Raw genomic sequence first — 113,020 nt, forward strand, 5'->3', positions numbered from 1 at the left:
TCTATAAATGCACGATGGGAGGGCGGTACGGTAGTGTAGTGGTTAGTACTGTCGCCTCACAGCAAGAAGGTCCTGGGTTCGAGCCCAGCGGCTGGTGAGGGCCTTTCTGTGTGGAGTTTGCGTGTTTTCCCCTTGTCCGCGTGGGTTTCCTCCGGGTGCTCCGTTTTCCCCCACAGTCCAAAGACATGCAGGTTAGGTTAACTGGTGACTCTAAATTGACCGTAGGTGTGAATGTGAGTGTGAATGGTTGTCTGTGTCTATGTGTCAGCCCTGTGATGACCTGGCGACTTGTCCAGGGTGTACCCTGCCTTTCGCCCGTAGTCAGCTGGGATAGGCTCCAGCTTGCCTGTGACCCTGTAGGACAGGATAAGCGGCTACAGATAATGGATGGATGCATTATTGGGAGCCTGAAGCCAGTATCTCACTGGGCTGCGACAGCTTGCGACAAATTGCGAACGTCATTCGTGAGAGAGTTTCAAAAGTGTCTTGAAACATTTGCGGGGCTTCTCAATTTTGTCGCTGAAATTTTGAACGTATTCAAAAAATTCGTGTGACAAAATTTCTCTCAAAATAGCCGCAAATGTGTCGCAAACCCTTCTCAAGTCAGTTTCCGTGAGGCTTTCTCTACTTCCTTGCCTGCCTGCCTGCCTGCCTGCCTGCCTGCCTGCCGAGGGAAAGCCGGGCTGCGACAGCCTGTGACTAGTTGGAGACAAGATAATTGTGGTAAAATATGCGAATATCAATTCAGTCTGATTCCAAGTGAAAATTGTTGCTAATTCACATATTTTATCACAATTGTTGTGTCTCTAACTAGTCGCAGGCTGTCGCAGCCCAGTGACAGACGTGCAGCTTGTGAACAGGCAAGGCAGGCAACTGCTTGGGGCCCCCTGGCCCAGGGGCCCCCCAAGAGTCAGGGCCCGAGGGCTTATTAGGGCCCGAGCACCGTTCGGTGCGAGACCCTATTGTTTTTCGAAGGATTATTATTATTATTATTATTATCTCATCTCATCTCATTATCTCTAGCCGCTTTATCCTTCTACAGGGTCGCAGGCAAGCTGGAGCCTATCCCAGCTGACTACGGGCGAAAGGCGGGGTACACCCTGGACAAGTCGCCAGGTCATCACAGGGCTGACACATAGACACAGACAACCATTCACACTCACATTCACACCTACGGTCAATTTAGAGTCGCCAGTTAACCTAACTTGCATGTCTTTGGACTGTGGGGGAAACCGGAGCACCCGGAGGAAACCCACGCGGACACGGGGAGAACATGCAAACTCCGCACAGAAAGGCCCTCGCCAGCCACGGGGCTCGAACCCAGACCTTCTTGCTGTGAGGCGACAGCGCTAACCACTACACCACCGTGCCGCCTATTATTATTATTATTATTATTATGCCGTGTTTGGCCTTATTTGAGACATTTCCCATTCACAAAAACTCATGAAATTTGATACACACATCAGTCATTGTCTTCGCTACTCAGCCACAGACTTTTGGCCCCGGGCATGGCCCAGGGACTTCATAGCACCCCTTTTTCCATTTCCCATTGAAATGAATGGGTAGAACTTTGAAATGATGATGTCATAAGGCCATTTGGAGTGAAATTACACATGGTCATTTTTAATGTACTCCTCCTAGACGGTTTATCAAATTCATGTCAAACTTGGCAAACATGATGCCAAGATATTGCTGAAGTTGAACTGCTAAGGGATTTTTGATATGTTGTAATATGTTGAAATAATATAACATATGGCAAGATATTGCTGAATGTTGAACTTGATATCTTGTAATATGATTCTGATTCTGATGCATTGGTTTGTTTGCATGTGTGAACGCGGACCACATGCAGTCTGTATGCTACAATGTAACAATTTTACTGCCTGGTGCAGACCAAATAATTGAACACATACACACACACACACACACACACACACACACACACACACACACACACACACACACACACAATAATGGTGACCTTCTATCATTGTGCATTTTGTCGCAGACAAAATGCACAATGATTTTTGATATATTGTAATATGTTGAAATATTATAACATATAATATGCCAAGATATTACTGAATGTTGAATTTGATATCTGTAGGATATTGCTGAATGTTGAACTCGATATCTTGTAATATGACTCTGATTCTGATACTCTTTAGCCGTTATGGGCCTGTCTGACGAACATTTGATGAATATATGACATGTGACTGTTTTGTTGGGTGGCGGGATGTCCTGGGTTGCAGAACCACCCGTCAAGGCCGCTAGCGGCTTTAATTTATTTTGTTTTTTATTGTTTTTATTGTTCTTTACCATTGTACACTACCGTTCAAAAGTTTGGGGTCACTTTGAAATGTCCTTATTTTTGAAAGAAAAGCACTGTTCTTTTCAATGAAGATCACTTTAAACTAATCAGAAATCCACTCTATACATTGCTAATGTGGTAAATGACTATTCTAGCTGCAAATGTCTGGTTTTTGGTGCAATATCTCCATAGGTGTATAGAGGCCCATTTCCAGCAACTCTCACTCCAGTGTTCTAATGGTACAATGTGTTTGCTCATTGCCTCAGAAGGCTAATGGATGATTAGAAAACCCTTGTACAATCATGTTAGCACAGCTGAAAACAGTTGAGCTCTTTAGAGAAGCTATAAAACTGACCTTCCTTTGAGCAGATTGAGTTTCTGGAGCATCACATTTGTGGGGTCGATTAAATGCTCAAAATGGCCAGAAAAATGCCTTGACTATATTTTCTATTAATTTTACAACTTATGGTGGTAAATAAAAGTGTGACTTTTCATGGAAAACACAAAATTGTCTGGGTGACCCCAAACTTTTGAACGGTAGTATATTTTCACATTTGGAATCTAAAAAACTTTGGTTTCATACATTTTTTTTGTTGGTGTCAGATTATTTATAACATATAAATTATTTATAACATATAAACTGTGTTTTCTCTCCCTCCCCCCCAATCTGTCCCTCTGAGTTACATGTTGGTCCTGGGATCGAGATGCTGGCCTCTTCTGCCCCTCGGACCTGCTTGATCCATCCTGGTGCCCTGTGTCTGGTCGGAGTTTTATCGCATCGCTCCTGTGAAGGACGGCCCCATGTGGACAGTTGAGGGTTATACCTGGAGGACGCTCTGGACTCTTACAGTAATGCTTTTATGGCTGAGGACTACTAACTTTAGGACTGCAGTTGTCATGAACAGTTTTGCACTCAAGTTTCCATCAATGAAGAGTTACGACATCAACAAAACTGTCTTCATGTTAAAACTGTTAATGTTATAGTCATGTTGTCTCTTGTTGCCCAAATGAGGATGGGTTCCCTTTTGAGTCTGGTTCCTCTTGAGGTTTCTTCCTCATGTTGTCTGAGGGAGTTTTTCCTTGCCACCGTTGCCACAGGCTTGCTCATTGGGGCTAGATTAGGGATAAAATTAGCTCAAATCGTTCAAATTCTGTAGAGCTGCTTTGCGACAATTTTTATTGTTAAAAGCGCTATACAAATAAACTTGACTTGACTTGACTATTTATAACATAATGGTGATGAACACTGGTCAGAAGGGCCCCCTGGAAATTTTTGCTTGGGGCCACAACAGACTCTAGAATCGCCTCTGCCCAGTGAGATACTGCCCTTAAAGTGCCATTCCACCATTGGATGTATTCTTTGGCATAAAATACAATATATTTTGACAACATATATAAATGGTATCACTAGATAGAGAAATCTTTTAGCTTCAAAATGATATATCAAACATAATTTTTTGACAACGACAAGTATATTAATTTTGCGACCAAAGTCACCTACCCTTTTAATTTCCACGCGTGATGTCATTGGCAGGTTCCCCTTCTTGTGTACCACGTGACGTGGCACATATTATCAGCAATGGCGGATAGAACGCGATAAAAGTAATACCAATAAATCTAGCTAATACCAATAAATCTAGCTAACTGAAAGATTAACTCAAAATTTTTCGCAATTTTTTTGGCCCCCATATACAAGGAGAAATGACTCTCTCACTTTGGGGGTTTCCTGGTCTAAAAATAGACCGACACGTGGTACACAAGAAGGGGAACCTGCCGATGACATCACGCGCGGAAATTAAAAGGGTAGGTGACTTTGGTCGCAAAATTAATATACTTGTCGTTGTCAAAAAATTATGTTTGATATATCATTTTGAAGCTAAAAGATTTCTCTATCTAGTCATGTTGTCATAAAATATATTGTATTTTATGCCAAAGAATACATCCAGGGCGGCACAGTGGTGTAGTGGTTAGCGCTGTCGCCTCACAGCAAGAAGGTCCTGGGTTCGAGCCCTGGGGCCGGCAAGGGCCTTTCTGTGTGGAGTTTGCATGTTGTCCGCGTGGGTTTCCTCCGGGTGCTCCGGTTTCCCCCACAGTCCAAAGACATGCAGGTTAGGTTAACTGGTGACTCTAAATTGACCGTAGGTGTGAATGTGAGTGTGAATGGTTGTCTGTGTCTATTGCTGCTTTTCCACTACAAACGTGGCTGAGTCGGGCTGAGTGGGGCTGAGCGGGGCTGTTGGAGTTGCATTTCGACCACAACTGCGCTGAACCGTGCTGGCTGGAAGTGGGTGGACACATTGGGTGGAGTTAGCGAAAGTGGGTGGACGTCAGGTGATGTCGTTAAGCAGCGCAAACAGTGACATCAGTGAGCTTTTAAGCAGTAGTCTCACGACCCGAATAGTAAACAATAAACATGGAGGACATGGAGTCGTTAGTGTTGCTGGTCTTGGTGCTGTGGCTTGTTGTCACCGACAACGCGGACAGATACTGGCAAGAGCGTATAGATGAGGCGAGGCGCATAAGGCTTCAGAAATTCTCGTAATTATTCTTCTTCCGGGTTTGCGGTGTTTACAGATCCCAGCGTGCTCGCAGGGTGTGTGTGGGCATGTGAGGACACTCCTCCTCACCAATCAGTGCACAGGGGAGTGTCTGCTCACGCCCCCAGCCTCACTCGGCTCGCTTCGGCTCGCTTCAGCCCCACTCCAAAACCGTGCGAGTTTTAGGGGCTAAGCAGGGCTGAAGCGAGCTGAGTCGTGCTGGTTTTTGGTAGTCGAAACGCGAGCCGTGTCGGGCTGAAGTGAGCTGAAGCGAGCTGAAGTGAGCTGAAAAAGGGTAGTGGAAAAGGGCCATATGTGTCAGCCCTGTGATGACCTGGTGACTTGTCCAGGGTGTACCCCGCCTTTCGCCCGTAGTCAGCTGGGATAGGCTCCAGCTTGCCTGCGACCCTGTAGAACAGGATAAAGCGGCTAGAGATGATGAGATGAGATGAGATGAGAATACATCCAATGGTGGAATGGCACTTTAAGTCTTCATCTTGAATGTTGAAAAGTGTGGATCTGGCAACACTGAAGAGAATCCCTCTTGCGGTCTGCTGAGCCGTGGTTTGTGACGTCAGACAGGGGGCGTGACTGAACGGAGGTATTTCCCGGCTTTGTAAAACGGCGGAGACCTCACCGCGTGAGCTAGTGCGTCACGAAGACCCCGAGCAGACCGGCACTTCATTTACAACTCCTGAATAAAAACGACGCAACGGGATTTCTGACAACAAACAAACCTCATCAATAAGGCGCATATCTACAGTTTGGACTTTGCATAAGCGCCTTTATAAATTATGCGCACTTTTTCGTGACAGCGTTTATGCCAGAATTTAAGTGACATTTAACTTTTTTTTTTTTTTTCCACTCAAGTTTCTGGAGTTATAATAAATAACTTGGATTTTCACCAAAGAGCTCGGAAGCATGAAATCAGCAGATGAAGGTACTCATATAGCCTTATTTATTACTTTTCATTATTATTATTATTATTATTATTATTATTATTATTATTTATTTTTAACCAGTGCATGCTGGCTGGAATTCTTCTAAGTTAAGGTAAACTAGTACAATAGTAAAAGGCGTTGTCTTTGATGAAGTTTGCTGAAGGAGCCTGGAGCTGAGTCTGGGTGGGCGTGGCTCCTGCTTCCCAAGCAGACCGTTATACAGATTTCTAGCTCTGTTAGAGCAGCACCTATTGCCTCATGAAGATGAGTTTGCATGACTCTGTGGTTCATGTTTATCGAAATCAAAGACAAAACATTTATCCTGAGCACTTTGTTAGTCAGTGCAGAGTATGTGTGTGTGTTGGTCTTTTGCTCAAATATCCCAGTCCTCCTATTTTCAGTGATTCAGATACAGGGCTTGTTGCTCACTTCTTTGACTTCACCTAGTAGAGCTTATGGTTTCAGGGTCTGCGTGGCACTGGCTTTCACAAGAGACTGTTCTTAATTTCCTTGTGAGGCTTGCACACAAGAAAGCGCATAATTTCTTACAGACTAAAGCTCTCCTGCCTGTCTGGAGAAGAGGTGTCTCACACACATTTTATTGGGGGAGGCTTTCTCCAGGATTAATTGGATGGTTAACCATTCCAGTTACATAACAGAGTTCACGCTTTCTTTCTTGCTATCTCTTTCTTTATTGTATAGCTCTAAATCTCAACGCTCCTCAATAGAGAGACAAACTAAAAACCTTTTGTGCTACTTAGCACAGGGTATGCAGTTTTGAGTCTCGACCCCTTGAGGACCCTGTCTGTCTACACTCTACACTCTTGGGGGGAGGAATGTTCTTCATGGGTTCTTTGGACAGTTAAGGGTTATTAGCTTTTGAAAGGTGTACTACTTGGAATGTTTTCTGAAATTGAACATACCGTATATACATACAGTAATATGGTCCAATCTATAGATTTGAAGAGTTTCCTCATAGGGGGAAAACCAAAGAACCTGAAATGATGCTAAATGCCGATTTTGATGTCTCGCCAATCACTGGTTGTATTTTTTTTTTCCCAAAAAAAGTTCTTATACGGTGGTGTAGTGGGTGGCACGGTGGTGTAGTGGTTAGCGCTGTCGCCTCACACCAAGAAGGTCCGGGTTCGAGCCCCGTGGCCGGCGAGGGCCTTTCTGTGCGGAGTTTGCATGTTCTCCCCGTGTCCGCGTGGGTTTCCTCCGGGTGCTCCGGTTTCCCTCACAGTCCAAAGACATGCAGGTTAGGTTAACTGGTGACTCTAAATTGACCGTAGGTGTGAATGGTTGTCTATGTCTACAGTATGTGTCAGCCCTGTGATGACCTGGCGACTTGTCCAGGGTGTACCCCGCCTTTCGCCCGTAGTCAGCTGGGATAGGCTCCAGCTTGCCTGCGACCTTGTAGAACAGGATAAAGCGGCTAGAGATAATGAGATGAATGAGATGAGAAGTTCTTATACAACAGGGCTAGCCTGAAATTTCACCACAGACAATTTCCACGTGGTAATGAGAGCCTCTGTGAAATTGCCATGTGCCATGCCTGCGACCCTGATTGGTAGATAGATTGGTAGATTGGTAGATAGATTGATAGATTGGTTTTCCATCTGTTTTTGTATTTGATGAGGTATTTTTAATACAAACACTTTTTTTCACTTTAGATTTGCTAGTTTAGATTCAATATGTATATGTGTACATATTTAGACGACGTTTTTAGGTAACCGATAAACTGTCGACTCAGTGTACATAGTGTAGTCTGTGATTTAGATTTCGAGATGGTTACTGGCTTTTTAAAATCTTTTTCCCCCCTTTCATTATTTTGTGGTTTCAGTAAAATCAACCAAAAGTTTTGCTCTGTGTTGTCCGGATCATATACCTTTGATATTAAACAAAAAGACCTTGTGTTTAGACTGAGTGAATAGATTGGTTTTCCATCTGTTTTTGTATTTGATGAGGTATTTTTAATACAAAGTTATTTTTGGCTTTGTACTTTTGGTTTCTGTTGTTGAATTTCCTTTGCAGATTCAATAAGTTTCAGCAATGTAAATATGTTTTATCAAACCAGTTCATGGTTTAGATCTGCCATATGAAAAGAGAGTGAATTACCATGCATTTCTCTCTGCAGAAACATACAGCTACACACCAAACGTCAGCTTATCCCTTCCACTGAGTAGCCCATGCCTTCCCACCCAGTACCACAACCTTCAGACCAGTCCCTCCATCTCTGTTTCTATCAGCCAACCTTCATCATTCTCCCCAAGTGAAGACATGGGCACGATGGGATACTACCAATCATCTGGCCCCAATGGAGCCCCTGCTCTGGAAAGCCCACGCATCGAGATCACAGCTTATGGTCAGTTCCCTGAAGATGAGGTAGAAGAGAACAATGCACCTATAGCTAAACGTGTCAACTCTGTCGTGACTTTAACATTGCCCAGTGGTGAAGGTTACCGTGACCCCAGCTGCCTGAGCCCAGCTAGCAGCATTTCGTCACGTAGCTGTCATTCAGAGCCTTCATCATATGAGTCAGGCTACTCATGCAATTATGACAACTCACCACAGAACTCGCCGTGGCAGTCCCCATGCGTCTCACCCAAAGGTTCCTCTTCATTGCTGTCTGGAACCCTGGGCCCCTCGCCTCGCCAATCACCTACTGGATCTCCCCGCACCAGTGTGACTGATGAAAGCTGGACAGCGCCTCGTGGCTCCCGCTCCAACTCCCCTTGTGGTGGGAAACGGAAGTACAGCTTTAGCAGCAACACCTCTCACAAGTACCATCCATATTCACCTAACCAGTCACCAGGGCTGTCTCCACAAACCTCACCTCGCCTCAGCATGACTGAAGACACATGGTTGCCCAACACCAACCAGTACACCAATTCTGCTATTGTGGCAGCCATTAATGCTCTCAGCACAGATGGAATGACTGATATTGGAGAAGGGATTCCACTCAAGACCAGGAAAACCAGCATGGAGCATAGCACTTCTGTGAGCCTCAAGATTGAGCCTGGAGGTGAGGAGACAGGCTCTGCAGAGCTCTGTCATGAGGAGTACTCCACATCACGCCTAGCATTTAAGAAGGAAGGCTACACTAGCTTTCTGGATGTACCACATCATCCATATTGGTCTAAACCAAAGCCTTATATCAGGTAAAGTCTGTACCAATTGATTCTTTAGGTCTAAGCCATTCATGGGTTCGAATCCACAAAATCTTTTATTGTTTTTATTTTGTCAACAACAGTTTACTAAACCAAGAACCTCTTGTTGTCTCTCTTTTTTTTTATTTTATTTTATTTTTTATCTAGCCCATCTTTGCCAGCTCTTGACTGGCAGCTTCCCTCCAGTTCTGGGCCATACAGCCTGCAGATTGAGGTTCAACCTAAATCTCACCATCGTGCTCACTATGAAACAGAAGGAAGCAGAGGGGCTGTGAAAGCGCTTGCCGGAGGACATCCAGTAGTTCAGGTATTTATCTATATACATATCTTTCTGAATGCTGGCTTCCATCTACGGTTTCGTTTTCTTCCTCTTTGTAGCATGCAGTGGTAACAGTGGTAGCAACCTTGGAAGTATCCTTTAATCCTACTTGGCTTGTTTCCAGGCAGGCTCCTGTACAAAAGAAGGTTGTCTTGTAAACTAATCAGACTGGTAACATCCCTTTGCCATTATGCTGTAATGAGCAGAAATCAGTGTTTGATCAGTCTGAATTTTGCCATTGGTCTCTGGTTCGTACTACTCTTATATTTTAGATACGTGTTTTATGGACTAATTATTTGAAATAAAGACAGATTTAATAGACAGATAATTGTCTTGGCAACTCTGTTCCCAATCAGCAGTGGTTGTTCAGAAGCTGGCTGTATGGTTTAGCTATAACGCAATGCTAAATCTCAGAGGATTAGGTGAAATACTTAAGATATTACACAAGACCACAAAGTCTTGACGACAGCACAGGCTAGTCAGTTCCGCAACAGACGTTTGTGACTCACCCGTCTTCTCTAAATCTACTGCTTGGACAAATATCATGAATGAGCATAAGTCATAGTGGTCAGAAGCAAATGTAACTACCAGTCACTAACTGCGGCATGATCACACACATTTAATGCTCTCATAACCTGAGCTCATGGATCATGTTACCTAGCTAGTCATGTGACACAGAGGAGACATGAAGAGGAGAAATGACACTTGGCTCTGGCCCACATCTGCTTAAATGCTTGACTCAAATTCACATCTGTGCTGATTGAATCGTTCGGTTCAGCTTCATGAGGTGCTAATGATGCCAAACACATGCCATTGGGTTTCTCTCCTATGAAGAACCCAGCATGCCTTTTTCTCTCACTCGTCCCCTATGTTTTTTCACGTTCGCCGCAGTTTCCGCCCCAGTGCACAGGCTGCCTTTTGTTTAGTAAAGTTCCCAGTGCAGCGCTGACATCATGGGGGCCAGCACGCAGTGGAGGCGGCCAGTCTGAACCACACACGTTTCTGGCTCCTGGCCCCTGGCTGCTGAAAAAGTGTGTGTGTGTGTGTGTGTGTGTGTGTGTGTGGGATGGGGGTGTTCTCAAGGGAGCCTCACACAAGGCTGTCCCATCCCGTAAACCTCCAGATTAGAGAGTGCACTCTGCTGTGCGCACTCTCCAATTGGCCTTGATGGCACCTCCCACGTAAGCTTTTCTCTAAGGCTCACCATTCATCCTATTCTAGAGCTCTCTCTTTCCTCAGCTTCTTATTCAAGGGATTTTTTTTTCGACCACAGCTTACATCTTACCACAAGATTCATCAAGTGGATGGTATACGTACACAACTGAAATTTCTCTGTCCAACCACAATTATGACCTTTAAAGCTTCCCCTTAACTCACTCAGGAAATCCATCATATTGGCTCTGTCATAACTGGAAAGAATGACAAAATCATTCTAGCAGATTTGATGAAGAATCATGACAAAGTAAAGGTGAAAATATGACAACATGATTAACAGAGTAGAATTTTAAACTCATCTCAATGTACTGCATCTGTAGGGTGTATATGATTTACCACAAGCAAGAATTTCAACTTCGTTTCCTGTATTGTAAAGAGAACAGAAAATACAGTACCAGTCAAAAGTTTGGACACACCTTCTAATTCAATGTATCCATCTATTATCCGTAACCGCTTATCCTGTACAAGGTCGTGGGCAAGCTGGAGCCTATCCCAGCTGACTATGGGTGAGAGGCGGGGTACACAAGTCGCCAGGTCATCGCAGGGCTGACACATAGAGACAAACAACCATTCACATTCACACCTACGGTCAATTTAGAGCCACCAATCAACCTAACCTGCATGTCTTTGGACTGTGGGGGAAACCAAAGCACCCAGAGGAAACCCACGCAGACACGGGGAGAACATGCAAACTCCACACAGAAAGGCCCTCGCCGGCTGCTGGGCTTGAACCCAGAACCTTCTTGCTGTGAGGCAACAGTGCTAACCACTACACCACCATGCCATCCCTTCTGGTGCAATGTTTTTCATTATTTTTAGTCATTTCAAGACACTTCACGTCTTTAAAGTAATGATGGATGACGTTTCTCTTTACTTAGTTGAGCGGTTCTTGACATAATATGGATTACTGCAGTTATGGAATTGGGTTATTTACTGTATTTGTATTATTTATTATTTACTGTTTGATCTCAAACACATTAAGAAGGCAAGGAATTGCACTAATTAACTTTTGACGAGGCAGCTGTTAATTGAAAAACATTCCAGGTGACTACTTCATGAAGCTGGTTAAGATAATGCCAATAGTGTATAAAGCATTGTCAAGGTAAACGCTGGCTACTTTGAAAAATCTGAAGTATGGAAAAAATTCCACTTTTTTTTTGTTTACCACCTAATTCCATAAATGCTCTATATGTTATTTCATAGTTTCGATGTCTTCAGTATTGTTCTACTGTGTAGAAAATAGTCAAAATGAAACCTTACGAAAAGTGCAATTTAAAGGTGTAATAGATAAAATGAACAGTGAAGTCAGTTGTTTTGACGTTTAAATGATGTTTTAATCCCAACCATGTTCATACTCAAGCTCCACCTATCCAATCCAATCCAATCCGATCCAATTTTATTTATAAAGCACAGTTTAAATAAACACAAAGGTTTCCAAAGTGCTGTACAATAAATAAACACAGTAAAACTATACAAGGGTGGCACGGTGGTGTAGTGGTTAGCGCTGTCGCCTCACAGCAAGAAGGTCCGGGTTCGAGCCCCGTGGCCGGCGAGGGCCTTTCTGTGTGGAGTTTGCATGTTCTCCCCGTGTCCGCGTGGGTTTCCTCCGGGTGCTCCGGTTTCCCCCACAGTCCAAAGACATGCAGGTTAGGTTAACTGGTGACTCTAAATTGACCGTAGGTGTGAATGTGAGTGTGAATGGTTGTTTGTGTCTATGTGTCAGCCCTGTGATGACCTGGCGACTTGTCCAGGGTGTACCCCGCCTTTCACCCGTAGTCAGCTGGGATAGGCTCCAGCTTGCCTGCGACCCTGTAGAAGGATAAAGCGGCTAGAGATAATGAGATGAGATGAGATGATGTTTTAATCCCACCCATGTTCATACTCAAGCTCCACCTATCCAATCCAATCCGATCCAATTTTATTTATAAAGCACAGTTTAAATAAACACAAAGGTTTCCAAAGTGCTGTACAATAAATAAACACAATAAAACTATACAAGGGCGGCACGGTGGTGTAGTGGTTAGCACTGTCGCCTCACAGCAAGAAGGTCCGGGTTCGAGCCCCATGACCGGCGAAGGCCTTTCTGTGTGGAGTTTGCATGTTCTCCCCGTGTCCGTGTGGGTTTCCTCCGGGTGCTCCGGTTTCCCCCACAGTCCAAAGACATGCAGGTTAGGTTAACTGGTGACTCTAAATTGAGCGTAGGTGTGAATGTGAGTGTGAATGGTTGTCTGTGTCTATGTGTCAGCCCTGTGATGACCTGGCAACTTGTCCAGGGTGTACCCCGCCTTTCGCCCGTAGTCAGCTGGGATAGGCTCCAGCTTGCCCACGACCCTGTAGAACAGGATAAAGCGGCTACAGATAATGAGATGAGATGAAAACTATACAATAAAATAACACCATAGAACGTAAAAAATAAATAATTAAATAGGCTGTCCACTCCAAATAAAATATCTGTGTACATAAAATCAACAACCTACATGGTGTTAAAAGCCAAAGAAAAAAGGTGCGTTTTAAGAAGAGTTTTAAAATTAGACAGTGAGGAGGCCTGTCTAATGTGCAGTGGCAATGCATTCCATAATTTTGGAGCTGCAACCGAAAAAGCCCGGTCCCCTCTGAGCTTCAGCCTAGTCTTGGGAACTCTCAGGAGCAGCTGATCAGCTGACCTGAGAGCTCGGCTGGGTGTATAGGGGTATAGCAGCTCAATCAAATCTTCAAGGGCCCATAAAGTAGTCATGTCTATAAAATGACTGACAGGAGGCCAATCCAAACACACACAAGCATTCCAGATCGGAAGTCAGTTTTCCAAACGAGTTTTACTCTGCAACTGAATACACTTGTGTTGATACCATGGTTTAAACCATTAGTTTTGAATCATGTTCTACATATTTAACAGGCTTTTTTGTACAAGTAAGAAATAAAACAGACTATTGCACCTTTTAAGTTGAATACAACTCAGCTCGGGTAAGATATTCACTCATGTCTGTTTTGTTAATGTCAACAGTTGTAGTTTTTAGATTGCTTTTTTGATTTCATAAAATCGGTGAAATTTAGTTCCCTCTGAAATTTGGCCATTGTGATATATGTTTATTTCTGTAATATCTAAAAACAATTCCAGGCTGGGAAGTTATTTAATTTGAGGGGATTCCTGAGCAAATAATATGCATTAAATCGCTCACTTTGCACAGTCAAGCAGACAGAGGAAGTCCGTGTGCGCATGCGGAAGTTTACTTTGACCGTGCACTGACAGTTACATCATCTCATCTCATTATCTCTAGTCGCTTTATTCTTCTACAGGGTTGCAGGCAAGCTGGAGCCTATCCCAGCTGACTACGGGCGAAAGGCGGGGTACACCCTGGACAAGTCGCCAGGTCATCACAGGGCTGACACATAGACACAGACAACCATTCACACTCACATTCACACCTACGGTCAATTTAGAGTCACCAGTTAACCTAACCTGCATGTCTTTGGACTGTGGGGGAAACCGGAGCACCCGGAGGAAACCCACGCGGACACGGGGAGAACATGCAAACTCCACACAGAAAGGCCCTCGCCGGCCACAGGGCTCGAACCGGGACCTTCTTGCTGTGAGGTGACAGTACTAACCACTACACCACCGTGCCGCCCAGTTACATCATTCTGTCACTAAATTGACAGCTGGTCACACCGAGGTGCTCGCTGACCGCCGATATTTATTAGTTTGGTCCTGCGTTTCCTTTCCTTCGTATATAACATAACATCTTTTCTTCTCACTTTCTGTTACTGTAGTCGGTCTTTCACGTTTCATTCGCACACTCACATCCTCCATTTTTCTCTCCTGTTTCAAATTTGTATCCCACAATGCCTTGTGCGAACGGGGAAAGCCCATGGCATGATACATGATGTAATATCTTGAATTGGGTCATGGTGTAGTGGTTAGCACTGTCACCTCACAGCAAGAAGGGCCTGGGTTCGAGCCCAGCGGCCAGCGAGGGCCTTTCTGTGTGGAGTTTGCATGTTCTCCCTGTGTCCGCGTGGGTTTCCTCCAGGTGCTCCGGTTTCCCCCACAGTCCAAAGACATGCAGGTTAGGCTAATTGGTGGCTCTAAATTGACCGTAGGTGTGAATGGTTGTCTGTGTCAGCCCTGCGATAACCTGGTGACTTGTCCAGGGTGTACCCCGCCTCTCGCCCATAGTCAGCTGGGATAGGCTCCAGCTTGCCTGCGACCCTGTAGAACAGGATAAGCGGCTACAGGTAATGGATGGATAGGTCATGGTGAAGCAGGAAAAAATAGAGGAGAATTTAGGGCAACGTGGCCCTAAATTCATCCATCCGTCCATCCATTATCTGCAGCCGCTTTATGCTGTTCTATAGGGTCGCAGGCAAGCTGGAGCCTATCCCAGCTGACTACGGGCGAGAGGCGGGGTACACCCTGGACAAGTCGCCAGGTCATCGCAGGGCTGACACAGAAACAAATAACTATTCACACTAACACCTATGGACAATTTAGAGCCAACAATTAACCTAAACTGCATGTCTTTGGACTGTGGGGGAAACCGGAGCACCCGGAGGAAACCCACGCGGACACGGGGAGAACATGCAAACTCCACACAGAAAGGCCCTCACCGGCTGCTGGGCTCGAACCCGGACCTTCTTGCTGTGAGGCGACAGCGCTAACCACTACACCACCGTGCCGCCCCCCCCCCCCCCCCCCCCCAATTAATTAATTGTTCTATTTACAAAAAAAACTAAGAAAATTGGAAGTCTGTGATTCGAATTCAGTAGCTTTTGGTCCACTAGACAAAAATAACTGGGTGTCAGGGAAAATTCATTTTATGACCTACACTGAAAGGCCGTCTACCTTTAAAGTCTCATCTCATCTCATCTCATTATCTCTAGCCGCTTTATCCTGTCCTACAGGGTCGCAGGCAAGCCGGAGCCTATCCCAGCTGACTACGGGCGAAAGGTGGGGTACACCCTGGACAAGTCGCCAGGTCATCACAGGGCTGACACATAGACACAGACAACCATTCACACTCACATTCACACCTACGGTCAATTTAGAGTCACCAGTTAACCTAACCTGCATGTCTTTGGACTGTGGGGGAAACCGGAGCACCCGGAGGAAACCCACGCGGACACGGGGAGAACATGCAAACTCTGCACAGAAAGGCCCTCGCCGGCCCCGGGGCTCGAACCCGGACCTTCTTGCTGTGAGGCGACAGCGCTAACCACTACACCACCGTGCCGCCCCCTTTAAATGCTTATTGACAGAATTCGACGACTGCCCTTTGACTGCCATCTTAAATGATTTTTGAGTTAAACCTTTTTCTTCTGTTTGTTTATCCTTACAGGGAAATGTGCTGAAATTATTGTCATTATTGTCTGTAATCACATCTATGCAACAAGTATTGTAGAAAGAATTTACATCCAAAAACCCCACTGGAGTTTTCCTTTAAGTAAGCTGCCTGCTAACAATAATTCTTCCATTATGCCAAATTAGGTATAACTAAAAAAAAAAAAAAAACACCCAAATTTCCATTTTACTTTGAAATAATAATTGCTGGAAACCTTTTTTTGAGAATTTCTTGGTACACATAGTTCTCTTTACGTTCTCCCAGTGCCCTACATACCTCTTTTTACAAGTCAGTGGAGAACACGTGTCTGAGCTCTCCATATAGCACCCTTCTGTCTATTCCACCGAGATAGTTAGAGTGCATCTGAGAGCATGTGAGGCTGAGAGCTGAACACAGTGCCTGGAGGTGTGGATGAGGTACTCTCTGCCCTCCGAGTCATGAACCCACAATCTTGGCATTCCTATAGTAGGTGATAATGTAATGAAGGGTGGAGATGCTCTTTCTCGTTCTCTCTCTCTCTCTCTCTCCCTCCTTTGCTCTTGCCTCTGCCTGTCTAAACTGAAATGCCAGGCTTAAACATACCCACATGAATAAATATACAAACTTCACAACCTCCAGCTCCTCCCTTCCTTTAAGAACACTGTGTGCCAGTCACTTTTTTTTATTTTTTAATGCAGCATGAACTTGCCAAGAACTTGTAGTCAAATAGTGTTTTATATTTAGATCACAGATTGACAGTATTATGGGATAATCGTAGAGCATGACCATGTTGATTTCCAGTACACTGACAGAAATTGTCATTTGTGTAGTAGTTGAAGTTGTAAGGCATGGCCTGATTTTTATAGTAATAGTTTAATACTTGTAAAAGAGTCTACTGTAACTGTAAACGAATGGGTCATGCCTTTCAGCTTCACGGCTACATGGAGAGTGAGCCTCTGACTCTGCAGCTGTTCATCGGGACGGCAGACGACCGGCTCCTGCGGCCACATGCTTTTTACCAGGTCCACCGCATCACAGGCAAGACCGTGTCCACACCCAGCCACGAGATCATGCAGGCCAACACCAAAGTGCTGGAGATTCCACTCCTGCCCGAGAGCAACATGAGAGCCATGTGAGTGTGTTTGTCTGAGTGTGAGTGTGTGCGCGCACTACTTTTATTATGGTGATAATAGATGGCATAAGAAAGGTTGTAAATTCATGATCTTGTGATTAAGAACAGTATTAAAAAAGATTGACCATGTGCATAATTCTTAGTCTGGTTTTATTACTATCCAAGGTTTTTTTTTTTAATAAAAACAGAAAGTACATACATCTAATTTAAAGCCGTTCCTAGTTTTATGACACCTACTCAGCTCCTGGTACAGGATGCTCTGTGTGTGTGTGTGGTGCTTTGTGTTTTGTGGAGCCGCAGCACAGTGGGTTTCCCTCCCAGGAGCCGTACAGCTCATGTTACACGAGGCCTCAGGATGTGTGGGGAGCGTCTAACAGGGCACTAGGGTCTGCTGTGTGAGCATTGCAGTAGCAGCCGCCCAGCTCAGCACTTTTTCTCTCACTGTTTAATGGATGGATTACTTAACTCAGCTTATATAAAACCCAAACCTCCTCATATCCATTTTCAGCCTTGTTGGAAGGCCTTCCACTGCGCTTGCTTGTGCATCAGCCAGCGTACTTCTAAAGCTTTTGCAAAGAGGGGGGAAAGCTCCTATGCTGACTTTTGAGTAATATAACGGTTGTTATACGTATTATATTTGAATAATGTCTTGTATTTCATGATTTTTGGAGGGCATTTAGCGTGGGGAAATGCTGTCTTTGATTCTTGCCATTTGGAACCACTAAGCATGTCGTGGTAATGCCTGTAGGCCACGGCACGGTTGTTATACACTTTTTCAGCTAACTCTCATGAAAATTTTAGCTGAAAAAAGTTAGGGTACTAGATTTTCATCGATCTGAAAGGATCACCATAGTTTTCTAGATAGCTTAATTTTATTATTATTATTATTATTATTATTAGCTGTATCATTTACTCTTACTAAGATCTAATTACAATAAGGTTTGTATTCATTGTAAGCTCAGCTGACAAATGATTTTGTACTGTATGTTTGAGAGTCAAAAATGAGTTGGAAATGTAATAATAATAATAATAATAATAGTATAGGCGGCGGCGGCACGGTGGTGTAGTGGTTAGCGCTGTTGCCTCACAGCAAGAAGGTCCGGGTTCGAGCCCCGTGGCCGACGAGGGCCTTTCTGTGCGGAGTTTGCATGTTCGCCCCATGTCCGCGTGGGTTTCCTCCGGGTGCTCCGGTTTCCCCCACAGTCCAAAGACATGCAGGTTAGGTTAACTGGTGACTCTAAATTGACCGTAGGTGTGAATGTGAGTGTGAATGGTTGTCTGTGTCTGTGTGTCAGCCCTGTGATGACCTGGCGACTTGTCCAGGGTGTACCCCGCCTTTCGCCCGTAGTCAGCTGGGATAGGCTCCAGCTTGCCTGCGACCCTGTAGAACAGGATAAAGCGGCTAGAGATAATGAGATGAGATGAGATGAGTATAGGCGGCACGGTGGTGTAGTGGTTAGCGCTGTTGCCTCACAGCAAGAAGGTCCGGGTTCGAGCCCCGTGGCCGGCGAGGGCCTTTCTGTGTGGAGTTTGCATGTTCTCCCCGTGTCCGCGTGGGTTTCCTCCGGGTGCTCCGGTTTCCCCCACAGTCCAAAGACATGCAGGTTAGGTTAACTGGTGACTCTAAATTGACCGTAGGTGTGAATGTGAGTGTGAATGGTTGTCTGTGTCTATGTGTCAGCCCTGTGATGACCTGGCGACTTGTCCAGGGTGTACCCCGCCTTTCGCCCGTAGTCAGCTGGGATAGGCTCCAGCTTGCCTGCGACCCTGTAGAAGGATAAAGCGGCTAGAGATAATGAGATGAGATGAGAATAATAGTATATTTATGAATATTGGAGGTTGAGGATAGAGTCTGTAATAAAGTCTGTAATAAATGCTCAAGTGCTGTGAAAATCCCAACTATGTCCAAAAGTGGCGTTTTGGCAGTAAAATGAACTGAAAAACACAACAGCGTACTGTATATTTAGCTTTGATTCTGCAAAGTATCAAATAAAACTGTTTATTGACTTAAAATAATAACACACTAAGTTGCCAGTTTATTGGTTACTGGACTGGCATGTCTAATAAACCGCCTGTGTATGCATACTCTATACATAGTGTATACACAGTGTTGCCAGTTTATTATAATATTATGATAATAATCTAGTACCACAGTGCATGTATGTTTCATTTGATTTATTCATAACTGTGAAGGCTGTGTTCTCTCTTTAATAAAGAATTGACTGTGCTGGGATTCTGAAGCTGCGAAACTCCGACATTGAGCTGCGGAAAGGTGAGACGGATATCGGGAGGAAGAACACACGAGTCAGGATGGTGTTCCGCGTCCATATTAACCAGCCCAATGGCAGGACAGTGTCTCTGCAGGTTGCATCCAACCCCATCGAATGCTGTGAGTTGACAAACAATGCTGTACACGTGTTTAACTGTTATACCCCGGGACAGCTGAGATAAATGGGCTAGCAGAACTGTCTTTCAAATATATATATAGTGGTGTGAAAAATTGTTTGCCCCTTCCTGATTTCTTATTTTTTTGCATGTTTGTCACACTTAAATGTTTCAGATCATCAAACAAATGTAAATATTAGACAAAGATAACACAAGTAAACACAAAATGCAGTTTTTAAATGAAGGTTTTTATTATTAAGGGAAAAAAAAATCCAAATCTACATGACCCTGTGTGAAAAAGTGATTGCCCCCTAAATCTAATAACTGGTTGCGCCACTCTTAGCAGCAATAACTGCAATCAAGCGTTTGCGACAACTGGCAATGAGTCTTTTACAGCGTTGTCGAGGAATTTTGGCCCGCTCATTTTTGCAGAATTGTTGTAATTCGGCCACATTGGAGGGTTTTCGAGCATGGACCGCCTTTTTAAGATCATGCCACAGCATCTCAATCGGATTCAGGTCAGGACTTTGACTAGGCCACTCCAAAGTCTTCATTGTTTTTCTTAACCCATTCAGAGGTGGACTTGCTGGTGTGTTTTGGATCATTGTCCTGCTGCAGAACCCAAGTGCGCTTCAGCTTGAGGTTACGAACAGATGGCCGGACATTCTCCTTCAGGATTTTTTGGTAGAGAGCAGAATTCATGGTTCCATTTACCACAGCAAGTCTTCCAGGTCCTGAAGCAGCAAAACAGCCCCAGACCATCACACTACCACCACCATATTTTACTGTTGGTATGATGTTCCTTTTCTGAAATGCTGTTACTTGTACGTCAGATGTAATGGGACATACAACTTCCAAAAAGTTCAACTTTTGTCTCGTCAGTCCACAGACTATTTTCCCAAAAGTCTTGGGGATCATCAAGATGTTTTCTGGCAAAACTGAGACAAACCTTTATGTTCTTTTTGCTCAGCAGTGGTTTTCGTCTTGGAACTCTGCCATGCAGGCCATTTTTGCCCAGTCTCTTTCTTATAGTGGAGTCATGAACACTAACCTTAACTGAGGCAAGTGAGGCCTGCTGTTCTTTGGATGTTGTTGTGGGGTCTTTTGTGACCTCTTGGATGAGTCGTTGCTGCATTCTTGGGGTAATTTTGGTTGGCCGGCCACTCCTGGGAAGGTTCACTACTGTTCCATGTTATTGCCATTTGTGGATAATGGCTCTCACTGTGGTTCGCTGGAGTCCCAAAGCTTTAGAAATGGCTTTATAACCTTTTCCCGACTGATAGATCTCAGTTACTTTGTTTCTCATTTGTTCCTGAATTTCTTTGGATCACAGCATGATGTCTAGCTTTTGAGGATCTTTTGGTCGACTTCACTTTGTCAGGCAGGTCCTATTTAAGTGATTTCTTGATTGAGAACAGAACAGGTGTGGCAGTAATCAGGCCTGGGTGTAGCTAGAGAAATTGAACTCAGCTTTCCAAAGATGTGATAAACCACAGTTAATTTATGTTTTAACGGGGGGCAATCACTTTTTCACACAGGGTCATGTAGGTTTGGATTTTTTTTCCCCCTTAATAATAAAAACCTTCATTTAAAAACTGCATTTTGTGTTTACTTGTGTTATCTTTGTCTAATATTTAAATTTGTTTGATGATCTGAAACATTTAAGTGTGACAAACATGCAAAAAAATAAGAAATCAGGAAGGGGGCAAACAATTTTCATACAAACTTTGTTATAGATTTCTATTTTATGACTTCTACATTATCGAGTCAGTACAAAAACATTTTAGAGTCCAAACGTTCGTTTTCCAGCACAAAATTAAATGTTACAAAAAAAAAAGTTTGTATCTGAGCAGCGTATTCCATAAGAGAGCACTTTTCAGATTAAAAAAGAAAACATAATGAAGGCTGCTGGGTTTTGGTGCAAAATGAAGACGCGAGTGTGACAGTCAAAGTGTCCAGAAGAACTGGGGCTGCTTCTGTAAGATGCTCAGTAAAACCTACAGCTCAGTTCCGCATAAAACTGCACTCACTGTACCTGAGACTACGATTTTTTTTAAGCAAAGGGTCGTCTCGCACCAAATATTGACTTTGTTTCATTTATTAAAGCTTACTGCTGTTTACAGATTTTTTTTTTTTTAATTTTGAAACATTTCATTTAATTTCATTAGTTTTAAGCCATTTTTGGTCTACAGCATTTCTTTACATGCACTGTAAAAAAAAAAAATCCGTTGTTTTTACGGAAAAATACTGGCAGCTGTGGTTGCCAGAATAATCCTGTTAAAAATACAGCGAAATGTAAACAACATTACAGAATAACTTGTACATTTCATTGGGATTCCATGTACAATTAATGATAACTAAATGTAAATTTTACAGGTATTCAATGTACAATAATCAATACATAACTGTTAATTTTACGGATATTCATTGTACACTAAACAATGATTCAAAATGGTTACAAGCAATGATCTACTAGACAGATATTTTTTTTTTTTTAGAATTTCTTTTGGGGGCTTTTTTCACCTTTATTGGATAGGACAGTGTAGAGACAGGAAAGGAGCCGGAGAGGGATCGGGAAATGACCTTGGGTCGGAATCGAACCCGGGTCCCTGGATTCATGGTATGGCGCCTTAGTCGACTGAGCCACGATGGGGACCATTTTTTTTATTTTTTTAACAGGGCAATGATGTAATTTTAACTATCACATTCTGTTTTAGTATTACAGTTTGTCTGTGTTTAAACTACAACAATTTGTAAATTCTACAAAAAAATATGATCAATTCAACATATTCTTACTGTTAAATTAACAGTGGTATTTGGTTAGGAGTTTTACAGTATATTGATGTAAATTACACACTGCTTCATTGTTTTTGTATTTACAGTTTTTTATGTCATGATTTTACATAAATTCACTGTTAATTCTACGGACATTTTTTACAGTGTGTGCCAAAGACTTTTACACAGTACTGTGTGTACATTTTAATTTTTGGCCTGTATATCAGATTATTTGCAGTTAACAAATATCTTAGTGGATTATTTTGGAATTTTGTGGAATCAAATACACAGCACGGTACAAAGAAGCAAGAAGTGCGGCTGGGGCTGATTTCATTCTAGCCCAGGCTGTAGACTCATTCAGCCTCTAAGTAACAGTCATTACTCCATTTACACTGATATTTTTCAGCCCATGTCCCTGACACATCTGTAACACATCAGCAGCAGCGATCGCAATGCTGTGAAATATAGTCGTGGCTGAATGAATGTGAACAAGGTGGATTATTTACTCAATCAGCCTTTTTCCCCTCAAATACCTTTAGAGGAGAAATTGAAAATAGACTAAAGACACATTGTCCAAAGTACACAATTATAGAAAAGGACAAGCAACAGCACCGTTAGTTTAGAAGTATTTAGAGGTTTTTTTAATGAAAGTTTACAATGTTTATTTGTAAGAAACAAAGAATGAACAGTCGTATTTATATATTCATGATTTAAGTGTGTGTATACGGAAGCCGAGAGAGGCCCTTCATATAATGTTTTTTTTTATTCACCTTGTTATCCCGAGATAACGACATAATTAATTCAGGATCTCGAGAAAACAACGCAACTAATTCGAGATCTCGAGAAAACAAAACCGTTATTTTGAGATCTCGAGAAAACAAAACAATTATTCTGTGATCTCGAGAAAATAAAACAATTATTTCATGATCTCAGCTGGATCACTGTATCTCCGTCGGTAGAGACGAAGCCGGGCCAGTCTTCTGCGGAGGTGCCGCGGACTAATTTTGAAATTATCCCTTATTAAAAGACTTAATGCAATCTCTCCCTGTGTCAACCCCTGATCAAAAGGTGATCGATTATTCCAGACATTCTAACGACCAAAGTTGCGTCTATACAGAATGAGAAATAGCCCCAAAGTCAGCACATCACAAGTCTCTTGGCGCACCTGAATAAACCATTTCTCAGCTGTTTTCTCGAGATCTCGAAATAATGGTTTTGTTTTCTCGAGATCTCGAATTAGTTGTGTTGTTTTCTCGAGATCCTGAATTAATTATGTCGTTACCTCGGGATAACGGTTTTGTTTTCTCGAGATCTCGAATTAGTTGCGTTGTTTTCTCGAGATCCTGAATTAATTATGTCATTATCTCGGGATAACAAGGTGAATAAAAAAAAGGATTATATGAAGGGCCTCTCTCGGCTTCCGTAGCGTGTATAATAGTTTGTCCCACATCGTTCTTATTATGCCGTTAATGAGACTTTGTGCTACAATGTATTTCTCAATCCTAACAATTTCATTGTGAAGCTATTTAGCAGTTATTCCATGAAATCGAGTCATACATGAACTGATAACTGATGAGACACGTAGCACCGAGTCATCTCTAAGCCGTGTACAGTGAGATTGAGTGGAATAACTGTTTTATTCTATCCACATTCACTGGATTTTGAGAAACAGGGCATTTTTATTTTTTGCAAATTCGATAAATAAAAAAATTACACAAAATGTCAAACAAAATAATTTCCACTTAGAATGTAAACAAACCGGCGAAATGACAGGAACAGTTTGTGAAAAATTCTATAATAATAGTTCTTGAAAAATAAAAAGCGATATTTTTATTCCGTGTTTTGTTGCTCTTTTTTGTAATTTTTTGGGGTTTTGTTTTCATGTAGAGTTTTAATTTTGTCCTCGGTTGGTTCAGAAACACGCTCTGCCATTTTGTTTTTCTCTACTCATGGTATATGAGCTGATAGCCTAGTAGTAGGGTAGCCAATCAGAGCGTGCGATTGCTCATATCCAGTGAATGTGGATAGAATAATGATTGATATTATGTGGGAGGCGAAAATCTAATATCACCACCAGCCGTCACTGACTATAGCCATGAGATGCTTTCAGCTTTCATCCACATTGCATACACCACAGCGATGAGATTAAAAAGGAAATAGAAGAGCCAGTGATAGCTGGTTGTAATATTGAATGGATGGATTAAAATGATATCAAGATCTTGCCTTTACAATTATGAAACCACAGGCGTAACCTTATGGCACAGGATCTCATTATCGGTATAGGTCTAAAATTAATACGCATACACACAGGCAAACTGAAAAACATATAGGCAATACCATTCGTAGTTCCTCTTTTTTTTTCTTTTCATGACTATTCCAAATGATAAACAAAATGCTGAGCTGGTGCTTTTGTTCAAACCAAGATGCACAAACTTTTTTTTTTTTAATAGTTTGTTTTATTGTGTGATTTGTACATTTAATAGACAACATATTCCTGGTCTATTTACTCCTAGTTTCTCCAAAGGCATTTAGAAAATGGCTTATCAAGAAAGTAATCCACTTTCTTCATGTCTGAATGTAGTCTGGGCTAGAAAGAAATCAGCCCCAGCCTCATTCTGTGTATTTTTTTCCGGCACGGTCATGTAGTGGTTAGCACTGTCGCCTCATAGCAAGAAGGTCTGGGTTCGAGCCCCGTGGCCGACGAGGACCTTTCTGTGCGGAGTTTGCATGTTCTCCCCGTGTCCGCGTGGGTTTCCTCCGGGTGCTCCGGTTTCCCCCACAGTCCAAAGACATGCAGGTTAGGTTAACTGGTGGCTCTAAATTGACCGTAGGTGTGAATGTGAGTGTTAATGGTTGTCTGTGTCTATGTGTCAGCCCTGTGATGACCTGGCGACTTGTCCAGGGTGTACCCCGCCTTTCGCCCGTAGTCAGCTAGGATAGGCTCCAGCTTGCTTGCTACTCTGTACAGGATAAGTGGTTACAGATAACGGATGGATGGATGGATGGATGGGGTTGTTGTTGGCGGTGTTTGTTTTAAGGCATTTGCTAATTAAGAGCTAATAAGACATTGTGGATGTCCAAAATGTAATTTTTCTTTTCTTTGAAAGACAAGCCAGGCTTAGCCTTGCTACACAGCAAAATCCCCAGTGTTGAATTAACACCCTACTGTGTTTATATAGGTCCAATTGGACACAAATTAACTCTGAAAGTGTTAATTCAACACTGAGGAATTTGCTGTGTAGCTCATTTATATTAGCCATCCATGGACACTGGATATAGCACTGACGATGCAGTATCTCCCCTGACTGCATATTAAACATACTAAATATGATAGAAGATACAACATTATTGTTGTAACATTATAACTAGTCATATATATTTGGACAGATATCCTTTTTGGCAGTTAAGCATGACTTTCAAGACCATTAAAAAGAAAGCTTATCATGGATTTTTTTTTTTAATGGTTCTGGTTCAGGTTCTGGCTCTGTTGTTTGCCAGAGGATGTGAAATACTGTGAAGTAAATGAGAAGGAGCAATTCACAATCAGTGCGTTTACATGCACATAAAGAAAATCGAATTTCTGCCGTAGCTCGACTGAAATCGAAGTTCTAAATGCCATGGAAACACCTTAGCTCGGCTGAAATCGAACCGAACTGGATTTCTCGTAATCGAGCTACGCGACCTAGATTATGCGATTGTAGCCGAGCTACTTAGTGCATGTATACCCTATCGAGCTACGTAGTCGAGCTACTTACTTCAGCACTGCCCCTTCCGGAAGTGACGAGTGACGAGACCACAAGCGGGAAACACAACAGCCTCGGTCGGCATGACAACAGTAGTAGAAATGTGCACTTCTGGAGCAATGAGGAGATATCGATGTTGCTGTCCTCGTCGTCGTTCTTCTTGTGAACACGGAACTGATAACTTTGTTTATACTCTTGAATAGCTCTTCTTCATGACGACAACCGGAAGTGTACCAACACGATGGGGCGTGTAGCGCCACCTGTGGCTCGGGTGCACAATGTACCTCACACAATAGCTCGATTTCCTTGTGTGCATGTAGGATTGGATTTCTCTGGCACCCCTGCTGGGACCCTTTGCTCGATTACCGACAGTAGCTCGATTTGGATATGCATGTAAACGCACTGAATGAGTACAGCTCATAAAATAGGAGGGGTTCTGGTGTGTGGCCAGATACTTACCGAAAACAGCAGCAATATGAAACAGGATTCATTTACAGCCTCTTTCAGAGGTTACGTGTTTTATTTGTATAGGATAAGCTTATAATGCTGTTGCATGATGCCGACTTTTGCATCATTAGTTTTAAAGACTCACAGATAGATCATTATGCTGCATTGTGTCATTGCCAGAGCAGTATATGGGTCATGATTGTTATCGTTTCCCTCATGAGCTGGATTTCTCAATTAATCAAATGGAATTTCTGGCAAATTAAAGATGCATTTAGTACTTTTTAGGAACATGTTGTAGGAGACAATCCTATATTATTACGATATTATTGACCAGTTTTTCCATAATTTGGGATTTTTGTTGTTGTTGTTGTTCAACCGTTTTTGTGTGTGTTTTTGTTGTTAGCCCAGCGTTCTGCACAGGAGCTGCCTCTGGTGGACAGACAGAGTGTGGACAGCTGTCCTGCCACAGGAGGAGAGCGCATGCTTATCAGTGGCCATAACTTCCAACCCGATTCCAAGGTGGTGTTTGTGGAGAAAGGACAAGGTAGGAAATTGATAATCACGGTCCTGATCAAGCCTTTATTGTGTAAACCATTGATACGCTGAGATCAAATGAGGCTCTATGCGACTTAAAGTTAATCCAGGAGAAACACGTGTGTTATGATAGGCTTAGCCATTATAATCTGTTCAGATTATGTAGGTATAGAGATGAGAATGCGTGCGTGCATGGATACGAGTGTATATGAGTCGTGATCTCATCATATATCAGTCCTCAAGAGGATGTGGAAATAAATTCAGCTAATAGAAATGGGCAATGTGATTATATTATATGATATTGTTATTGTGATCAATCATGTCATGATACACTTTTTTAAATATATGAAATGTATCATGTGACTCATAGCTCTTCTAAAATACTTAATTAAATTAAGCGCAAATTATGACACTAATTAAAACTAGACAGAACAAATAGACAGGGTTTTTTTTTTTTTAAACAAATCAACACCTTGTACTTATAAGGTAACTTTTAAATGACTTTTCCCCCCTAAATCATTTAATATTATAAGAAATATTTGATACCGGTGGTGTAGTGGTTAGCGCTGTCACCTCACAGCAAGAAGGTCCAGGTTCGAGCCCCGTGACCGGCGAGGGCCTTTCTGTGCGGAGTTTGCATGTTCTCCCCGTGTCCACGTGGGTTTCCTCCGGGTGCTCCGGTTTCCCCCACAGTCCAAAGACATGCAGGTTAGGTTAACTGGTGACTCTAAATTGACCGTAGGTGTGAATGTGAGTGTGAATGGTTGTCTGTGTCTATGTGTCAGCCCTGTGATGACCTGGCGACTTGTCCAGGGTGTACCCCGCCTTTCGCCCGTAGTCAGCTGGGATAGGCTCCAGCTTGCCTGCGACCCTGTAGAACAGGATAAAGCGGCTAGAGATAATGAGATGAGATGAGATATTTGATACCAAAATGCTGCAAAAAGGCACACATCAATCAAAATTTGAAAAGTTGTCTCTGCTCTGACTTTATTAAAGATTAATAGTTAAATATTATGGAGTTACTTATAGCTCAATATGTTAAAATAATATTAATGTTACATAGAACATTATAAATCCAATGCTTCAAAAATGTTTTTTACCTCTAAAAATCAATGTATTTATTTGTCTAATTTATTTCTAATACTAAAGCACATCTGAATATCATATAGAATTTTTCATTCATTAATTCATTCATTTTTTTTCCATTTTCGGGTTTTTTTTTTCTTAATTTGAGCACACATAGGGAAAGACATATTAATGTGACGTCTAGTTATTTATTTATTTTCAGAATGAAAGTTTTAATGTCTTTTCAAAGACGAACAAACAATAAAAAATTTCTTGGTCGTATACAAGACATCAAATTTGTGCCCTGAAAAACCTGTGCCTTTAAAACCAGGACATGAGGTTAAAGCTGACTTTATAGTATCATGCTATTTTTTATATGTAAGTGTGTATTCACACACCAGTGTTTGTCTGCACGCTTGGTCACACCCCTTGAAGAAGAAAACCCCTCAGACCACCACCTCCCTGCTTCCCTCTCTCCCTCATTCCCTTCTCTGCCGTCAAAATATGCTTCTCGCTGCCAGAGAGCCACATGTGGAGCACATTAATGTGCTGTATTTTTAACCCAACAGATTTACATTTCCAGAAGTTTCCATTGCCTGCACAGGCCTGGAATGAAGCACAAACACAGAATGTGGCAGTCTCTACTGTCCCTTGTGCCTGGGCGTTTGTTTTGATTTTTTTTTCTTTCTGTCTTTCACTCCCATTTATTCCTGCCAGTCTTTTTTTCCATCTTTTTCCATACAGAAAATAGCAGCGGTAGCCTCTGGCTGTTGATACCTGAGGTTTACAAACAGTAATTTCCTTGATTAGTTGGTGGAAAAAAAAAGAGCAGGAGGGACAGGAAAGGACTCGGTTGAGTCGTGTAAACATGCTGGATTTCCTACAGCCTGGAGAACAAGGTTGGAGGAAGTCTCTTTATTGTTTAAGCTGTGAAGAAAGACATGCTAGGCCACTGGTCTTTTTTAAACACAGACTTGTTGTTTTTGACAGCAATACAATTTCTTCCTCTACTCACTACAAATAGTAAACAACCCAACAACTTGATTCAATTTTGAAAAATACAGATGGTCATTGATTGCAAATTCAAAGTTGGTTTGAATTGGTGGAGTGATGCCAAAACTATATGCTGAGAAAGCAAGTGATTCAGCTCTACTGGCTCTATGACACCCTTTTGTTAATTTTTTTTAATAGATAACGGTGTATTACACACTGCCAGAAGCCACATATGCAAGTCTGTTTGAGATACTGAACCACCCGATGGGATTTGTCGCAGATGATTTAACCTGGAGATGGCACAATTCATAACCCATGGATTGAATTAGATTAGATTAGATTAGATTAGATTAGATTAGATTAGATTAGATTAGATTAGATTAGATTAGATTAGATTAGATTAGATTAGATAGAACTTTATTGATCCCTTTGGGAGGTTTCCTCAGGGAAATTAACATTCCAGGAGCATCATTACAGGATAAACAGAGAATAGAAAATAAAGAAAACTTCTGCATAAATTAAATTAAGTATTTACATATAAAAAAAAGGAAATTAAAAAAAGTCCAGTAGGAGAAATATTCCACATTGTCCAATATTGCTTTTGGTCAGGCTAGGCTACTGCTCCTTCCCGTCCTCTGTCCTCCTGTTACCCCTCCTCCCCCCCAGAGAGGAGTTGTACAGTCTGATGGCATGAGGGACAAAGGATCTGTTTGTCCTGCACTTGGGAAGGAGCGTTCTGTCACTGAACAGGCTCCTCTGGTTGCTGATGACGGTGTGCAGAGGGTGACTGGCATTGTCCATGATGTTCAGTAGTTTGTCCATAGCCCTCTTCTCTGCCACCGTCACCAGAGAGTCCAGCTTCATGCCGACCACAGACCCGGCCCACCTGATCAGCTTGTCCAGCCTGGGTGTGTCCTTCTTGAATGTGCTGCCCCCCCAGCACACCACGGTGTAAAACAGGACACTGGCGACCACGAACTGATAGAACATCCACAGGAGTTTCCTGCGGATGTTAAAGGGCCGCGGCCTCCTCAGGAAGTATAGCCTGCTCTGTCCCTTCCTGTACAAGTGGTTGGCGTTGCACGTCCAGTCCAGCTTGCTGTCCAGCCACAGCCTGAGGTACTTGTAGGAATCCACAGCCTCCACCTGGACTCCCTCGATCAGAACTGGTCGTGACCTTGGTCTGGACCTCCCAAAGTCAATGACCAGCTCCTTGGTCTTCGAGGTGTTGAGCTGCAGATGGTTCCTGTTGCACCAAACGGCAAAGTCCCTCACCAGGCTCCTATACTCCTCCTCTCTGTCGTCCCTGATACACTCCATGATGGCTGTGTCATCAGCGAACTTCTGAATGTGACACAGCTCCGAGTTGTAGCAGAAGTCCGTGGTGTACAGGGTGAAGAGAAGAGGGGTCAGCACCGTGCCCTGGGGTGCGCTGGTGCTGCTAATCACAGTGTCAGACGTGATGTCCTTCAGCCTGACGTACTGCGGCCTGTCGGTGAGGTAGCTGGAGATCCAGGTGACCAGGCAGGGGTCCACTCGCATCCTGTTCAGTTTGTCCTGAAGCATAATGGGCTGGATAGTGTTGAAGGCACTTGAGAAGTCCAAGAAGAGGATCCTCACTGTGCCATTTCCCTTATCCAGATGCGAGTGGGCTCAGTGTAGCAGGTAGAGGATGGCGTCTTCCACACCAGCACCTGCCTGGTACACAAACTGCAGACAGTCCTGGGCATGTTACACCTGGGGTCTGAGGAGGCTGAGGAAGAGCCACTTCAACGTCTTCATCAGATGTGAAGTGAGTGCCACCGGTTGGAAGTTGTTCAGCTCGCTGAGCCGGTTCTTCTTGGGAACTGGAACGATGCATGATGTCTTCCAGAGGGTGGGCACTCTCCCCAGCTGCAGGCTGAGATTGAAGATGCGAATTGAATTAGGAACTCACCTTACTATTATGTTTGAGCCTCAGCCACACAACCGTTATGGTTGAGCCACATACACACACAACCGGCGAATGGCCTAGTGGTTAGCATGTCCGCCTCCCGATCGGGAGACCGCGAGTTCGGCTCACGGTCAGGTCATACCAAAGACCATCATAAAAATGGTGCCATCTGGCAAGGTACCATTTTGAGTGGGGAGTCAAACTCTCGTGGTTACCAGAGGACTAGCCCCCCACCCTAGCTATGTAATAGGCGAGAGGCCGAGGGCTACGGAAACGGAAATCGGCACTGCCACATGGTGTGGGAAGGACTTTGGCTTTGGACATACACACACACAAGAGCACACTCCCTGAAAGAGGTGCCACTCAGTGTGGTATCTTGCACCAAGATGCTAACAGCAAATCCTTTAAGTCCTGTAAATTGTGAGGTCTTGGATCAGACTTGTTTGTCTAGCACGTCCCACAGATGCACAATCGGATTGAGAGCTGGGAAATTTGGAGGCCAAGTCAGCACCTTGAACTCTTTGTCAAAGCATTTCTGAACAATTTCTGCACTGTGTCAGGGCACATTATCCTACTGAAAGAGGCCACTGCCATTAGAGGATACCATTGCCGTGAAGGGATTCTTGGTCTGCAACAATGTTTAGGTAGGTGGTACGTGTCAAATTAACATTCACACGAATGCCAGGACCCAAAGTTTCCCAGCAGAACACTGCCCAGAGCATCATACTGCCTCTGCTGGCTTGCCTTCTTCCCGTAGTGCATCCTGGTGCCATCTCTTCCTTAGGTAAGCACCGCACATGCATCAGGCCATCCACATGATGTAAATAAAAGAAAATATGATCCATCAGACTAGTCCACTTTCTTCCATTGCTCTCCGGTCCAATTCTGATGCTCACATGCCCAGGTACTAACTACTGCATACCTGGAACACCCCACAAGACCTGCTGTTTTGGAGATGCTCAGACCCAGTAGTCCAGCCATCACAATTTGGCCTTTGTCAAAGTCTCTCAGATCCTTAACATGCTTCACTTCGCCTGTCAGTGTCAGGCTCTCTCTCTCTCTCGCTCATATATCATATAGATGAAGTAATTCATCTATACTGTATGTTTATTACAACCATAATTGTATTTCACATGTGCTTTCTCAAACACTTCTGATGATGTACTACAGATGTGTCAGTGATGCGAGTTTAAAAAAAAAACAGTGAACACAAAATGTTTGACTTGACACTTGACATTGGACAGTTTGGGCTAGAAAGAAATCAGCTCCAGCCTCTACTTCATACCATTCTGTGTATTTTTTATTTATCCCTGCTGGTGGTGGAGGGGGTTGTTGGTTCCACAAAAGTCTCATCTCATCTCATCTCATTATCTCTAGCCGCTTTATCCTTCTACAGGGTCGCAGGCAAGCTGGAGCCTATCCCAGCTGACTACGGGCGAAAGGCGGGGTACACCCTGGACAAGTCGCCAGGTCATCACAGGGCTGACACATAGACACAGACAACCATTCACACTCACATTCACACCTACGGTCAATTTAGAGTCACCAGTTAACCTAACCTGCATGTCTTTGGACTGTGGGGGAAACCGGAGCACCCGGAGGAAACCCACGCGGACACGGGGAGAACATGCAAACTCCACACAGAAAGGCCCTCGCCGGACCCGGGGTTCGAACCCAGGACCTTCTTGCTGTGAGGCGACAGCGCTAACCACTACACCACCGTGCCGCCCGGTTCCACAAAAGTTTAAAAAAAATAATAATCTACTTAACCTTTAGGAGGCCATGGTCTAATGGTTAGTGAAGCAGCTTTAGGACCAAAAGGTTGCTGGTTCAATTCTCTGGACCATCAGAAATGGCTGAAGTGCCCTTGAGTAAGGCACCTAACCCCCAACTGCTTCGTGGGCTGCCCACTGCTGTGAGAAGAAGAAGAAGCCTTTATTTGTCACATGCACAGTGAAATTCATCCTCTGCATTTAACCTATCTGAAGCAGTGAACACGCACACATAGCCAGAGCAGTAGGCAGCCATACTACAGCACCTGGGGAGCATTTAGGGGTTAGGTACCTTGCTCAAGGGCACTTCAGCCCAAGGCCGCCCCATGTTAACCTAACTATGTTGGGGTCGTGTTGTATGTCGCTCTGGATAATAGCGTCTGCTAAGTGCCTGTAATGTAATTTACTTTAAGACGTTTATTAACAGCCAATAAGGCAAAGTGGATGTTGAAACTTATTTTAATGTATTTTTTTTCCCCTGGAAAGCGAGAGAGGGTTTAGTCCTGCTAGTCCCTTTATACCAGCCAGCCCTGCTGTTAACTATAATCCTCTCCTCTTAGTAGCATTAAGGTCCCAAAAAAAATCTAATTTTTGACTCAAAACATCAGTGTCAGTCAGTGATGAATTTGCATTTGAAGCAAGGGAAAGCTTGGAATTGTAAATTTTGTTTTTGGCTTATGAGTCAGTTACAGTCAGGAATATACATGATGGTTCAAACTGCATGTTGTTAGCATTTTAATGAGATACAGCAGCTTATTTATGGTGTAAGTGTGCTCACTAACCGGATGAGGGGTGTGTGTGTGTGTGTGCGCTTCTTATTTGTGCAGAGGGCTTCCCTGTGTCTGGCACTTATTGTGGATTTTTGGGCAGTCCTCACATGGAAACTCGGCTTTGCCAATCTAACATGATCAAGCATGGCACCGCTCTCTCTCTCTCTCTCTCTCTCTCTCTCTCTCTCTCTCTTTCTCTCACTTCTGCAGTCCAGCATGGAATATTTCTGCTTGTGCCTGAACCAACATCTGTGTTTGGTGGCAACATAGTAGCTGAAGGAGGTCTACATAGAACCTTTCCTAAAATAGAAACCTCCATTTTATTATTCTACATAAAACTTTTAAAGGTTCCTCCTATTAGGTGGATATACAGAAAAACTTCTTAGGGTGTTATATGGGATTTTGCTTGAAAACAATAAGATATACAATAACAACAAATGAAAGGTTTCATCTAGCGCGCTAAAGGTTTCTTCAATTTGTCATTCTATGACAGGACATTTAGAAGTTATGCATTGCTGGCTTGCTAGCAAACTTTTACTGGTTCGCTAACAAACCTGTCTACTGGCTTTAATTACAAAGTATAGTACTTACTCGGATGCAAAGTAGCTTGCAAATGAACTTAGCTACTGGATTTAACGACAAAAAAAATGACAGTTGGCCAAATAGAAAGCTTGCCAACAACCTGGTATTTGTTCGATTGTTTACTTATTTAGAATACATCAATTAACTACTGTTTTAATCACAAAATATCAAATCAAATCAAATCAAGTTTATTTGTACAGCGCTTTTAACAATAAACATTGTCGCAAAGCAGCTTTACAGAATTTGAACGACTTAAAACATGAGCTAATTTTATCCCTAATCTATCCCCAATGAGCAAGCCTGTGGCGACGGTGGCAAGGAAAAACTCCCTCAGACGACATGAGGAAGAAACCTCGAGAGGAACCAGACTCAAAAGGGAACCCATCCTCATTTGGGCAACAACAGACAGCCTGACTATAATATTAACAGTTTTAACAGGTATAACCCTCAACTGTCCTCATGGGGCCGTCCTTCACAGGAGTGGGGCGATAAAACTCCGACCAGACACAGGGCACCAGGATGGATCAGGCAGGTCCGAGTGGCAGAAGAGGCCAGCATCTCAATCCCAGGACCAACATGTAACTCAGAGGGACAGATGGGGGGGGGAAGAGAGAGAGAAAGAAAACACGTTGTTAGGTATGCCCTAAAAATGACAAGTATTAAATCTGTGTGGTAGGCTCGCAGAGACGAGAGTCTTTACATCAGGCATAACACACAATGGCATGTTAATATGGTAAAAAATATATCATGACCTGCTCTGGCTGGATGCTTGATTGGGTGATGGGAGCACACTCCTCAGCAATGATGAGATGCAGATGGGACCCTTAGGGCTGGCCAAGACAATTCAGTTAGCAGTTATACAGTTAGGTTATGTTTGAGTAATTATTCATGTATAATTTACGTATTAAAAAGTATCTTCTATACAATATACAGTTAGCCAAATTATAGCTAGCTTTGCTAAAGACCCTGGCTACTGCTTTTAATTATACAATACAATAACCTAACAAGGGGCGGCACGGTGGTGTAGTGGTTAGCACTGTCGCCTCACAGCAAGAAGGTCCGGGTTCGAGCCCCGTGGCCGGCGAGGGCCTTTCTGTGCGGAGTTTGCATGTTCTCCCCGTGGGTTTCCTCCGGGTGCTCCGGTTTCCCCCACAGTCCAAAGACATGCAGGTTAGGTTAACTGGTGACTCTAAATTGACCGTAGGTGTGAATGTGAGTGTGAATGGTTGTCTGTGTCTATGTGTCAGCCCTGTGATGACCTGGCGACTTGTCCAGGGTGTACCCCGTCTTTCGCCCGTAGTCAGCTGGGATAGGCTCCAGCTTGCCTGAGACCCTGTAGAACAGGATAAAGCGGCTAGAGATGATGAGATGAGAGATGAATAACCTAACATTAGCTAGCTTGTTAGCAAACAGGCCTAGCAATTTTCAACTATTTGCAACATCCTCACTAGCCTTATTTTTACTGGATTTATACATAATAGTTTAGCAACCTACACAGCATTGTGCTAATGTCAATAAGCCTATTAATGAGCTCTATTACTGGTGGGTTTAAGTAAACAATTTACTAACTTTAGCTAGGGTTTTTATTTTATTTTTAAGCAAATAGGGCTAACTGTTATGCTAAACACTCAGTGAGAGATCACAGATATCTTGTAAGCTTTTTAAACTTAGCATAGTGCTGGCTGAACTTTTCTTAATGTAAATAAAACGTGTGTGTGTGTGTGTGTGTGTGTGTGTGTGTGTGTGTGTGTGTGTGAGAGAGAGAGCACTTAAAGGTGAAAATAGCTGTGTGGCTAATGTTATTAGAGTAAATAAATATGGTATTCTGAGGTAAAACAGATTAGCTGGCCACATCTGCTGAACATAATGATAGCAGGAAGATAAACGCAAGTGTGCATCACTGGATAAGCCACAGCAAAGCAAAAAATCCTGATTAAAACTAACTGAAGAGGGATCTCCTACAGTCTGACTCATACTTCGGGAATCTTTCTACCTCCCTCCATATCTTTCTCTCGCAGTTCTAAGTGGACAAATTGACATCCAGCAGGATACCAGCTGCACAAACAGCGAATATATCTTCACAAGGGTTTTGGGTAATGATAAAAAATAAAAAAATAAAAAAGTATGGCCAAAAAGAGAAAAACAGAGGCATGCTTTTCCTGCAAATGTTCGTCATGTTTGTCAGTAAAGAGGCCGAGTTGGAATGAGCAAATGTAAACCTGACTTCTGATGTTTACACGGCTTTGAGCACTGAGATGAATTAATAACGATTTAATGTTTCGAGCTCCTGATTATAGAAAATAAATAAATCCGAGATTATTTTAGTGTAATCAGAGAAGGGTCCAAAGTGAGTAAAATGCAGTCAGGTTTTCAGTATAGTTTATATCGCAAATGCTACAAATATAACACTGGTCCTTTTATTCCTGTGTGATTTTTAAACAAATAAAAATCAGTGTGTTTAAGTGCAGCTACTGCTGTCACACAGTGTTTGGGTTGACCAAATAAAATCAAATAAATGGGTGTAAATGGACACTTGAGAGGGACTCCATAAGTCAGAATGTGGCTTATGTACAGTGCATTACACAGAGCATTCAACTTTTAGTCCACATGTATGCTGAAGATAACATCAGCACCAGTCTTTACAGTGTGTGTGTGTGTGTGTGTGTGTGTGTGTGTGTGTGGCTTCTATGCACTTAGAACCCAGAGTGCAATCAGATCTCAGGCCGTCCTTTAGCTCTCTTTCTATCCAGCCAAGCTGATGGTTATGATAAGACCCAGTCGAGAGATTAGAGTTTACTTTATTCTTCATCGCTCTAAGTTGGCATTCCTAAATGGCTATCAGCGATAATGTTGAATAGTTCTTAAAATATTTGGCACACACATTTGTTGACTTTGTATGACTTCAGCCAAGGCTGACTTCTAAGGTAGCCTGCAGCCTTTTTCCATTGATTGGGAGAAAATTCTGTGTGTGTGCGTGCGTATGTGTGTGTGCGTGCGTGCGTGCGTGTGTGTGTGTGTGTGCGCACGCGTGCATGCGTGGGTGGGTGGGTATATTACGGATCAGTGGGGATTCCTACAGAGGGAAAAAACAGAGAAAGAAAAAGGCAGACACAAAGAAACTCCCTCATGAAGAAGGAGTGCTTTCACATCTGGACTCGTTGGATCTTTCACTGGCTGCCCAGCTGCTGAACTACTTTAACATTCCGCTATTGAAAAGCATTTAAAACTTTTGTTTATGAATAAAATGCAGAGTAGAATTCAACCATTTAGGGACGTGCATAACTTTGTGCAATGTAGGGATAATTATAAATAAGGTAGCCTACATATTAACATTCGCTGTACCAACACTGATAAAACACATGCAAGAATTAAGGAATAAAACACTTTGGGACATGGTGTTATAAAATCAAACTTGGGTTACTGACCTATTGCAATATGTCCCAGAGTGTTTTATTCTTCTTATACCACAGCAATTTGCCAACAATTACATTTTGTAATTAAGTAAGGCCCTGGTCGCACTATAGTTCGCGATGGGTTTGTGAATACTTGGCGCTGAAAAATTGGTAACATCACCACCAGTCGTGCGATGCATGGTGAATGATCTCTGAGCTTCATGAGTTGCTTTTTGGTGCGTCTCTGCCTCGTGAGTGGCCAAAAACATTACGAAAAATTTCAGTGCATGCATTGAAATTTGGTAGTGATGTTTTCGTTGGCAAGCCAAGTACTGAATACTCAGAGATGGGTTTGGGAATATTTCCTGAGGCTCGGGAAAGCATCGCCACCAAACGCCTCATTTTCATGGATAACCCATGGCAAAGCATGGCAAGCTGTAGTGTGACCATAGCCGAAAGAATGATGCATCTTGTATCATTTACAGTTGCATTTAATGTTGTCAAATGTAAGCCAAAGAAGTTGGTTCCTGTTATCAATTAAATTGTAGAAGCTATAAACACTTGTTCTGTAACCAGCTTTTTTTTCTTTTTTCTTTCTCTTGAAGATAAGATAAAAAAAAAGCTTGTCATTGAAATCAGACCTCTTGACAGATAAACCAGAAAGCACCAGAAAGCCCTCTTTCCTGAAGACCTAGCAGTTATACTGTTTATTAAGTGTGAATTTACATTAAATCCACCATAGTCATTTTTTTAAAAGAGATTCTCTGAAGTCTGTACGAGTATGTGATGTGATGATGGTTGATCTTGCCATTGTAGTTGTTGTATAAGAACCATCAGTAATTATTAAAGCAAGTCGGAACTGGTTCAGCTGAGACAGTCTGGTTTGCTGTTACTAATCTAAATGCCGACTAATGGTTTTGTGATGATTATCTATGAATCAGAGCAAACAAATCTTCAACATCTAAAACCAAATTAATCTTCAGACAGATTAGTTGTATAACAGTTTCTATAATAAACTTACTATATCAAACTCTCTAACCTGATAAGGTGAATGAAAAATGGCAGTATGTAGCAGATTTTGTTTTTCTAAACCTCATGATTCCTACTTAATTCTGTTTATGAAATTCTCAGTCAGAACACAAGATTATTCTCATTTTCTGGCTGAATTTCTGTTGAGTCACATGAAAACATCTTTCCTGCTGTCTGATTAATAAAGCATTTTTAGCTAGAGCACTTTTTAGCTAGCGTGTAATTGCAGACTCTGGACCACATGAGACATGTGAGCTGTCATGAGTAAGATATAAACTGCATCTCAAATCCAGTGTTGTAGCTGAGTCACTAAACCTTGAGTCCGAGTCCAGTCTCGAGTCCCCAGTGTTCAAGTCTGAGTCAAGTCCAAGTCATTAAAAAAAATTTCGAGTCCGAGTCGAGTCCGAGAACACTCCAGCTGCACCATTTGACGGTGGCTGTTTCAGCACCATTAACATTAGTTTGTTCCTGAACATGACGTATGAACAGGTGAACGTGCTTCTCTTTGTCAGGGAATGTGAAGTATTCTGTCAGAGATGGCTGGGAGACGGATGTAAGTGCAGAAGGTGTGTTTATTAATACAAGTGAAGACGGTAAACAATCCAGAACGGCAGGCAAAATTGTAAAACAGTGAAACAGGCAATAGGTCGAGTGAGGCATAAACAGGCCATCGTAGACTCAGCAGAATCAAAGACGAGAAACAGGAAATCAGGGATCAGGAAACCAAACAAGGAAATAAGGCTCGGTAATGTGTCAGCAATGCAGCTCAATAATTCGCAAGTTAAGTGCGTTTTCATAGTTTTTATATAGGTGCTTTGGTTGTGCCTTAATCCTGTGCAAGTGCGAGTCGTTTATGGTGGGTGTGTGAGAGTCCGCTTGGCGTGCGCGCTGTCCGGAGCGCGCCTGAGAGTCTATCTGATGCACGCGCCAAGGCGCACAGGTGTGACACTCTTGCACGAAATTAGTACAAAACTTAATGTAGATATAAATATCTTATGCCAAATTATTATGGCATGTTACAAAAAAAAAAATAAATCTGAGTCCCTGTCTCCAATTTACGAGTCCTAATGCAGTTAATGCACGAGTCTGAGTCCGAGTCATCAGTGCTCAAGTCCAAGTTGAGTCACGAGTCCTTACAATTAGGGCACGAGTTGGACTCAAGCCCGAGTCCTGGACTCGAGTACTACAAGTGTGCTCAAATCTATGTATGTACTCGAGTACATTATGTACATGTCCCTGATTTTTGCAGGACAGTAAGGTTTGACATTGAACCCTAATGTTTCACATGAAACAGAAATGACCAATTGCAACTCAGTCAAATTTTATATTGCAAACACTTTGCTGGCTCCACCCCTTCATCTATATAGTATGCATTATTAGACTGTGTATTATATTTAAATAATATTGGCTGGCGTTAAGTGGTATATCAGATATATTACATTCAGCTAGCATGATACTGAATGAATCAAAGATAAGTAGCTGAATGGAATATATCTGATGTGCCATGAAAAAAAGCAAATATTTTTATTATTATTATTATTATTATTATTATTATTATTATTATTATTCATACACATTCCTTTCAGGTGTTCAACGCGTCTTTTAAAATTCTCTCAAAATCTTCTGTATTTAATGAAGCAAACTTGGCGGCCATGTTTGTTTACAAATTGTCACAGTCGCTCACTAGCGCGGAAGTTTTACGTCTCTGATGTGTGATGTCATGTTGTCTTGACAACCATGCAACACTGTAAACCATATTCAACGCTCATTCTCCATTGGGTAGAGTGATGTAATACACGTAGGATAAGCGATATGCTAAAAATATTGCATGCTACTGAACCAAGTGAATGAAACCCACTAGAAGGGAATAGAACACACGTTTTTATTCCATCGAAAAAGTGTTCTGTATGTATAACACAGTACAGTGGGGCAAAAAAGTATTTAATCAGTCACCAATTGTGCAAGTTCTCCCACTTAAAAAGATGACAGAGGCCTGTAATTTTCATCATAGGTATACCTCAACTATGAGAGACAAAATGAGAAAAAAAAATCCAGAAAATCACATTGTCTGTTTTTTAAAGAATTTATTTGCAAATTATGGTGGAAAATAAGTATTTGGTCAATAACAAAAGTTCATCTCAATACTTTGTTATATACCCTTTGTTGGCAATGACAGAGGTCAAACGTTTTCTGTAAGTCTTCACAAGGTTTTCACACACTGTTGCTGGTATTTTGGCCCATTCCTCCATGCAGATCTCCTCTAGAGCAGTGATGTTTTGGGGCTGTCGCTGGGCAACACGGACTTTCAACTCCCTCCAAAGATTTTCTATGGGGTTGAGATCTGGAGACTGGCTAGGCCACTCCAGGACCTTGAAATGCTTCTTACGAAGCCACTCCTTCGTTGCCCGGGCAGTGTGTTTGGGATCATTGTCATGCTGAAAGACCCAACCACATTTCATCTTCAATGCCCTTGCTGATGGAAGGAGGTTTTCACTCAAAATCTCACGATACATGGCCCCATTCATTCTTTCCTTTACATTGATCAGTCGTCCTGGTCCCTTTGCAGAAAAACAGCCCCAAAGCATGATGTTTCCACCCCCATGCTTCACAGTAGGTATGGTGTTCTTTGTATGCAACTCAGCATTCTTTCTCCTCCAAACACGACAAGTTGAGTTTTTACCAAAAAGTTCTATTTTGGTTTCATCTGACCATATGACATTCTCCCAGTCCTCTTCTGGATCATCCAAATGCTCTCTAGCAAACTTCAGACGGGCCTGGACATGTACTGGCTTAAGCAGGGGGACACGTCTGGCACTGCAGGATTTGAGTCCCTGGCGGCGTAGTGTGTACTGATGGTAGCCTTTGTTACCTTGGTCCCAGCTCTCTGCAGGTCATTCACTAGGTCCCCCCGTGTGATTCTGGGATTTTTGCTCACCATTCTTGTGATCGTTTTGACCCCACGGGGTGAGAGCTTGCGTGGAGCCCCAGATCGAGGGAGATTATCAGTGGTCTTGTATGTCTTCCATTTTCTAATAATTGCTCCCACAGTTGATTTCTTCACACCAAGCTGCTTACCTATTGCAGATTCAGTCTTCCCAGCCTGGTGCAGGTCTACAATTTTGTTTCTGGTGTCCTTTGACAGCTCTTTGGTCTTGGCCATAGTGGAGTTTGGAGTGTGACTGTTTGAGGTTGTGGACAGGTGTCTTTTATACTGATAACGAGTTCAAACAGGTGCCATTAATACAGGTAACGAGTGGAGGACAGAGGAGCCTCTTAAAGAAGAAGTTACAGGTCTGTGAGAGCCAGAAATCTTGCTTGTTTGTAGGTGACCAAATACTTATTTTACCGAGGAATTTACCAATTAATTCATTAAAAATCCTACAATGTGATTTCCTGGATTCTTTCCCCCCATTCTGTCTCTCATAGTTGAAGTGTACCTATGATGAAAATCACAGGCCTCCCTCATCTTTTTAAGTGGGAGAACTTGCACAATTGGTGGCTGACTAAATACTTTTTTGCCCCACTGTATATATTACTGATTTTAAGAGCAGAAGTCTGTGCTGGTCTTTTGCTCAATCCTTTTTGAGAAAGTAGATAGCTTTTGGCCAATCTAGCCAAGAAGACAGTCTGGACTGCAAGTCTATCTAGAGCTAAAACAAAGAACCAAATTCTAGGCTGCTGTTTGTTTGCTGAGAATTTGAAGATACAGACCTTGAATATACAGTGTAGGAAGGAAAGGCAGTTGTTGGGGTTTTTTTTTCGACACAGCTGACATCGTTCAACACTTGGACTAAGCTGACTCATTCTGTTATCAGTCGCACTCTGCCTGTCTGATTACTATATGTGAAAGTGTCTGATGTGGACAGGCAGGATCTTCTTTGGAAAGATAGGCACACGTCAATAGAGTGTATCTGTTTGTGACTTTGAGTGAAGACACCACTGTGAAGAAACCACTTGACTAACCATGCTCATGACCACCCACGGACCTTTCCCAGAACTTGCTGGCATAAACGCCAGGATATCTTGTTTACTCTCCACTAACCCCTTCAGCCAAATCTGTTTGTATGCCAAGGTGCTGTGACAATATGAGATATCTATGTGTCTCATGGATATTTCACAACATTAACTCTAACAATAAATGATTAAAAAGCACAACCTGTCATTCATTCATAAATGAATTATAATCGTTGGTAAAATCCTGTGGTATAAGAGGAATAAATCACTTTGGAATCAGCTGCATCATTTGTTTTTTTTTCCCCAGTAAAAGCACAGCCATATTTTATCCTTTACTCATGTCTACTGTATATTTAACAGCTATTCCACAAAATATTCATACATGCGCTGATAGCTGAGCTGGCTAAAAGCCACGTATGACGAGATTGAGTGGAATAACTGTTTTATTCTATCCACATTCACTGGATTTTGAGAAACCGAGTATTCTTCTTTTTATTTTTTGCAAATTTGATGAATAAAAACTTTATACAAAACGTCCGACAAAATCATTTCTGCTTAGAATGTAAACAAACCAGCGAAATGACTAGCAATTTGTGAAAAATGCGATAATAATAATTGTTGAAAAATAAAAAAGATATGTGCTTACCATCAAATACTTTTATCCCATATTTTGTTGCTTTTTTTGTATTGTGGTGTTTTCTTCTTCTTCGGCTGCTTCTTCTTCTACTTCTTTAGGGTTTCTTGGCAGCTGGAAAATCAACTTAAAGGTGCATTAACGCCACCGACTGGGCTGGAGTGTGGAACAGAAGCTTTTTTTTGGGGGGGGGGGGGTGTGCACACCTCATCTCATCTCATTATCTCTAGCCGCTTTATCCTGTTCTACAGGGTCGCAGGCAAGCTGGAGCCTATCCCAGCTGACTACGGGTGAAAGGCGGGGTACACCCTGGACAAGTCGCCAGGTCATCACAGGGCTGACACATAGACACAGACAACCATTCACACTCACACTTACGGTCAATTTAGAGTCACCAGTTAACCTAACCTGCATGTCTTTGGACTGTGGGGGGAAACCGGAGCACCCGGAGGAAACCCACGCGGACATGGGGAGAACATGCAAACTCCGCACAGAAAGGCCCTCGCTGGCTACGAGGCTCGAACCCTGACCTTCTTGCTGTGAGGCGACAGCGCTAACCACTACACCACCGTGCCGCCAGGGGTGCACACACTCTATATTATTTTAGCTATGTCTGTTTCTTTTAAATACTTGATAACAATTTTGGGGGGTTTGTTTTTGAGTAGAGTTTTTATTTCAGCCTCGGTTGGTTCAGCAACACACGCCACCATTTTGTTTTTCCTCTACTCACAGTATATGAGCTGATATCCTAGTAGTAGAGTAGCCAATCAGAGTGCGCGATTGCTCATATCCAGTGAATGTGGATAGAATAAACACTGAAATACGAATAGCATTCAGATATCAATATCGGACACAAAAATTAGAAGTTCCATGACTGAGACTTCTTTTGTTGTACACTGGATTACCAGTTTATTAAGGGGGGAAAAAAAACCCCAAAATTCTACTGTAGTAACTCATGAACTTGCAATTCAGTGTATCCCAGCAGCCCTGGGACAGATTTTGCATGCACAAAGTTCAATATGTGAGTCACTATCCATTAGCTGAGTGAGATCAGGTATAGAATGGATGGCAAGCTTAGACAGTTCACATTGATCTTGGCTTTTGTTTCTGTCTACCACAATGCTCCAAAATGAGTTCTTTATGGCTAATCTAAAGGGCACACTGCCCACCAGTGGCTTTAGTTACAGCTAAAGAGTATAAAATAATCAAAGCAGGAAGCCTCCAGAAAAAAAATAATAATAATGGCAAAGTGAAGTAGGAGTCCATTGAATTAAGTTCCAAAGACATATGTGAAGTGTTAGCTGTAGTTTTGCATAGTTAAGGCTTATTCTGGCATGCCAAATTAACTTCGGCACTTTGTTCATATGAACCTTTATATGCTCAGGAAAATGCTAAACTTGGCAGCAAAATGCTTTTTGCAGAATTAATCATCCTGTCATAAAGCTGCTGAGGCAGTGAAGGGTCATTACAGAGGCTGATTGCAAGAACCAAGTTGAGAAGGTTTATGTGTGGGTGTGAGCTTAAGTCTGTGAAAGAGGCTTGCCCGATCTGATGAATAGCCTTCAGTGACTGCTCACTCCTTCTCCATATTAGAAAACAATGTCCTCTACTAAAATAGTGCCAAAGATTATCTGTCCCTTGACACTTTCTTAAACAATAGCCTGTTTTTTTTTTTTTTTTAATAAACAAAATACTTACAGGGGGTGGCACGGTGGTGTAGTGGTTAGCGCTGTCGCCTCACAGCAAGAAGGTCTGGGTTCGAGCCCCCTGGCCGGCGAGGGCCTTTCTGTGTGGAGTTTGCATGTTCTCCCCGTGTCCGCGTGGGTTTCCTCCGGGTGCTCCGGTTTCCCCCACAGTCCAAAGACATGCAGGTTAGGTTAACTGGTGACTCTAAATTGAGCGTAGGTGTGAATGTGAGTGTGAATGGTTGTCTGTGTCTATGTGTCAGCCCTGTGATGACCTGGTGACTTGTCCAGGGTGTACCCCGCCTTTCGCCCGTAGTCAGCTGGGATAGGCTCCAGCTTGCCCGCGACCCTGTAGAACAGGATAAAGCGGCTAGAGATAATGAGATGAGATGAGACTTACAATACAGGCACAGTTTCCCAATAAGCACAGTTTTTAAAGAGTCTAATGGGTCAACAATAGCATATAGTATTTCACAAATCATATGCAATACTGTCAGTAATCCCCCACCCACACACACCCCCACACACACACTTAAGCGCTTTGAACGGGTTTTTGTTAACGTGTGTTTGTTTTGTTTCTGTCTAGTCTCCTCCCTTGTCTTATTATTGGTTAATTCCATACTCTGTCATCATGACGTTCACTTGTTTCAGTTGAGTCCTCATTAGTTTGTCTGTTTATACCCATTGTGTTTTCATGAAGTATTCATTCAGTTCTTCTTCGTTTACATTTGCTATTCTGGTTTATGACCCTGTCCTTGTTTCCTGGTATCCGTTTCTGTCCCTGACTTTGATGAGTAGTTTGTTGCTCGCCCGAACCTTGCCTGTTTTACCACATTTCTGCCTGCCATTTTGGATCTGTTTACCGGGATTAATAAACACTTCCTGCACATGCATCCTGCCTCAACCAGCCCTTTCGTGACAAATACCAAGCAAAGAAGAAGTGCAACATTTTTTTTTTAGTTAAATCCAATTAAATGGATCGTTCAAGAAAGAGCATTGGGCAGCACTTGATAGGAGCAGATAGAAGAATAGGCTTGCGGTTCACTTGTCCACAGCTGTACCTCATTAGTACTCTGGAAAACTGGCAGTCTAAAGCAGCTGCAATTAGGGTCATCCCTGTCTGACTGTCTGTCTGAGTCTAACTTTCTCTTTCTGACCATAGCTGTATCTGGATTCAGTTCCTGTTACCATATCGCACACAGATATTTTGAATTGTTGTCCCAATTCTCTATTTATAATCATATTACCTGAGTAGTTCCATCCATCCATTATCCATAACCGCTTATCTTGTGCAGGGTCGTGGGCAAGCTGGAGCCTATCCCAGCTGACTATGGGTGAAAGGCGGGGTACACCCTGGACAAGTCGCTAAATCATCACAGGGCTGACACATCGAGACAAACAACCATTCACACTCACATTCACACCTACAGTCAATTTATGGCCCTTTTCCACTACCCTTTTTCAGCTCACTTCAGCTCGCTTCAGCTCACTTTAGCCCGACACGGCTCGCGTTTCGACTATCTAATGCCGCTTTTCCACTACCAACGCGGCTGAGTTGGGCTGAGCCGTGCCGTGCTGAGTCGGGCTGAGTCGAGCTGAGTGGGGCTGTTGGAGTTGCATTTCGACTACAACTGCGCTGAACCGTGCTGGCTGGAAGTGGGTGGACACATTGGGTGGAGTTAGCAAAAGTGGGTGGACGTCAGGTGATGTCGTTAGGCGGCGCAAACAGTGACATCAGTGACCTTTTAAGCGGTAGTCTCACAACCCGGAGAGTAAACAATAAACATGGAGGACATGGAGTCGTTAGTGTTGCTGGTCTTGGTGCTGTGGCTTGTTGTCGCCGACAACGCCAACAGATACTGGCAAGAGCGTATAGATGAGGCGAGGCGCATAAGGCTTCATAATTCTCGTAATTCTCCTTCTTCCGGGTTTACGGTGTTTACAGATCCCAGCGTGCTCGCGGGGCATGTGTGGGCGTGTGAGGACACTCCTCCTCACCAATCAGTGCACAGGGGAGTGTCTCCTCACGCCCCTAGCCTCACTCAGCTCGGTTTGGCTCGCTTCAGCCCTACTCCAAAACCATGCGAGTTTTGGGGGCTGAGCAGGGCTGAAGCGAGCTGAGTCGTGCTGTTCTTAGATAGTCGAAACGCGAGCCGTGTCGGGCTAAAGTGAGCTGAAGCGAGCTGAAGTGAGCTGAAAAAGGGTAGTGGAAAAGGGCCATAAGAACAGCACGACTCAGCTCGCTTCAGCCCTGCTCAGCCCCCAAAACTCGCACGGTTTTGGAGTAGGGCTGAAGCGAGCCAAACCGAGTTGAGTGAGGCTAGGGGCGTGAGCAGACACTCCCCTGTGCACTGATTGGTGAGGAGGAGTGTCCTCACATGCCCACACATGCCCCGCGAGCACGCTGGGATCTGTAAACACCGTAAACCCGGAAGAAGAAGAATTACGAATTACGAGAATTATGAAGCCTTATGCGCCTCACCTCATCTATACGCTCTTGCCAGTATCTGTTGGCGTTGTCGGTGACAACAAGCCACAGCACCAAGACCAGCAACACTAACGACTCCATGTCCTCCATGTTTATTGTTTACTCTCCGGGTTGTGAGACTACCGCTTAAAAGATCACTGATGTCACTGTTTGCGCCGCCTAACGACATCATGTGACGTCCACCCACTTTCGCTAACTCCACCCAATGTGTCCACCCACTTCCAGCCAGCACGGTTCAGCGCGGTTGTAGTCGAAATGCAACTCCAACAGCCCCGCTCAGCTCGACTCAGCCCAACTCAGCACGGCACGGCTCAGCCCAACTCAGCCACGTTGGTAGTGGAAAAGCGGCATTAGAGCCACCAATTAGCCTAACCTGCATGTCTTTGGACTGTGGGGGAAACCGGAGCACCCAGAGGAAACTCACACAGACATGGGGAGAACATGCAAACTCTGCACAGAAAGGCCCCCGTTGGCCACTGGGCTTGAACCCAGGCCCTTCTTGCTGTGAGGCGACAGCGCTAACCACTACACCACCGTGCCGCCCTACCTGAATAGTTTACAGTGTAAAATTGATATGCACTACTATGAAATGTACCACAATGCATCGTAATGTACTTGAAGACACCAGAGCAGACTTACAGCTCCAGAGTCTGGGGTGCATTCACAAGTTCGGGTTAGTGTCTGTATGAAATTATCCCTATTTCCACATGTATTTCCTCCAGATTTTCTCATTTCCACTCTTCTCTTTAAAACAGTTCATGAGATGGACTGCACCCAGTCATTTCTGCCGAGTGTTCCTAAGATAAACTCCATCCCCACTGCCACCCTGACCAGGATATATATCATTTCTAGGGCTGTAGTCAATACTGCCACTGTCAAATCCAAGACAAGTCCAAGACCCGGACTAGCCAAGATCAAGTCAAGACAGAGTCATAAGGAGCTTGAGGCCAATTCAAGATGAAGTCCAAATGAAATCAAGACCTAGTCAAGATCAAGACAGAAAACCATTAAATGTTGTGGGTTTCTTTTTTTTTTTTTTAAGGCTAAGCCTTTACTTCAACCTGTTGGCTTCATCCATACAAAAACAACATGATCATTATTTTTTTTTACAAACTCTTAGTCAAGCCCAAGACTGTATTTAGCCCAAGACTGAGACAATTAAAATACAAATGTCAATTAAACAGAGACAAATGAAACTGAGGCAAGTTCAAAACACTACAGAAAAATCATCTTGAGACTGCACTTGAGTCCTACAGCTCTAGAGGTTTCTGAAGATAAATTAATGGATGACCACTAAAGTCAAAAGCCAGTTGTGACTTATGTATTTAATGTAGAAATTTGCCCTTTTTTTTCCCCTATTTTTACCAACTTCGTCATTTCCCCTATTACATAACAGCCAACAACTAGGGGTGGTGTGTGTGTGCATGTGTGCATGCGTGCATGTGTGTGTGAGCAATAGCATGAGCTTCCTCCAAGGCATATAAAGCCACCATGTGTTTGAACTGCTGCGTGTGCAAAGTAACAATCAGAGGAAAACACTATCTGCTATGTTCCATATCTTTTCCACATCGCTGCCACCGATATCGACCATAGATACCCATGGCATTGGAATCTGAACTCGCAATCTCTCGGTGATAGGGCAAGCACTATTCTGTTGCATGAGCCTGCAGTTGGCATAATTTGAAAGCATCAGTGAACTATCTGTGATGTCAGCACTAGACTACGTAAACTCGTTTGTGATTGCAAGTCACCCTGAAATAATAATTATTTGAATTCAATCCTGTGTGCCCCTTGCTCCATACACTAAATAGTGAACAAGTGAGTAAGGGTAACATTTTGGACAGAGCCTCTGTTTATCTTTTTATTGTCTGTTTCTCTCACACCTTCTGTCACTGACTCACTCCCTTTTCCTGGCTTTTTCTCCATTTAAGTCATTTCCCAAACTCGAGTCATACACGAGCTGATAGCCGACGTATAAACCATGTACGACGAGATTGAGTGGAATAACTGTTTTATTCTATCCACATTCACTGGATTTTGAGAAACAGAGCATTTTTATTGTTATTTTTTGCAAATTCGATAAATAAAAGCTTTATACTAAACGTCCGACAGAATCATTTCTGCTTAGAATGTAAACAAACCAGTAAAATGACAGGAGCAATTTGTGAAAAATGCTATAATATCTCATCTCATTATCTCTAGCCGCTTTATCCTGTTCTACAGGGTCGCAGGCAAGCTGGAGCCTATCCCAGCTGACTACGGGTGAAAGGCGGGGTACACCCTGGACAAGTCGCCAGGTCATCACAGGGCTGACACATAGACACAGACAACCATTCACACTCACATTCACACCTACGGTCAATTTAGAGTCACCAGTTAACCTAACCTGCATGTCTTTGGACTGTGGGGGAAACCGGAGCATCCGGAGGAAACCCACGCGGACACGGGGAGAACATGCAAACTCCACACAGAAAGGCCCTCGCCGGCCCCGGGGCTCGAACCCGGACCTTCTTGCTGTGAGGCAACAGCGCTAACCACTACACCACCGTGCCACCCCAATGCTATAATAATTATTGAAAAAAAAATACATTCTTACCATGAAATACTTTTATTCCATATTTTGTTGCTTTTTTCACTTTTTTGGAGTTTTCTTCTTCTTCTTCTTCTTTAGGGCTTTTTTGGCAGTTGGCAAACCAACTTAAAGGTGCATTACCACCACCGACTGGGTTGGAGTGTGAAACAGGAGATATTGGGTTGGGGAGGGAACAAAAAACTATATTCTTTGAGCTATTTCTGTTTCTTTTAAATACTTGCTAACAATTTTTGGGGTTTTGTTTTCGAGTAGAGTTTTTATTTCATCCTCGGTTGGTTCAGAAACACGCTCTGCCATTTCATTTTTCTCTACTCATGGTACAGTGGTGCTTGAAAGTTTGTGAACCCTTTAGAATTTTCTATATTTCTGCATAAATATGACCTAAAACATCATCAGATTTTCACACAAGTCCTAAAAGTAGATAAAGAGAACCCAGTTAAACAAATGAGACAAAAATTTTATACTTGGTCATTTATTTATTGAGGAAAATAATCCAATATTACATATCTGTGAGTGGCAAAAGTATGTGAACCTCTAGGATTAGCAGTTCATTTGAAGATGAAAATAGAGTCAGGTGTTTTCAATCAATGGGATGACAATCAGGTGTGAGTGGGCACCCTGTTTTATTTAAAGAACAGGGATCTATCAAAGTCTGATCTTCACAACACGTTTATGGAAGTGTATCATGGCACGAACAAAGGAGATTTCTGAGGACCTCAGAAAAGGCGTTGTTGATGCTAATCAGGCTGGAAAAGGTTACAAAACCATCTCTAAAGAGTTTAGACTCCACCAATCCACAGTCAGACAGATTGTGTACAAATGGAGGAAATTCAAAGCCATTGTTACCCTCCCCAGGAGTGGTCAACCAACAAAGATCACTCCAAGAGCAATGCGTGTAATAGTCAGTGAGGGCACAAAGGACCCCAGGGTAACTTCTAAGCAACCGAAGGCCTCTCTCACATTGGCTAATGTTAATGTTCATGAGTCCACCATCAGGAGAACACTGAACAACAATGGTGTGCATGGCAAGTTGCAAGGAGAAAGCCACTGCTCTCCAAAAAGAACATTGCTGCTCGTCTGCAGTTTGCTAAAGATCACATGGACCAGCCAGAGAGCTATTGTAAAAATGTTTTGTGGACGGATGAGACCAAAATAGAACTTTTTTGTTTAAATGAGAAGCGTTATGTTTGGAGAAAGGAAAGCACTGCATTCCAGCATAAGAACCTTATCCCATCTGTGAAACATGGTGGTGGTAGTATCATGGTTTGGGCCTGTTTTGCTGCATCTGGGCCAGGACACCTTGCTGTCATTGATGGAACAATGAATTCTGAATTATACCAGCGAATTCTAAAGGAAAATGTCAGGACATCTGTCCATGAACTGATTCTCAAGAGAAGGTGGGTCATGCAGAAAGACAACGACCCTAAGCACACAAGTCGTTCTACCAAAGAATGGTTAAAGAAGAATAAAGCTAATGTTTTGGAATGGCCAAGTCAAAGTCCTGACCTTAATCCAATCGAAATGTTGTGGAAGGACCTGAAACGAGCAGTTCATGTGAGGAAACCCACCAACATCCCAGAGTTGAAGCTGTTCTGTACGGAGGAATGGGCTAAAATTCCTCCAAGCCGGTGTGCAGGACTGATCAACAGTTACCGCAAACGTTTAGTTGCAGTTATTGCTGCACAAGGGGGTCACACCAGATACTGAAAGCAAAGGTTCACATACTTTTGCCACTCACAAATATGTAATATTAGATCATTTTCCTCAATAAATAAATGACCAAGTGTAATAATTTTGTCTCATTTGTTTAACTGGGTTCTCTTTATCTACTTTTAGGACTTGTGTGAAAATCTGATGATGTTTAGGTCATATTCATGCAGAAATATAGAAAATTCTAAAGGGTTCACAAACTTTCAAGCACCACTGTATATGAGCTGATATCCTAGTAGTAGTAGAGTAGCCAATCAGAGCACACGATTGCTCATATCCAGTGAATGTGGATAGAATAATTATATTTATTCACTGGCTGACACTTTTATCCAAAGTGACAAGATACAACTGGGCAGTAAAGGGTTAAGGGTCTTGTTCAAGGACCTTCAGTGGTAGCATGGGGGTGTAAGGATTTGAACTCACAACTTTCTGATCAGTTGCCCAAAGCCTTTAACCACTCAGCCACCATTTCCTTTTATCTGCTCCTTCTGCCACTCTTCTCTCTTATGCTGCTCACTGAACCATATGCCGTGAAAGACAGACTTTTGAGTCTGTTGGCTTTTAAGAAGCCAACAGTGAGCAGAGCAGCATCTGTTTTTATTTACTGTCCAACACATAAATGGAGGGAGTTTGGCTCTGTTGTGTACCCGCCCTCCTGCATGTCTGCCCGAGGTGCTGGGCTTTCACTTTGGCCCACCCTAATCAACAGCACAAGAGGCTTTTTGATTCCTAAAGCCTGAGCAGCACTGGGCGAAGTCTGGCAAGATCCACAAGCAGCGTGTGATGTTGTTATAAATCAAAATTCGATAAGAAGTGTGATTGAGGACTTTGAAGCATCAGAGCAACACAGTAGATTTATGCTGGATTTGGAGAGAATCCCCCCCACCCCCACCCCGGTTAGTCTTGTAGCTTCTGCTGATCTGTTCAAACCACCCATGGACTTTATGTACGTTTTACTAGACTTCTAGAAAGGTTTCCTTCAGGATTCTTTGGATGATTAATGGTTCTAGATTTCTGACAAAGTTATTCTTGGAACTTTTCCAGAAGAGGAAAGCTTTCGACAAACTTTGTAATGATTGACATACCTAGAAAACCTTTAAGGTGAATCATTAAAGCGATGGATAAATACTTTTCTCTCAGAGGTGATGGGGGTATCCAGTGTGATCCTGAAGAAGATAGGTTCCCTTTTGGCTCTGGTTCTCTCAAGGTTTTTTCCTTATGTAAGCGCAAGGATTTTTTTTTTCTTTTCTTGCTGCTGTGGCCTCTGGCTTACTCATTAGGGATTTAGATCTAATTCTGGTATCCTGTAAAGCTGCTTTGGGACACTGTCTATTGTTACAAGTGCCAATAAAAATGAATTGAATTAAAGATGTCACAATTAGAGAAAGACATTCAAATAGACTTTTGAGAATTAATTTAAAAATGATTGATTTATTAATGTTATAGTAACTCTACAGAATAATATGTCTAATATACTGTTGTCATGTAGAGAGTTTGCGTTTCATTTTGGCACTTTATATTGTAGCATGAGGTCTGGTGTGGTTTGAATTAGCTCTGTTCTGTGGACTGTTGTGTGACTAAATCTTTAAGGGAAGTAAGATAACTTGTATTGGGCCCACTAAAGATGACGCCATCTGCCAAGGAACATCGTGTGCTCATTCTTCTAGCGTAGCGAGACAGGCGAACTATTTCATTCACATGGCTCCCTTCCAGGAAAGCTTCCATAATAACTAGGAGCAGTTCAGTCTACAGCAGCACTTTTACTAGCAGTACGTCCCCAAGAAATTGCTCGATTTATGGATTTACTTCTGTATTGTGAAAAAGGAGAGAAGTTGTGGACGAAGGAGACGAAAACAGAGAGAGAGAGAGAGCAAAGGACTGAAGTAATGAAGATATAGTAAAAAGGACTAGATCATACGAGATAACAAGTGAGGCAAAAAGAGTGAGAACTTATGTGAGGCATGAAGATAAAAGACAAACTGGAGGGGAGATCTACAAAGCATGTTTATTTCTGGCCCTGGCAGTCTGGCTTCGAGCTCTAACGTTCACTGCTGGCAAAACTCCTAGAAAGAGAAAGAGCTTTAATAAAAGAGTGCTGGTCTCGGTGGCTGCCACATCACAGCCTCCTCCTGCCTCAGACTGATGTCCTCCTCACTGTCTGCCCACTAAACCCAAGTCTAACGTCTAACCTTACTCTTTGAATGCAAATCAAAATAGACCTGGAATTTCATGTCTGAATAATACATCTGGTATCCAAATGTAGGCTATAATTGTGAATCATTTACACCCTGCTGAGGATGTCTTGCTAAGCATCATGATACCTTAACTGGTCACGCATTTGGATATTGACTTTAAGTCAACCTTAAAATGAAAGCCCACTTTAATTGTAATATTAAAAAAATCCATCATCTTTTACGTTATGTTTTTTTTTTCTACGTTCGCTAAACTCTTTCACATGGCGAGCTTTGCTTTCCAAACCCATGTGATCACAGCTGTCTGAGTGAGAAAATGAAAATGGAAACCCAATACAATTGCCTTTTCTTTTCTATTTCAGGTTAAACCCAGGGGCGACATTGGCATGAACTTTATGGTAGCGATGCATAATTATCCAAATATATTATCAACATGTGCCAATGGAAAAATCAGGAGAACGGCTTTCCCTTTTTTCTGACTCAATATTTCTCTCCCCCCCCAATCTCTGACACAGCAAAGCTTTGAGTATTACTGCATTAGTTTTCGCCCCCTGAGTCAAAATGTCTCAGCTGTGATCTCTCCGATATAAATAGCAAATGAGATTCCTTTTGTCTCAGAACGCCTGCTGTTCAATAAAACTCTTTAATGAGGATAGCAAATGATCACAGATTTCAAAATGACTGTCGCAAGATGCCCGTTGCCCTTCTCCATCGCAAGCTTTACTGATCGTTATCATGGAAGTGGAGTTCATCACTGCATTTACTGAATGTTTCAGACACTGTTTGTCATATGCTTTGGGATTCCACAAGGGAATGATGTAAGGGTCTCGCTCCTCTTTAGTGGAGGCTCGCCACACACACACTTTGCTCTGCTCATCTCATTAGGGTTACATCAGACTCTCTCACGGCCCAGCTGGGTCAGAGGCAGACAGGATATGATGTAAGCTTAAGGCTTGAGCTTTGGCTCTACTAACTGCATGGTTATGGTTGTGCTCATTAAAATGTGGTTAAGAGAAAACTATCAGCTACATGGTGCCATTGAAATATTTTTCTTGCGTTAATATTTTTCTTGTGTTTTGTAAATCAGGCCCAAAATCCGATTAGCTGATTTTCCACATTTTGTAGTGGTACAACCTGGAAATGAAATGGATTTAAATGTACACCAGAAGTCAGTGACAGGGTAAGGATGGAATGAGTCACAGAAGCAACTAAGAGGCTAAGGGTAACTCTCAATATAATGATATTTACCCTACCACCACCATGCTTCAAATATAGTGTTCTTGGGGTGATGAGCAGTGCTGGGTTGCTGGCAAACACAGCACTTTGTGCCAAAGCCAAAATGTTCGATTTTGGTCTCATCAGACTAGAGAACCGTTTTTCTCAAGTTTGCGAACAACATTCCAACATGCCTTTTGGCAAGCTCCAAACAGGATTTAATATGGATTATTTATTTATTTTTTTTACAATAATACCTTTTTTCTCTCCACTGCATGTCTAGGAAATGGTTATCCTGTGAACAGCTTCTTGAATCTGAGATGTGGAAGTCTCCAGCTCCTTCATAGTTATGCTTGGCCATTGGTTGCTTCTCTGAGTAATGTCTTCCTAATCCATTCACTGACTTTCCATGGGCAGTCTCTTCTAAGCAGAGCTGCAATTTTGCCTTATTCTTTTCCATTTTAAATAACGGATTTAATGACGTTCTCCAAGATGTTCAAAATTTGGTATATTTATTTTTTGGGGGGGAACCTTGATTGATATTTCCAGAACTTTGTCCCAGATTTGCTTTGATACTTCCTTGTTCTTCATGACGCTGTTTTTCATTATGTTCTCTAACAAACTCTCAGGCTTTCCAGGAAGAAGTATATTTACATTGAGATCATGTCGCACTTTTATTGCACACAGCTTGACTCCATTCAACTAATTATGCAACTTCTGATGCCGTCTTGTTGCACCTGAGCTAATTTACGGAATCCACGCCAATGAATAATTCACTGGTACTTCCACAGTGCTTCCACAGTGAATACAATACATTGATGACTTGTTTTTTTTTTTTTTGCAAGCAATACTGATGTACATCCACTTTAGTATTATAGGCTGTTTTGTGTATATTTAAGACATCTTAATCTTAACTGGATTGATTTCAATTCCAAGTTGTAACACTAGAAAATGCTGAAGAGTGCAAATCGAGCATACCATAGCGTAGTTCAGGCAGATCACGGAGTCAGGCTCAGCCAATCGCAGTTACATCAGCTGACTGCAGCCGGTCTCAAGCCAGCCCACATCAGCTGACAGCTCAGTCGATTCCCTTCTAAGCATTCTATTGGCATATCTCTCATAGGGTGCTATTTAAGCTGCTGTAACCTGCCTGCTCCCTCTGCAAGCCATTTTTGCAACCCACCTCCACCCCAGCGCCTCCTTTTACTGTGCTGACCTTTATGTCACTCTGTTGTCTGCTCATTCTGTACCCCAGGCAGGGTCTTTAGCTGCTGCTCTCCCTGTCTTAAGCCGTTCCATGTAGGCAGATGGAAGAGCAGAGAGGTGTGCTGTCCCTGCCTCAAGGCTTTCTACGTATGCATATGGAAGGGCAGGGAGGTTCGATGTTCCGACCTTAATCGATGTAATCTCTATCATTGGTGCCTGCTCTGTTCTGTGCCCCATGGGTTTTTTTTGTTGTTGTTGCTGCTCTCCCTGTCTTAAGCCTTTCCATGTAGGCACATGGAAGGGCAGGGAGGTGTGCTCTCCCTGCCTCAAGGCTTTCTACATAGGCGCATGGAAGGGCAGGGAGGTCTCAGAACAGAACCACACCACCAAAATAAACTGTTGCATGTAAATTAAAATTCTTTGACAAAATGGTCCTGACTGAACTGGCATCAATACTTATGCAAGCTTTGTCTCCATCCATCCTCTGTACTGCTTGTCCATTAGGGTTGTGGGGGAAACTGGAGCCAATCCCAGCTGACTTCCGGTGAGAGGCAGGGTACACCCTGGGCAGGTCACCATCTATTGTAGGGCTAACACAGAGAAAAACAACCATTCACACCTATGGGCAACTTAGAGTAGTTGACCTAATCCACAAGTCTTTGGACTGTGGGAGGAAACTGGTGCACCTGGAAGAAACCCACACAGGCATGGGGAGAACATGCACAGTCAATTATGAACCCAGAACCTGCTTGCTATGAGGCGACAGTGCTAACGACTGCACCACAGTGCTGCCCTGTCACTGTATCCCCCTGTGTTTTAAACATTATCTGTCGTATAATTTGGCATATTATTGTTTATAGAAGAAGGAGTCAGTATTTGTCACATACACACATACCATTAGCGTACACTGAAATTCTTTGTCTGCATTTAACCCATCTGAAGCAGTGAACACACACACACCCAGAGCAGTGGGCAGCAGGTCATTACCTGGGGAGCTGTTAGGGGTCAGGTGCCTTGGTCAAGGGCAATTCAGCCATGGGTGTAGAGCAGGGGTGGGCAATTATTTTTTCCATAGGGCCACATGAGAAACAGAAAATTTTGTGGAGGGCCGGACCAAAAGGCTGAACTAAATTCTGCATAATATTAATTGTATTTCTTTATATAAAGCAATAAATATCATTGTTTTTACAAGCTGCTAAGACTGGTAAGAGTATGGAAGAAACGAGGTTGCCTTACAAAAAATGTCATTTATTCAATCAAATTTCCCAAAACAATGGTTAACAAAATGTGAACGTTTGTACCATTTTTTTCAGTCACATTCACCCCAAAACACAATAAAGACATCACAATATTGTCTTTCTACTCCAAATATCAAACAAGATACATCATATTATAATAATGATGCCCACATTTGTAGTCTAATCACCTCATTTGGTGTTTTTTATTTGTTCAGTGAGAGAAATCTAGTCTCTGTTGGTCTTTAACGAGTGCATCAGAGTCAGGTTGAATGTCTGAAGTGGAGATGCGAAGCACAGCTGACAGATGATCATCAGTCGATTCGGTGTAGGTATCAGATCTACAGATCGGCTCGGGCTCCGGCGCCTGCTGGTGACGTCACACTATATGATTGGCTGGACCGTTTGAAGGATGACGTACAAGTTTGTGGTTGGTCTGGACAAATTACGGAAGTAGTTATCGCGGGATTAGGTTTCGTGGGATTTCATGTCATGTTCATGTCGCGCGCGTTGCGTTTTTGTTGAACACAACTTCAAAATAAAAGCAATGCACATTCAGTCCATGCATGAGGTAAAATTAGAAAATACGTTTATTTTGTAATTTCTAATTAACCTTACGCGGGCCGGTCAGAATGAACCAAAGGGCCGGATGCGGCCCGCGGGCCGGAAAATGCCCAGGCCTGGTGTAGAGGGAGGGGAAAGTGCTGTTCATTCACTCCCACCACCCACACATTTTCCTGCTAGTCCAAGGAATCGAGCCGGTTACCTTTTGGTCCCAAAACTTTCAGCCATGGTCCTAATTCAGCATCACAGTTATTTTAAAAAAAATCAGAGACTAATGTAATTAGACTTTTTTTTATAGAGTTTAAATAAAATTATACCTCTTTATATTTTCAGATGGCCATCACATATGGGAGATGGAAGCCAAAGTTGAAAAGGACTCCTTTAAACCTGTAAGTCATTCTATTTGACAACTTTACACACACACACACACACACACACACACAAAGCTTTTACATATCTAATCTATCATTAAAAATATCATGCCAGATGATGAAAGCTGTTTGCAAGAACTGACAAGCCAAAGCCTTGCCCCATACAAATATATACCATGTACATTACCAGTCAAAAGTTTGTACACCCCTACCCTTAGAAGGGCTTTCTTCATGTTTACTATTCTACTAAATATTTACTAGTCTAGTGTACTGAAACGTTTTACTGGTAGTGTATCAATTTAACTTCTGAGTCTAGCAATGGCTATACATCCTGAATATACACACACATACCTAACAGGCATATACACTTCAGTTCAAATATGTACACACACTCTCTGCCCTCTCAGTGACTGACTGACTCATTCTTCTAGAGCTTAGTGGCCACAGTTTGGGTTTTGGGAATAGTCACTGTCTATGTGTGAGGCAGTACACCTGCTCCCTATAAACACAGACACACACACACGCGCACATACACACATGCACACTATTAAAGCATGTCTGTCTACAGGCCCTTAAGCATAGACTGTTGGAACAGGCCCATTTTAAACACAGGCAATACCTAGCCAGTGGCGTCCAAAGCAACATGGAATTTGCTTGACTTGAATGAACTATTAGCCTTTTGTCTCAGTCTGGGAATGTGACTGAACGGATCGCCATCTGAAGCACTGGTCTTATAATTTTAGCATGTTTATAGCAGAGACAAACACTTCCTAATTCTTATATTGAAAGGACTTTCTAATTGTGTTTTATAGGATGGAATACTTCATACCCAAAACAACACGAGTCTCTTATACTGCAGATTGCTTTTACAGTGTTGTGCACTGACCTGTTTTCAGGCTTATTTTTGGGCAAATTATGTAAACCGCAGAACGTTTTGCATTAAGCTTAATAGTAACGCAAAATCTCAGCACATTCATTTATGTTCATATATATTCATATATATATATAGTCATTATAAATCATATTAAGCTGTCCTCTTGATTTGAGATAAAACACCATTTTCATTTAGTGGCACAGTAAATTTGAATAATGATATTGAACAAGTTTTTTTTTTTTTGGTACTTTGTGTTGGTTCATAACTTTACGAGGCTTCCACACCCGTTTCCAGTGCTCGCTCAGTGAATAAGGACCATCTGCCAGAATGATGTACAACCCCGATTCCAAAAAAGTTGGGACAAAGTACAAATTGTAAATAAAAACGGAATGCAATAATTTACAAATCTCAAAAACTGATATTGTATTCACAATAGAACACAGACAACATATCAAATGTCGAAAGTGAGACATTTTGAAATTTCATGCCAAATATTGGCTCATTTGAAATTTCATGACAGCAACACATCTCAAAAAAGTTGGGACGGGGCAATAAGAGGCTGGAAAAGTTAAAAGTACAAAAAAGGAACAGCTGGAGGACCAAATTGCAACTCATTAGGTCAATTGGCAATAGGTCATTAACATGACTGGGTATAAAAAGAGCATCTTGGAGTGGCAGCGGCTCTCAGAAGTAAAGATGGGAAGAGGATCACCAATCCCCCTAATTCTGCGCCGACAAATAGCGGAGCAATATCAGAAAGGAGTTCGACCGACAGTGTAAAATTGCAAAGAGTTTGAACATATCATCATCTACAGTGCATAATATCATCAAAAGATTCAGAGAATCTGGAAGAATCTGTGTGTAAGGGTCAAGGCCGGAAAACCATACTGGGTGCCCGTGATCTTCGGGCCCTTAGACGGCACTGCATCACATACAGGCATGCTTCTGTATTGGAAATCACAAAATGGGCTCAGGAATATTTCCAGAATATTCCTGAATTCCACGGTGAATTGTGTGAACACAATTCACCGTGCCATCCGCCGTTGCCAGCTAAAACTCTATAGTTCAAAGAAGAAGCCGTATCTAAACATGATCCAGAAGCGCAGACGTCTTCTCTGGGCCAAGGCTCATTTAAAATGGACTGTGGCAAAGTGGAAAACTGTTCTGTGGTCAGACGAATCAAAATTTGAAGTTCTTTATGGAAATCAGGGACGCCGTGTCATTCGGACTAAAGAGGAGAAGGACGACCCAAGTTGTTATCAGCGCTCAGTTCAGAAGCCTGCATCTCTGATGGTATGGGGTTGCATTAGTGCGTGTGGCATGGGCAGCTTACACATCTGGAAAGACACCATCAATGCTGAAAGGTATATCCAGGTTCTAGAGCAACATATGCTCCCATCCAGACGACGTATCTTTCAGGGAAGACCTTGCATTTTCCAACATGACAATGCCAAACCACATACTGCATCAATTACAGCATCATGGCTGCGTAGAAGAAGGGTCCGGGTACTGAACTGGCCAGCCGGCAGTCCAGATCTTTCACCCACAGAAAACATTTGGCGCATCATAAAATGGAAGATATGACAAAAAAGACCTAAGACAGTTGAGCAACTAGAATCCTACATTAGACAAGAATGGGTTAACATTCCTATCCCTAAACTTGAGCAACTTGTCTCCTCAGTCCCCAGACGTTTACAGACTGTTGTAAAGAGAAAAGGGGATGTCTCACAGTGGTAAACATGGCCTTGTCCCAACTTTTTTGAGATGTGTTGTTGTCATGAAATTTAAAATCACCTAATTTTTCTCTTTAAATGATGCATTTTCTCAGTTTAAACATTTGATATGTCATCTATGTTCTATTCTGAATAAAATATGGAATTTTGAAACTTCCACATCATTGCATTCCGTTTTTATTTACAATTTATACTTTGCCCCAACTTTTTTGGAATCGGAGTTGTATTAATGTGTACCTTTTTTTTATAATGCTGACTTAGATTTCTGCCCTTCCCTCACCCTCTGTCTGTATTTCAATATTTTTTCAATATGAAACATTTTGTAACTCACTCGAAACCACATGCTTGCTTGTGTCTCATAAGTTGCCCTATGCACCATGCCAAACTTTTACTCAGCTCCTTGAAGTTGAAGGGATTTCACTTGGTTGCCTCATTCGGTTTCATCTGAGTATAATATCGTACTTATCCTACAGAGAGGGCCATATGAGGCGAGTGTACCCATTATTTAAAACCAAAATGGGAAATGACTTGAGCCAAATACGGGAATAAAATTTGAGTGTTCATTTTGTACTCTATTGGTAGATATAAATTCAACTACAGATTCTTATTCTGGTAAGAAAATAGGTTATCGAGAAGAAAATAGCAAGAAAAAACATTAAGTATGAAGCTGGGTATGAATTTTGTTCTAGCAGTATTCTCTGCATCTGGCTTTGCTCGGCAGCCATGCTGATGTGCTAATATAAATAGTGGCAGTAAGCTCACCTGCACATGCCTCCAAAGCCTGCAAGAAGACTGATGACTTCCTCTTTGGCTACTGTTCAGCACCTCCATCAGTCTGCTCCCAGCCACATGGGGTTCATTTCAGGGTAGGGAGGGATGGGGGGTGAAGACCCTTTTAGAGCAGGACTAGTGGCAAGAGACAGTGCAGCGGTCAAAAGTTCAGCAGCATCTGGAGACAACAAGGAGTTCTGGGTTGTCTTGAGTTCTTGGAAGAACCCTCTTGTCGAGGGTGAAAGGTATGAAAATAACAGTGTGCTACATAGTCTCTCTCTCAACCTCATCTACCCCCATTTCACTGAGCCATAGCCACAGGGTGCCTGTGGTTTCTGGACCCCAGTGATGGTGTGAATTTGAATCACAGACACAATGCAGTCAGTGTTCATTGGTGGCCAGTAAGCCATGTTTATATCTGTGGAAGCCACATGTTTTCACATTTTAAATTCCTTACCTGAGCCTCTGAAATGTAGTGCTTAAGGTCAATGGAGAATAAAATATGTCTTCTGATTGGGCATTTTGTATTTCCTTATATAAATTCTTTTTATATTGTCTTTTTTGTCGCAACAGACAGCTTTGCTTGTGGAGATTCCAACTTACCGAAGCCAAAGAATATCCAGCCCTGTTCTGGTGAACTTCTACATATGCAATGGCAAACGGAAGAGAAGCCAATACCAACGATTCACCTACCTACCATGTAATGGTAAAACATTACTTTCTCTGTGTACACATTTGTCTCAACATAACCTTAAACTTGCAAATAAGGTTAGGAATGGGGATAGTGTTTGTATTTTCTTCTGACTTCATGAAAATTAATGAAATCAAAGCACATAAGCTTCACTTGTTCAGATCTGTTGGTGGTTCTGGCATTTTTGTATGACTGATATTACATGTAAAGTAAAGATAATAGTTTAGGTAAAGTGTCAGTCTTTGTATATTTCAGATAAATAACTTAAATTAACATTAAATTTAAAAAAATCTTTATTTTGAAATACACTGTACTAAAAAAGTAGTAGTAGATGTAGTAATAAAAAAAATTGCATTAATGTGTGAATCCATTTCATATCTCATAGTTTAAACTTCCTTAACGTCTTTTCTTCTCGCTTTCCGTTACTGTAGTCGATCTTTCACGTTTCATTCGCACACTCACGTCCTCCATTTTTCTCTCCGGTTTCAAATTTGTATCCCACAATGCCTTGCACAAATGGGGAAAGCCCACCACGTGATGCATGATGTGGTATCTTGAATTGGGTCATGGTGAAGCAGGAAAAAATAGCGGAGAATTTTGGGCCACATGGCCCTAAATTCATTAATTGTTCTATTTTAAAGAAGACTAATAAAGTTGGAAGTCTGTGATTCGAATTCAGTAACTTTTGGTCCACTGAACAAAAATAATTGGGTGTCAGGGAAAATTCTTTTTATGACGTACACTTCAAAAATCTGAAAGGCCGTCTACCTTTAAATGCTTATTTCAATTAAAAGCTGAAGCTGGTGATCCTTTAGCTTGCTAGTTAACAAGCTCACTCTTTCACAAGCTGTTTTCCTGGCAAATAGCAGCAGCCCCGAAATTAATTTTCAGTATTTTAATGTTGTATCAAGTAAAATTTTGTTGCCCTTAATCACATAAGCCTTGCTGGCTAAACATGCTTAAAACTGGAAGTTTATTTGAGGTACTGGTGTGGTTTTAGTTATCATAATGCCAGCTCATTTTATTTCGTAAAGTTGTGTGTGTGTGTGTGTGTGTGTGTGTGTGTGTGTGTGTGTGTGTGTGTGTGTGTGTGTGTGTGTGTTGTAAACAGTATAAAGGGAGGAAGGATTTACTGCATCAATTCTACACTGTCTCAGTCATATTTCTAAAGAAATTAAGCAACACATCTACAAACACACAAACTAATTCAAAATGATTTGCCCTCAAATGTTATAGAGTTCAAAACAGTGATGCTGCTGCTCATCTTCGTTTGAAGATTCAAAACAATTTGAATTGCAGACATTTTACTGTCTTATTCAGTGAAAGTGGTTAAGCTAAAGAGTTCTTCTCATTGCTAAAACCATCTCAATAAACATGTTCTTTTCCATACCTGTTACATTATACAAGGTCTGGAAAGGCGACACTTGGGTGGAGTTGACTGTGTGAATGCTATTATTCAGATGCCAACTGATTGCCAGAAGAAAAGGTTTAAAAAAGGGCCAAACCACCACTAATTGCCTCAGGATTAGGGTGCCTAACCAGTGGGTGGTTCAAAGTAATGATTCATAGGCTGCCGAACCCAGCCCTGCCCTGTCTCCTTCAGCTCTGGCCACTGTAAAGCCTCTCTGTCCCCTCTGACAGTGTTCCACTGTCCTCTTAGCTGACACACTGGACACACCACAGAGGCCATGGGTACATCCACAGCAACCAACAAGCTGAATAACAGAAATGCAATGAATAATACTCTTAGGTAATGCAGTATAATATCACTTTATGATGATAATTACTTCCTACTGAATAGTGTAGCTTTGATAAACGGTATATGTCCTTTTAAAGACGCTACTGAATAGAATTTTGATTCACAGGGGGAAAAAAATATATGGCCAGTGCAAATATACTGAATATAGTCCATTAGAATTAATCTAACATTTCTTAAGATAAAGAATAAACCAAATATATGATCATTAACAATGTCTAGGAATAGTTGTAATCATTTAACCTTGAAAACACATGCTGTTGGCTAATTTGTCTAATTTTAAGCATTTATTTCAAGATTATTTGCCAGAAGAAAATTTAAAGCTTGAAATGTACAAAAGCATCTAAAAACAAAGTGAATAATCTTATATTTTATTATAAAAATCTCAAAGTGGGCGGCACAGTGGTGTAGTGGTTAGCGCTGTCGCCTCACAGCAAGAAGGTCCGGGTTCGAGCCCCGTGGCCGGCGAGGACCTTTCTGTGTGGAGTTTGCATGTTCTCCCCGTGTCCGCGTGGGTTTCCTCCGGGTGCTCCGGTTTCCCCCACAGTCCAAAGACATGCAGGTTAGGTTAACTGGTGACTCTAAATTGACCGTAGGTGTGAATGTGAGTGTGAATGGTTGTCTGTGTCTATGTGTCAGCCCTGTGATGACCTGGCGACTTGTCCAGGGTGTACCCCGCCTTTCGCCCGTAGTCAGCTGGGATAGGCTCCAGCTTGCCTGCGACCCTGTAGGACAGGATAAAGCGGCTAGAGATAATGAGATGAGATGAGAAATCTCAAAGTAAGAAATATCTGCTGATAGACCAAGATGATGTCAATTTATTATCTAGTATCATCGGAAATACTAGTTAAAACCGAACATATTCAATATATTTTTGCGTTCTAAAATATTGTTTTTTTTTTTCAGTTTTGACTGTAGATACTAATTTAGGGTTCATATTGCACCTGCTAACTTGGCTAGTTGGTGATTATTCTTAAAAGCCGAGCACCTGTGCAATTTGGCAAGTTAATTTCCAGCTTCCTTATTCCTTGACGAAATTGATCAACAAGTGTTTGAGATTTTGTAATTGCCTTACAGTCGTGTTATCTTAAAAAACAACTAACTTAGAGTGTACTTCAGAAACTTGTACTGGCTAGCAAACTTGATTAGCTTGGCAGCTTGGAGTGTTTTGTCAGCTGGTAACTGCCTAAGCGGTCAGACTAAACTGCAGTCTTAAGCAGGGATAGTCCATGAAGATGAAGCTATCTAGCTAATAGCTAACAAAACCACTTAAAGTTATAAGACAGTCTCTTGCCTTAAATGATCAACAGTGATCAGGGCATGTGCATGATGTGTAATCTAATGAAAACTTGCTGTTTTGATGAATGACGAACCAAGATTTCTTTGTTGACAAGTTTGTGGTTTTCAAAAAAAAAAAAGTGTTACCATACTGTGTAGAGGCTAAAGCATAAGGAAAGACATCTGAGGCATCTCCTAGACATTATCATGTGACTGATGGCTCATTTCCTTCTGCTGGGTCTAGGTGTCTAGGGTTTATTTTAAAATTTGAGCAGTCAGACCTGCCTCAACAGCTCCTCTAATGCATGCTGCTGATAGGTTACTGAGCCAGCTAATTTGCTGGGTATAAGTGTGTGTGGTGATGAATCATGGCCCAATCTCAAAGAAAGATCTTATGTGTTGTAATATTGTGGTCTATAGATGTGTGGGTGGTGGACAATAGGGAAGTGATAACTTATACCACACAGCAATGGGCAGCACACTTTATTCTGAGGTCCCACATTCCTCTGATATTCACACAGATCATTCCCAGTGTCTCTTCTTACTTCTCATCTCATTATCTCTAGCCGCTTTATCCTTCTACAGGGTCGCAGGCAAGCTGGAGCCTATCCCAGCTGACTACGGGCGAAAGGCGGGGTACACCCTGGACAAGTCGCCAGGTCATCACAGGGCTGACACATAGACACAGACAACCATTCACACTCACATTCACACCTACAGTCAATTTAGAGTCACCAGTTAACCTAACCTGCATGTCTTTGGACTGTGGGGGAAACCAGAGCAAACCCACGCGGACACGGGGAGAACATGCAAACTCCACACAGAAAGGCCCTCGCCGGCCCCGGGGCTCGAACCCAGGACCTTCTTGCTGTGAGGCGACAGCGCTAACCACTACACCACCATGCCGCCCTCTCTTCTTACTTTCGAAACCTATTTTATCTGAGAGGAACAAGGTTTTTGCATTCATATTTGAATATTTTTTGCATATTAGCCAGACGCCTTTTTCATTCCAGAAAAATAATTTTTCATTCATTCGTTCATTCTCTTGGTACTATTAAATTGAACAATGAAGCATGCTGTTACAGGAAAATAATCATGACTGGGGTGGTGCGATACAACCCAACTTGAAGCAAAGTTACTGTTACCATCCTGAATTACCATTGATTACTTTCCAGTAACAACACATCCCAAAATGTTTTATTCCTCTTATGTTGTATTTAATAAAACAACTGCACATTTTCGTTTGTCCCCCCATTACTGTTGCGATTAATTTTGTGGAACATTCATGAAAAAAAAACAAGTTAGTTCCTGCTATCACTTATGCAACTATAAACAGTCATTCCCTCACCAGGAACTGTAGAATGTAGGACTTGTTCTACTTATTCTTAACACAAGGCTTAAGACAGCAGTAGCTTTTATTAAAACCCCATTTCCAAAAAAAAAAAAAAAATGGCACTGTGTAAAATGTAAATAAAAACAGAATGTGATGTTTTGTAACTCATGGAAACTCAATACAGTATTTATTTAATTTTAAAAAAGTGAAGACAAATGCTGAAATTGAGAAATTTGATTGTTGTTTAAAAAATATATGCTCGTTTTGAACATGACGCCAGCAACACATTTCACAAACGTTTACCTCTGTGTTACATCACCTCTACTTTCAACAACACTGTAAATGTTAGGGAACTGAGGAGACCAATTGCTGTAGTTTTGACAGTGAAATGTCATCCCATTCTTGCCTGATATAGGATTTTAATTGCTCAACAGTTCAGGGTCATCATTGTCATATTTTATGTTTCATAATGCACCAAATGTTTTCAATGGGTGACAGGTCGAGACTGCAGGCAGGCCAGTTTAGTACCCAGACTCTTACAACAGAGCACAGTTGTAATACATGCAGGACACAGTTTGGCATTGTCCTGCTGAAATAAGTAAGGCCTTACCTGGAAAAAATAAAATAAAATAAAATAAAAATCATCTGGATGGCAGCATGTAGCTCCAAAACCTGTATATATCATTCAGCATTAATGATGCCTTCCCAGCTGTACAAGCTACCCATGCCATGTGCACTAATGCACCCTCATACCATCACAGATGCTAGCTTTTGAACTGTGCACTGATAAGAAGTCGTATGGTCCCTCTCCTCTTTAGCCTGGAGGACGTGGTGTCCAAGATTTCTAAAAATAATTTCAAATTTCAATTCGTCAGACCTCTGACGATTTTCCACTTCGCCTCAGTCCATTGGAAAAGAGCTCGGGCCTAGAAAAGGTGGCGGTGTTTCTGGATATTGTTTATATCTGGTTTTAACTTGCATTTGTGAATGCAGTAATACAGACGATGGTTTTCTGAAGTGTTCCTGAGCCCATGCAGTGATTTCCACTACAGACCTGTGTCTGCTTTTAATGCAGTGTCACCTGAGACCCTGAAGATCACAGTCATCCAATGTCAGTTTTCAGCCTTGTCTCTTGCATACAGAGATTTCTCCAGATTCTCTGAATCTTTTAATGATATCATGTACCATAGATGATGTGATCCCCAAATTCTTTGCAATTTTACACTGAGTAACGTTATTCTTAAATTGTTGCACTGTTTGCCCACACAGTCTTTCACAGAGCGGTGAACCCCTCCCCATCTTTACTTCTGAGAGACTCCGCCTCTCTGGGATGCTCTGTTTATACCCAATCATGTTACTGACCTGTTGCCTATTATTATCCATCCATCCATCCATCCATCCATTATCTGTAGCTGCTTATCCTGTTCTACAGGGTCGCAGGCAAGCTGGAGCCTATCCCAGCTGACTATGGGTGAGAGACACCCTGGACAAGGTTATCGCAGGGCTGACACAGAGAAAAACAACCATTCACACTCACACCTACGGTCAATTTAGAGCCACCAATTAGCCTAACCTGCATGTCTTTGGGCTGTGGGGGAAACCGGAGCACCCGGAGGAAACCCACGCAGACACAGGGAGAACATGCAAACTCCACACAGAAAGGCTCTCGCTGGCCACTGGGCTCGAACCCAGGACCTTCTTGTTGTGAGGTGACAGTGCTAACCACTACACCACCGTGCCACCTATTATTATTATTATGATTATTATTATTATTATTATTATAGCATTACACAACTTTGCCAATCTTTTGTTGCCCCGTCCCAAATTTTTTTGAAACATTGTTGCTGGCATTAAATTAAAAAAAAGCACATATTTTTCTTAAAACAATAAAATGTTGTCTTTGTAATATTTTCATTGAAATATATGATTTCCATGATTTGCAAATCATCACATTCTTTTTTTAAATTTACAGTTTACATAGCATCCCAGCTTTTTTGGAAATGGGGTTGTACATTATGCATTATGTCCAAATATAGAAAGTTTCTTTTCCAGCTGTGGTAATGATTGCACAGCACGGTTGTTTATAGCACCCCAGGACTGTACACAATACAAGTTGCAGTAGCTGTGAAGAAATATTATAAACTATATAGCACTATAAATATCAGATTTATACAAAAGTGGCCTGCATGTTGTCAATGCAAAGACCATCTTCACAGAAGAGAGTTATTAGAGTGCCATAAACAAGAACAAGCTTTAAAGCACATAAATAAACAATGGCTTAATAATCCTGATGAACATTCAGTTCACTGTTGGAGTGAGAAAGCCTTGCTGATAGATTCTAAAGAAATCAAGCTTGTCTGGCATCTTTGCATTGTGAAAATTAAATAAAAATAATTTATATATATATATATATATATATATATATATATATATATATATATATATATATATATATATATATATATATATATTTCTTAATTTCCCTGAGGGAACCCTCCCAAAGGGATCAATAAAGTTTTATCTAATCTAATATATAATGAAAACTTGGAATATATAGTTGAGCAGTGCAATGTGGCTTTTTGATTTTTACAAACACATGAAATACTATTTTTTTTTTTTAATAGGCATAAAGACCTGTATCTGTAACATATTAAATAGTTTCTTGACTGCTAATTAATTAAACTCTTTTGGAACTGAAGCTTCCTGCCTCGAAGTTTCTCATAATATACGCTTAAAGTGTGTTACTGCTCGGGAAAGCTCCAACGAAAATAGTCTCTTTTATTATAGAAACAGCTGGAAGGCTCATGTGGTGATGATTCATCCCTTTTTTCCCCGTCTTTCTTTAAATATTTTCAGCTGGGCGGGAGTGCGACGCCTCAGACACACAGTCTCATTGATGAGAATGTTTGTTTGGCTCTGGGTATCCTAGCCACGAGCCCACTCGTTTGCACCAGCTCATGTGACCCCTTACGATCCAGCAGTGTTTGTTTATTCATGTTTTCTTTTTTTTTTTCATTTGAGACCTCTCTGTCTTTCTTTCACAGTTCCCACCATAAAGACAGAGCCACATGATGACTATGAGCTGCCTCGCCTGTGTGCACAGCAGCACTCCCCTAACCTCACCAAGCCATATTATGCTCTGCAAACTGTGCCTGCCATGATGCCTTCAGAACACAGAGCCTGTGTGACAGCCACTTATGGCCCTCAGAGACTCACAGCAAAGCCTTCGTCCCTGTCGTGCTCCTCCTCCTCTCCCAGCACCAGCCCTAAACTGCAGGATCTCTCGCCCACACACTTCTCTCCTCAGTGCCTCTCTCCAGGCTCGAATCCTGGGCTTCAGCCAAGTGCCATCCCTCACGTCTCGGCCATCCAGCCCACGCCTGGCCGCTACCAGCAGTCTGTCCTCTACCCATCAGGCAGTGCATCCTCTTCTCCTGGCTCCCATCCATCTACCCCGAGTTCAGCACCTGAACTCATCTTCACTCCCAGTCACAGTTTGACCCAGTCTCCAGTCACAGGTGAGGCGACAGAGCTGCCTAAAGTTCCAGTCAGGAGTGGGGCATCTCCTCTTTTACAGGATGAAGGAGCACCTGCTACGCTGGCCATCAGCATCAAACAGGAACCACAAGAACTGGATCAAATGTATCTAGATGATGGTAAGTCGCAAAGCACTGCACTAGCACAATGACAATGAATCATTCTCAAATGCAGTGATTATTTTTTTATTCCCCTTAACTGACTTTTAGACCTTACATAAACTTTGCTTTTAATTTAACTCCAAAACTGAAAGTGGACACAAAATGAGTTCCAGAATTTCTGCTAAAATAAAATAAGTTAGAAAGCAGACAACCAACAATCAAATGATAGATAGATAGATAGATAGATAGATAGATAGATAGATAGATAGATAGATAGATAGATGGATGGATGGATGGATGGATAGATGGATGGATGGATGGATGGATGGATGGATGGATGGATGCTCAGAGATAAGATATAGACTGGTCAGCCATAAAAAAAAAATACACTGAGAGGTGAAGTGAATAACATTGATTATCTCATTACAATGGCATCTGTCAAGGGGTGGGATATATTAGGCAGAAAGTGAACAGTCAGTTCAAGAAATTGATGTGTTGGAAGCAGGAAAAATGGGCAAGTTTAAGATTCTGAACGACTTTGACAAGGGCCAAATTGTGATGGCTAGATGACTGGGTCTGAGCATCTCCAAAATGGCACATCTTGTGGGTTGTTCCCGGTATGCAGTGGTTAGGGCCTACCAAGTGTTCCAAGGAAGGACAACCGATGAACCTGTACTGTCACACAAACTGGTGAAAAAAGTTAAGGATGGCTCAAGCAAAAAGGTGTCAGCATTAACTTTTTCAGCAGTTTATTCTACAGTAGCTCTTCTGTGGGATTGGACCATATGGGCTAGCCTTCGTGCCTCAGGTGAATCAATGAGCCTTCGACACCCATGACCCTGTTGTCGGTTCACTGGCTGTCCTTCCTTGGACCACTTTTGATAGGTACTAAGCACTGCATACCAAGAACATTCAACAAGATGTGCCATTTTGGAGATGCTCAGACCCAGTCATCCAACCATCACAATTTGGCCCTTGTCAAAGTCACTCCGATCCTTACACTTGCCCATTTTTCCTGTTTCCAACACATCAACTTCAAGAACTGATTGTCCTCTTGTTGCCTAATATATCCCATCCCTTGACATATATCATTGTAACAACATAATCGATGTAATTAGCTTTACCTGTCAGTGTTTTTTCATTTTATGGCTGATCGGTGTATAGCTGTACTCAACATTTATTTTCATAATATTTATGAAAATTATTATCTGCTCAGATGGATGGCACACTCCAACTGACTTGAAGAAACTATTTTTTGTCTATTTTGTCTAATGAATTTAGTTGACTTTTTTTTTCTGCCAATTTTTGTTAATTTTCTGATGTATTTTGAGTCACTGTAATTCTGGAAGAAGCACCTGTGACCAAAGCAAGGCTTTTAAGCAAAGACAAAGGATCTTTTGTTGACTGCCCCATCCTCATCATTGAAAAAGTACACATCTGCTTCTAATTACAGAGCTGTCAGAAACTATAAAGTCTGTAATACACACTGTGAACGCCATTCAATACATTTTCATTTGGTTCAATTTTAGCAGCTCATAAAAAGTCCAGATATTATACAGACACAAATAAACACATTATTATGGGTTAACCTAAGTCTTAGGGAAAAATGCTTAATATGCATTACTTCATTGCAAAGGCTACTATATACACAGGCAGTTTAATTCAATGTGACTTGGCGCCAAAATGCACCACGTCATGTGAGTAGCCAGAGTGTTCAAATTGGATCAAAACCTATACATGGGCAAAATTTTTTACAAGCAATCAGGACAAAAGCTGTACATGTTTCATTTGCCTCACACTTGAATTATTACTAAAAATTTGTCACAACCAAAATTTGTCAGCCAACCAGAAAGTTTTATGTTAAAATTTTTGAAGTATGCCAGGGGATAAAATAAAAAATAAAAAAAATGACAGCCTGATCTGTTTAACCCTGAGGTGTGAGGTAATGGAGTACAAAAAAAAAAAAAATTCCAAGTATCTCTCTTCACTTGAGTTTTCTTTCACTTTCCAAACAGATCAGTTACATTATAATCTAAATTTTTTTTTTAACTCATAAGTTTTTTCGGACCACAATGGAAATAAGACTTTTACACTTTGTTGTGCTGTCCTTGGTTTTAGTTTCATGTATTTAGTTCAACTGTATATTGTCCTACTTACATGTAATTTTACCTTAATAAATCTATATATCTATTTATCTGGAAGCTTGTGGCAACAAGAACATGGGCACCAACGATCCAAGCCAATCAAATCAAATTTATTGATCTTTTGCGTTGCTTATTTCTACAAAAAGTTCTCCAATTTACATTTGGTAGTGTTTGTATTACTGTTTAACTCTACTGTGTTACAATATTCATACTAACATAATAGCCATACTATTTAGTACATCTAGTAATCTTTGTTGGTACAACTAAACCAGTATCGAATGTTGAGGGCAAAAAAGTATTTCTTTATGGTATGTAGTTAAGAATTAAACACAATGGGAGGGTGGGACGACACATTTTTATCAATTTATAGTTATCGTATCTTACAATGTGTAATATCTGGTGAACATCTCATCTCATCTCATTATCTCTAGCCGCTTTATCCTGTTCTACAGGGTCGCAGGCAAGCTGGAGCCTATCCCAGCTGACTACGGGCGAAAGGCGGGGTACACCCTGGACAAGTCGCCAGGTCATCACAGGGCTGACACATAGACACAGACAACCATTCACACTCACATTCACACCTACGGTCAATTTAGAGTCACCAGGTAACCTAACCTGCATGTCTTTGGACTGTGGGGGAAACCGGAGCACCCGGAGGAAACCCACGCGGACACTGGGAGAACATGCAAACTCCACACAGAAAGGCCCTCGCCGGCCACGGGGCTCGAACCCGGACCTTCTTGCTGTGAGGCGACAGCGCTAACCACTACACCACCGTGCCGCCCGGTGAACATGTTAGTCGTTATTTCTTACATTGTAGGTGCTATAACCAGTTGTCCCCTCACCAGCCTAGAAGTTATTAGGACAAAAATATATAAATAAATAAATAAATAAATAAATGCCTGCCCTGTTGCTGAGCAAAACCCACCATCCTTTAAACTTTCCAGCATGTAAAGAATTAAAGGAACACCTTTACCTTTTTACACAGGGGAAACTCCTTGCAAAATGCTGAATAACGCCTTCACCGTACCAACAATTACACCCATTTTTAAATCTGTTTTGGTGGCGCATCCACCATGCAAGTCCCTGTGAAACAATATTGCATTCGAACTAGCATATAAATAGTGTATAAGTCTGTGATTGGTTTTGCAGTTGGAAGTACTGTTGGAGCTGCCATTGTAGAAAATTAATCAGTACATCATTCTGACCAATCACAATCAAAACTTTAATAGAGCTGTTATATCAAAGCAGTTGCAGTTTACATTTATCAAATATATGCTCTCTCTCTCTCTCTCTCTCTCTCTCTCTCCGGCCACTTTATTAGGAGCACCCATCCACCTGCTGTTTTATGCAGTTCTCTAATCAGCCGATCCCTCGACAGCAGCACGATGCATAAAATCATACAGATACAAATCAAGAGCTTCAGTAAATGTTCACGTCAAACATCAGAATGGGAAAAATTGTGATCTCAAAGTGTGACTTTCTTTCACTGTGGCATGGGTATTGGTTTGAGTCAGAAGGACTGGTTTGAGTTTTTCAGAAACCGCTGATCTCCTGGGGTTTTCGCACACAACAGTCTCTAGAGTTTACACAGAATGGTGCAAAAAATATTGAGTGAATGATAGGTCTGTGGGTGAAAACAAACGTCTTGATAAGAGGGGTCAGAGGAAAATGGCCAGATTGGTTCGAGCTGCCAGGGAGGATATAGCAACTCATAGCAACTCTTTACAACCGTAGTGAGCAGAAAAGCATCTCAGCATGCAACAGCAGAAGACCACATTGGGTTCTACTCCTGCAGCCAAGAACAGGAATCTTAGAATCAAGAACAAGTTCCTATTAAAGTGGCCGGTGAGTGTATATATGTGTATATATATATATATATATATGTGTGTGTGTGCGTGTGTGTTTATATATAATATTATATAAGATTGCTCAATTGATAGATTTTATAACTTTAGGTCAGGAACAAAAGTTCCTATCAATGTCCAGACAGGAATCTGTTGTAGCAATCTGGCACTAATTTGTTGGCAGCATGTCTTATTTCAACACTCCATTTAGTGCGATTGAGGTTGGAAATGAACAGGACACATATTATATCATCTGGTCTTTCAAGAGACTGGGACTTGTGACTCCCGCTTAAAGTTTCTACCCTTTATTTGAGCAGAATCTGTATACATACTAAACAGTGCTCCACCTGCTTCACGGAATAGATCAAGTCATCTAATCAGTCTTGGATTCCATCTCAGCCATGTCAGATGATCAGACTAGAACTGCTTGGAAAGCAGTTGAAATATTATCTGTGCTGTTCTAAGCATGTGGCCTGGATAAGATGAGAAAGTGTGGTCAAGCCATAATGCAGCCACGCAGAGCAGGATCTTTTACGTGTTGGCTCGTCAAATTATTACCGGACCTTTTTCTAAGCTCTTCGATTTAGTACTGCTTATTAGGCTCCTGCATCTAGTCCTTGTTAAAAGTTTTGGCAAGGTTTCAGATTCCTTGAGCCCTTCCAGGTGTAGTGTTTCTTTAAGGACTTGTCATCTGCACACATTATATCACATTTAGAAAAACAGAAGCATGTTAGCTTAAGATATGGTAATGCGTGCTTTGGACACATTCGTCACTCTGAGAGTCTGTATTTAATGTAAATTCTTATCAGGCGGTAATCCCCTCGCACATCAACGCCGTGCATGCTCCTAGAGTGTTTAAATTGTTCTGACATTAAATCCTGTTTGTCACATACCTTAAATTTTATGGACAGTCTGTTATTACAGTGCACCCCTTTTTAATTTTGACTCATTTTTTATTATTATTATTATCGCGATATTTATCATCGTTATCTGCCTCTCGGCTTCTCTCTGATAAGATCCACCGGGGTCCCTTTGGGCAAGCTGGAGTGCTGTTTTCTCACGAAAACACTTTCTATCACTAGCTGCATGTCCTGTCCAGTTCCTGAAAGTGAGATGACTTGAACACTGAGATACAGCGCACTGAGTTGGCTGCTTGCTGCAGGTTTGTGGGCCAAACACTGGCACAGGTACCGTACAGCTCTAGATCTGCTGGTTCATATCTGTACGTTCTGTGTACAGAGGAGACCAAATCCTGAGACAGACAGACAGACAGACAGACAGACGCCAGTTCTCCAAGTACATGTGACAGTGCAAGTTGTAACATTCAGGGTGCGATTTGTCAAAAAACCAGAAGGGGGGGATGTTTTTTTTTTAAAATCATGAAACGTCACAAAATTAAGGTAACAATAGGCTAACAGCTCAATAACATCTGATGATATCAAATGAATAACACTAAATGAAAACTAACACTAAACCAGAGATAGTAAATTCATCTTCCTATCTCTCTGACTAAATACACGAACACTAACACAACAAAGTTCGCATTGCTTGTCGCATTGCTGTGATGTTTCTCTCCCTCCGGATTAAATGGACAGTGACTCGAAAATCACTAAAATACATGAATACTAAATGAACAGTTTGCTCTGATGGCGCAGTTCACATTGTGCGCAGCTTTCCGATTTAAACTGTTTTTTTCTCATCCTTATACTTCCTGTTTCATGGACTGTAACGGATTTGCTTATTTAGTAATTTTAATACAGAATTTACTTTGAAATTATAATCAGACACTCCAACCCCCCCCCCCCCCCCAAAAAAAAAAAAAAAAAAATCGGCCGTGAAAAAAGGCGGCATCCGCCAAAAGGCACGCTGTTTGCATCCCTGCGAGAACGCAAAGATATTGTTATTATCTACAATGTACAGTATCTATTTGCTGGGGACGTTCGTGAACATCAAAGCTGCCACTTCGGGTCATTTTGAAAGCGAGTGCAATGTAGACCATAGAAAACTGTGTCACAACATGCCTGTCATATCAACTTTTTTGGGGGTTTGTTTGTTTTATTGATGGGGTTGTCCCCGAGGATTTTTTTTCAGCAGAGATAAAAACCAGAGGGGGGGGATGATCCCCACCATCCCCCCCAGCAAATCGCACCCAGGTAACATTATACATTACTAGAAGTAAATGAAAGGCAGCCTTGCAAACCGATGAGTCAAAATTGAAAGCCATGTATTAACTGCAGTTCCCATGTTAGAGCCAGTGTCATGGGATCTTGGTGTTGCTTTTTGTTGTGGCAATGATTGTGGTCTTTAACAAGTTCCTAAGATGAAAGTTCAATGTTGTGTATCCAAGCCATGGATTTGTGAGATGCAGAGATGGTGAACAGTGATGCTCTTGGTTGTTTAATGAGACGAGCAGCAGTGCTGGACTGATTGTTTGGAAGTTCCTCACTCTCTCACCGTTTCCTGGAGGCAGAGACGAGGCAGGCTGTCCACACTCTATCAGGCTGCCCCAGCTGTTGCTTATCCACATACAGGAAGCAGGTTCCTGGATTACCTCACATCCACTTATTCACTTCCAACCCAGAGTCACAACAGCTCTATCACTAATATGGTACCATTTTAATACAGTTTAATAGTAACAAATAACTAAGCCATTGTTTATCTTTCCACTCTGAGAAAGAAAATAGTTGTGTCTATAATGAAGATACTGTGAAGACATAAATGCATGACTATAAGGCTTTTTTTTTTTAAATTAAGTATAAATGTCTTATTTGTTGTCTTTTTTTTCCCACATAAATTGAACACCAAATTGGGAAATGAACACCAGATGGGATGAGTCATCCTGCTGCTACAAAGTATTGTAGTGTCACTGAAAAGCATCATCTCTAAAGTTGTAATGATCGTTTCTCGGTGGCAGAATAAAGACAGACCTCTGACGTTGACTTGTGAAATTCCATGACATTGAGTTGCTCTGTGAGTGGACAAATACATTTTCGAAGCTGATCTCTGACCATCAAACATGGCCGAAGTGAATACATTTATTGAAAGTCTGACAGTTTGGCTTGAAATACAGCTTGTTCATTTCTGTTTTTCCTCTCTCTCATATTACAGCGTTATTAATCTGGCTTCAGTTACCAATCTGCCACTGAAGGCTTTTCATTAGACCCCTTATATGAAATCTCACAGCAAAATAAGATAGATGTCATGGTAACTGCCAGCAGCATAGTTTTTTCATTAGGCACAGTGTGTGGTGCCCAAACCCCATACCCAATGGATATTTCTGACTCAGATATCATTTATTCTAGACCCAAAACGCAGCATTCTCCGAGCATGAGCAGTCAGGATGAGGGGAAGTCACTGAATCATTAGAAACCCCATGAAGAAATGTTGGGTTCTGACCAAACCAGAATAGTCATTTATGGGCCTTATTTATCAAACTGGATACGAACAAATATATTCGTCAATCATTTACAAGAGCACTTGCACACCAAATGTGGTACTCATGAAAATCCACTTTGTTGAGAAAAATGTTCGTATCCAACAAACCAAGTGTAAGGAGACTCGTTCATGTGAAGCTCGACTGACAGGCTTCAAATCATATGAATTGCAGCGAATTGTGTTTATTATATCCACATTCACTGGATATGAGCAATCACATGCTCTGATTGGCTACTCTACTACTAGGCTATCAGCTCATATACCATGAGTAGAGAAAAACAAAATGGTGGAGCGTGTTGCTGAACCAATCAAGGATGAAATAAAAACTCTACTCGAAAACAAAACCACAAAAAATACAAAAAAAGCAACAAAATATAGAATAAAAAAGAACTTGATGGTAAGAATGTATCTTTTTTATTTTTGAAGAATTATTATTATTACAGCATTTTTCACAAATTGCGACTGTCATTGTGCTGGTTTGTTTACATTCTTCATCTAAATTTAGTTGGATTTTTTTTAGACTGGTTCAAAAACTCGAAGTTGGAAAATTACAGAACTGAAATGTCCAAGGAAGAATTAAATAAATGTCTGAAGCTATTCTATACCTCAGCATGACAACAAGATGGCAATTTCTACAAAAAAATAACACTGAACTCAATTCGTGTAACCATCGATGGGTTTTTAAGAAGTCCGCCTAAGCAGAAATGGGTTTGTCAGACGTTTTTGTATTAAAGTTTTTATTTATCGTATTTGCAAAAAAAAAAATTATTAAAAATGCTCTGTTTCTCAAAATCCAGTGAATGTGGATATAATAAAACAATTATTCCACTCAGTCTCATTGTGCATGGCTTATAGCCAACTCAGAGCTATGTGCCTCGTTGGCTATCAGCTCATGTATGACTCGATTTTGTGGAATAATTGTTAAAATATACAGATTCTATTGTCAAAATTAAATTGATTTATTTATTTCAGTTGCACTCATGGATTTAATGAAAAGTTTGTGGCTTCATATTAATGATTTGAAAGAAAGCAATCCAAAAGAAATTAAAACATTTAAATAAATAAGATTCACCCTTCAATCAGGTCAAATAAAATGGCACCTTCTAAACCAATGAAGAGTTGGTGGTAATTGGCCATGATTAGATTAGATTAGATTAGATTAGATTAGATTAGATTAGATTAGATTAGATTAGATTAGATTAGATTAGAACCCCGATTCCAAAAAAGTTGGGACAAAATAAAAATTGTAAAAAAAAAACGGAATGCAATGATGTGGAAGTTTCAAAATTCCATATTTTATTCAGAATAGAACATAGATGACATATCAAATGTTTAAACTGAGAAAATGTATCATTTAAAGAGAAAAATTAGGTGATTTTAAATTTCATGACAACAACACATCTCAAAAAAGTTGGGACAAGGCCATGTTTACCACTGTGAGACATCCCCTTTTCTCTTTACAACAGTCTGCAAATGTCTGGGGACTGAGGAGACAAGTTGCTCAAGTTTAGGGATAGGAATGTTAACCCATTCTTGTCTATAGTAGGATTCTAGTTGCTCAACCGTCTTAGGTCTTTTTTGTCGTATCTTCCGTTTTATGATGCGCCAAATGTTTTCTATGGGTGAAAGATCTGGACTGCAGGCTGCCCAGTTCAGTACCCGGACCCTTCTTCTACGCAGCCATGATGCTGTAATTGATGCAGTATGTGGTTTGGCATTGTCATGTTGGAAAATGCAAGGTCTTCCCTGAAAGAGACGTCGTCTGGATGGGAGCATATGTTGCTCTAGAACCTGGATATACCTTTCAGCATTGATAGTGTCTTTCCAGATGTGTAAGCTGCCCATGCCACACGCACTAATGCAACCCCATACCATCAGAGATGCAGGCTTGTGAACTGAGCGCTGATAACAACTTGGGTCGTCCTTCTCCTCTTTAGTCCGAATGACACGGCGTCCCTGATTTCCATAAAGAACTTCAAATTTTGAGTCGTCTGACCACAGAACAGTTTTCCACTTTGCCACAGCCCATTTTAAATGAGCCTTGGCCCAGAGAAGACGTCTGCGCTTCTGGATCATGTTTAGATACGGCTTCTTCTTTGAACTATAGAGTTTTAGCTGGCAACAGCAGATGGCACGGTGGATTGTGTTCACAGATAATGTTCTCTGGAAATATTCCTGAGCCCATTTTGTGATCTCCAATACAGAAGCATGCCTGTATGTGATGCAGTGCTGTCTAAGGGCCCGAAGATCATGGGCACCCAGTATGGTTTTCCGGCCTTGACCCTTACGCACAGAGATTCTTCCAGATTCTCTGAGTCTTTTGATGATATTATGCACTGTAGATGATGATTTGTTCAAACTCTTTGCAATTTTACACTGTCAAACTCCTTTCTGATATTGCTCCACTATTTGTCGGCGCAGAATTAGGGGGATTGGTGATCCTCTTCCCATCTTTACTTCTGAGAGCTGCTGCCACTCCAAGATCTCATTTCATCTCATTATCTCTAGCCGCTTTATCCTGTTCTACAGGGTTGCAGGCAAGCTGGAGCCTATCCCAGCTGACTACGGGTGAAAGGCGGGGTACACCCTGGACAAGTCACCAGGTCATCACAACCACTCCAAGATGCTCTTTTTATACCCAGTCATGTTAATGACCTATTTCCAATTGACCTAATGAGTTGCAATTTGGTCCTCCAGCTGTTCCTTTTTTGTACCTTTAACTTTTCCAGCCTCTTATTGCCCCGTCCCAACTTTTTGAGATGTGTTGCTGTCATGAAATTTCAAATGAGCCAATATTTGGCATGAAATTTCAAAATGTCTCACTTTCGATATTTGATATGTTGTCTATGTTCTATTGTGAATACAATATCAGTTTTTGAGATTTGTAAATTATTGCATTCCATTTTTATTTACAATTTGTACTTTGTCCCAACTTTTTTGGAATCGGGGTTGTAGATTAGATAAAACTTTATTGATCCCTTTGGGTGGGTTCCCTCAGGGAAATTAAGATTCCAGCAGCATCATTACAGATAAACAAAGAAAAGAAATAGAGAAAACTTCTAGATAAATTAAAATAAATTAAGTATTTACATATACAAATATATAAAAAGAATTACGGGGGGAAGGAGGGGGAAGAAAAAAAAAGGTGGGGAGAAGGGGGGGCCACGGTAGGAAAGATATTGCAGTTTATATTGCACATTGTCTGGTATTGCTTATTGTTAGGCTCCTGCTCCTTCCCGTCCTCTGTCCTCCTGTTACCCCTCCTCCCCCCCAGAGAGGAGTTGTACAGTCTGATGGCGTGAGGGACAAAGGAGTTTTTGAGTCTGTTCGTCCTGCACTTGCGAAGGAGCATTCTGTCACTGAACAGGCTCCTCTGGTTGCTGATGACGGTGTGCAGAGGGTGACTGGCATCGTTCATGATGTTCAGTAGTTTGTCCATAGACCTCTTCTCTGACACCGTCACCAGAGGGTCCAGCTTCATGCCGACCACAGAGCCGGCCCGCCTGATCAGTTTGTCCAGCCTGGATGTGTCCTTCTTGGATGTGCTGCCCCCCCAGCACACCATGGTGTAAAACAGGACACTGGCAACCACAGACTGATAGAACATCCTCAGGAGTTTCCTGCAGATGTTAAAGGACTGCAGCCTCCTAAGGAAGTATAGCTTGCTCTGTCCCTTCCTGTATAAGTGTTTGGTGTTGCAAGTCCAGTCCAGCTTGCTGTCCAGCCACAGCCTGGGGTACTTGTAGGAATCCACAGCCTCCACCTCGACTCCCTCGATCAGAACTGGTCGTGACCTTGGTCTGGACCTCCCAAAGTCAATGACCAGCTCCTTGATCTTCGAGGTGTTGAGCTGCAGATGGTTTCTGTTGCGCCACACAGCAAAGTCCCTCACCAGGCTCCTATACTCCTCCTCTCTGTCGTCACTGATACACCCAACGATTGCTGTGTCATCGGCAAACTTCTGGATGTGACACAGCTCTGAGTTGTAGCAGAAGTCCGTGGTGGACAGGGTGAAGAGAAGAGGGGCCAGCACCATGCCCTGGGGTGCTCCGGTGCTGCTAATCACAGTGTCAGATGCGATGTCCTTCAGCCTGACATACTGCGGCCTGTCAGTGAGGTAGCTGGAGATCCAGGTGACCAGGCAGGGGTCCACTCGCATCCTGTTCAGTTTGTCCTGAAGCAATAGAGGCTGGATGGTGTTGAAGGCACTCGAGAAGTCCAAGAAGAGGATCCTCACTGTGCCATTTCCCTTATCCAGATGTGAGTGGGCTCGGTGTAGCAGGTAGAGGATGGCGTCTTCCACACCGACACCTGCCCAGTACGCAAACTGCAGACAATCCTGGGCAAGTTGTACCTGGGGTCTGAGGAGGCTGAGGAAGAGCCGCTCCAACGTCTTCATCAGATGTGAAGTGAGTGCCGCCGGTCGGAAGTCGTTCAGCTCGCTGGGCCGATTCTTTTTGGGAACTGGAACGATACATGATGTCTTCCAGAGGGTTGGCACTCTCCCCAGCTGCAGGCTAAGGTTGAAGATGCGTTGGAGTGGTTCACCCAGTTCAGCAGCACAGGTCTTCAGTAGTCGGCGACACACCTTGTCCGGGCCTGCTGCTTTCCTGGGGTGAAGCTTCCTCAGTTGACCTCTGACCTGGTCTGCAGTAATGCATGGAGGAGTCTGTGTTGAGATGGGGGAAGAGGGGGAGGAGGGAGCTGCTGTGATGACTGGGGGGAGGTGTGTTGAGGGAAGAAGGAGAGATGGCTGCAGTGAGGGAGAGGGTGGGGGGGACGTGGGCTGGTTGAACCGATTGAAAAAGTCATTCAACTCATTCGCCCTCTCCACTGTCCCCTCAACGACTCTGGTCTTTGTATTATGGCCTGTGGCCTTTGTATCATGTGTATTGTGGTAATCAATAATCCATGATGGCTGAGCTGCATTACTGGAATATTTAGGGTTTGCCTCACTTAGGACACACTCGTTCACTATTTATTTGTCAATTTGCAGTTGTTACCTCTTTGCCTTTTATAAAGTTTTGTGGGCTTCACTAAATATAAATCAGCTGTGTCATGAAGGCAGTTTCACACTGTTAGAAATAGGTGTACAGTAAGAGTCCATTTCTGTCCCTCAAGGTATGATCTACACCAATGTACCCCCTATGGCTCATGATTAGACCTCAAGGTAACTATGTGTACCTTTTTAGGGTCAAAAAGGTACATCCAGTGGAGCATCAACAACCCTTTTTCTGAGCTCCTCAGAAATCTGATACACTTCCACAAACATGTGTTGTGAAGATCAGACTTTGATAGATCCCTGTTCTTTAAATAAAACAGGGTGCCCACTCACACCTGATTGTCATCCCACTGATTGAAAACACCTGACTCTAATTTCGCCTTCAAATGAACTGCTAATCCTAGAGGTTCACATACTTTTGCCACTCACGTATATGTAATATTGGATCATTTTCCTCAATAAATAAATGACCGAGTATAATATTTTTGTCTGATTTGTTTAACTGGGTTCTCTTTATCTACTTTAAGGACTTGTGTGAAAATCTGATGATGTTTTAGGTCATATTTATGCAGAAATATAGAAAATTCTAAAGGGTTCACAAACTTTCAAACACCACTATATATGGTCCCAAGGAGTATATAAAGGGTACAAATAAGTATCTTAGTGGGTAATGCCTCCGTGACAAATCACTGTACCCCTAAAGGTACAATAATGAATTTTATTTTCTGGGAGTATACAAGTGATTTAGATTTATCAATTCACACCAATGAGTACAACAAAAATCAGCATTACCAAAACTTTTTTTTTTATATGCCAATTTGGATTGGCATATAAAATATTTGCACGTAACATTACTAAAAGATCGAGACCAAATGTCTAGCTTGATTAAGCAACAATATAATGTATGGTTTTGTTAAACTAGCCAGTGGGGTTCTGTACGTATATTGACACGTTAACTGATACTATTGATTGTGATGAAAAGCTGGAGCAGTGAGCAGACTCAACCGGACTTGCTGTTAGTACTCAGTGGACACACATGGTAGATGTTAAGGGGGGGGGGAATTGTCCTAACGAAGGTCTGCTTTGCAGAAGCATAGAGCCAAAAGCAAAGAGCAGACCCTGATGAGTGCATGCATGAGTAACTCGAGTACAAATGGATTATTTTCACCAAGAGATTTGGATGACCGTCGGATCACAAGCAGCTCCAAGTGAGTTGAAAGCCAGACGTCGTTGTGAGCAGACTGAGCTTCACTGATTCTAATGCTCAGTGGACACACGTGGCAGAGGTTTAATGGATATTGAACCTGTGCACAGGCCTAGACGTCTAAATCACTGGTAGAATTTCAGAATAATTAGCAATAATAGAATAATGCACGTTTTGTCATTATTATAGAATGAAAATATGTTGTATGTGCCTGTAGAGATTAATTTGTCATTGCTTCCCCGCTGATGCTTCATGAATAGTTAGAATAGTGTGATCTAAACGCATTATTATAAACTTCCGTGACCAGTATCACATCTGCTTTACTTCGATTCAAGCATCTACACCTGCAGGCCATTCATCCATTACTAATATCTAAGTGATGACTTTGGAGACCTGCAGGTTGTAATAAATTCTCTGAATGAAAGTTTAGTGCACAGTGACACCCAGACAGGTATTTCTTTCTGAACACCTCCTGTGTTTTAACAGATGGGAGCATTTTGAGTGATCCGAGTATTGATTCCGCTCCCATGAACGTTCTCAGGGTTTGCCAGAATTTGTCACGAGGACATATCCTTGCAAATGACTCCTAACTGTCAAAGGCATCTAATTGTTTCAGCATGGTGTGGTGTTTCAAAGATGAACATGTGCGATTCGCTCCCCATAATTCAGCCATCACGCTAATACTTTTCCTGCACGAATATTAGTAACAGCCGATTAAATCCAGTAGCTCGTAGACGGAGAGCAAAAGAAATGTGAGGTTTTAATATTTATGACTCCGTCGCCATGAGAAAACTCCTCCTCTTGATACTCTGAAAGGAGTTTTGATTTACAGATCTGTGGTAACACACAGCTTTTTCTTACTCATGATTAATGAGGTTTTTTAGTTATCTTAATACAGTGCTTAAGGTTCTGTTTGGTTTATGTTCATCCTGATGCCAATTTCTGATATTTAGCTCTAATTCTTGATTTAAACGTAAACACTTTTTTTTTTTTTGCTGGGCCTTCCTGGAGTTCTGTAGTCGTACACACCCTGTCCGTTTGCAAGTGGATGAGAAGTTTGCGTTAGGATGCACTGAGTTGTTGGTCAGGCTTCGGTCAGGTAGGGCGTCTCCTTAACACCACATCAGGAGATGAAAGGAAGCCTGGGCTCTATTGTTTCATGGGGAATGTCAGCAATCTGGACTGCCTCTTGGTCCCCAAGGCTGCTTTGTGGTGGGAGCGCCAAGGCCACGGGTCATTCGGAGGGAATTCCTCAGCAGGCTTCCCGATTTTGGCTGGGAGGAAACCCACAGCTTCCAGCTCACGTGGCTCCCCACTCTCTCTCTCTCTCTCTCTCTCTCTCACACACACACACACACACACACACACTTTTTTTCCCTGGCTCTGGTTTTCTTTTTCTTCACTTTGTGCAAAACAACACATTTCCTGCAGTATTTTTTATTTAAGAAAAAAAAGATGTTTGTTTTTAATTTTTTTTAACTGCATTTACTGAACAAGTAAAATTTGGCAATGTTATTTGTTTGGTTGTTTGATTTGTCCCTAAGTGGAGATTCTGAAAGGTTTTAAATAGAACCCCTTTCAAAAGATGGAACTATTAAGCACAAAATGAAGCCTTATGAGGAGTGTAGCATTACATTACAAGCATTTAGGTGTCTTGCTCAAGGCCACTTCAGCCAGTCCTGCTGGTCCAGGGAATCAAACTAGCAACCTTTTGCTCCCAAAGCTGCATCTCTATCCATTAGGCCATGGCTTCCCCATGAGGAATTATTACAAGGTGTTTGCTACATTGATAGAACAGGTTAAATTTAGCATCTAGCCCTGGCCTCATGGTCAGTGATGCAGCTTTGGGACCAAAAGGTCGCCAGTTCAATTCCCTGGACCAGCAGGAATTGTCGAAGTGCCCTTGAGCAAGGCACCAACTGCTCCCCAGGTTGCTCTGGGTATGTTGTATGTCACTCTGGATGAGCGTGTCTGCTAAATGCCATGTAATGTAATCTATTGTGGTTCATTGGTTTATCTCTGTATCGAACCCCTTTCGAAAGATGGCACCATTCACCACAGAATGCAGCCATTTCCCAAAGGTTCCAAATCAAACCCTGGCATAAAGCAAGTACTTGGACATGGCTACATTTGGCACCATAAATGGGTTTTCTGTTGCTTCTCTGGGGAACCCTCTTAAGACTTTATGTCGAATGCTTTAATAGACAGGTTCCTTTTCATAAAAAGTTCCCAGTAGAACCCATTTAGAACGATAAAATCATTTGACCCCAAATGTAGTGCAATACATTACATTAGTGCAAAAAGTACACTTTAAATCCATACAGGCTTTGCTTAATCACTACACAAGTATTTCCCTTTTTCCAAAAGATTCCAGTTATAATCCTTTGAACAACCCTTGATGAACATTTTCCCCTATAAGTTTTCGGAATGTCTTAAAACCCCATTTTTATTTGCTAGATTTATTTCCAAATGTATTTAGTATATTGCAGAAGGGTTGTAACACTTCACATCAAGCTACAATTCTTCTCGTTGTAAATGAGAAAAGAAAGCACCAGATGTGTGAGACGTCTTCAGGTGTTTATGTGCAATCTGTGGAATGTAGCTGCTGCTGCTGAACTTTCTCTCCGTCTATAACCGAAAAGGAATGTGTTGTTTTAAAACAGTTGTGCGAGCTGATACGGTGTTTTAAAGATGGAGATTTAGTTCAGCTGTCTATCATCCCATTTAACACTGATAGAAAAGATTAGATAAAATAAAACCATGTCACAGAATGCTTCCTCTGGGAATGCTGTCAGATAATATGTCTGCTGCTGACATGCTAACACACTAACTAAACAAACCAAGCTTATCCGCTTGTCCTTGCTATCGCTCTGACTAGGAAGGCCTGGAGTTGTTTTAAGTTAGAGCCATATACTGTCACTTCCCACATCAGAGCCAAAGAACATAGTTGATAGAGTCAGAAAGAAGCCTCAGCTGTGGGAATGTCGCGAGACACACAGCAGGCAGGAAGGCACTGGACACCAGAGTACTCGGATCCTCTGCTCAGAGGGCATGGCACAGCATCCTCCTTTTCTCCCTTTCTCACACACAGGCTCACTGTACACAAGTCTGGTTTAATATCTACTCACCAGCCACTCTAATAGAAACTTCTTGTTGATTCTAAGATTCCTGTTCTTGGCTAGCAGGAGTGGAACCCAATGTGGTCTTCTGCTGTTGCATGCTGAGATGTTTTTCTGCTCACCATGGTTGTAAAGAGTTGCTATGAGTTACTATAGCCTTCCTGGTAGCTCTAACCAATCTGGTCTTAGTTTGCCAAATGTATTGCTCCACAAAGATCATCGTTAAACGGTAGCGTGAGCAGCACAATGAATGCTTTCTCTCCTAGTTAAGATGCTCTTAGTGTTGAGAAGCTTTTGGGAAACCCACCGCTAGCCATTTTCCTCTGACCTCTCTTATCAACGTCAGATTCCCACAAAAAACTCAAAGTTTTTTGTTTTTCACACCAATATGTGTAAACTCTAGAGACTATGTGTGAAAACCCCAGGAGATCAGCAGTTTCTGAAACATCATAGGTGCTAAAGAAGGCAACTGGACTTGCTTGAAATTCTTGAAGATGTTTCGCCTCTCATCCAAAAGGCTTCTTCAGTTCTGTCTGACTAGTGGGGAGTTCCAGGTATTTATCCTCAAGTGGACAAAACTCCCATTGGCTTCCTATAAAATTTCGCATCATCTATAAAATCCTACTTTTTTACCTTCAAGGCCATCAACACCCTCGCCCCCCAGTACCTTACTGAGCTCCTCCACACCAACATACTCAGCCGTACTCTCAGGTCCTCCTCCTCCTCCATCCAACTCACCCTCCCACCTGCTCGCTCGTCCACCATGGGGTTGAGAGCCTTCAGCCGCTCGGCCCCCCCGCCTCTGGAACTCCCTGCCACAGGACATACAACACTCTGATTCCATCATCTCCTTCAAATTTCACCTCAAAACCCACCTTTTCCGACTAGCATATTCCCTTTAATTTGGGACTGGAATGACCCTCCCGTTGCACTTTATTTCTGTTTTATTATGTTTTGCACTATTTTGATTACGTTTTTCATTTTATCGATTGCTTTTATTATTGTCTTTGTATGGTGACCTTGAGTGTCCTGAAAGGGGCCTATAAATAAAATGTAATTATTATTATTATTATTATTATTAAAAGCAACCCTAAGGAGAGTCGTTGAGGTCACATGGGTCGTTGATCCTCTCAGCCATCCTTGCCCCTTTTCCACCAAAGCAGTTCCAGGGCTGGTTCGGGGCCAGTGCTTAGTTTGGAACCGGGTTTTCTGTTTCCACTGACAAAGAACTGGCTCTGGGGCCAGAAAAACCGGTTCCAGGCTAGCACCAACTCTCTGCTGGGCCAGAGGAAAGAACCACTTACATCAGCGGGGGGGGGAGCGGCGTTGTTAAGACCAACAACAATAACAAGACCGCGAAAGATCGCCATTTTTAAGCGACGAGAAGCAGCAGCTGTACAAACGCGAAGTCATCCATTATTATTATTATTGTTGCTGTTGCTGCTTCTTCCGCGTTGTTTTTGCTTCAATATTCGCGCCAAGGTTTATGCAAACACAGCGACGTAATGACGTGGCTTCCCTTAGCACCGCGAGCTATGGAAAAGCAAACTGGTTCTCAGCTGGCTCGCAAGTTGAACGGGTTGTGAACCAGCACCAGCCCCAAACCAGCCCTGGAACTGATTTGGTGGAAAAGGGGTACCTGTGGTTTATTAGTATCACTGGGGGCCAGATGTGAACGGTGTTAGCAGCCTCGAGAATCGTTAGGGTGATCTGTGGGTCGTTGGCTCTCTCTGCCATCATGTGAGTCATTGAAGTCAGCGGAGTCTTGGTGTGGATGTGTATTCAGTTTTCTGGGAAGTGTACCAAGGACTGCATTGTAGGTGGCTGATAAGTTCTGAAACACTCAAATCTGGCTCAAATCAACACCCATGCCACAGTGAAAGAAAGTCACACTTTGAGATCGCAGTTTTTCCCATTCTGATGTTTGAAGTAAACATGCACTGAAGCTCTTGATTTGTAGCTGTGTGATTTGATGCATTGTGCTGCTGTTAAGGGATCGGCTGATTAGAGAACTGCATAAAACCCCAGGTGGATGAGTGTTCCTTATAAAGTGGCCAGTGAGTGTATGCACAACTATACTAAAGTAACACCAATTTTCCTGTTCTTTTACAGTCAATGAGATCATAAGGAATGACCTGTCCAGCATCTCTGTTCATACCCACGCATAGCGACAACGGGATGTGAATCAGACAGAAGAAATGGACATTTTGAAGCTGAACAAAAACATGCCTTCACACAGCCTGATTACACCATCATGGGTGCTGCAGAGTCGACTGTAAAGCTCACAATTGTAACGCAGTCAGATCGAAGATGCTGACTGAAAAAGCACCACAGACAGTGTATGGAATAACAATATACACTACTACCAAAACAGTGTGTATGAACGGATCCCCCCACCCCGACCCCGACGTTTCCTCTTGTGCACTCGTGTAGCTCTTTAAATTATTACCCAAGTGCAATTTGTTTCCCCATGATTATTTTAATGTCAAAATGTTTAAATGTATGCATATATACCAATACGCCTTAAAATCAACGGTCATGTTATTATAATTAGACAAATGTCTAATATGGTAATAATGTCTGAACAGCCATTCCTTTGCTTACATTGGGATTTTATCCAGCTGTAATGATGTAACTGGAATTATGTTGGGTTTTTTTTAAATATACATTGCAAGAGAATCGTATTTATTGTCTCTACCTAAGCTGGAATGAATTGTACACAGGAAAATAAGTAGCTTATATTGTGGTAGTTAAAATTATAAATGGAATGAACAGTACAGCCTTACACTTCAAAAATCTCTACACCAAAGTTTTTTTTTTTTTTTATTCAGGTTAGGCCGTGATCTTTTTCCGAACTGCCTCTGCACTACCTGTATATTCTCTGTGCCTGTATGAGCATTTTGTGCCTTATGCGCATCGATGTGATCGCAGATTTCCTTTCTGCTTTGTTGCATGTTGTCAATTTTTGTCTGAGAAATTTTATATTCGTTTTATCTAGCTGATGACAGGAAAATGCTTTTTTTGCCACAATTATTTTTGTTTTTGTTTGTTTTCTGAAACTCAATATTGTGATAGTATTGATGCCATCGTTTTGTAGGTTATTAGCTAATGTATGCACTTTACTTTGTACTTCTCCTTAATGACATTTTGAGGGAAAATTACAACATATGAATTTTGTATTTTTTTTTTTCTCCTGACGAAAAGTGAATTCATGAAAGCAACACACCAGGATACTATTTTTCCTTGCCAGCATATTGTATCCCAATTTACAATTATTAGTACTTTTTTTTTGCATTAGCAAAATATGCACAATAAATGCATTTAACAAAGATCTTATGAAGTGTAGAAGGGCATCATTTCTTTAAAATACATTTCGGTGTCAGAGGTCTTTCACAAAACGTACCAACATTTACTTTTTTTGCGCCTTAAAAATAAACTAATAGATCTATGATCTATTATGTAATCACTTTATCTAAATGGCATTAATCAAATAACCTTATTGTGCATCACACATATTACAAATACTGTACCTCTGCTGTGTTATGGGGTGAGTTACAGATTCAGTTTGTCTGTTTTCAGGATTTTCAGGATCAAAATCTTGAAAATGTCCTAACTGGAACTTGTGCATTACACTAAATGAGGAATAAAACATGTGGGGATGTGCTGCTCTAAGAAAATAATCAATGCTGGGGTGTGATGTGGTCACAAAGCAGAGTTACTGTTACCACACTGAAGTTTAATACATTTTCTATGGAGAGGAAAGTGTTTTATTCCCCTCCTACCATGGCAATTTGCTGCTATTATCATCATCATCATTCATCCATTATCTGTAGCTGCTTTATCCTGTCCTACAGGGTCGCAGGCAAGCTGGAGCCTATCCCAGCTGACTACGGGCGAAAGGCGGGGTACACCCTGGACAAGTCGCCAGGTCATCACAGGGCCGACACAGAGACAAACAACCATTCGCACTCACATTCACACCTACGCTCAATTTAGAGTCACCAGTTAACCTAACCTGCATGTCTTTGGACTGTGGGGGAAACCGGAGCACCCGGAGGAAACCCACGCGGACACGGGGAGAACATGCAAACTCCGCACAGAAAGGCCCTCGCCGAATCCAGGACCTTCTTGCTGTGAGGCAACAGCGCTAACCACTACACCACCGTGCCGCATATTATAATAATAATAATAATTACAGAATGTCACACTTTTTTTTTCCATAGTTTTTAGTTGTATTTGATGTGGCACACCCATAAAACAAATTAGATACTGTTATCATATACGTTAAAGCAGCCTCTCTGAATTTACTCTCTTGCAGTTAATATGGCAATAAATAAATAAATAAATGGAGTTGGCCTGGTGGTGTAGTGGTTAGCACTGTCACCTCACAGCAAGAAGGTCCTGGGTTCGACGAGGGCCTTTCTATGTAGAGTTGGCATGTTCTCCCGGTGTCTGCGTGGGTTTCCTCCGGGTGCTCCAGTTTCCCCCACAGTCCAAGGATATGCAGGTTAGGCTAATTGGTGGCTATAAAGTGACCGTAGGTGTGAATGTGAATGGTTGGTTGTCTCTATGTGTCAGCCCTGTGATGATCTGGCGACTTGTCCAGGGTGTACCCTGCCTCTCACCCATAGTCAGCTGGGATAGGCTCCAGCTTGCTTGCGACCTTCTACAGGATAAGCAGCTACAGATAACGGATGCAGCTTATTTTTGTAGAGAAACCACAAATCCATCCACCCTGAAGACTTTCCCATCTCAGAAACTGTAAAGATTCAGTTTAACTCTGACTGTTGCAAAGTGCTGGCACTGGAGACTCCTTTAAGAAAACTTGACCATATCAATAATAATAATAATAATAATAATAATAATAATAATAATAATAGGGGCGGCACGGTGGTGTAGTGGTTAGCGCTGTCGCCTCACAGCAAGAAGGTCCGGGTTCGAGCCCCGTGGCCGGCGAGGGCCTTTCTGTGTGGAGTTTGCATGTTCTCCCCGTGTCCGCGTGGGTTTCCTCCGGGTGCTCCGGTTTCCCCCACAGTCCAAAGACATGCAGGTTAGGTTAACTGGTGACTCTAAATTGACCGTAGGTGTGAATGTGAGTGTGAATGGTTGTCTGTGTCTATGTGTCAGCCCTGTGATGATCTGGCGACTTGTCCAGGGTGTACCCCGCCTCTCACCCATAGTCAGCTGGGATAGGCTCCAGCTTGCTTGCGACCTTCTACAGGATAAGCAGCTACAGATAACGGATGCAGCTTATTTTTGTAGAGAAACCACAAATCCATCCACCCTGAAGACTTTCCCATCTCAGAAACTGTAAAGATTCAGTTTAACTCTGACTGTTGCAAAGTGCTGGCACTGGAGACTCCTTTAAGAAAACTTGACCATATCAATAATAATAATAATAATAATAGGGGCGGCACGGTGGTGTAGTGGTTAGCGCTGTCGCCTCACAGCAAGAAGGTCCGGGTTCGAGCCCCGTGGCCGGCGAGGGCCTTTCTGTGTGGAGTTTGCATGTTCTCCCCGTGTCCGCGTGGGTTTCCTCCGGGTGCTCCGGTTTCCCCCACAGTCCAAAGACATGCAGGTTAGGTTAACTGGTGACTCTAAATTGACCGTAGGTGTGAGTGTGAATGGTTATCTGTGTCTATGTGTCAGCCCTGTGATGACCTGGCGACTTGTCCAGGGTGTACCCCGCCTTTCGCCCGTAGTCAGATGGGATAGGCTCCAGCTTGCCTGCGACCCTGTAGAACAGGATAAAGCGGCTAGAGATAATGAGATGAGATGAGACCATATCAACAATTACATTTTTTTTTAAATAAAGTGTTTATTTTGAGTGCCATATCTTCTTCTTCTTCTTTAGTGTTCTGCCTGATGGCAGGTCCACTCTGACAGTTTCAGCCATCAAAGTTTTTAAGGAAGAATTACAGTATTGGTTTCTCATTGCTTTCTACTGGATTATTATAGAGGTTTTCTCCTCTCAACCATTCACACCTATGGGCAGTTTAGAGTAGCCAGTTAACCTAACCGCATGTCTTTGGACTGTGGAGGAAACCCACACAGACACAAGGAGAATGTCCAAATTCCACACCGAAAGGCCCCCATCGGCTGCTGAGCTCGAACCCAGAACCTTCTTGCTGTGAGATGACAGCGTTAACCACTCCACCACCCTGCCACCCCTTCTGCCATATCGGTCCCTGTGAAAGTTCTTACAATAAAAATGAAAGAGAATTCAAATGAACCTGTTATTTGCATTACAGCTGGAAGTTTTGTCCACACTGTAGTTATGGAAAATTAACCAACACCCACTGACCAATCAGATTTGAGAATTCAAAAGCACTGTGGAATAAACCGTTAATACTAATATTCGTCATGTTGCTCAATGTCTATTTAAAACAGACAAAAACTTTCAGGGTTCATTCAATACATTTGTTTAAAAAAAAATAACCCAACATTAATAAAGTTGAAAAAATGAATTGAGATAATAGAAAAAATATCAATCTCCTACTTACTGTCTTTCCTCTTACTTGAGTTGATCTACACCTGAAAGGTAAGCATTGCTTATGTTTTACTGTTCAGTTGCATGTTCTTACATTTATAAACTAGGTTGATGCATCAGTTATTCATTTTAATAATAATATTCTCTCCAAATGTCCTCTATTCACGTCCTTTTAGCTTCCTGCACCACCATTCACTCGCTCCTCTATTATCCACCCCATTAACAGCCATTATAATATGAATATAAAATATAAAATTGCATAAAACACAGTGCAATTAGACTGTGTCAAACAAATGGAGAACTGAAATGTCGAAAAAGATCTAAGAGTTCACATTAACTCTTTGGGTTCTGTTTGGAAGTTTAAACTTCAGTGTGCAAAATAAAACTTCTTTCCAGGAGGCTCTGTACACTGTGCTGACTCATGAGTGAATTTTCTCATACATACAGGTGCTTGTGTAAACAGAAGAAGAAGGAACCTTTGTCACATGCACACTAAAATTCATCCTCTGCATTTAACCCATCTGAAGCAGTGAACACACATGCACACACACCCAGAGCAGTGGGCAGCCACACCAGAGCGCCCGGGGAGCAGTCAGGGGTCAGGTACCTTGCTCAAGGGCACCTCAGCCCAAGGCCGCCCCACGCCAACCTAACTGCATGTCTTTGGACGGTGGGGGAAACCGGAGCACCCAGAGGAAACCCACACAGACACGGGGAGAACATGCAAACTCCACACAGAAAGGACCTCGCCGGCCGCTGGGTTTGAACCCGGAACCTTCTTGCTGTGAGGCGACCGTGCTAACCACTACGCCCAGGCACAAATACCAACACAAACAAATGAAAGAAGAAAGAAAGCACAACTTTATTCATCACACACTTGTGAAATTTCCTCTCTGCATTTAACCCATCTGAAGCAGTGAACACACACATGCGCACACACATACCCAGAGCAGTGGGCAGCCACGCTAACAGCACCCAGGGAGCAGTTGGGAGTTAGGTGCCTCGCTCAAGGGCACCTCAGCCCAAGGCCACCTCATATGCAGATGCAAGACACAATAACTATAGCAACAAACATGGTAGGGGGAAATCCAGCTCCCATTTTTATGAGAATGTGCCACAGATCCTTATCACTCAGTACTATCGCATGTACAACTAATTCAGCTGCATTATTTTGGAGTGGGGAGAAATGTCTGGTCCCCAAAGAACCAGGAAGGAAAGATCAAGAGAAGTGCAGCATCAAAGAACAGCTGTTGAGCTCAGGCCGTATGCCAAGACCCCTGTGACACCTGCCAGGACAGCAGGCATATTTTCCATGGGCATGAATCCCCAATGACACAGCCATGGTGACAGAACCAGCCCCGAGTGTGTTATCATCAGAGACGTGCCCCAGAAATAACACTGCTATTAGTAGTTTGCGTCAGGATCATCAGGAAGGTCTTGTGTTCTGTATAATTTTAGGTTGGATATTATTATTATTATTATTATTATTATTATTATTATTATAGTAAAAAAAAAAAAAATCCAATGAAATCCAGGGTGTATATAAAGTAGATATTGATCAGTGCATACAAATGTACAGGTCATTTAGAGAGAATTCATTTGGGTACAGCTTTGATTTTTTAATAATAAACGTACAGCATTTGACAATTTTTGTTACATTTGATGAAAAACTATGAATCTGTTGCTATGAATTAAACACTTTATAATTGTGTGCATTTATACACTACTGAGGACCAGATGTCCCCACAAGGATAGTAAAATCTGACAGTTTTGACCTTGTGGGGACATTTGGATGGTCCCCATAGGGAAACTGTGGCTGCGTTTTTTTTTTAAACAAACAACTAATAATAATAATAATAATAAAGAGCCAAATAGTTTCCTTTACGGGTGGCACGGTGGTGTAGTGGTTAGCGCTGTCGCCTCACAGCAAGAAGGTCCTGGGTTCGAGCCCCGGGGCCGGCGAGGGCCTTTCTGTGTGGAGTTTGCATGTTCTCCCCGTGTCTGCGTGGGTTTCCTCCGGGTGCTCCAGTTTCCCCCACAGTCCAAAGACATGCAGGTTAGGTTAACTGGTGACTCTAAATTGACCGTAGGTGTGAATGTGAGTGTGAATGGTTGTCTGTGTGTCAGCCCTGTGATGACCTGGCGACTTGTCCAGGGTGTACCCCGCCTTTCGCCCATAGTCAGCTGGGATAGGCTCCAGCTTGCCTGCGACCCTGTAGAAGGATAAAGCGGCTAGAGATAATGAGATGAGATGAGTTTCCTTTACATTATTAAGGTTAGGTTTCGGTGCAGGCACAACATTAACTAACTGCAATAATAATGTCGTCAATGGAAGGTCCTCAAAGGGATAGTGAAACAAACGTGTGTGTGTGTAAAGGCTGATGAAATCAAATGATCATATTCCAGAGTTGAATCACCTGTTCACATTTTGTCCTTAAATATCTTTTGAAACACCAAAGAAATCCAAATGGTCACTCGAAAGGGAATTTAAAATATAGAGACATTGCCACCAAGTGGTTATTTCTCACACTGAATCATCTCAGAGCAGAAGTTGCATTCTCGTCCTTGAGCACTTTCTTTCATTTGGTTGTATTGTTTTTAATTTCAGTTATGAAAAAAAAGAAATTAAGATATTATCCGGAAGAGATGCGTGTGTTCTTTCTATTGTGCTTTTCCTGTAGTGCAAGAAAAGACAGAACTAGAAACAAAAATATCAACTCTTTACTATATATGAATGTTATTAATACGGCAGATTTCAGAAAATGTACTAAATATTCATTAAATAATTAAAATGTGTTGCTATATTACATATTTCAAAAGTAAATGTTACAAAGCATACAGTATATTACAAAAATATTCATTTTAATTTCTTTTCTAATTTTAAAGAGCATCTATACTGTATTTATACAGCCACAGAAATCAACAAATACTAAAACACTACATATCATATTTCCATGTTGTGAAATGTCTCATTCCCTCAGCAGAAACACACTCACATGTCTAGTATACTGTATTCTGGCATTAGCACCTAGTGTTACATGGGTCTCCTGAAGAGAAAACGTCGAACACATTGATTAAAGGGAACATGATCACAGATCCCAGCAGTGAGCCCAACTGGACTACTGCACCACACCATACGAGAGCACTGTGACCTTCATCACGCAAGATCACGGCAACGATCACCTTCACATAGGACAGTATGAGGATAAAACATGTCCAAGCTGCCACCTGTTACAGAGAGAATTTAAAATAACAATAGTAGCTTGTTTCTACAATATTAAACAGTGACCATTACAGATACATTCCTGATGAAATATATAATTTATTTTACGTGTGTGTGTGGTGGCCTGGGAAAATCCACTGAATGTTACTGTGGCTGAACGTGTAGCTTCTCTCTCAGTGATGTATTGATTTTAAAATAAAATTATTTTTACCTCAGGTGATAAGACAGAGTGACGTGACAGACAGATGAGACAGAGTGATGGAGGAAATAACTAATTTCCTATTGTAAACATAATTCTTAGTAGTAGTAGTAATAATAATAATAATGTGGGCGGCACGGTGGTGTAGTGGTTAGCGCTGTCGCCTCACAGCAAGAAGGTCCGGGTTCGAGCCCCGGGGCCGGCGAGGGCCTTTCTGTGTGGAGTTTGCATGTTCTCCCCGTGTCCGCGTGGGTTTCCTCCGGGTGCTCCGGTTTCCCCCACAGTCCAAAGACATGCAGGTTAGGTTAACTGGTGACTCTAAATTGAGCGTAGGTGTGAATGTGAGTGTGAATGGTTGTCTGTGTCTATGTGTCAGCCCTGTGATGACCTGGCGACTTGTCCAGGGTGTACCCCGCCTTTCGCCCGTAGTCAGCTGGGATAGGCTCCAGCTTGCCTGCGACCCTGTAGAAGGATAAAGCGGCTAGAGATAATGAGATGAGATGAGATGTTTCCATTAGTAGCTTATTAGTCAAAGTCCCTCCTGTGCCAGGACCTAGCCTTCCCAGGCTAACCAGATCCTTAAAGCTAAACGGCCTTTTGATTTCATAAAATCAATTAAATTTAGTTCCTTCTGAAATTTGGTCATTGTGATATACGTTTATTTCTGTAATATCTCACAAAACATCTGGCCATTCTGTGGCTGGGAAGTTATTTCATTTGAGGGGATTCCTGAACAAATAACGTGCATGAAATCACTCGCTTTGCGCAGTCAAGCAGACAGAGGAAGTCCGTTTGCACATGCGCAGGTTTACCTTTGACATCTTTGTCGCTAAACGAACTTCTGATCACACCGAGGTGCTCGCTGACCGCCGATATTTATTAGTTTGGTCCTGCATTTCCTTTCCTTCGCAACAACGTATTTTCTTCTCGCTTTCCGTTATTGTAGTCGATCTTCCATGTTTCATTCTCACACTCACATCCTCCATTTTTCTCTCCCGTTTCAAATTTGTATCCCACAATGTCTTGCACGAACGGGGAAAGCCCACCACATGATGCATGATGTAGTATCTTGAATTGGGTCATGGTGAAGCAGGAAAAAATAGTGGAGAATTTAGGGCCACTTGGCCCTAAATTCATTAATTGTTCTATTTTTAAAAAAAAACTAATAAAATTGGAAGTCTGTGATTCGAATTCAGTAGCTTTCAGTCCACTAAACAAAAATAATTGGGTGTCGGGGAAAATTCTTTTTATGACCTACACTTGAAAAATCTGAAAGGCCATCTACCTTTAAGGCGCATTGGGTGGCACTGATCTCTGTTTCTATAGCCCTCAACCTCTGGCCTATTACATAGCTAGGGTTACAGTTTAGATGGGGAGGGGTGTCCCTCTGGTAACCGCAAAGCTTATTAGTATCTGTTATAAATTATTAAATTATGTAATTTTCTCCCTTTTCAGTTTAAAGGAACAGTCCACTGTACTTCCATAATGAAATATGCTCTTATCTGAATTGAGACGAGCTGCTCCGTACCTCTCTGAGCTTTGCGCGACCTCCCAGTCAGTCAGACGCAGTCAGACGCGCTGTCACTCCTGTTAGCAATGTAGCTAGGCTCAGTATGGCCAATGGTATTTTTTGGGGCTGTAGTTAGATGCGACCAAACTCTTCCGCGTTTTTCCTGTTTACATAGGTTTATATGACCAGTGATATGAAACAAAGTTCAGTTACACAAATTGAAACGTAGCGATTTTCTATGCTATGGAAAGTCCGCACTATAATGACAGGCGTACTAACACCTTCTGCGCGCTTTGGCAGCGCATTGATACGGAGCTCAGATATCAATGCGCTGCCGAAGCTGTTAGTACGCCTGTCATTATAGTGCGGACTTTCCATCGCATAGAAAATCGCTACGTTTCAATTTGTGTAACTGAACTTGTTTCATATCACTGGTCATATAAACCTATGTAAACAGGAAAAACGCGGAAGAGTTTGGTCACATCTAACTACAGCCCCAAAAAATACCATTGGCCATACTGAGCCTAGCTACATTGCTAACAGGAGTGACAGCGCGTCTGACTGCGTCTGACTGACTGGGAGGTCGCGCAAAGCTCGGAGAGGTATGGAGCAGCTCGTCTCAATTCAGATAAGAGCATATTTCATTACGGAAGTACGGTGGACTGTTCCTTTAAGGGTAGCCAGATTTTAAAATGTTACAATTCATGATTGAGATATGTGCAAATAAGAAACACATTTCAGTTCAGGAAAGTTTGTAGTTGTAGATTTTCCCAGGTCACAAAAAAACAAAATAGACCTCGCTTGTAGAATGAAGGAGTTTAATTTCAAGTATATGTCATGGAACACTTAACTTACTATTAGAATGGCTCCAGAAATGTGATTGACCAGAAGTGGACAGGGACTCAGCACTGCCATGACCATGATATAAATGCCAATAACCGAGCCAAAAGCAGTCAGAAAGCCCATCAGCACCAATGACCTTTGAATATGGAAAGAACTTATGCTTAAGCTTGCTATATCAGAAAATGGCAGTTTATGCTGTTTTTTTCCCCCCATTTTTTGGAGGCTCGTTATATCCTCTGAAATCTCAAATCTTTTCTGCCACCAATAAATACTATAAAAAGCCCTTTTATAAATGTGGTTACTCACCTTTGAGTGTAAAACATGGCAATGAAGCAGGTCACTGGGTTTGCTAAGGAGGCCATAGTAGCAGACCAATGATAAGCACGGTTTCCATAAGGCAGACACGAGTAGGACTGAACAGATGGTAACACTGAATTGGTCAGAGCATTCACCCAGGCCAAGTTGATGAAGATGTATACAATTTGTGCCCATGTGTAGGTTCCCTTTCCAAACATCCCACTGAACTTCTGGATGCCATTTCGAGAATTCATCATGGGCTTCTGTTCGGGACTTTTCTTTTCCTCCACAAAGTCCGACTTTCTCATAGCACCTTGGTATTTGAGGCTGATTGAGTGCTCTTGAGCTACTGTTGGGAGTTTGTTCAAAAGCAGGAAGGCCACTAAGGTGACAAACATCATTGCTGCCAGGAAGATAAAGAAAGCCTGAGCTGAAAAGTTGGCTGGTAAGTAGTGCGGTATGAGGTAATTAGTCGAGTCCAAAGATCCATTTATTGTTTCATTGGGACTGAAATTTTGGGTGCTATTGACACATTGCATGACACCTACTCCTTGAATCAGAGCCACTACAGCCGGGATCAGTCCACTCAAACCTTCACCTACATAATAAGTGGTGAGATACTCTGGCTTGAGCTGCATCATGAATGGTAGGAAAGTAACTGATGAGGTGCAGTCCACAGTGGCGATGAAGAAGGTCAGGATCAGGAAATAAATGCTACGCTCAACTCCTTGAATAACAACTGTCTCCTTCCAGACGAAAGCTAAGAGGAGGCTTGAGAGGGTCCCAAAACTAATAATGAAGTAGATCACAGCAGTTTCATTGAGCTTTCCTGGTCGGAATCGGTGCATCAGGGTGACAAACAGAGGACCAACATTAGCACTCTGGGTCAGGATGGAGAGACAGGAGGGAAGGTACCAGCCTTCAGGCACCTGAGGGACAATGAGGGGCAGCTCAACCCAAAGTCCACAAATGGTCACCCAGGAGCCCATTCCAAACAGGCAGGCTAAGACGTGAGTGAGGAGGGACATGTCCTTTATCTGTTTGGAGTCTCCAACAGATTAATAGTAACAAGAATGTAAGGTTTATATGCACACAAAAAGCAAAATGTTAAAAGATTTAAATTAGTAAGATACACAAACAGACCGGAGTCATACACTTAGTCAATTACTAGGAAACTTGGTAAATTATTAGTCCACTTCCCTGTAGATTAACTCAGGAATTTGAAAAGCTTTTACAGCCAGAAAACCCTTCTGAATGTGTGTGTAATATGTGTGATGTGTTTATATACATCACTGATCCTCTCAGCACAGATTTATTACCTCGCCTGCGACGGAGTCAGCGGGGCAAGGCATTATAATCAGCGCGATTTGTTTGTGTCTGCCTGTTAACAATCTAGAATCTACACAGTTGCACCGACTGACTTCAAATTTTCAGGGTAGGGGGGCAATGGTCCATAGATTACCTGATTAAATTTTCGGGGTAATCGGGTCCCTGGAAAGGTCAAAATCATTTTTTTGCGATAACTTTCTTCAAATTCATAATTTTGACTTCAAACCAAAACGTGCATACTTCAATTCTGCTTCCAACCATATGCTGCATGATGGGGTAGCTTGGACAGTCTCCGTAGTGGTTGGGGGTTAAAGGTCAGGGGGTCAAGGTCATCGGTCAAAATAACATTTTCCATTATAACTCAAAAACAGTTGCCAATAGACAGATGTTTACTATTATGAGCATATAGGAACTCCCATATGGCCTTTCATTTGGCACCATGATCTTTGACCTTGAATGGTCAAACTCAAGGTCACAGATTTTCAGAGGGCTATAACTTGAAAACGGTTGATGGTAGACATATTTACCCTTATCAACTTATAGGAAGTGCCATATGGGCTTTCATTTGGCACCATGATCTTTGACCTTGAAAGGTCAAGGTCATGGGTGTTCAAAGGGCTATAACTTTAAAATGGTTAATGAAAGCCAGATGTTTACTATTATCAACATATAAGGAGTCCCATATGGGCTTTCAGTTGCTGCCATGACCTTTGATCTTGAATGACTTTGAAATGTCAAACTCAAGGTCATGGATTTTCATAGGACTATAACCTGACAGCTGATGATTGAGAAATATTACCATTATCATAATATAGGTAGTCCCATATGGGCTTTCATTTAGCACCTTGAAATGTCAAACTGAAGGTCACGGATTCATCTTGTAAGGTGAATAGGCCAGACTTGTAAAATTAAGTCAGTATCAAAAGCACTAAAATAAGTGCTGCCAGGCAAGGTTTGTTTTGCCTGGCAACACTTGTTTTACAATGTAGACAAAAAAATTAGGGTCATTAAAACGTCTACAAATGAAGAGTTCAGATGCAAAACCCCCTAAACGCCATCTCTGTGAAAAATGAGTTAATGATGTTGTGTGAATCCTGTCTACATCTAGTATATGTAACTGAAATATTTTTGTAAAAAAATTACATAAAAACCACTCCCCGTCTTGTCTAAAATATCGGTTTAGTATCAAAAACCTGTAAACGCCACTTCACTTTAGCAGCAAAAGCCTCTACTTTCAACAACCAATCAGAACGTGACCTGGACTCACGTGCCATAACGTTTGTAAACAAAGTTTCGTCAGGAAAACTTTATTCACAGGGAGATTTTTGCGAAATGGCAGCTAATACCGACATGAATTACAATGGCATGAATGAACCTGTCCTCCAGACAGTGAATGGGCGGAGGAAACATCGTGTTTTGGAAAATCATGGTCGCTATTTAGCGAAAATGAAGTGATATAGCGGCGAAAATGTTGAAAATGGAATAGTCTGCCATCACAACAGCTTGATGTGCGCCGCGGTAAGTTTAACTCAGATCGACCTGGCTTACTTCAAAAAACAGTTATACACGTCCAAAGATAAGGTTGAACAGGACGCTATACTTCTGTCTCACTTGAATATTATGCTGGTTAAGCGGAGGAGAGAACAAGTTGACGACGAGGGGAAGAGACGACAAAGAGACATGACCATCAAATTAATTATTATTATTTTAATAATAATTAAAATAATATTAATATTAATAATATTAATATTATTAATAATATATAATAATAATAAAATATAAATAATATTATTTACCATCAAATCAAATTATTATTATCATCACAGTTATTGTGTCAATGTTGTTAATGTTACTAACTTAAACTTGCCCTTCTTGGCAGAATATTGCTTGTTGCATTTATTGTACATGTATTTGTGTTAAGATTTTCATGTTGTTTACACCAGGTTTTTATTGCACTTCAGTATTCTCAATCTCATCTCATTATCTCTAGCCGCTTTATCCTTCTACAGGGTCGCAGGCAAGCTGGAGCCTATCCCAGCTGACTACGGGCGAAAGGCGGGGTACACCCTGGACAAGTCGCCAGGTCATCACAGGGCTGACACATAGACACAGACAACCATTCACACTCACATTCACACCTACGCTCAATTTAGAGTCACCAGTTAACCTAACCTGCATGTCTTTGGACTGTGGGGGAAACCGGAGCACCCGGAGGAAACCCACGCGGACACGGGGAGAACATGCAAACTCCACACAGAAAGGCCCTCGCCGGCCCCGGGGCTCGAACCCAGGACCTTCTTGCTGTGAGGCGACAGCGCTAACCACTACACCACCGTGCCGCCCGCACTTCAGTATTATTCCAATGTATTTTATTTGGTTTAGTACTTTGTATCATTTGCTTGGAAAGCAAAAGTCTGCTGATGTGAAGAAAATAAACCTATTGGCGTTGTTTAAAATGTGTGGATTTCGAATTTCTTAAATGTTGACATGACAGGCCTTTTGCCTTCATTTATGAAGAGGAGTGTTGGTATTTATTTAGGTATTGCTTAAAAACATGACACGATTATCTCATGATCATAGGTCCATTAACTTAGCTATGAATGTGCCAACCACACCACCATCACTATTACAACCACCCTATATGTGTGGCATACTAATTTTCAATGTTTCCAGTTGTATCTCTGGTGATTTTGTAACACTTACCCATGTCTGTAAGGAAAAAAATGGATTTAGAGGTTTTTGCACACAAAGAACCTATGGATTTAGCTGGTTTTGACGCAAAAGAAAGAAAATATTTGTTAAAAACAGTAATTTTGCTGAAGTAACATTGTGAGATTAACACAGTGTTTTCCCTAACTAATAACCTTGTGATTTCAAATTAATCTAGGTTTCTATACTTAAATACAAAGGCCTGATAAAAAATGGCCTTTTTCTCAAAAAGTGGTCAAGTAGAGTTAGAGGGTTTTGCATCTGAACTCTTCAAATATTTATTTATTTATCTGTCTAATAATTAATTTTCCACCCACATAACTTTTTTTAAAATTAAATTTGGTATTAGATTCCAACTGACACTATTTACAGTCATAATAAATTTGAAAATGGTGGGTTTTGATTTCCATCACGAACAAACTTGGGTAATTGCTGACCCCTTGGCTATGCAAAACATCAGCATGAGTAGTTTGTTTAGAACTAAACTACACTTATACGCAAACTTAACTGGCTAGCAGTGTAGACTATTTGACAAAATAGTCTTTGCTTAAAGATCTCTGCTTTTCACTAAAGCAGTGCCTAATCATTTTGTCACATTATCCGGAAGACATGTTTATTTTAAGCAAGCCTGCAGACAATCAGTACAGTTTCAGTAGTTTGACAATCAGGTCAACAAATGTGTAGACACAGCCCAGCTGCAAAAGCCATTTTAATCACACACACAAAATTAACCTCTTTCAGTCTTTTTCAAGCTGTTAAATGTTTCTGAACTATACTGAGCCATGGAAGACATTAACAGAATACTTAGAGTACAATTAATACACAGTGATATATATATATATATATATATATATATATATATATATATATATATATATATATATATATATAGTAAAAATAAATTAAAGTGCAACAAAATTGCGCTTGAAAATTTTACTCACTCGTTAGTCAGTCAGTTTCATCTGGTGATTGTGTTAAATTTTTGCTTGAGATTGTAGGTGTGCAACCGCTGACCAATCATGATGACCTGCCTGTTGATGTTTTATCAAAAGGTGCACAAACTTGATTATACATCCACTCGAGATTAAAATTAATATAGGAGGCTTTGCAGAGTCACAATATCCAAGAAAACCAATGTTTGAGTCAGAAACAATTTGAAATAGTTAAAGATAGAAATGATTAATGTATTTCTTAACTCCATATTATAGTTAGCATAGGATCATATCATACTACAAAGATAACTCACTGAAGCCCTTTTAAGCTTGATAGTATTTTAAAGGGCAAATATATAACAGTTGCAACAAAACATTACAGCTTATCCATGGGATATGTTTGTAAGCTTACAGGTTGGTTTGTCCAAAAAAAAAAAAAGTATGTCCTTATGTGACTTTGTTACATTTTAACTGCAGTAACCCTTGATCCCTTAAATTGTGCTGATTCTCAGCAAACTTCAGACATCCTTTACTTTTTACAACCCCGATTCCAAAAAAGTTGGGACAAAGTACAAATTGTAAATAAAAATGGAATGCAATGATGTGGAAGTTTCAAAATTCCATATTTTATTCAGAATAGAACATAGATGACATATCAAATGTTTAAACTGAGAAAATGTATCATTTAAAGAGAAAAATTAGGTGATTTTAAATTTCATGACAACAACACATCTCAAAAAAGTTGGGACAAGGCCATGTTTACCACTGTGAGACATCCCCTTTTCTCTTTACAACAGTCTGTAAACGTCTGGGGACTGAGGAGACAAGTTGCTCAAGTTTAGGGATAGGAATGTTAACCCATTCTTGTCTAATGTAGGATTCTAGTTGCTCAACTGTCTTAGATCTTTTTTGTCGTATCTTCCGTTTTATGATGCGCCAAATGTTTTCTATGGGTGAAAGATCTGGACTGCAGGCTGGCCAGTTCAGTACCCGGACCCTTCTTCTACGCAGCCATGATGCTGTAATTGATGCAGTATGTGGTTTGGCATTGTCATGTTGGAAAATGCAAGGTCTTCCCTGAAAGAGACGTCGTCTGGATGGGAGCATATGTTGCTCTAGAACCTGGATATACCTTTCAGCATTGATGGTGTCTTTCCAGATGTGTAAGCTGCCCATGCCACACGCACTAATGCAACCCCATACCATCAGAGATGCAGGCTTCTGAACTGAGCGCTGATAACAACTTGGGTCGTCCTTCTCCTCTTTAGTCCGAATGACACGGCGTCCCCGATTTCCATAAAGAACTTCAAATTTTGATTCGTCTGACCACAGAACAGTTTTCCACTTTGCCACAGTCCATGTTAAATGAGCCTTGGCCCAGAGAAGACGTCTGCGCTTCTGGATCATGTTTAGATACGGCTTCTTCTTTGAACTATAGAGTTTTAGCTGGCAATGGCGGATGGCACGGTGAATTGTGTTCACAGATAATGTTCTCTGGAAATATTCCTGAGCCCATTTTGTGATTTCCAATACACAAGCATGCCTGTATGTGATGCAGTGCCGTCTAAGGGCCCGAAGATCACGGGCACCCAGTATGGTTTTCCGGCCTTGACCCTTACGCACAGAGATTCTTCCAGATTCTCTGAATCTTTTGATGATATTATGCACTGTAGATGATATGTTCAAACTCTTTGCAATTTTACACTGTCGAACTCCTTTCTGATATTGGTCCACTATTTGTCGGTGCAGAATTAGGGGGATTGGTGATCCTCTTCCCATCTTTACTTCTGAGAGCCGCTGCCACTCCAAGATGCTCTTTTTATACCCAGTCATGTTAATGACCTATTGCCAATTGACCTAATGAGTTGCAATTTGGTCCTCCAGCTGTTCCTTTTTTGTACCTTTAACTTTTCCAGCCTCTTATTGCCCCGTCCCAACTTTTTTGAGATGTGTTGCGGTCATGAAATTTCAAATGAGCCAATATTTGGCATGACATTTCAAAATGTCTTACTTTCGACATTTGATATGTTGTCTATGTTCTATTGTGAATACAATATCAGTTTTTGAGATTTGTAAATTATTGCATTCCGTTTTTATTTATAATTTGTACTTTGTCCCAACTTTTTTGGAATCAGGGTTGTACTATATATGCACACAATGTATATTAAAACTTCTTCAAAAGAATCCGGCAAGTCAAAACATCATGAGAAACCATATTAAAATGATATCGTTGGAAAAACACCTGTTGTTATGACTTACTTTAATACTGTACACAGTAATCCAATTTCATTAATTATTATTTGGGAAACACAGTTCAAGCACTGTAGTCAGACATTACAAATATGTCAGAGTAAAGTTTAAAAAAAAAAACCTCGACGTCAGATTCACAGATAAAGGTGTTTAAGCTCCTTTGTTATACTCTAAATATTAGAGCAAATATTTTAAACCATTTGTAACCAACATTTTGTAACCATTTGTCATTATGCAAGTTAAATAACCTGAAGCAGCAATTTTTATGCATTATAACATTTCTGATCAATCAAAATTTAATCACTGGTTTCAAAAATGAAACTTGATTTGGCATAGATTTTTAATATACTGAGATTACACACACACACACACACACACACACACACACACACACACACAACTAGTGCATCTCAAAAAATTAGAATATTGTGAAAAAGTTCAATATTTTCCATCAGTTATTTAAGAAAGTGAAAGTTATATATTATAGACTCATTACACAAACTAAAATGTTTCAAGCATTTTTCTATTTTAATTTTAATCAATATGGCATACAGGGCGGCACGGTGGTGTAGTGGTTAGCGCTGTCGCCTCACAGCAAGAAGGTCCTGGGTTCGAGCCCCGTGGCCGGCGAGGGCCTTTCTGTGCGGAGTTTGCATGTTCTCCCCGTGTCCGCGTGGGTTTCCTCCAGGTGCTCCGGTTTCCCCCACAGTCCAAAGACATGCAGGTTAGGTTAACTGCTGACTCTAAATTGACCGTAGGTGTGAATGTGAGTGTGAATGGTTGTCTGTGTCTATGTGTCAGCCCTGTGATGACCTGGCGACTTGTCCAGGGTGTACCCCGCCTTTCGCCCGTAGTCAGCTGGGATAGGCTCCAGCTTGCCTGCGACCCTGTAGAAGGATAAAGCGGCTAGAGATAATGAGATGAGATGAGAATATGGCATACAGTACAAAAACATAAAAAATCCATCTCAAAACATTAGAATATTTCATTTCGAGTTTGAGTAAAACAGTATGAACACAGTGTATCTCTCGGTCTACTTCAGTACACACAACCACAATCATGGGGAAGACTGCTGACTTGACTGTTGTCCAGAAGATGATCACTGATGCCCTCCACAAGGAGGGTAAGCCACAAAAGGTCATTGCTGAAAAGGGTGGCCGGAAAAGGTGCACAAGCAACAGGGATGGCCACAGTCGTGAGAGGATTGTCAAGAAAAGTTGATTCAAGAACTTGGGAGAGTTTCACAAGGAGTGGACTGAGGCTGGTGTCAGTGTATCAAGACCCATCACAAACAGACATCTTCAAGAAAGGGGATACAACTTTCGCATTCCTAATATCAAGCTACTCCTGAGCCAGAGACAATGTCAGAAGTGTCTTATCTGAGCTAAGGAGAGAAAGAAATGGACTGTTGCTCAGTGGTCCAAAGTCCTCTTTTCAGATGAAAGTACATTTTGCATTTAATTTGAAAATCACGGTTCTAGAGTCTGGAGGAAGAGTGGAGAGGCACAGAATCCAAGGTGTTTGAAGCCCAGTGTGAAGTTTCCACAGTCTGTGATGATTTGGGGTGCCATGTCATCTGCTGGTGTTGGTCCACTGTATTTTATCAAGTCCAAAGTCAACACAGCCATCTACCAGGAGATTTTAGAGCACTTCATGCTTCCATCTGCTGACGAGCTTTTTGGAGATGCTGATTTCCTTTTCCAGCAGGACTTAGCACCTACTCACAGTGCCAAAACTACTACCAAATGGTTTGCTGACCATGATATTACTGTGTTTGATTGGCCAGCCAACTTGCCTGACCTGAACCCCATAGAGAATCTATGGGGTATTGTCAAGAGGAAGATGAGAAACACCCGACCCAAAAATACAGATACACTGAAGGCCACTATCAAAGCAACCTGGGCTTCAATAACACCTCAGCAGTGCCACAGACTGATCACCTCCATGCCACACCGCATTGGTACAGTAATTCATGGTAAAGGAGCCCCAACCAAGTATTGAGTGTATAAATGAATATACTTTTCAGAAGTTGGACATTTCTGTATTGTAAATCCTTTTTTTGATTGATCTTAGGGAATATTCTAATAATTTGAGATGCTGGATTTCTGATTTTCATGAGCTATAAGCCATAATCATCAAAATTAAAACAAAAAAGGCTTTAAATATTTCACTTTACATGTAATGAATATAGAATATATGAAAGTTTACCTTTTTGAATTAAATTATGAAAAAAAAGGAACTTTTTCATGGTATTCTAATTTTTTGAGATGCACTAGTATATATATAAAGTAACTTTAAAAACGCACATTGATAAAACTTGCTGAATTCGTGCTGAGTTTATCTCAAGAAGAAAAGAAATATATCACAATGGAAAAATAACTTCGTTCCGCCCGAATAAGTTCCAAATCTGTGCTCAAATCAGAATTTAAGGGAGTTGTACTCAATAACGTACAATATGACTCGGGTAGTCAATGACATGGACAGGCTTTAATTTTCAAACAAATTTTGCATACACTGTACACACACAATCTTGCCTATAAATACCCGGGGGAAATGATGGGAAAATTGTCATTATTGAAGATGCCACGCCTAAGCCAAAATCAACGTGAACAGGCCATCGGGATGTTGCGTGCCGGAAGTACACAGACAGAGGTCGCCCGGCACTTCATCATTCGACCATTTCCCGTTTGAGTCAGCGTTACAGACAGACAGGGAGCACCAGGAATCGTCCACGCCCTGGTCAGCCTCGAGTCACGACGCCAGTTCAGGATCAGCACATCAGGCTAGCTCACCTCCGTGACAGATTCCTGACACCCTCAGTCACTGCTGCTGAGACCCCTGGACGACACAGACCCAGAATCTCCAGCATGACGCTCATGGACCGACTGTCACTTTGAATTTTTTATTGTGAATTAATTCTTGAGTTTGACAATAAATGTCCTTTATCGATGTTTCAAGATGTGTGTGCATTACATACAACATCATAAATTTCAAATATATGCATGGATCTAAAGTGATATTGTGTTGAATTCCATTGTGCGTTTTTAAAGTTACTTAGTGTATATATATATATATATATATATATATATATATATATATATATATATATATATATATATATATATTGTGCTCTGATTGGCTACTCTACTACAAGGATATCAACTCATATACCGTGAGAAGAGAAAATCAAAATGGCGGAGCATTTTGCTGAACCAACCAAGGACGAAATAAAAACTCTCCTCGAAAACAAAACCCTTAAAATTGTTATCAAGTATTTAAAAGAAACAAACAGGTATTTGTTTGTTCCCCCCCCCCCCCCCAATATCTCCTGTTCCACACTCCAGCCCAGTCAGTGGCTTGTACTACACCTTTTGGGTTTGCCAACTGCCAAAAAACCCTAAAGAAGAAAAAACACCCCCCCCCCCAAAAAAAGCAACAGAATATACAATAAAAGTATTTGATGGTAAGAACATATCTTTTTTTTTTTATCTTTCAAGAATTATCATCGCATTTTTCACAAATTGCGACTGTCATTTCACCGGTTTGTTTACATTCTAAGTGGAAATGATTTTGTTGGACGTTTTGTACCAAGTTTTTATTTATTGAATTTGCAAAAATAAAATAAAAATGCTGTTTCTCAAAATCAAGTGAATGTGGATAGAACAAAACAGTTATTCCGCTCAATCTCGTTATACATGGCTCGTGGGCTATCAGTTCATGCACGACTCAATTTCGTGAAATAACTAAAATATATATATATATCAAATTAAAAGAAAATGTGATTTTTTTTTGTTTAGAAATAATCATATTAGTTGCATCGTAGTATAAAAGTGCTCAACATTGCAGTGAATAATTCTTGTAACTGGCCATAAATTCAATTTTACTTAGCATTGCATAACTCCTATAATTAGGTTAATAATGAACACAATCATGTTAAATGTTTGCTTACAAATTAAATAAAGGAATAATTTTCCTAAAATTAAGTAAAAAAAAATAAATCGTACCATTCATTCACATGACTGAAATTAAGCTATCTGGTCAAACATTTATAACCAAAACTAGAATTACCACAAATCTAAAGCAAAATGGTCAATATTTGAGTTTGTGTCGTAAATATGAACCAATGAATCGAACACAGTACATATGAATTGATTTAATTGATCAAAGGCAGAATCCGCTCTGGCATCCCCCCCATTTCATTTTAGGAGGTAGAAAGCAGGGCTTTGAACCGGTTCAAGGAACGAAAACGAAAACCGGGAACTTTTTCTGTTTCACATGGAACAGAAACGAAACCAGAAACTTTATTAATTTTTTATGTTCCGGAACAGAAACGCTTATTAAAAATAATGGTAACCGGTTAATACCGGTTTTTATTTCGTTCCTCAAAGTTTCCGTAGCCTACAAATAAAAAAAGTCATTCTTCTCCTGCGCAAGTTTCTATGACCCGCTGGGGTTCACTTCCTGTGTGATGTTCACTGACTGAATGTAGAGAGCGGGAGGGTGGACTACTATCACGTCTCTACATCTTAAATAAGAGGTAAATATTGCAGTCTATCGTTATTCAAAAACGTCAATTTCAAACATGATATCAATATATTTGACCACGTTAATGAGAGGCTCGCGAACATTAAATGACGTTAACCTCTGTTAGCCTATCAATGCATAGGGCCTGACTAGCCTTTGGTAACACACTAAACGAATTATCTTTCATTTTTGGCACTTTTTCTGTTTGTGTAGATGGGAAGACATACTGAGAATCCAAATCGCCAACATTTGAAATAATAATTGTTTTGAATTATTTCTTGTCTTATTTAATGAAGGTTGTAATAGAATTAGCCTACATTTGGCTTAAGCTGGATGAGACAGATACATAATTTTATAGCCATTTGTTAAACAGCTGACAGGGAACGTAATTAACCATTCCGGGAACTAAATTTTTTTTGTTCTAACCGGTTCGGGAACGTCTATTTAATGGTGGAACCCCAAACCGGAAACGTTAAAATTCCGTTTCTGTTCGGAACGAACCAATAGGAAAAAAATTCTGGTTCAAAGCCCTGGTAGAAACATATCTTCATTTCTTCTGAGCAACCAGAGATGTACATGATCGCAGTGTACTGTTTACCTGCCAGAGTTGAGCCTGTAAATTTAATGATGACAATTCTTCTGAGACGATGGATAGATTTTTGCTGTGAGCTATAAAATATTTAACAGACTACACAAAAGTGGGAGGGACAAAATCAGGTTTTTTATTTTTTTAAAAATTGTGGTGATGTGTCCCATGGAGTTCATTAAATCTACACTCACCAGCCACTTTATTATATATATATATATATATATATATATATATATATATATATATATATATATATATATATATATACAGTGGGGCAAAAAAGTATTTAGTCAGTCACCAATTGTGCAAGTTCTCCCACTTAAAAAGATGACAGAGGCCTGTAATTTTCATCATAGGTATACCTTAACTATGAGAGACAAAATGAGAAAAAAAATCCAGAAAATCACATTGTCTGATTTTTAAAGAATTTATTTGCAAATTATGGTGGAAAATAAGTATTTGGTCAATAACAAAAGTTCATCTCAATACTTTGTTATATACCCTTTGTTGGCAATGACAGAGGCCAAACGGTTTCTGTAAGTCTGTAAGTGTGTTTCACACACTGTTGCTGGTATTTTGGCCCATTCCTCCATGCAGATCTCCTCTAGAGCAGTGATGTTTTGGGGCTGTCGCTGGGCAACATGGACTTTCAACTCCCTCCAAAGATTTTCTATGAGGTTGAGATCTGGAGACTGGCTAGGCCACTCCAGGACCTTGAAATGCTTCTTACAAAGCCATTCCTTCATTGCCCGAGCGGTGTGTTTGGGATCATTGTCATGCTGAAAGACCCAGCCACATTTCATCTTCAATGCCCTTGCTGATGGAAGGAGGTTTTCACTCAAAATCTCATGATACATGGCCCCATTCATTCTTTCCTTTACACGGATCAGTCGTCCTGGTCCCTTTGCAGAAAAACAGCCCCAAAGCATGATGTTTCCACCCCCATGCTTCACAGTAGGTATGGTGTTCTTTGGATGCAACTCAGCATTCTTTCTCCTCTAAACACGACAAGTTGAGTTTTTACCAAAAAGTTCTATTTTGGTTTGATCTGACCATATGACATTCTCCCAAACCTCTTCTGGATCATCCAAAT

At 41.6% G+C, this 113,020-nt stretch overlaps 2 protein-coding genes across 3 annotated transcripts; one reads left to right on the forward strand and one right to left on the reverse strand.

The window, feature by feature from the left end:
* Positions 1 to 5,523: 5,523 nt before the first annotated feature.
* nfatc1 (nuclear factor of activated T cells 1) lies at positions 5,524 to 90,108 on the forward strand. Of its 2 annotated transcripts, none has more exons than XM_060942020.1 (10): positions 5,524 to 5,788; positions 7,927 to 8,950; positions 9,107 to 9,266; positions 16,738 to 16,940; positions 19,157 to 19,329; positions 26,694 to 26,834; positions 58,170 to 58,225; positions 62,159 to 62,291; positions 69,688 to 70,299; positions 89,145 to 90,108. In XM_060942020.1, the coding sequence occupies exons 1-10, from the start codon at positions 5,770 to 5,772 to the stop codon at positions 89,198 to 89,200; spliced, it is 2,577 nt and encodes an 858-aa protein (XP_060798003.1). In that variant the 5' UTR covers positions 5,524 to 5,769; the 3' UTR covers positions 89,201 to 90,108. The 2 variants fall into 2 exon arrangements, with proteins under 2 accessions (XP_060798003.1, XP_060798004.1); XM_060942021.1 differs by having other exon boundaries at positions 62,159 to 62,285.
* A 6,435-nt stretch (positions 90,109 to 96,543) lies between these two features.
* Positions 96,544 to 101,541, reverse strand: LOC132899984 (riboflavin transporter 2-like). The gene is made up of 4 exons (XM_060942022.1): positions 101,509 to 101,541; positions 99,604 to 100,642; positions 99,310 to 99,433; positions 96,544 to 96,750 (listed from the first exon to the last, which is right to left on the reverse strand). Exons 1-4 carry the CDS (start codon positions 101,525 to 101,527, stop codon positions 96,544 to 96,546), a joined length of 1,389 nt encoding a protein of 462 aa, XP_060798005.1. The 5' UTR covers positions 101,528 to 101,541.
* Between the last annotated feature and the right edge of the window lie 11,479 nt (positions 101,542 to 113,020).

This window comes from Neoarius graeffei, chromosome 16, assembly GCF_027579695.1.
Source record: "Neoarius graeffei isolate fNeoGra1 chromosome 16, fNeoGra1.pri, whole genome shotgun sequence".
NCBI classification, from domain to species: domain Eukaryota; kingdom Metazoa; phylum Chordata; class Actinopteri; order Siluriformes; family Ariidae; genus Neoarius; species Neoarius graeffei.

Excerpts from the sequence above, each read along its gene's own strand:
- nfatc1 (XM_060942020.1), top strand. Across the intron at positions 26,835-58,169 it reads GTTTGTGGAGAAAGGACAAG|ATGGCCATCACATATGGGAG; the intron begins GTAGGAAATTGA and ends TTATATTTTCAG. Across the intron at positions 58,226-62,158 it reads AAAAGGACTCCTTTAAACCT|ACAGCTTTGCTTGTGGAGAT; the intron begins GTAAGTCATTCT and ends TTGTCGCAACAG.
- LOC132899984 (XM_060942022.1), bottom strand. Across the intron at positions 99,434-99,603 it reads GCCATGTTTTACACTCAAAG|GTCATTGGTGCTGATGGGCT; the intron begins GTGAGTAACCAC and ends CCATATTCAAAG. Across the intron at positions 96,751-99,309 it reads TTTCTGGAGCCATTCTAATA|GTGGCAGCTTGGACATGTTT; the intron begins GTAAGTTAAGTG and ends TCTCTGTAACAG.